Here is a 144,179-nt window from a genome sequence, read left to right as displayed (position 1 = left end):
CCTTCAGCTATTTTCAGTCTGATGTTTCCTCTCTGAATATAAGGCCAGACGTTCACATGACACACAGCTACTTTCATTGACTTTACCTTTAAAGAAAAGCCCCCTGTATCAAAGAAGAAAGGCCTGATGTTATCTTTCAAGTGCTTGTTCAATGTGACCACTCTAAGCCAGGCCAGGGCGGGCAGTTGCGTGTGCAGTGCTGCTGTGCTCGAAAAAATAATTGCATGGACAATGTGCCTCGAGTAAATTTGGACCTGTGCCTTTTGACTTTTTTTTTAAATGTTTTATTCCAAGCCCACTCTTATGTCATATTTCAGGACATCACATTTGGTGAGGGAACTTTATTTTAGTGAGAAGCCCTACTGTTTGGTACAAATAGTTCCCCATTTGTTAATCAAGCAGACTGGCAGATGAAGCTGATGTTTCCTGATGTGTAGCTCAGAGCGGGTAAACTTATATTTGAAGTAGGACAGCGATGCCTACTGAGATAAACACTCCCCCCCCCCCCCCCCAAAAAAAAAAAAAAACACTGTCGCTCTTCGAGGCTCTCACACTGTGTGACTGCAAGTTTCTAAACTTAAGCTTTTGTTTTTTTCTGTTTCACCTTGATCACACATTTCTCCAGCGCCAGTGAGATGGAGCCATCAATAATTGATTCCCCCCAGAACAAAATGTGTGTTCTTTTCAAGATGCGGCTTGTGTCTGCAGTAGCTGTTTTATTAGGCGTCTGTAGACACACACACAAAAAGAAGTTTCAAACTCTCAACACTTCTTACCCCTTTCTCTTCCTTTGAAGAAAAAGGAAAAAAAGAGATCATTTGATTTGAATTGACGAGTCCAAGCGAAGTAGTTTGTCTTTTAAGAGAAATGTGACTTGCTTGCAAAAACAGGGAACAAAGTAACCTTAAGAATTTTCTAAGGAAATTTAGTCTCTAGAAACTGCACTTTGAGTTGAGTCTACAAGTACAGGTCGACCGAGTTAAATGGAAGGTCACCGCTTATAGTTTTAAAAACCGACATGGAGACTTATCGAAGTTAAAAAAAATAAAAAAAATAAAAAGGCATCCGTGTGCAATGAGTGTTCATGGGAACGAGCTGCTCCTGAAGGGGGAACACGCGTGCATTTGACATGATTCATGTACGTAAAGTGGATACCAAGTCGAGGAACAACGGCGATAACAGGCGTGTGGTAAAATGAGACGTGGCAGCGCACGGCTGCAGCTCGGAGCCGTCGTGCAGTAGATCATACGACTAGATTGGTGACAAAGAGGACTGTGAAGGCCAGAAGGTGTGCAAATGGAAAAGGAAAGTGAAAAGAAGTGAGGAGAAGCCCATCTGGAATCGCCTCTATTATTAGATGTGATTTTTTTTTTGTACCTCGGAGGGGATGAAGACTGAACGTCCCTCCTCATCACTGTAAAATAGGGACAGCAGGGGGTGGAGGCACGATCACAGCACAATGGCTGCCACATACTTGATCCCGTTTTATTAACTTAGCGCGGTGAGACACTCCTCCTCTCCGCGGACGACGGCTGGCTTGTTGTGCGACAGATAAAATGAAGCGCACTTGAGGAGATCAGTCAGCGTTGCCAGAAGCGGATCCGGAGGGGTACGTTTCGGTGTGAAAAGGGTGGGAAAGGAGATGTTAGAAATCTTCATAATAACTATTCAAATGTCACATTCGAGAGGTTTTTGTACATTTTTGTAAAGCAGCCTGGCTATTTAAAGGTTACCGTCCCTCGAGGATGTTTTTCTCCAGCATCTCAGATAAAGAACATCGCTTGTGTGTTGTTTTTTTGTTTTTTTTACACTCTATCCAGCAGAATTATCCCATCTATAATATAAAGTTTTGATCGGTGAAGACATATTTTTCCATCAAAAAGGGAATTGTCGGAGTCAAATTGACACGTGCATAATTAGAACGCAATCCCAGCAGCTCCGTTAATTAAAGCGGAGTGTGAGGTTAGATATAATAAAATGGGATTAGATGAAACTCATTGTCCTCCAAGGACTTTCCCATAGCTCAATTAACTCTGCAAATAACCTGAATAAAATACGAGCATATTGCAATATTAATTTTCTGCACGGAAAGGGATACTGCATGAATTATGCAACAAAAAAAAAAGAAAGAAAGAAAGAGGGCCATCTAACATCCATACATGTTTACAATGTGAAAATGAAATCCGCAGAGTTTGCTGGTTGTAACCTGGCAGGAGGGTATTTTGGCTGCCGTCCACACACAACTGCTCTCCCCTTTGTTTCCTCCTCTCTCTGGCAGAAAAGAGCTCCTTTTTAACCTTTTCTGCCGGCAACCTCAAATGAGAAATTTAGTTGCTCACCCAGGGAGCTAGGCTCATTAAACCATATTGGGCTTCAACTCATACTTTTGGTATCCAGGCCATGAATATGCATTATTCAAAGAAAAGGACATCATCTGTCTCATTGTGCTACTGAAGAACGCTTTTTTTTTTTTTTTATTATTATTATTTTAAACCCAGTGGGCATGAGAAATAAGTGTGCAAAATTTTTTTTTTCCCACTGTGCCAATATGTCATGGCCGTAAAGCATTTTGATAAATGCGGCCGTTTTATGTGCAAATTGATTGACACATCCACAACTGGGGTTTAATGAGGTCATTCATTGGCTTTTTTTTTTGCTGCTTTGTGATACATTAAAGAGAAGATCTGCCACTATGCTGTAAAGCCAATAGCTTTATAGCATTACACAGAAACCTCATGCACGCAGTGTTAATTATATATAATCTTAAACTGCTTGTTGTCCCTCGTTTATTCCCGTCGTGCCAACAAGCCCGGAGGGGGGGAAATGAAGTCTGCTGCAACCGCCTTTAAGAAACTGCCAGATGCTTTTAGAGAATATCACACTCAGCTGCGACAATATGCATCAGCTGCACTGTTCTGTACATTATGTCCCGTTCAGTCGAATTATCACGCGTGATTTAGTCAGTGATGGAATTGATTATGTGACTGTCAGATGTCTGATAGCGCCGGTGTCTTTTTCTCGACTGTTTGGGGTGAAGCTTGTGTGTTCTCCCAACCAAGCACGCAGGGAGACCAACGCGCACACACACACAAAAAGAAGTTGCTCTCGGTGCAGCTCATTTGTCTCCCTGATGATAATCTATAACAGCCAGGTTGCCTGCTTGTGTGGGCCGCACTCAGCTGCAGCCCGGGGACCTCCAGTTGCCTTCCATTTTTTTTTTTTTTTTTTTTTTTTTTTGGCAAACAACATCAGATGGCAATTGAGCACAAAAAATAAAAATAAAGGAGAGAGACTTTGGATTAGGCAAGATTTATACAAATGCAGAATGATTTCTGATGACGCTGCTCTTACTAACACAGTTCCACATCATTATGTTTGCCTGCCTGCAGACTGTCAGCGCGGCACTGTGCCACAAATATTGACCGTAAGTTGTGCCTGTGGTTTGATTACTAAAATCTGTCTTCTGATTTGCCTACCAGCTTCTGGTGCTTGTCTGTCGAGATGGCACAAGTGGTGATATTATGTTCAAAGAGTCCCGGAGGAGCTTATTTCCAGAAAAGGACGGGGGGGTGGGGAAGGACCGGAAGAAGAGGCAAAGTTAAAGTGACAGAAAATGCAAAAGAACCAGTTTTAAAGGGCCGCGCTGAACTTGGTGTTAAGCATCTTTTCCAGTCAAACTGAATCGGTCACAGTTGGAGGAAGGACTACATGGAGCAGTGTTTTGATAAGCAGGTCCCTGTTTGCCTTGTATTTCTCGCTCTGCTATACCATGCACATGAGGACATCAGCCCAGTATCCTTAAAGGGGACCTCTGCCAATTTTCCACTTCAAAGTCTGTTTACAGGTCTTGGGGAGTACTACTGCACATGTGAAACGAGTTATATAAAGAGTTTGTGGCTCCAGAGGGAGCTGTGTGAAGTCTGATAAATAGGCAGGGGCTGAAGACAAGTTTGGAAATGAAAACCAAAAAAATGTAGGGGGGGGGGGGGAGAGAAATCCGCTTCCTAGACCTCTGTCGCAATTCAAGGCTACTTTACGCACCAGTGGCGTAAGACAAACTGTCAGCAGTTTGGGTCGCATTGGGGGTAATAAAGGCGCAAGGGTTTTTAAAAGAAATGAAAACATGTCAAAGTTCTTGTAGTTCTTTCAAAAGGGCAATACCATGTGCAGAACATGTGCATGGAGGTCTCGGTGATCAAAGCATCTTCTGTGGAGAAAGTGTTGTTTTCTATAACTTGTATATTAACAACACCCATTAATTAGGGGTGGGCTTACCCTCGCTAAACTGCTATAATCATGATCATTATTTAACTATAACAGGCTGGCACCCTCACACGATCACCAAAAAAGTGCAGGGATATGTTGGGCGAAAGGCAAAGAGATAAGAGACTGTGAGGAAACAAACATCGATATCAACAATGAAGGTTTGAAAGTTGTTTTTTTTAAATGGTAGTGCAAAACTTTTATGAGTGCAACTAAATGCCTTCATACCAGTTAGACTTCAAAGATAAAAAAATAAATAAAAAAAAACTGTTAGTGTTTACAAGACAACTCCATGGGGTATCTTCAAGTTAACCTTTTGATAAACCTTACAGCCTCACAATCATTACATACTCATGCTGTGCAGGCAAACACTGTTCGACCCACAGGAGTTCAACTCTGAATACGTCAGGCTGTCTTTTGAGGGAAAGTATGAAATGTTGCAGAAGAACGTGATGAGCATTTCCCACAGTTCCCGTCTCTGTCCTTGTGTCCTGTGGCTTTCCCTCTGTTCCCACCCACCTCACGCGTTCCCTATCACCAATCAGCCCCTGTGTATTTAAACATGCCCCTTTGCCTTCACTCTCTCCCCGATTCATGCTTACACACTCATGTTGTCTCGTTTCCTGATTGTCGTTTGGATTTCTGATTGCACCTGTTCTTTTTTTTGTTTATACCTGCCCGCCTGTTGTAAGATCGTATTTGATCATCAATAAATCACCTAAACCGCTCTTGTCTGCCTGACCGGCGACACCAATCTTGACATTAACATTTGAAAGAGAAGGCCCAATCCTAAAAGCAATGATCATATAGCTTGAATCAAGAGCTGAAACAAGCTGAAAAAATAGATTACTCTTTACAGCTTTAATGGTAAAATGTTAATTTAGTACAGCAATAGTCTGTTAAAACAGGCCACTCGCATTTTATATCTTTGCTTTGTGATATGCAAAATCGTTAGTGCTAAGTACAAGAGGTAACCTGTCAATCACACAGCTCTCGGTACATCTACATATTTGATTTTTACATTGAAGTTTGAGTGGGAGTCGCTTTTTTCTTTTTCTTTTGTTCTTTTTTTGTCGTGGCTCCTCATGCTAATTACCCGCATCCACCGCTGATAACCAAAATGGAAAAACACACACACATTTCTGCCAAGGGATTCCAGGAATGTCAAACAATGGCAGGCTGTGTGTGTGGCTGTAATCAAATACAAGCAAATGTAATTTCCCAGCGAGAAGGCAGAAATATTCACTAGTTTGTTTTCGATTTATTTTTATGGAAATGTGTAAATGTAGTTTCAAACTGTTACTGATAATGCAGTAATTTTAAATAAATAACATTAATTCAGCCACCCATCATTACAGTAATCCTGAAGGATGTAGTTCAAAGACCTTCGCCTGCTCTTCTCTGCTTCCTGCTGTATCCTCTGCCTCCAACTAGCTACAGGTCATGTGGCGTCCTGCCGTGTTTAAGGACGCGAGCTTTTGTCAAAATGTGTGGATGTAAACAACTCAATAGGGCTGACAAGAGCCCAGCCCCCTACAATAACAGTGCTCTGTTCCCCCATGACTCCATTTGCTTTCATGTTTGTATCTGAAGAGTATGGCTGCTCTTAGCAATAAAAAAAATAAAAAATAAAAAATTGCTTCTAGCGCTGGTCCCACAGTCCCCCCCCCCCCCCCACCACTTCAAAGGGCTGTAAGGGAAACTTTTCTCTATCTTGATGCAGCATTCACCTCGGTGCCACGATCAGGAAGGCTCCATCCCTCTCCATCTTTAGCTGCCACAAACACCTGCAGTAACGAATGCCGACCATGCGACATTTGGTCATCTCATTCATCGCATGGTTGTTTTGAAATTAGATTTAGCCCGTGCGAGCGCGGTGGCATTAGAGGGCGGGGGAGTTTGTCACCGTCCGGCCGAGCCTGATTGGACCGACCAATCAAAAGAATGATGAAAGGCGAAGAATAGAGACGTCTGCTCGCCCCGATATTTGCATTTTTCCATTTAAGCCTTTCTCCCGGAGACACTGTCACCTCATTCAGGCTCCGCAGCCTCTCCGAAATATAGTTCATTTTGAAAGTGATGTATGATTAGCTCTGCCAGCCACCATCCTAATTGAAATGAGATTCGGCTGCGCAGCGGGGGGAACAGGGGCACGGATGCACAGCTGTGCCTGTTTCAATTGGTCGGAATCAGTTGTTCGTCCCATTTCAGTCTGTGGACTAATGATTCCCTTGCAGTGGTTGGAATCGTTGATAAGGTCATCCGAGGGAAAGTTTCAACAGCGTAAATTAACACAGAAGACGCTTGGGACTGCCGCAAAGTTCTCTTTTAGTATCAGTAGCGAGGGAAACTAACGAGAGATCAAGTTAATTTACACCTCGGTGCTTTTTTTTTGTGGTGAGCTCCAGCTAAGCCGCCTCTCGAGATGATTCATCTCCGGTGTTGTACCGCGGTGCTGCATCGAGATCTGAAAGCGGCTCAACACTGTGACAGCCAGGAGTGCAGACGTGCAACGTACTTCATGCGGTAGAGTAGCTGCTCGGCTAAACGGCAAAGAATTCCCCCCCCCTCACCTTCGGCGTGGCGGCACACGGCATCCTCCCCTTACGAGAGATTTGTCTCCCGCGCCACACAAGTGGAATCACATGCTTGTTTTCTTGCTTCAGGTCTGTTTTTGCTCACTTTCTGCGCGGCGGCTGATGTATCGCCTCAGCGAGGCAGCAAATGATTGAACCCAGCTTGTGTTGCGCCTTGTAAGATGGGTCGGTGCGGGTACGACTGATAATATAAAGAAATAAAGCCCTATTAAAGCCCCAGGTGTACACATTTGTTGAGGAAGTAATGATGAACATGCAATAGTGACACCCATTTAAATTTGATTTGCAAATTATTATTTTGGTTGTCTGCTTCTGCCAGCGGCTAATTATTATTCACAGCGGGGACAACAATGTGTCATCTTCTATTTGCTGGGGGATTAGGGTGATACGGCTCGAAATGCACATGTTCCTCACGAGGAAGGGAGACGCTGAGGGCCCAAACATTACACTGGCACTTCATTTCGATAGCGCTTCATTTTGATGGCTTTAGAATAAGTGAACCTGCAGGGCCTTCGCTGTAATTGAAATACTGCGTGAGAAGCGGTGGAGCACTGTATGTTCACTCGCTTCTATAGCTGCACATTGTTTGCTGTCAGAGGATCAGATCGTAGTCACATTCCTATTAAATATATCCATGTGAAACTATGAGCAGCAACTGTGTGTCCCTTTTGTTCTGCCTCCTTTGCATGGGACTATTTCATCTTGTCTCACTGACGACATGCTTTCTAAAACCTTTGGGGCTCAATTGAGAACACATAGCAAATTACTGTGTTTACTTTTCATTTTATTACCTATGTTATTTTCTTACTTTAAACAGAGAAAAGCTCTAAATCACACCAAAAGTCATTCTTCTGCTGTGCAGGGTACAAAATGCAAATACCATCCATTTGTTCTCTATGCAGCATCAAAGTCCAGTATAAATGTGATACTGCAAACAGCATAAGAAATATAGGAATATATTTGCTGATATATAGTACGTAAAAATAAATACAAAGATCACACTGAGACTTGCAAAATCGTGTTCTTATCCAGAGCAATTTATTAGACTGCACAGTAGCCAAATCAGAAGTCACATTGAGTTTTAACTAAATCATCCCAGAGAGCCTCAATCGACGTTGTGGTTATTTAGTGTTCTTTGTAAACCCACAAAGGATTCTCTGAGTCTGAGCTCTGCTGGGAGCTTTATGCATGATCAAGGTGCAAGAACAGAGGCTAGTTTTAACACATGTTTTCTAAAGAGGAGGTGTGGGTGGCAACAGGCAAAGCAACCGGAGAGATCCAGCTCCAGCAGAGGGGCCTTCATTCTCGCCCGGAGGTAGACATGTGGCAGCTCATTGTTGGCTTCATGTTCGCGTCAGGGTCTTGATCCAGCGGGGATCAGGAGCCGCGTGACACAAATATTTGGACAAGACGAGGAGCACATAGGCTTGACGTGTTCTGGCTCAGTCGGGGGTGCACCTGCGCGGCCCGCCGGCGGCGCCCGGCCGCAGCCAAATCTGCCGTCGGGTAAACTCGGCCATAAACATTTCAAGGTTTCTCACGGCTTTGAGGGATGACATTTACCGAAAGATCAAGAGGTGCTACTTTTAAATGATGACATAAGAGGGAATTGGAATTAACTTTAAACTTAAGCGGCGTAAAAGTAGAAACAACTGCACTGAGAAAGCCTTTGACACGGCAAAGAGACCCCTTAAGCATCTTTGTTCTCAGTGAAAAATACCTTTAATACCATGCTGTAATATCTTCACCTATGGGCACATTTTTTTGTTGACGGCGACAAACTTCCCTTTTTTTGTTTTGATTATGGTAGATCAGAGCCTCCAGCTTTAGGAGAGCCGATCCAAGGCTCCGTGTTGACCATGTTACAACGTCTGATCATCACTCGGGTATATTTTTAGTTGTGCTCCAGGCATGGGAAGCAATTTGAAGAACAAAAAAAAAAAAGTTGGCTCCACTCAAACCTGCCTCCAATAGCAATTAGCTTGCAGTTTGCTGACAACATGGGGTGAAGCTTCCATTGCTCTGGAGATTCAACTGGTCTGATGCCTGAGTTGCAAAATTACTTTGAGGGCGAAAAGACGACCTAAATAGCGCCAAATGTATTGCTGACATATTATCGCTCTAATGTATCTCCACTCAGCGTGAGGTCTAACACCTACCGACCGGTATTAAATGTCAGCGCTGAAGCTCTTCCAAAACATGTGGATCAAACCGCTGTCACCTTGGGGCCGTGGTGGAGTGACGGAGTGGATATCGCTTTTCTCAGCGCTGCTCCGAAAATGTCATCCATCACCAGACTTCGAGATGATCCAGTTTCAGAGATGGATGTTTGCCATGTAAAACGGTGGCACCATTGTGTTTTCAAAAATATACTTTTGGGTACATTTACATTCCACACCAGTCTCCTACTTTAGTGAATATAAACCCAATGAAACGTGTCATGTCTTACTCCTTCGGCTCTGTGGGCCTCAGCTGTAGCCCCGCCTCATCTCTCATGCTATTGGCTGCTGAATCTGGTAACCTGCAGCCAATAACAGTCCATGTGGGAGTACGATCGTGCCCCTTGGCCAATCTTGCCATGTGCATACACTTGTGTCTTCAGGGCTCTCGTGTTGTTAAAGTCAGGAAAGTATCAGCTGTGGTTAAATTTAGATCTCCCATTTGATTGGTGTATTTTGCTGAATTCCCTCTTGTCTGTGTTTGAATTAGTACTCTTGACATCTTGCGAGGGATTTTGTTGATAGTACGTTTAAGTTTAGTTTGAAAGGTTTTATTTTGGGGTAGTTTATTTTGTACTGGGATTTCTCTGAACTTCTATTTAAACTTCTTGATCTGGCCCAAAAGAAGATTGAAGTGCTCAACAATTGACCTCTAATTTCCTTCCTCTAGCTTTTTACTAGTCTCCTCTCCCCTTGCCCAACCATTGCCCATAAAGGTACTACTTGCATGTGACGCCCTGCAGCAACAATGTTTTAAAGCACTTGGGTACACTAAGACTTGCATGTGCTGTAAGGTGTCGAAAGAGCCACTAGACTTTATCATTTCTATAAATAGACAGATGTTGCATGCTCCAAGGTAACAAAGTACTCCTTGTTTTTGTGATAGTGATACATATTCATGACAACCACCTACGACATCACACTTTGTACGATTTTATGCAAATGGAAAATTACCGGCCTCCACTTAGTTCCCCATCGCTTTCGTTCTCTCCTGCAGCATCTTTCTTTCCAAGTCGTCCGATTTCCCTTTGCGTAACCACTGCTGTCACTTCTCCCTTGAATCACCTGTTCTGAGAAACAGCTGTTGTCATGTCGTAAATTTGGCAAAGCATGTTGAGCTTCGTCCAGCTTCACGCCTTTTGACATTCTCTTGACATTTAAGACTTGCGTAGCGCCTGCACACACGTAAACATCTTCTTCTTTTTTTTTCTTTTTTTAATGGGCAGTAAATGTTGGGCTTAATTTAATCATTTTCTGTCACTATTATTCAGATTTACTCGATTACTCCGTTGCCCTTTCTTCTCCATGAATAACAGCAAGAGAAAAAGCTGCAAACAACCGGGATGAACATTCCTCTCACCTGTGAAAATCCATTTTTTTTACTCTCTGTGAGAGTTTAGAGGCAGACTATTATCACTGTTTTCCTCTCTATTTCCACCCCAATTTATTATTTATTTTCCTCCTTTTATCTATTGTCAGAAGCAAGACTCATTACTCCACTACATCCCCATAGCCGGGGAATGCAACCACAGGTCCCAGTACCTAATTCAGTCCTCTCTATTCTCCTTCCTTTCGACAGCATCACGGCAGGCCGGAGGATGTGTTTTACCTCCACATCCACACATACCTCTAATTGCCAGCGCCTGTCCTTTTCACTGAGTCATTAGTACCATAATGCACTGTGACATCTATCTTTGGGCCAGGATGCTGTGCTCAGCTCGCTGTGGTCAGCTGTGCCAACGGGAACATAAGCAGGGGTATGTAATATTAAGGAGAAAATATAAAAATATACATCTACATGTGGCTTCTTTGCTCAAGTTGTATTTATGCAAATGTTGAGGTGGCATTTCAACATAATTTGCAGACGGAATGAGTTTTAGTCGGCCAAGTAACTCAGCTGAAGTCCGGTCTGAATTAAATATGTGATTCATGTTTTCAAAGAGATACAAGGAAGTGGTTATTTTTGACAGATGGTTGTCATTACCGAGAAGCAATTACACCATCTTCAGGAGGGCTGTCAAACAGGAAGAGGAAGTTGTTTGTCAGTAGACGGCCAAGTGAAACACTTAAACTGTGTCCACGCAGCGTGAGCAGCATGTTAGCAGAGCAGCCTCGGTGCTGCGTCTGTATCGAGTGGAGGTCACCTGGCGCTTTGGCAGCACTCGCAGTCCAATACACAGTCACTCAAGTTGATTAAAATAGAAGCTTTTTATTGCAGTAACACGCTGTACACCATGAGGCTTCAGTGAATCATCAGTATGAGTGAGACAATTAGCTATACCACTGTATATACTCCGAACATGAAGCTGCAATTTATTTAATAGTTAGCCTGCATGTGTCATAAAATATAACCACCCATCAACTAAACATCAACTTAAAAGCTCAGTAATTAACATATTACACTTTGTTTGTTTACTCCACCGATTCGTATTTTTCTTTTGCTTTTAGTTTTTAAGGTAAAAAATATGAGCTGGTTCCAGCTTTCAGATATGAGAGTGTGTATGTTTTATTCTTTTGACTCTGAGCAAGAAAGCAAACAAGTATTTTTTCCCAAAATGTCAAACTATTTCTTTCTTGACTTACTTCTTCCGGTTTCTGAAGCCTACAACAAGGCAGACGCATTTTATAGTCACACATGCTGAAAGGAATATTAAAGGAGTCGAGAAGATGAGGGAGAAAACCTGAACTATAAATGCATGTGGCCTGTGTGTGGGGTGATAGTTGGACTCATTAATGTAGTATTTCAAAAGAATTTAAGAGTTATGATGTCCCCACAGAATACATGCCTTTCTTTATTAATCTGTTTCATCTTCCTGAAATGGAAATCTGGATGAATTTGACATCGTTAAGTTAATAAAATATTCGTTTTGAGACATGATGTCATTGCCAGGAGCTGGTGGAATCATGATGAAGACAACCATTGCAAGACCGAGTCCTGGAAGTCTACACAAAACAGGAGGAGGAAGTTATTTATTTTTCTGAGCAGATGAAATATACAAATACCTAAAACATTAAAACATAAATGAAAAAATGTGTACGTGCATAACAACAAAAAGTAAAGACGCAACCAAGATGTATTGAGAAAAAGTCGACATATGTTGTCTTGAATTGCAGCAGCTTAAATTGCAGCAATAAACTGCACATCATACGTAATCATTTAGCTTAATGATCCCGTTTCTCTTGTATCTCAAGGTTACAAGAGCCCATACATAAACACTTTATGAACTACTGTAGCATTTCATGGCTATAAAACCTGTGTCCTAGCCTATCTGCTCTTTGCTACCGTACTGCACCTGACCCTGGCGGCGAATGAGTTTTCACAAAGCCCATTGTTTGGGTCTTTTATAGATAAACACATCCCAGGTCACAAATCCCTGGGTAATAACGCTACAAGTCAGGTCACGGAATTTCTCCAGCGCTGGCACAAAAAACAACAACAGCCAAAGTCTTGCAACACATCCTCTCTGTAGCCCTTGACATCACCTAAGGCCCTTAATTTCCAACATATCAGAGTCGGAGTCGAGCTGGTCTTAAATATCAGCAGGAAGACAAAAGAGCAGACAGGAGAAATATATATACGAAGAGGTCCAAAGGTGCAAAATGGAAAACTTGACTTTTATTTAGAAGTATGTGCTGGGTAAATGGGGTACTTTGTACAGATTAGCGAGAGGACTGACACTCCAGCAAACACTTCACCTACTGAGGGAAATGAAACCCTGCTACTGATCGTTTTTTTGTTGTTGCTTACAGCCGAGTAGAACAGTAGTCCAGAAAGGAGAGATTATTAGGAGCAGAAAACAATTTATTGAAGTAATGACAGTTTGACTTATCATTTTGGTGGCTAGATTCCTTAGATGAGAGGTTGCTTCGTCGAGCGATGACCCAGATGGATATTGGAGATGTTCCCATGAATCCTACATGAGTGACAGCTGAGAGGGAAAAAAAACAACTCCCTTTCAACAGGAAGAAACCTCCAACAGCAGAATTAATCCTTATTGAATTTACGGTAAACCTTCATTTGGAGAGAAACATACGCAAACATGTGAAATTAAAGAACAGGATATGTGTTCTCGTCAATTTGATCTAGTTTAAGATACAAACTAGTTATTGTTCCTGCCGGATTTAGTGCCTCTGGCTGGGTCAGAGTTTTTGCGACAGCAAAAGTCTGCAACTGTTTCTGCCTACGAAGTGTAATATCACCCAAGGCCTTTATCCGCTCTCACAAGCTCTACTTTGAGCTGATACTTTGCCCCATAACCCCGGGGAACGCGAGCTGTGTTCATGACAAGAAATAAGCACATTGTGTCTCCTCAGTTTGGGCTTCAACATTTTTTTCATAACAACTTCAAATAAAGCAGTTATTCAATTATACCATTACATAAGATTAGAAATAGACACACAGCAACTGGTCTCCCTCTTTTCAGTGTTTTGGGATATGATTAAAAGAATGGTTTCGTGCTTCGGAGAGAATGTAGCATGGAAGAAAAATTTTTACAGAGAAAGTGAGATCAAGAGCTAATTTGCAGGAACTTCCATTTATTTTTCATTGTTAGCAAGTAATGCCTCACAGAACAGTTGAAAGTTGGAGTAGAAGTATTGTTGGAGTGGGCTGAAGGTAGTCGTTTAGGCTGTGAGCTCATCCAGAAAGTATTAGGCTTCATATTAAATGATGAATGAGAGCCAGAAGAAACACCGTGACTTCCCTGATTATGGGTTTAATTGGCCTCCATTTTAAAATGTGTTAGAATAATGACTCTGAAAAGAAAGAATGGCACCGAATCAGTGTCCTAATATTTGGCAAAAGGAAAATGTCCAGCGATTTTATGCAATGAAACACAAGATACTCATTTCCTGAAGAAATATCACACCCATAATTATTATTATAGCTATTATATCAGCAGGGGTCTTCTTTACTGTCCTGCTCCATGTGACCAGGATGTACGCAGAAAGCACTTACAAACCCCTGTAATTACAATGTAGACTTTTATACAGTGGTTTCCAGGTAATGCATCCTAATGACTTTTCCTCTATTGCCACCGGAGGCTTGATATTTGTGTTTCAGGGAGACAGACGTACATGTCTACAAATATTGGATAGATAAGCACAAAACTTTCATGTTCCCTCCAGAGTCGTAATAGGGTCGGTGATCCCCTCACTTTTCAGTTCAACACAGCAATTTAAAAAAAAAATATTGCAGGAGTTTCAAATTACTTTTCCAACATTTAATAACGTTCCTCCAGTAAAACCCGACCGCAGCTGGAATCAGATCATGAGACGCCTCCAAAAACAGAAGACAAAAGCAGAAATGTGAGGTTTACAACTTTGATAATATTAAATACATGATCTATAAGTCTGTAAGTCTGCTGGAATTAACTTTCCCACTTTTATTTACAGATGGAATAAAACCCCTGCTGTTCCTTTTACAATTCCTTCGTAAATGGTAATGAAAACCTAATCACAGTGTTTTTCTGATCTAAATCCTCCTAGATTGAGATATGACCTTGTAAAATTGAGAAAAGAATCCCATTTTCTCTTCAGCTAATGCATCCTTTAGCACCGCTTTGAAAATCCCCAGTGAGGGTTATTTGAATATCAATAAGCCAAGAGACTGTGTGTGATCAAAAGGCCTCCTGAGTCAAAAGTTTGCCGGCGAATGTGGATGACCCAGACAGATGGCAGCTCTCAATCCCTGGACAGTGAAAACGAAACTCAAGGCAAAATTTGAGAGGGATGAAATTTGAGTGAGTTTAAGAGGGTTGAGTTTCTCTATGGGAAGGGTGTGGGAGGGAGGGGGGGTAGTAGTAGTAGTAATGGTGCTCTGTCTGCGATTGCGAAGGGATTCAGACAGATTAAAGACTGTTATTTATGGGAGAGGTTTGTAGTTTTAGATGTTTACTTTACAGCTGCGGTCTGCGCTTCGTAAGACCTTGCAAGGTCGACCTTGCAAGGTCAACCTACCACAGGAAAAAGAGGGATGCCACTCGAGAATACCAACTTGCTTTTCCACCGCTCTGCACAGTGCAAAGACTAATATTTAATTCGGAGAGCTTGAGGGCAGAGCACCAGAAGTGCATTCTGGGATGGCACATTGATGTACAACCTGAGCCACACAGGTGGAAAGGTAAAACGCTTTTTGGCTCTTATAACACTTGCCAGAAAATACACTCTAATATGAACTTCATAGACTGTTGCTGCCAGTCTCAAACCAGAATACTTTGGCCCCCTGAGGGTTTATATTGTTGATTCAAATACCATGCAAAACTACACTAAAAATGCCATGACAAACAATGATGATAAAAGCCGCAGGAGTGTATGAAGACCTGTACTCCCTTAAATAACAATTTAAAAAAAGAGAATTAAACAATATTTCATGGTTTCTTATTAGTTTTACAGTCGAGATTATGAGGATTATCTCAACTAGAAGAGGTGCATTACGTACCAATACATATAATCTAATGTAATTACCATTAGCATAAACAGCCACATACTTCAAAGTTTAGAGAAAGTATGGTACAAAAAAAAAAGTCTTTAAATTCAGTCTCTGTGAATCGTGACCACTGAGATTCATCATGGGCAGATCCAGACAGTTTAAATCAGAGATGCCTGCCTAACAAACTGATGGCACCATCACAAGCTGACAGGAGTGGCACCAGAAAAATGTGATGAAGTTGACAGCATGCTTGAATTTGCATAATTTGTTTCAACGGCAGCAATTAGGCCGTCAGGAGCCTTTCATCAAAGGCAACAGTCTTTGAGGATAAAAATGGTAATGGGATAAATAAAGGTATCAAACTAGCGCTGAATAAGAATGTTAACACAACACGGTGGGACAAAGGCTTAATTAACCTTTTCGTATAACAAACCTGTGAGCAAACATTTGCTTATTTGCAAGTCCAGCAGTTACAGACGAACATTATAGTTCATTTAGATTTGTGTTTTTCAGCCACCTGGTAAATATCCACTCCCTTTTAGCTCTCTGTTTTGGTCTCTACCAACCCCCCGAGGGAAATTGCTGGCTCTTTAGCAGCTAAACGTTCCAGTATTCTCACCAGCTCGTGTCCAACACTGTGTCTGTCTGCGGATTTGGTGCGGAGGTTGTATGTTCTGTGGGTTTTTCAGAGCTTTTCCGCTGAAAACAGCTGCGGCCAAAAAAAATGACAGAATGAGAGTGGGGAAGCTAACAATGAGCTGCAGAGCTGCTGGAAAGCCAAAGGCAGCTGCATAGGCTAGGATGATCATTTTCTGTAGGTTCACCATGAGCAACTGCCTTCACATTGCTTTAAAGAGCAGAACTGTACCCAGACCTGCTGCAGTTAGGGTCAATTAAAATTTTAGATCAAAGAATCCCCCCGATCCAACTGCCTACTGCTGTTACTCTGTTGTACATGGAGCATTTAAAGCAGACGGGTTAACAAATTATTAAATAAAAATGGCTGAAATCTGTCAATATATAAGTGGCCTTGGAGACCCCTGATTTAAAGGCATTAAAGCTTGTCTAAAAAAAACATAACCACAGGCCAGACACCCAAATAAACTATATCCTCTGTTGAAGAATGATTAATTAGAAGTTTTACAGATGATATTGTTGTATAGGCAGAACAGCAGTGGCCCCCAGAACAGAGGAACCAAATGTCAGTCCATTAGCTGACAAGTCATGCATTGCAGCACCAGTCAATACGCCGTGAGGTCAGGTCAAGGTTTTTCCCCGACCAGGGAACTGCCAAGTCATGCCTAATGCACATACTCAAATAGTATGGAAAGCAGCAGCGTTGATGAATCATCTCCGGAAAGGTCAGTGTCCGTGAATTACCGAACAAAAAGTGCCAAAATGACTGGATTTAGAAACAAACGTACCAGTCCAGTCGCAGATGCGATTTATTAAGAGGTTTGATGTCGTGGTGTTGACGTTGGCTGCAGTTTTGTTCCTTCTTGTTTTCGGTGTTTACTGTTTGCCTTGTGGTTCCCGTGTTCCCTGTCTGTCTTGCGTGTGCGTGTGTGTGTTGTGGGCGTGTCCCTCTCCTCCCTCTCCTGGCTCCTCAGCTGCCCAGCTGCCCGTCACCCAGCACACCTGCATTCCATCACCTCATCAAGCCCTGCAGCATAAATGCCCCATTTCGGCAGCAGCGTGTTGCCAGATCGTCGTTGTCAGCCAGTTTGGTCTGACAAGTCCTCCGGCCACCAGGAATCCTGCAATCCAGCCTTTTTTCTTTTTTTTGTTGTTGTTGTTGTTCTTGTTTTCTGACCGTTCGACAAACCTCGGACTCCTCGTGCTACGGGATCATTTCATGCCCGCCTGTTCATCGGTCTGCTCTGGCCAAGCCTCACCTCTTTTCCAGCCAGCCTTTGTCTCCACACCACCCTCCTCCGTCAGCCATCAGCATGCCCCAGTCTTCTGCCCTCGACTGCCAAGCCCACCCTCCCTCCACCTCCTCCTTTCCCTTGAAAAAGAGACAATCAACCACAATGATCCCCTCTTTGTGGAACTGTGACAAGACAGTTCTCCAAAATATCGTTGCAATTTTACCCTCAATACAGACCTCAACGCACCAGTTCTGCCTTTTTTTTGTGCAACAAATCAAACGGAAACAGAAAAATAAACCTTCAAAATGTCATTGCTGCATATCTGATTATATCACATGCGTATTAAGCCAAAAGAGAAGACAGCTTGGGTTGGCGGGCTGAATAATTTAAGGTCGGGTGAGAATTGTGGCAGCCGCATCATCACAGCTGAAGGTGAACAAAAACTCGTCCTCAGGGTGGCCACCAGTCATCGAGCTGACTCCCATGGTCGCCTGCGGACACTGTCCTTCCTGTTCTGTACTTTTCTCTGTGGAAAAAAGGGGAACAATGCAACTGGATTGCTCACTTTGAACCCGTCTGAGTCTGGAACACTAAATCCATTTCCTCTTCAGTGCTGCTTTGAGTGAAAGATGTTTGTGTGACCTTACCCCGCCCCCCTCCCCCGTGCAAGGACTTATTCAAATAAATTTCCATACTGGACTGGAAGTTGTGGTTAAAGAGGTTGTTTTTTTCCCACACTTGTGCACAAGACTAAGGTTGCACTCCGATATGCGTGTTTAGAGATTTCGTTCTTCTTTGTTTTTTGGATTTTTTTTTCTGCGATTGATTAAAGTAGCGCAGTGGTGCCAATTTAATTCCCCCAGACAGACAGCACAGCTCTTGGCATTTGACAAGACAGCGCCTGAATGCTTTAAAGTCACTTCCAACAGTTTCAATTCCTGTTTTTTTCACAGTGTATCACCAGTTGGTTTTTGATCCCCCTAGCACTTAGATTCGAAAGATTCTTGAATGGAACAGATTTCAGGTTCAGCTGCAACCATTTAACTCGGCTTCAGCCTCAGCTCCACATGGATCCGGGGGAGCCATCTCTGTGGCCATACTTCAAACCCATTCTGCACGCTGGCCTAAAACCAGTAAGCTGGCAGCTAGCAGATGCTATTGACTCCCTTTTTTTTGTGTGTAATTGCGGTGTACACTTGGCTGTTCTGAAATCAGCATATTAATGCAAAGAGGTGTTGTTTCTTGTCTTTGCCAAGGCTGGTTTGATTTGATTTGGGTTTTTTTTTCGAGATTTATTTTTAGCTGTGGAATTATTCTCTCCGTAGAAAGCGTACAAACGTGTGTGTGTGTGTGTGTGTGTGTGTGTGTGTGTGTGTGTGTGTGTGTGTGTGTGTGTGTGTGTGTACGAGGCTGCATTTTTTTTGCTGTCGTATTTGTCCTAATTATGACGGTGCGGCGCGCTGGTGAAAATGTTATCCCTCTATCATTGCTCAACTGCTGTGAAACCCTCCACAAAAAAACACACCACACACAAAACTAAGACGATTTCCCACACACACACACACACACACACAACGAGATGAGAGGAGAGAGATTTGATTACTGAGTGAGTCCCCTGTTTACCTTTTTCGCATTTGTCACAGTGAAACCAGAAATATTCAAAGACCGCCTATTGAATCAAAGTATATTGTGCTTATTTATTTGTTCTGCTGACTAATGACATACACTTCAAGCAGTGACCTTGGAGCAGCTAGAGGGTGAACAAACAATCATCAATCTCACTTTCAACGTCTATGTTTATCGTTGAGTAGTTCACCTTCCCTTCTTAAACATCTGAATCACGTTTCAGTCTCCAATAAAAGTTATCAGCAGCGAATATTTTGAGTGTGTGTTCAGCAGGAATGTACAGATGGCTGACAAACAAAAAGCAGAGAACAGCTCTCTTGGCATCGACTCCCCTGAAGAAGATAAAACCATTCCTCCAACAGACATTCCCTCGTTTAATGTTTTGATGTTTTGGTGAGGAGATGGTGGAGAGGGCTGTCGAACGGGCTGCTCCAAACTTTACCATGGGTGCTCATTTGGCTTTTATTTGTGTTTCTTTGTCCCGTTTTTTTGTTGCAAAAACGTCCTGCTCTGTCTTTTTTGTTTTCTTTTAATGATTTATTCAACTATCCATCATTTTTTATGAGAACAAATGAGCGCAGCGCCACTGTCCTCTTTTGATTACCGCGTCTCAGCTTTCTAACCTTCCTTTGGAACAATTTTGCTTTGAAACACACGTATGACGATGAGTTTCGAGTATGTCCTTCTACCGTCTAACTGTGTCTGCCTGCTGCAGTGTCCAGAGCACATCCTGAGTTATTATTTTCCAAACCGCAAGCACAGATTGCATATGCCTCTACCAAAATACACCATTACACGTGATAACATGTTAAAATGAGAACTCGTTCCAAGAAGAAAGGGAAAAAAACGAAGAAATTAGCACCCTTCTGTGCAGCGTATGTTTTACTTCTTCTCTTTCTTCTGTCCTATTGTGGCTATTTATCTTGTGGCCTATTCAGGAGCCCCATATTGAAAGCACTGCCACAGAATACAATTCAACTATCTATTCAGTTGTACCCCTGGCCTGTTTCTACTTAGGTTGTCTTGTCAATAAATTTAGGACAATAATATTCCGATATAAAAGCGCGCTTCCCACTTACAAGATGCTGTAAACGTAATGTAACGTAAAGTCCATGTTTTTGACCTCCACGCAGCCCTAAAACTTTTTAAAAGCCTTTAAAAGTTACGAAGCGACTATTCTTCCATATACCTAACCTTCCACGAGGACACAACTGATGACGTTTATCTCTCGAGGTTTACAAAGATTTTCATTTGCGAGAGAGAGTGCGATGTGTACATACTCGACGCCGATGAATATTCAAATCATTACCTTTTCATGATCAGACGGAAAGAACGAACTGAAAGTCAGGATAAGGTCGGCTGGTAACACATGAATACTTTATAACTCCACATGTAAACATCGTCATAATGGCTTCAATTAAAACAAGCCGCGCACCATTAACAGTGTTACCTTGACTCACTTGGAATAACAATCTCTATGTTAATTCGGGGTCAATGGAAACACTCAAGGGGTCAAAGCTCAACTGTTTATTGGTATATGAAAGATTATATGTAAAAACAAGATCACAACTTTCAATCGCATTTGCAATGAAAAGGCCAGAGTTATCTGTGTATTTCAACACTGTAGAACATGTCACTGCTTTCAATTGGACTATTACTGATATCAAAGTGAGCAGGCCAACTACCAATCTTGTTCTGTTCAATACGACTGCAGCGAAACATAAAAAGTAACGATCTCATAATTTTTTAACACACTTTCCCCGTTGTTAATGATTGATTGCAAGGGTGCACATAAAATGCGATAATTGCACATTGATCTCCTTCCTCCCATGTCTCCCCCCCTCCCTCCCTCCTCTCTCTGCGTGAGATGGTAAAGTGATGCAAAACCGGCTCCAACGTGTAAACCTGCGTTTCCCCTGTGTGCTTTTCACCCGATGCCCGATTCTCAATTTATGCAGCGCGTTATCGTAGACGTGATAAGCGTTTGGCAATAGCAATCTGTCACGTCTTGGGGGGATCGTGAAACGCTTTAAGTGGAAAAATTGCGCGTACCTGTTCTCGGAGCCAACAGCGGAAATCAAATGCCCAAATCAAATTTTTTTTTTTTTAAAGCATACAGACTTGACACAGCCCCTGATCGCAGCAGAGCTTTTGTATGGAAGTGAATCAAAGTTCCTTGGGAAGTTAGGCAAACAGATCCATTTCAGAACTGACAATCGCAAAATGTAATTGCTGCTTAATGGGGTTTCGGGGCTCAAGAGCGGAAAAATTTCAAGACAAGCTAAGTTTCTATTCAAGAGCAATAAACAGTTTTAAAAAAAAAAGCTGAGACTGTTAATGCATAAACGGCGATCTATTGTTGCAAGCTGGGACTCGCATAATGAGTGCAAATGTTCGCTGCTAATTGCTCAGTGCCACCTTATCCGTCTGCTATTGTACATTCCCAGGCAGGCTGTCTGGATTCAAGGGGGGAGTCTGCCTTTTGTTTACCAGGTGTGGACTGTAATAATAAAGGGAGGAGGATAGCATGACAGCTCCCCTTCAAGTTTCATAACAGAGGGGGCGACGCCAGGCACCTTTTGGCACTTAACGAATCGTGTTTACATGGACCAACACAATTTATAGCTGCTGTCCACGACAGTTTGACAAGCTGCCTGCACAACACTCTAATATATTCTGCCTCACTGGAGTGGTGCACGGTGAGGATGTCCTACCCCCACCCCTCCTCCTTCTTTATGTTTTGCATATACATAAACCCAATGTATTGCCGAGTTTCCTACAAGAAACAATGCGGTCCTGCAAGGCTTCTACGTTGCTTCAATTGGATCTCACTTTCAGAAGGAGCTGCCGGAGCATTTGAAATGGAATGCTGACCCACTTAGCTCTCTCGTTGTGCATGATGAGGGGGGTCTGTGGGAATGAGCACACAAAGATGCTCGGGCGAAAGCGTGCACACACGAGCACGGCGATGGTGAACGAATGCGCACCTCTGCAAAGATTTCAGAACATCTCGCTGATAAACAAGTTCTTGGGAAACAATAAAAAAAAAAAATAGCTTTAATGTATTCAAGGACAGGGCTTTGAAAGGCTTTTTACTCTCCGAGAGCTCCGACTTCTTCCCACCGTGACAATGTTGCCTCTAGACCACTAATACCTGAGGTTTCAAAGTGCGCGCATGTGCATCCTTGCATGTTATGTGTGTGTTCCCGTACCTTGAGGTGGCTGAGCTACGTGCATGGTCTAATCATCATCTGAAGCTGGACTCAACGTGTGCTGCCTCTAAGCCAGTGACACCTTCTTGTTTTGCCTCTGCTTTGACGTGCTGTCTGATTCTTTCGAGTTATTCTTTCTTCATGCCCCCTGGTTGCCTCTGCTGCACAGCAGGGTTGAATGGGTACTCTTTGGTCAGCGGCTTACATAAATAACCAGAAAACATTCATTCACCCCCTGCTTACTGTTTAAATTGCATTTTCATGTTTTATCTTTTTAACACAGACAGCACAGATGTCTTATTTAGTCTTTAAAGAATATATAAATAACTCTGCTTCTGCATGCTGCAAGTGCTGAGACAAACACTTCACATTATTGGTTACTTCTCGGTAAAAAGCCATAAAATTTGCTTTCCTCCCGACCCGTTCAGTGTAGGCTGATCCCTTGTGATAAATATCGGGAGTTGTTGTTTATTTGATTCATTTTTAAGCTCCACTTTTTCCCATTGCAAAGACTCATCGGAGACCATTTTGAAATTTCACTGCACAGATACTCGTTTTCAACTGTAGGAAAAACTCCTCGGAGCCTCAGGCTGAAATAAATGTTTTCTTTATGTGCAAACATAATGCGAAATTGAGCTGTGCTGAGTACCTGGTAACAAATACAAACACTTGGCAAGGAATTGAGTTACAGAAAGTATAGTTTTTGGGGTTTGAAACAGAGACAAATGCCTTCTTTTTCTTTCATACTCAAGAACCCAATGCTGCAGCCCAATATAAACCTGTATTTTACTCATAGGCCTATATATTGGGTAATATTTTCCACATTATGGGTTGGAAGGAAAACAGTTTATGTCAATTCTGTCCATTTCTGAGGTAATCTGGCATTGTTAATGTCACTTGAACAACGTTGAATTCAATTTCCTTTTAAAGTAATTGGTTTCATATTAAAAAAAACATCTTGTACAGAATTATGTAACATTATATTTATCCAATTTGAAGTGCACACATCTACCTCAAGGATTATTTTACATTATTTCTCCTGGAAGAAAAACATCAGTTCATTTTGAAAATGCTGTGCAAATATCTACCTGATGTTCCTGGGCTGCTTTAAATAAGGTCCTATACGGTGAAAGCCATCCAGCCTCTCCACCTCGTATAGCCTGCTTTAGTACCACGGCACAGCACTGCAGCCTTCTCATTTTAAATTAAAAGAGCTGAATAGACACACTGTAACACAAAACGAGTGGTGCCTCAGAAATCCAGGGGCGATTCTGCAAAGAAGAGAAGGAAATCCCAGAGTTCACTTTATACTTTCTGACGCAGGGAGGCTTTAAAACTCTCCTCATCTATTAACTTTTAAAAACTGCCAGTGTTTGCTGGTTGAAACTGTCGTTTCTTTAAGAAGCAGACAGTAACTGACTGCGGCAATCAGTGCATAGAAGTAGTCGCCCTGAGATCAGCTTTTTGAACAAGATGGTTTTTTTTAACTGATTTAACTGCATTCAGAATAATTTGAAATTGAAGCATCCCTTTTTTATAGAAAGAGATTAATTTACAAAACACACAGTAGCTCATTCGAGCACAGTATAATCCTCAAGACGAATGTTTATTTTTAATTCTTATAATGACTGTGAATAAAAATGCTGAACAAATCCAAACTACTTTTGTGAGCTAATTGAGCATCTGAGTATTAATCAGACAAAGCATTTATAGCTACAAAGTGGAACAAAATATTTGTGTTGCTCCGTGTGCAAAAAATAGATATCCTCCGGAGAAAATATAACTGCACTGTCATGCTTTCCGCAGTTTTGCAGGAAGGTGGACGACCTTAGATCTCTTTGGTTCACAGAAACTTATGTTAAACATTCATACCTTTACTTCAGAGTCACACATCCAAACATAAGGTGATAAGAGCTGCACAGGTTTTTTTTTTTTCAACATTTATAGGGGAAATATGAATTCCTGCAAATGTATCATTGAGCACACAGCTCATATGGTTACACAACCGGGGTAAAGGAAGGCCTTTAGGGCTTGTCAGATCACTTCAATATCTTTCCAAATGAGCCATTCACCCGTAGAAAGGTGATGTTTGATGAGATTGAAGGAAAAAGAAAAGACTATGCGAAATTGCCGGTTTCAGTGTTCCCATGTACTGGCAGCATATCAGAAAAGCTATATCCATCACGCTGATGGATGGCTGTTTGTTTAAGTTGATTATTCCTGTCGTCATCTTTCTCCTCTGAGCCAAGCGAATATATGTGTGTGTTACAACCTCTTTCAGAAGGAGATTTCTCAACCACTGAAGTGAAAAGGTGGTTTATTTTCCTTTTGATGACATTGTAGTCTGATTAGCACCAATTGTAAAAGAAAACTACAGAACTGTGAAATCTGTTTGTTTCCAAAGGCAGATTTCTAGGTACTGTAATACAAATCGTTTCATTGCCAACCTACGGAATAATTCATTTGGAATAAACCTGTTGCTGAGCTCTGCAGCAGAGTTGCATCCCACCCTAAATTGAGCTCCTTACCCGAGCATGAATAGCATTAGTTTTTCAGTCGGAAGATGGCAGAAATGAATCCAGTAAACATCGCTACACAAGAGGCTTGGAATTTGTTTCCTTGATTACGGGCACGCTGTTTTTTTTTTTTTTTCTGGCATCTGGAAGCTGCAAAATATATTCCTCTCCCGGCACTCAAACACCTACGCTCACGGCTCTGTCGGCGGGTCGCCATTCTCTGCAGTCTGACTGGCTAATTAGCGAACAGCTAAATCATCAAAGGCAGCAAGCAGCGGGCAGCAGAATTCCAAGGAATCATAATAAAAGGAGATGAAGGGAGGTTAACAGCAGGGAAATGGGGAGGAGTTTCTAGGTGTGTTTGTAATTGCAAATTCAAGATTTTTCAATTTGTCGAGTCCATCCTTTTTTCTATCCAAAATCCCATCAAGATCATTTTTTAGATTTATATTTAGTATTACCTAAAGGAATACAAGTGTTTTTAGAACTTCTCTGTGGGCCTTTAACCCGACTGATTGGGCTTGACAGGTGTATGTTCAATATATCTGTAGCTTGTAATCCAAGAACGGAAGCATAAAGGCATCTCGGTGATCCACTTCGATGTGGTTATTGTTGCTTCCAAGTGGCCTGAAAGTGCACTTTTCCCCAGGTGAACGTCTTATTTGGTTGTCAGTTCGTCACGTCGGTGGTAAGGAGCTCGGAAGCTAACGAGGGTTGTCGTCAGCAGCCCCCGTGTGCTGCATTGTTGTGCCGAGCCATAATTTCCCTCGTCGATGCTTGTCCTGTGGAATCAGAACAACAAATACATAGTTTGCTCCGGTAACCAACCAAATCAACCGATGACTCCTGTATTTTACGACGGTCAAAGGGTGTATTATGTAAGCTACACCCAACGGTTTCTGCTTCATCTACATCAAAAACATCCTGTCTTCCACCGAGTCCTGTCAGCACAAGTTGCAGTTGGTAATTCGCCTGCGTGCAACGACTGCAATTTATGTAATTGTCAGTGCAGGACTGAATACAGGAATTCCCCCGAGGCCGGTGCATCAAGCAAGCGACTCTATCGAAACCAGTATGACGATCACGAGACATTTTGTGCCCGCTCGTATTTAAGGTGCCAAAGCTCTGAGACTAACGCGGTCCCTGAGCTATATTACGTTTTCTCTCGGACACTGAACTGTTATCCAGTTGTGTTTTAGTCAAGGTGCTGCATGATTAATCATAAGAACCGCTAAGAGATCATGAGAGTGTTGCTTCTCTTAAAACAGCGCTTTATTCTGAAAAATCGGCAAAACTGACTCTCTTAGATTTCTGAAGATTACTCATGAAAGAATTTGTCTCTTAATCACCAGTGTGTAATCAGATCACTTTTACACCTGGCATAAATGCATGTAAACAGAGTCAAATATGCTTCCAAAGCACAAATTGGCATTCTGCAGCCTTGAGACACAGATTGCACACCATGCCCCTTTTTTTTTTTTTTTTAATATTTCTCTGAAGAGTTTTAACCATTTAAGATGAATAGATACAAATGTGGGAGCTCAGAGTTTCAAAAAGAACTCGTGATAAATATGAGCCCATCCGAATTAAAAGCAACTCTTTGATAAAAAAAAAAAAAATGTCTGATGAATCCACTTTATTTTTGCCACCAAACAACCATCAAAAGATAAATTCTTCGGGAAAATCATTATTCAGTCCTTCTTCTGTGTATTTATGTGTTTATGAAAATTGAGCTGGTTCCTCTCTGAGGAAGAATCAACACGCATTTTTTATCAGCAAAGGGATTTTGATGCCACATGTTAAGGTTCTCTTCACATACAGATTTGTTGCTGCTTTTTTTTTTTTTTTTTTTTTTAAATCCACATTCATATGTCAATCAATCCAGTACTTGTAAGAAGACAAGGAAACTGTATGTTGTCTTGTAGATAACAGAGAATAAACTCGACTAGGTTTGATTTGACGATCTTATAAATGTGCGCTCCTTCCCTGATTGGTGGGCAAATGCATACTTTGAAGATCTTTTGCAAGTTAAAAAAAAAAATCCCCTTCAAAGATCTGCTTACGCAACAGAGGGGATTTCACCTCAGGTCCTCCACGTAGGAAACCAAAGATTTACCAGTCAGCAGAAGAGTCAATGAATCCTTCCTGGCCGAGGGAGATATTGCTGCTTACAGGGTTTCAGACAGAGCCGCTTCACTTACTTCTTCCGCCTTCCTATCATCGTTCTCTGTGACATATTGAAGCCCTGGGGGGTCTGAGTGTGACCCTCAGAGGTTGGAGGTCACCTTTTTACACCTGGTCACGCTGATCCCACCCACTGACAGGTGTTCCATGTGACCAAATATGACCTCCAGGTAGGATAACATGACCCCAAACCCCCCTTAGTGGCCCTCGGGGACCACAACGGGGAGGGGTGGGGGGGGGTTTGTAGACGATATGTCACTCACCTACATCAGTGAGCTTCACAAATGTGAAAAAAGAAGTGGTGGATTTACACGCTCGTGGGCAGGATTTACCACAAGGTACTATTATATGGAAACCATATATAGTCTGTTTTTCCTTCGCCTGTTTCCCTGCGGGTAGCAACAAAGTGCAAGCAGTGAAGTGAAAATCTATATCAACATAGCCATAGGCAACAGAGCAAGTCACAAGGTTGGCAAAAAAGAAAACACATTTCAGCTACTCCGCTACAGATTATTTTTTTTACTTTTTTTTTTTTTTTTATAATTACCAAGAAGCAAAGTCGCAGAGGCACTGAAGCTAGAATCTATAGGGTTTATCAACATACAGAAGTAAAAGGAGATGCTACTGGGATGAGCGGAGCTTCTCAGCTACACAGGAACCACAGGGGATGTTGATATGCTCGATGTGAGATTTGTATCCACTGCGGAAGAATACCTGCTGCAGCTTTGCTGTGTTCGAGTGCCCTGCAGAGATGTGACATTAGATCAGTGTGTAGGTCTGTGTATCGTATCCCATCATGCTCACAGTATATCAAATTGATGTCCTTTTTCTTCCTAATTGGTGCATCTCTGTTTCCCATCTGTGGCTGCCGGTGCTCTTCTGGGACCTGGCTGTGTTCATTAAAGACATATGTTTAGGAGATTGGCTTCATGCTATGTTAAAAAATAAAAAGTGTTTGTGACAGCCACTACTGACAGTTAGCGTTTGGAAATTACTGAGCAATATGTCGTGTTCGAACAGAATTTCTGAGTTTAAAGGAAATCAAAATAAAGAACCAAATCACATACGAGTGGATGTTCTACAAGCCCCAATGGCGAAATTGGACTGCCTGTGTTTTTCCAACCAGCATCCTCAAAGGATTGCATGTAGTGCTGTGATAAATTGGTTATTTGTCCAAGTGGGGGATTCCTAGCCTGAGCAGTAATCATCCTCAAACCTTTTTCCCAATCTTTAATAAAGGAGGACATGTGAATCGTTATCAGCATAATCCCAGATAGGAGCACTGGTGCACATGAGTCCGCCTGACATAAACGGGTTTAAACAAATGAAATGAGTTCATTTAGGCTTGACTTCATTACTTTGGATACTTTGACACAAGAATGCAGATAGAAAAAGACTAAGGGCTCTATTGTAACGATCAAAGTACAGGTGCATTTAGTGCGTGTCCAGATCCACTTTTGTTTTAAGTAAGGTGCATTAAAAAAAATGCTTCTCTGCAGATGAAACATCTGCTTTTGCAGATGTGCTCAGATTGATGTACATAATAATAAGAGTAAAAATGTGCTTACATAACATGTCTACACTGTTGTAATAATACTCCGCTAACAGTAAGACATTGCATTGTTTGTCAGTTGTGCAATCGCTTTCTGCTGCGTAAATGGCAATGCACCAACAATCCACCTGATCACACCTTATTCTGTACAACTAACACACCCAGACGGCCTCAAGGACTTTGTTTCAACAACATAGGCATTGCGTGGTAAAATGGCAACTGTACCAAAAACCTCAAAGTGGCAAAGACGCTTGAATCATTTAGGGCAGATAAGCGTGCCAGAAAGTTAGAGGATCACCAGTTGAAGTTTTTAACAGTCCTTCCTGAGGGGAGTGTGAATGCGTGTACCAAAGTTCGTGGTGAGCCGTCAAACAGGTGTGGAGACAATTCACTCAGAAGCAACCTTCACATTCGCAAGAAAGTCAGGTCATCATAAAACAAACATCATTTGGGCACCATGAATGTCTGCAGACATGAGAAAAGTGAGCATATCTCCATAGTTATTACACTTCTTCCTCTGGGGACTATACGATATACTAAAAGTAAGCCAGTTCTGTAAAGTTAGTATTTTATTGTCCTTACAGTTGTCTATATTTTAGTGTCGACGCAGCAAACTGACAGAGAGACCAGCCGAGTCATCCCAAGGGTCCCTCGCATAGCTTATGAAAAGGAAACTCCAGGTGTAGTTTCTACAATGAAAGCAAGAGCCACAACACTGAGTACACATTTTGAAGTTCAACTCCAGGTAACAAACACTCGGCATGCTTTTGTAGACAAAGTAATTAGAGGGTGTGAGACAGTGAAATTGCTGTTTTTCCAGCTCTTGACAGCTCTTTATGAAATTCAGCTTGTGAGTTGTTTGGGCTTCTTGACTCCATTTAGTCCTTGACACATGGAATCAGGCAGAAATCACAGTTTAAGAAATAAATACTGAATTTATTTATTTTAAGTTGAATATGTCCATTATTAAAGAAAATAATTCAATAAAGGAGGATGAAGAGTTTCACTGACATTTGTTTTCACTGACATCCACATTCACTTTCTTGCTGTCAGCACAGCTAGGCCGACCTAAATTCACCCAAACAGTGCATTCATAAACTCACAGTAATTATTCAGCTTTTATTTTGGAAAAAAAACAACCACATTAAACATATCAGTCTTAACAAACTCAGTTGGTGCAGATGGTGTTTGGCCCTCATTCATACAATCAAGTGTATGTCATTTGTTAAATGTTGATTTACACAACGAAAGTACATTTGAGCTGGTAATTACAACATCCAGTTGGTGCTGATTGTTATATGCACATAAGGATGAGGAGAAATCTATTGAGGAAACCAGAGAAAAAGAGGAAAAAGCTTGCATGCCGAACGCTCAATTTCACGCACTTTTTATTTCCTTGACAGTAAAATCAGATACATAAATATGACACAACTGTGAGCGAGGGGCTGCACAAATAATGCTGAAAATCAAGGATGTAACAGCTTTTACTGAAGTGCTCCCACGAGACAGTGTTCAGACTGGTGGGTATCCATTATTTCTCTCTGTAGTTTGACTGCTCATGCAAAACTGTCGGATCAAAGCTTTAAAGTGGAGTGAGCACCCCTTGTCAGCAAGACATTGGCATAAGGGTTTGAATAAACTCTTTTCCTTTATGTAAGCTCCTATAATTGGAGCGAAAAGAAATGACATGGCAGCAAATCCATACAAGTTTCACAACCAGTGTAGTTAGAGCAGGAAGCGGCAAGGTGTTCCTGTCAAAATAACACTCGTATCACCAGACTGAAGCTCAAAATGGAGCTGCAATCAAGGCTCTTCTGTCAATCTTAGTTTAGAGACCGGTGTACATTTGCTTTAGAAAGGGACAAAAGCTAAATATTTTCACCAAATACCGTAGAAGACGGTGACAAATCTAACAGATTGACAGAAAATTCTCCCTAAAAACTAGAACGTATTCATTTTTATTCATTTCTTCATTTTAGAATTGAGGGTGGTAGCGGTGGTTTCTGCCTTTGGTTCCGACAAGCCCGAGAGTGGTTGTGATTAAAAGTTATTGAAGGTCAACCAAACACCAAGACACAATAAATAAATCAAAAAAATCAGAACTTCGCTCTCAATGAAAGGTAGTTTATTCTTCGGATTGCAGAGTACAGTTACGAACCGAACATACCGATAGTCTTTGATTCAGAATATAATACAGAGACATTATTTCTGATATTTGTGTTAAACCCATCATGCTACACCTCCTCATGTTCTTGCTTGGTCAAGAATCAAAGCAAGGAAAGGGTGAAAGAAAGTGCTTACCTTTCACTGCCAATAATGCTCTCTTTGTTGATGTAGACGTGCAAAGCTGGGATGTTTATCACAAAGTTTCCAGCTTTGCACAGCGAAATGATGTGCAGTATCACTTCAGCTAATAAACTATATGGCACCCGGTAGATAATGCAAATATAGTGTTTTGCGCCGGTCAACCTCGAGCCCGAGAGTTGGCAGGTTGAACCACAAAGCAGAAACAGCTGGTTCAATCTTGTTTTGGTTGGCAGTGATCAGAATCCAAATAGTTGTTTTTGGACCACGTGCCGCTATTGGACACACCTTCAAATCCTCTCTGTACGTGATTGCTGCATCATTTTGGATACATCTTCTACGAAGCTATTTTTGAATTCGAGACGAGCTGGTCGTCGCTCATCGTGGATTTCCGCCACGGTACGAAGCAGTGGGAGGTGTATCATCCTTACATGTGTCTGCTTTGCATCTCCATTAACCTGGGCTAATCCATTTCGGCTTTTATGTTAAGGACCGTATGGAGATGTTTATCCCCTCTCACCACCCTGTAATCGCCCACACTAGACTGTGTAGGAAAGATTATGCAAGGAAATTATGACGTCAAGCTTCATTATCAAAGCCGGTTTTTAAGGGGAAGAAACTAATTTAAATAATTTCTTACATTGAATAATTTGACAATAAATGACGTGTCCCTGATTAGAGGATAATCATATTAAATAATCACTTGATTAACCAGCAACTCATGTCATTAACTGACTAAATGCTGTCAATTTTAATCATCATAATTTGAATAACTTGTTAATTTTTTTTCACTGTTATTGTCACCAATTAATCTGACTTCCAAACCATTTGCTACCACTTATATTAAATCATAAACGTGTTTGTTTTCCTTGAAACTTTGAACTTTGTTACGGTCTCTGAAGCTTCATCCCCAATGTGACCTTTCAGGAGGCATTGGTGGGTGTGATCGGTGTCAGTTATCACGTCAGTGACTCCGTATTTGACTGTTTTGTGAATATTATTATTTATTTTTTTTTAAATAATCCATCACCTTGCAAAACTGACGTCTCAAACTCCTGCCTGGAGTTGAAGCAGATTAGCAAGCATGTCATGTCAAGCTCGGGATAAGTGCAGATATTTCCCATGCCCGTGTCATGCTCAGGACATTTCTATTTATTCTACCTCGGCAACCCTCCGGGCCTCGAGTGTTTCAGAAGCAATTACGCAAGAATGTTATCTGTTGGAGGGCTTGTTGTGGCGAGTATTGTGGGCATATGCTCAGGACACATGGAGATGTTTTGCTTCATTCTTTATTTACCCTCATTATGTCCAGCCTGCCGTCTGTGCTGATCAAATTTTAAGATCATTGGACGCAGCCACTCATGACATGTTATGATGCTTAATGACACAGGGAAGCTGTTTTAGTGATGCCCTTTAAGATGAGCAATAAAAACCCTCCTTTATAAGTGTGAGTGAAGGAGATTAAATGAGTAACTTTAAGATGGATAAAGATTCATCACGCTGGAAGGACTGATTTGTTTAGGGGGAAATGGCATTGAAAACAGACGCTGTGGGTGGCATTTGAGAAGTCTGTAATTTCTCAAAATCAGTCCATATGCATTTATAATCATCGTTTTTTTTAAATTCAGTGGGTCTTAATAGTTTATGAAATTAATTTTTCTTGTTTTTTGGGAAATGTGCCTCTGAATGTGACTGCTGGGAAATAATAGTTTTTTGGATGGGAGCCTTCCCTCTGCACTCGGCTGCCTGTTTCATTTTGGCTGTGTTTCTGAAAGCTCTTAAATCCCAGGCATACCCAAGCACTCATTTGAATCACTCAAACCGTCCCTATTTCAATGACTTCCTTATTTTGTCCCTCCTTTTTCTTATTCTTCTATCAGATGTGATTTTTTTTTGTTGTAAAAAAAATAAATTGAAATGGCACTTTTCAGCTCGTGGACAAAACAAACAAACATTACATAATGAGGGAAGAATTGTCAATGTTTCCGTGGTGGTTTTCAGTTTCTGACGTGGCCGTGGAGAAAAAATAATTAGGCTTTTGCTGACAAGAGTTGAAGTGGTAGAATTGCACTGGCCGCGGATCAAAACGATCCATTCATTAATTTAATTGGCGGCCATGAGATGGCGTGGGTGTTTCTGTGGCTGCGTGAACAGCGATACTTGTGGCGTATGGGAAATTAGATATGGCCGTTCTTTGTGGCCGCAGGAGCGGACGGAGGGGGTGATCCTAATCGGCCTTTGAGATCTGCGAAGGTTCTCACCCCCTTTTTCTCCACCATATAGACCGTGGCTGCTGAAATCTGTGGGAGAATGACTCTGAATGAACCCGGGCCATTATAAGGCCTCGATCTGCATTAGTGTGCAGGCTAGCAAACCATGCTACTCTCTCCCCTCTTTTACTCACTGCACACACACACACACACACACACACACACACACACACACACACACACACACACACACACACACACACACACACACACACACACACACACAAAAGCCCCCTGTGTTTGCCAGAGCACAGAGGGGGCTCACATCTCACTTTACCAGAGTGGGGGCATATCAGGAGGCAATTCCAGACTGTGTCTCGGAGCCGAGACAATAGCCGCATCTGATCAAAGCGGAGGAGATGCATGACACTTGAATTGAATTCAAGTTCATGTGATGTCTACGACATCATGTACATAAAGGGGGAATGAGGGGAGAGAGAGAGGTAGTGTTACAGAGGAAGATGACAGAGAGGAGAAGAGATGGCAAACGAAAGGGAAAGAGAAAGCTGCTCTGAGCGGGTGCAGAAATGTCCCGACGAGGGGAGAGAATGAAATCTAAAGACGGAGAAACAGGACAGCCAGAGCTGCATAATCTGCAGTGACAGAGCGACAGTGAGCGAGGGGAGCGGCATACATAAAGGCATGCCTGTTGAGTGACACATATGCCATCCAAGTCAAAGAGGACTCCCGTCTGTCCAGTTGCGTGACAGATAGCGTCTCGAGATAGCTGATAAGCGCTCCGTGCAAGTGACCGACCGTGACCTCTTTCAGATCCCCACCCCCCCCCGCGTCCTCCAGATGAGCAGTTTCTAATATTTGCCACTCTAAACCCCTGCAGCTCTATTACAACCTTCTATTACAACCTTCCTATTACCCCCCTCGCGATGTAACGTATCCTTGACTTTCTCCATATTGTTGCCTGCTCGCCCCCGGCCCTCTCTTATGCGGCCCTACAAAAGGGGATCAGATGTACAACAGGCGCCGCTCTGGGATTTCGCGAAAAGGGAGATTCGGTGACTTTTTACATGCTCGGTGGCGATGAATAGATTTGAAAAAGAGACTACAAGCCTCGTTATATTATGAGGCTTCCCGACTGAAACCGGAAAAATAAACAGCGTCTGAATACTTTGGGGAAAGTGTTGTTGAAGTGGTGAGCCCCAGGAATCTTGTCTGTTTCCGTTTTGGCAATTTAATGTTCCTTGTTGTGGTGTTTTTGCACCACACTCCGGTCCAGACACGACTTGCTATTCAAACAGTGTGTCCACTGTTGAGACTTTGAATTTGTTGAATTTTTATTTAGATGCCTTTGCTGTTTGCCTCGCTACCGTGGCCGCTGCTGCTAACGCAAACATCCTTTCTGTACTTCAAATTCTATTTTCAACTACAAATAATAAATATGTCCGTCAGCGATGGAAAATAAAACTATAACACGAAGCGTGACATTTTGAAACTTCAATTTTTCCATCCGGTTCCAGCATCTGGATATAAAAATGCTATAAAACAGCAAACTACGAATCTCTACATGTTTTAGACAGCAAGTATGGCAACTCAATCCGTCAACTCCGTTTTTACACAGCAGCAACATGGAAGCTGGACACACAAAGTAGTCTCCACCTGGGAGAGAATTCAATCAGCAAGAAAGTGTGTGTGTGTGTGTGTGTGTGTGTGTGTGTGTGTGTGTGTGTGTGTGTGTGTGTGTGTGTGTGTGTGTGTGTGTGTGTGTGTGTGTGTGTGTGTGTGTGTGTGTGTGTGTGTGTGTGTGTGTGTGTGTGTGTGAAGGGGAAGGGGGGGGGTTGTTGGAGAAAAGAAACCATGCATGCTCTGAGGTAAATGCCTCTTTGACAGTGAAAGTAACCTTTAAGAGCAGGTGCTGGGAATCTGTGAAAAACAAATCTGGTGATGCATCTGGATTGAAAACTGAGAAAATCAAAGTGACAAATGGAATTTTATGATACGAACTGCGGCCTAAAGGAAAGGAAAGGAAAGGGGAACGAAGGGAACGCTGACAAGAAAAGAAAGCCAAGGGGTATTTAAGTAAATGAAACGAGCCAATGTGAATCCAATAGAAAACAAAAAGCTATTATATCTGTCTCCTGTCACGCTTGGTGCAGTTGTCCCCGTTTCTGAGGACACACAAAACTAGATACAGATCAAGAAGCAGCTGTGTCTCAACCCAGTGACTACACAACAGTGTTGGGAGAAGCAGAGGGAGCTCGTCCCGTCCCATGATGTTGTGACTGTGTGTACTTCTTCTCTTTATCTCCCGCCAACAGTAGACTTCTTTGTGGACTGTCTGCGAGATAAGGTGAAATAACAAACATCATGACGAAAGCAAAAGAAATTAAAAAAAAAAAAAAACGCATACGAATTATTGCGCTATATTTGCAAGTGGCCCTGCCGCCTTATTTCTGAGCTCTTTGCCCCTGGCTTTTCGTCTATGAAAGTCCAGATTAATAGGTAGACCCGCTTCCGAAAAAAAGTCATTTCACTCCGGCATGATGCAATTCCAAATTTAGGTCCCAAGGAGGAAAACATGACCCCAAGATGATTTCTTGATGGAATATTTTGCGCTCTAAAAGCAGCACTCTGACTCATACTGTTGCCGATAACAAAACATCACAAACCCATATTGCTCTGTCGCTTTTATTTTGTCGTAATTGCATAACTTCCTGCAGTAGCTGCAGCACGTTTGACTGTTTTTTTTTTTTCTTCAATCTGTTTGCTATTCATGCGTCTCGGCAATGCTCACGTCTCCTCTGCGATCCGGCAGTTTTGGTTATTTGCGCCATAAAGCTGAGGGTGTTGTGCGGGAAGCCGACATTTAAACCTCAACTCCTTCCAATTCACAGCTTTCAACATCATCACAGCGTTCTGAATTCGTAGATTTTCAGCACGGGTGGCCCCAGTCGGAAACAACTCCTAATCTGTGCACGATAACGCAGGGCCATCACACAGACCAGCCAACGCTACCCACTGTTCTCATTCTCTTTGGATGAGAGAGAATGTCACATCAAACCGCATGCCGAAACCGGGTGGTTTAACGCTGCCTGGCTCCCCGACATCCATACATACATTGTAGATCAAAACGCTTTAAAAACTGATTCGCCAGTTGTTTTGTCTTTTTTTTATTTTTTTTTTATCCCCGACTTCTACCAAAAGTCGCTGTGCAAGACAGCGAGGGAAGAGTTGACAAGTGGAACTTTGCTGCGAGTGTAGCTCAGTGAATGCGCGCTGAAATGACGAGGCGACCTTAAATGTTACATAAAATGTCTCCGGTCATGTTCTGCGATATTTTACATGGCTGCTAGCTAATGAGGTGACATTAAACTGACAAAAGTCAGTGTTCAGTCTGATGGGACGGTGTAGATCAGAGACAGGGGAACGCAGAAGGCTGCAGAAAGCTTTTCAGACAGTTTACCATGTTTTTTTTGTTAAAAAAGCTGGTTGCACAAGTGCAAAAATAAACTACCGTCACCAGACCTGAATCGCTCTAAGCGTTAAAGTCACCCTCCACTCAGAACCGTGTTGTGGTCAGTGTTAATTAATTGGATGTTTGACCTTCACCGTACAGTCGATGTACGTTCAGTTGGAAATGGTTGAAAGTTTCTCTGAACTTTAAGACGAGTGGCCTCCCGTAAAACACGTCCGTGTAGGTTGTCTGCGCAAGCAGCTTAATACAAGCCATATTTACATTTAACGGTCTGTATTGGATCATTAATGGCAACTGAGGTACCAACTACATTGGGAGTGTGTTGTGTCCGGACGCAATCGAGCACAAATAGAAGCAGCCACAACTCGTGCGCATTGGTGGCCATGAGGTTCGGGGTGATTGAAGATCAACAAAACAAAACAAAAAAGCTGTTTCATATTGTCGCTCCTCTGTGCTCCGTGCCAAGGTCAAACAAATGCATCATACGTGAGAAAAACTTTGAGTTGCACATTTTGCCAATGAAAAACAGCTGATATACACGATCAAAAAAGGTTTCTAAGGTCACCATGAAAACGCATGTGATTCACGCTCCGGCTCAAGCGCGACTGTATTTCGTCAATTACACCGGGCTGCGGGTGGGTGGGAGGTGATTGTAGTTTTGAAATGGGAGCGCACGATGTCAGAAATCTGTCTTCATTTGATGAAATGAAACTTGCGGCTCGATGCCACCAAAACTGCCACGATGTGTCACGACCTGCAACTGCCGGACGTGGGCCATTCATCAATGATTCATTGTTAAAATTACAGCTTCGGGAACATATGTCATTTCTCTTTTCCGTCCCATCTTCAAAATAAAATAGAAACAGTTGGGACATTATTACTCTGGGGAGCAGTCAAGCAGAAACCTGCCTGAAGGTGATGTGTCACTTTCTGAGAAAACTCAATCACCTTGTTGTATTTCTGTCACGCATAAATACTTATTAGTCATGGACTTCTCTGTGTGTGTTTGTTTGTGTGTGTAATAGTTTAGCAAAACATTTCTAAGTTAATTTTTAGAGTTAATTATCTGTTATTGGCACTCGGCAGAGAGATATCTGACTTTGGAGAATGATATGATTATTTCTGGCACCAAGGACCCAATGCATCATTTCCCACTACAACAGATGAAAGAGCAAATGGAAAGATTAAGAATTCAATCTGGAGACGGAACACACACACACACACACACACACACACACACACACACACACACACACACACACACACACACACACACACACGGACACAAAGACGCAGGCTCGTTGTGCATCTTATTCCCAGGGTCTTAGACCAAACTTGATGTTATGAGATGTACTCATGATTTATGAAAGTAACTACTCCATCATCTGGAGTGCAGTCATGTCTTTGTCACTCCCAGACAAAGGCCTTACACACACACACACACACACACACACACACACACACACACACACACACACACACACACACACACACACACACACACACACACACACACACACACACACACACACACACACATGCTTTTGGGTCCCTCCAAATGTAGCATCGAAGGGTAAATTAAAGCAGCACTCAATGAAATCCTGCATGTCTGGATGGGATATTAAAATATTCAACACATGTTAAGTCAGAGCTGTTTGGTGCGAACGACTCCTTTAGTCAAATGTTGAATATGAATACTGTCTGAAATGCAAAAAGAAAAAAGAAAAGAAGCAGGTTTTCAGCCCAAAAATGCACTCATGTCATGTTTACAAAAAACATAAACAGATGAATAAATAATGGAGGAACAAGTAAAACAAAGACACTCCGATGTCAGTGTTTGTTTGATGACCAAAGAGTCTGTGTGGGGAAAAGCCCATGAAGACAAGTAAAACAGACAAATAAAAGCTAATGGTTTCTAATGGTCTGCACTTATCTGAATGTGTGTGCGGCTCTTGCTATTTATAATATACAGCCCGGCACTTAGAATATGTCACAATCAGCAGCCACGTACTTGCCATGAAAAATGCATATGCACCCTAAATCAAGGCTTTTTGTTTTCAGACTTTAGTGAGTTTTGCACGAGCAGGTTAATTTGAGTTTCAGCAGGATTCTCTGCTCCTACCGAAGGTCTGTTTCCCTCTGCAAGAAGACACAGTTGACAAAAAAAAAGGATGTCTTTTTTATTGCATCAAGAAGAGATCAGACTCTTATGATATCACTTAAATTAAACCTGTCTTTTCCAATTGGAATCATATCGGAAAAAGATATTGAATATTACAAATCAAGGATATTTAAAGGCTGATTCCAACAAGCATTTAAAACAAACAAAACACAAATCGATAGATTTTACTTTGAGGGCTGAAGGGAAAACTGAACTTTAGTACAAAGAATATGTTGATCAGCAGCAAATTGTTCTCGAACCAGAGGCAGGTTTCACATAATGACAGCAGTCAGAATTACAGGTCAAGTGATATCCAAAGCCCTCAAAAATATATATTTTTTTTATGGTGATCAAACATCCCTATCTAGTCCTCTTAATGCATCTGTGGAAAAGAGAAGACAAGAGAGTAATTACGGTACAGTGGCTTTGCTTCCTTTAATGTAACTCTGACATGAGATGCAGCATGGGATTTGAGAGCAATACAAATACACCCCTTCAATTAATCACATTAACATATTGTATAATGTATAACTTATAAGTATCCACAGTCATCACATACAAATCTAGCAGTGCCACTTACTGTCTACAATATTTGAATATGGTGCTACTATTGGACATTATGACAAACTCTCCCTTGAAGTTGAGGCATTTCGTGGCCTGAGAGTAGCCCACCAGGTAACAAATGAGTGTTTGTGTCGGTGTGTAAATATCATCGTGCACCTCCAGGAAGATAAGCGCAGAACACAGAACTACAAAAGAAGGCACTAAAATGGTGGAATTAAGACGGTTGGTCATCGCCACCGCCACCTTTCTTCCCTCTCCTTCATCCCTCCTCCTCTTCATCCCTCACCTGTCATTACCACTCCAAAGCGATCCCTGTTTTCCACTTCCTTGTCCACCTCAAATCACACCCCCTTGTTATTGAAACGACCACTCCTTTTGCGGCAGCTCCTGTTTATTAGGGCTCTACTGTTGTTTTAATGATCCAGTTGGGATGCTGCATATTTAAAATGAGGCGATTATATAAAATGCCTTTTGTTGTTTGTCCTCCCTTTTACTCTTTTGAATTTAAAGAAATCCACCCGAGAGATGAGCAGTGCCCACTACTCCCTTTGATTGTTTGTGCGTGCGCGCATGTGTGCGAGTGCGTGGGTGGCCGTGCATGCACGTGTGTGTGTGTGTGTGTGTGTGTGTGTGTGCATGTGTGTGTGTGTGTGTGCACGAGTGGGCGAGCGTGTGCATCTGTTTAAATTTGTACGTCTGTGTGTGCTTCTGTTGTTTGGTGGGTGGTTGTAGCGTAATGTGTGCGCCCGAGCTGCTTTGTGTGTGTGTGTGTGTGTGTGTGTGTGTGTGGGTGGGTGGGTGGGATGATCTTTGTTGCAGACTGGGTTTTCTAGCAGAAGTGGAAGGAATAAATCAACCAATTTTCAAAGGTGCCAAGCAATTGAAGTGGAAAAAAAAAGGCTCGTCCTTAAATCTTTCAGCAGGAAGTTTTAAGGGAGCACAATCACCTCGCCTTGAAAATAATAGACTTCTTTGTGGGAATATTCAGCCATTGGACCGTCTCCTTCTATCAGCTCACTAATTAAGACTCTTCTCAAAGAGTAGGTGCTCTCTATGCTCAACAACTTCGCTGCCATTACAGCATTTCCTCCAATAGCACTTAATTCAAGTGAAAGCAGCACCCAAGGCTGGCAAACTTGCTTTTGAAGGTGCCCGCCCTTGACCTGTGACATGCCTAATTTCTTGTCGGACACTTCACTTCGACATTCAACAAATGCAATTTGGAATACTGTGAGCCCTGTTTAGACGGGATTAGTCTCTCCTGAGAAAGGGATGTAATGTAATGTGTTTCCATTATGGCCGTCAATCTATGGATCCGTTCATTAAAGAATAAAGGATGCCTTTGATTTACCTTATGTCGCTGAGATATATAAAGGAATGATCTGCAGTTTTTTTTTTAAATTTCTGATACCTGCCAAAAATCATGAAGCAGCCATTAAATAATGAATGTATTGAGGAACAGAGATAATTTGCTCTGGACCTTCAATTTAATAAATGTAACAGCGTTGTCTGTAAGGGCTTCGGTGCACTATTCCAATATAAAAGTCAATAGAGTATTAATTAGAAAGGTTGTCAAAGGGTCGAGCATCCCCAATGAGTTTTGGGGAATCAGGCTCATTCATAACCTTTGAGAATCTTTCCTGCTCCGTCACAAGTCTGCAGTCATGAATCCCTCCCGTCTTTTTCCACAACCTGCTGTTCCCTCTTCACCCAGCAGGAGTCCCGCAGTGTTTTCCAACCGTGTCTGCCTTACCTGACCTGTATACCTGTTCCCAATTACCTAATCAGCTGCTCATATAGCACACCTTGCCCTCTTTACCCCGTAACCTGCCGCAGCGTGCCGGCCCGCTCTTGTTTTTTTGACCCTGGGATGCCCTTTGTGCAGAGCTCTTGCTTTGTTTGCAGGCCTTTTTGACCTTCGCTCTTTTTGCCCCTGAGTCAAGCATGTCAGCCTAACACTTGTTTGTCTGACTCTTTGCAGTGCTGTGAAAATGCAACTAAAGCTGGCTGCAGTGAGCTGCATCTATCCTAATAAAACTCCCTCTTAATTGCCGCAGCTTCGGGTGAAATGTGGTCAATTTAATACAGTTAAGGAACTGTTTGTTCTTTCAAAAGACATCTTAAAAAGCCCAGTGTTGAAAAAGGGCACGACAAACCTTTTAAGACAATGAGATGCTGCTGATGCCAATTCATGATTTCACATCAACAACTCCAGTCCCACACATCTTGATTTTCAGATGGTTTTTTTTTTGATGGCGCACAAACCCTGCACCAGCTGTGAAATGCTTCCAGAGCTACAGCTGATGAACTGTAGGCAGTATTCAGCCAGAAAACAAATGGAAGTGAAAACTCATCATAAAACCCACACGGCGTAATCTCCTGACAACAAAAACAAAACAAAAAAACTGCCTCCAAAATATGATGTGGTTCCTGACACTTGTGAAAATCAGACATTATTTCTGGAGCTCTTGTGGAAAATGTTATAGCAGCTGTTGATAAATAGAAAAAAAAAAAAAAAGTCCCCAGATTTTTTAATATGACACCATCTCCACACAAAAGCCTGTATTTATTATCTGGATCTCTCGCTGAATATTTAACGCTGGAATATTGAAGAGCTGCAGCGCTTTTGATCCTTTTTGTGATAATAGGATGAGTTTTACCAACTCGGATATTGTCTGAACTGTCTGTGACTAAAGCACTGATTGTCTGATTGGCTGCTGTAAACCAGCTGACACCTGGATCGTTTCTTCTGTCTGTCATTTGTCTCTCTCCGTGTTTGTTGTTCCTTATATTGATTTTAGAGTATTGTATTGATTTGCTTGTGTCTCCACTGAAACACCAAGGGCATTTTATGATGCCATTTGGAGTCAAAAAGCTCTCAGGCAGGGCTACATTTTGGGGATAGAGACAATGGGACTGGATGTGGGCAGATAAGCAAGAAAAGTGAACATTATTATTATCTGTGAGTTGATGGGATTTCATGGGGCTATTTTCCAAGGTTTTCACACCGCCTACCCCTCAAGGTGAAGGTCACATGAAAAAGCAAATCCTCCAACCCATATGGGCATACACAACATTTATTTTTCCTACCCTCAAAATATGACCCATGGCAATATTTTCTCAATGAAAAATCCTGGTTAGATGCCAGCAAAAAAAAAATAACTTGGTTAGTGAATGACTGTCCTGTTGGGGTTACTAATCTCAGGGAGTGTGCTATGTTGCGAAGTGGGTGTGTTATACCATGAAGTGGGTGTGTCATGTAATCTGCAAGACTTCAAATATACCCTTCTCCCACTCCTGTTTGGAAACAGGAAGCAAACGTTCCTCCATTCTTAAAGTTATGCAACTTGTACTGTCATGACGACGATAAATGTGGTTTTAAAAAAAGAGTTAGGGGTCGTAGTCGAAAGCAGGAAACAAATGTCGGTCTCAAAAAATGTCCTCTGTTTTTATCAAAACATTAACAAGGCAAAAGGGTTATTTTTGTGGTGGAGGAGAGCCTCTGAATTTGTCAACATTAGACAACCGAAGATACTTATCGTATGCAAGCCTTCATCCAGATAATTCAGTTTTTGCATCAGCAGGTGATGCAAGAAAGAAAGTATGAAAACATTTTTTTTTTTTTTTTTTTTTTTACGTGTAGTGTTGTCAAGGCTGACTGGAAGTGAATAAGTAGTTTCTTGCAGACGGACGAATGACGTACCTTCCAGAAAGACACTTAACTGCTGAATGCTCCAGTGGAGCTGTTCAGCAGCCAGAAGTGGAAGACTGTGACTGCGCCGGGCAGCTTCCAGCTGTGAATGTGTCTAACTGTATAAATGTGAAGCAAGCCAATGACAAGGAAAGCACCCATGCTCAGCAAATCATTCCTGGATGAGTAAAGGCACAAAACAAGACCTATTACATCTTAAGTCTTAGAATTAAAGTGGACATCTATTAAATAATGAATCAAACCAAATATGTTGAAAATTCTAGGAGTAGCTTGCTGCTACTATATAAATGATCTCAACATCTCATATGCATGTTGGCAACCATTTTAGCAACAATTAATAAGAACAGCAACACTCTGACTGATCAGCGGGCTCCACAGGCGATAAAAAATGATAGCAGAAAGCTAAAAACAATGGATTAGTCAAATGTGAAACACTTTCACTGTTGTCCCTGTGCAGATATTACAAACACAGCATGGCACAACACAGCAATCCTTCTCTCTGTGGTGCTTCATTAAGAATAATTGGCCAAATGACAAGTCACCATGTTGCACGGCCATTTCATCAGCAGTACTGACTGTAATTGGGATGAGACTCGGGCTCCTGGAAGAAGGTTACGCTCCCTAATGGGGAGGGAGGCTGACTTCAAGCTCCACTCCTGAATATAAATATAGAATCTAAATGCCTTTAGAATAAGCTGAAGCCTTGCGATGCTCGTTCGAGAGGACGCAAAAGGCTTCGGTACCAGCGTTCGGCAGCCAATATGGAGGCGTGCCACTGGAGGAAATCAATAATGAGACCAACATGGTGCTAAAACATAGACAATGTCTGAATGACACTGGCAAGCCTCTCATCTGCCAATGTGGGGACATGAAAGGAAAGGGATACTAGTCCTTGAAAACAAAAAGAAAGGTGTTTGCAAAAGGACTGCAGTGGAAATTCAATAATGAGATGAGCTGATCAGCTTTGCTGTTTTTGTGGATATTTATTTTTTTGACCAAGTTATTGCCAGTGGAGCATGATTATTTTTTTTTTAGTGCCATCAGATAAGACTATGGGCAGATGCAAAAGTATGTGAACAGCTATTCTCGTTGTGGTTTAGCTGCTTTAGCCACGCCCCTTTCTAACAGGTGCGTGGAACCAAACAGCCGTGCAGCTTACTGTGACAAAAACTCCCAGTGGATTTTTACTGTAGAGGTCAGTGACTTGGCAATGTCACAGGATAACATCTGTCCATTATATCAGGCTGACAAATTTCTACCCTAGTCCGTTGCGACTGCTGTTTTGAGGTGGACACACACGGAAGCAATAGTAATAGACCACATACTGAAAGCTGGAGTGCATAATGCATAAAAAAAAATCATTTGAAACGTGGCATTAAATGTTGCAACCTTGGACAAACTGCCTCAGGAAGCAACATCAGCACAAGGATTGTGTGTCAGGATCTTGATAACATGCGTTTGTGAATTGATACGCAAACCTTGACGTTACGTGGTGATTTTGATTTGTAATGCATATTAAAGAAACCCAACCTGATGGGGACCTAAGCACATTCGGACCAAACCCAAGTAGATCCAAAGATTATTAGATCTGGTGCAATACGCACTGCACTGCTTGACTGCTGCAGTTTTCCATGCATATAAAAAGCCTCTGGACTCCTCTCAATTAAGAGATCTTATTGATCCATACCGCTCAATTCGAACAACAAACAATTTGGACCTTTTTTAAAAAAAAAAAAAAAAAATGTATTTACCAAAAACAACTTAAGCAGTTCCACATTAACACAGACTCCAACCCCGGGAGCAGATTCTGGGTCCACGTTAATTCAAATAGTCAGACAAAATAACTATTGCGGCTTGGACGTCAGCTTTTTAACCACGGCACACAGAAAGCCTTGAAACACACTTCAACAGCTATTTCCAGGCTTCACAATATCACTCACATATGTATGAAAGAAAAAAAAAAGGGGGGGGGAGACTGAAGTATAAAGAGAAGTCTCGGGAGACAAAGAGATAAACCTGATGAAGGGAAGTGAATTTTGCACCGAAAAAAGAACAACAAAAAGATTCCGCTTCTACGTGCCAGTGGCTCATTTTAAAATGCAAATCAGCTTTTTATTTTTCTAGAAAGTTCCACCTTTTTTAGACACACTAATGACTATTATTATGGCCAAGACAGCAGGAGTGAGTTTAACTTCACCGCATTGGCTGGCAACACAGTATTTGAAGAATTTTTATGAGAGAATTCTTTATTTTCAACTATTTCCATGAAAAATGTATGCAAAAAGCTTAAGGCTCGAGTAAAATTACAATCCATTATGAGCTGTAAAAGTTGAAAGAGTATATAGTGTTGTATAGTGTGAATTGAGCAGGTTTGGGGTTGAGGAGATATAATGCAGCTTTCCCGAGTTGTGGCTTAGCTATAAACTTTACGGCAGCTTCGCTGATTATTTCCACGTGCCTCAGGTCTCGTTTCAGACTTTGCAATGTGGCACGACTCCCAAAAAAGTACGGTGACACTTTATTTTATACCTTGCCTCCTTTTTTTTCTCTTTTTTGGAACCATCCAGCTCATGTTTATATATATATATAAAAAATAAGTAAACAAGAAAGCCGAATAAGCACCGCTGCAGATATTTATTTATTTCTGCATCACAACTGAGCATCTGAGAGAAAGCAATTCCTTTTCCTTCCCAGGCAATATTTTTAAAAAAGAATTCCAACTCATGCTGCCATAAACATATAAATATATAGGGCTGCTCTAAAGCATCTTAATGTCATTTCCCTTTGAGAGGAAGTGGAAGAGGAGGTGAGAGCGAGGGGAGGAGGAGGTTATTCTATTGAATAATTTTGCATGAGGTAATGTGAGGAGACAACCTGCTGGATACAGCCCGAGTGCTGTGATGTTTTTTTTTTCTTTTGTTTTGGGTTCTTTTCCACCGCTTCAGGTTAAGAAGTTGTTTTAGACCGACTTATCTTTGCGTCCACCGGCTGTAAAGCTTGTCGGATTAATACGGATGCTTCATTTAGAATCCATTAGCCACAGCACAAACGAGGCTACCCTCGCAGAGATCTACGCACCACATTCAGGCAGAACAAGGAGGAGATGGAAAACTTGATGACTGACTGGCTGCCACTGGGGAAAAGTGGGCGTAAGATGACGGAGGAAATAAGGACGGCGAGTTGTCGGATAGGTGAGGTGTGTCTGCGTACACGTGTGCTACAGGAGGCAGGTTTGTTGTGTTCATGTCAGGTTTGATCCGAGCGTGACAACCTCCCGCAGTTGCAGGAAGTCATTCTGGGTCTGTTTCCCTCGAATGCTGACAGGTTCAATTGAAAAAAAAAAAGTTGAATTTAAGAGGAAGTTATTTTCTATTTTATGATAACAATGAATCAACTATCTAAAGTGAAGAGAATTGCTGTAGTGACAAACCCATGCAGAATAACTGCAGTCTGTTAAGCATCTTTCTTTTGTGGGTTTTTTTTGTGCCCAGTAAAAAAAAAAACACCAGAAAGACAAACTTAGCACCAACTTGTGAAAACAGGCGACCATTGAGCCACTATAGAGCCAGAAATCTCCCACTGGCATAGACCAAAATAAAGCTAGTAGATGGAATATTATAGCATAATACATGTTAATGTTGCTGCATGTCTTGGAGAGTTTTTGCGATACAAACTGGCCCCCAAAAAAAGATCACAAAATGCAGCTTAACTTCAGTGTTTTCGAGGTTTAGATTTAATATGACTAACATAATCTTCAGCATCATTTATCAGGATATTAACACACTGGTGAATTACAAGCGTATTAACACCAGCCTTGAGATGAAAGGTGTGGGAAGGAATGGTAACCACATGCCGGCATCGATACGAGCCAAACCAGGACGTTAATTATTATCATGACCATGAGAAGGATTATGGGAGTAGATGAATATAATGAATGAGTGAATAAACATAAGGTGGTTTGTGTTTACCTGAAACATGTTTGCGTCAGACTTGAAAGAGATGCAAAATGTCCAACACCGTGTCAAATAATAACAAAAAGTAGACGTGCTCTCTGTGAAAACACACCAGCATATCCTGGTCTTAAAGGCTTCAAAGCAAAGCTTAGTAGAATGAGCAGGCTTTATCAGTGCTTTTATTTACTGTAATCATCTCAAGTTGCCTCTGGTTACTGCTGGCTCTCTTCCAGGATGTCAGGGCAAGCCGTGGCATATCTCAAAAAACATTGCTCAAATGTGAAACCTGTTCGTCAAAAGCGTTATGTAAGCCAAACAACACTATAATCATACAGCTTGTAAATGATGCGAATCAGCAACAACAACAGAAGGGGCAAAACTGAAACATCCGCGTTGTACTTCGCCATGACATTTAGAGTATAATGGTGGCTGCACACAGTGGTGTGGCAGCGTTATTTCTTGCTGTGCTCGTCAGCAAAACACCATGCCAATGCAAAGCACGCCAACGCTTTTGGGGGTCCTTGGCAGAAATCCACGTATCCACCGAGTTCTGGCGGCTCAGCCGGGGCCGGGTTGCGGGGGGCAGCAGACTTCGGAGAGCAGCTCTACCCACAAATGGCTTCTCCCGCGGGAATCCCAGATGCTCCCAGGCCAACCGGGATAATTCAATCTCACGGGCAGGTTCTGGGTCTGCCACGCTCGCGTCCTGCCCGGTCAGACCTGCTCAAAACACCTCTCCGCGGGGAGGAGTCCTGATCGTCAGATGCTGCAATCACCTGAGCTGTTCTCCTCTCAACGTGAAGCTGTTCCACTCTCAGCTGCTCCCACAAGACGGAGAAAACGTTAGCAGCAAAAATGTACTCAAACAACAGGTTAGTTGTTGTGTTTAGGTTTTTTGGGGTTTTTTTTTACACGAGCAAAGCAAATATAATTTGTTTGCTTCAAGATTTAAAAAAAAAAAAAACAAAAAACAGGAAGTAGCTTGTCAGAATCTAGTGGATATAACTTAACATATTTACTTTTATTTGACTCCAAAAGCTGAGGAGGTCCGGCCTGGCTCTGCTCACCTGTTGCTCACAGCTGCGTTTTTTTTCTGTGATTATAGTCTGCACACACACCCCCCCCCCCCCCCCGTTTGCTTTAAGGTCTGCTCAGCCATTGTGAAGGGTGGACCAAAGACGGGGTGGCTAAGGGCAATGATGCTGAACTCAACAGTGGTTTGAACAGTGGTATAGCCAGATGAAGCAACATGAACAGGTGTAGCAACTACAAATTCTGTGTGTATCATTGGTGTGCAAATGGAATTTTCATTTCCCTAAATGTAAGCAAACTCATTGTCAAGAGACATTCCCTTTTGACTCGGATACAAAGGTAGTTAATCATGTCAGTTTAGTGGAGCGCAAACTGCCGAAACGGGGACACTCAGCCACAACTTAAACAATCGGGCTTGTGTTTTCTTATGACCGTCAGCAAATCTTATAAAGATTAAACCAACAATATGCAAGTAGGTGTCTCAATATTTGTCCTTGCTTACTCTGTACTTGGCACTCAGCCCCAGAACACAATTCAACAGGAAGAAATAGTGCATCTGTCAGGATTAATGCGTGCTAGTAGGTACTTCCAGCAGTGAGATGCTGTATGTATGTATGCATGCATGCAGATAGACTTCAGTGTGCATGCGGCTCATCAATGTCTTTTATTACTTCCTGGACAACGATAGAGCTCTGCAGCTCAGAGGCATAAACTACACGAATCTTTGGCCACGCAGGATTAAATAATTGCTGTTTTTGTTGTCATTTCTATGGAATTTGTCAACAATAAGAAAAGAAGAATAGCTTCCAGCTACTCCATCGAGACAACAACAAGGCATACAAAAAAAAACGCCCTTCATAAGAAGTCACTGAACTCGTATTTTTAATTAAGTGAAGGACGCCTGACAGCATGAAACAACATGTGATCGTTTGTTTACACAGCACAAATCACTGACAGCAAGCCATCTGCAGGTTGGCAGGAGACATTAGGTGTAAATTCACTCCCTGAAAAATTTACATGTAACTGCATTTCCACTGCACCATTTATTCCTCACATTTCCTTTGTAGTTCTTGCGTTAAAACTTTTTTTTGTGTGTTTGGAATTTTAAAGGAAATCCACCCCTTTAATTAGATGAGATGAAACTTTAATTATCCCTGTGGGGGAACTGGGTTATTGCTGCAGCAGGGAACAGACACAGATAAGAATAGATCAAATATAATGTTTTCAGGTTAATGCCACAAGTAGATCCAGCAAAAGAACACGTTGAGTATCAGTTAACAAACACAAGGATACAAATAAAGATGCAGCATTTCGATTCTGCAAAATACCCTTTAGCTTTGTACACTCTTATTTTTGAGGTCACGCAAACACAGCCGCTTTTTGACCTTAAATTAGGAAATGATAATAGCGGGATAGTCCTGTCAATGCCCTGTGATGTCCCCAACTGCACCTGCATGTACGCATGCAGGTTGAAAACGATATGTCCACTTAATTCACCGAGGTGAACAAGTTTCTCTCCAGTGGCAAGTGATCCAGCCTGAAGGCCCAGCGTGGTGACTGAATAGAGTCCCAGATAATGTTGTGAATAATTTATGAAACATTGTCAGTGCTTCTTCATAATGACTTCAAATGGACATCAGCCAAGCGTTAAATGACGGGGATTAATCTACTTTAGGAATAATAGTCCTAATGGAATATTGAATCCTCTGGGACGCAGCCCAACTTGAGAGCCAACTGTGACACATTGCCTGTGCCTTCAGTGCACAGTGACCCCAAAAACACACTATTAAAAGTTCAGAGTGTTCAAGAAGTTCACCACTTTTGTTCCGCCTGTGCTGCGGCAGTATTTTTCCGAGTGGGACTCAGAAGCGTGACCCCAAAATTGCTTCGGGATGCCTTCCAAAAGTGAAGACTGGTGAAGCCAAGGTAAACAGGTCGATTAATCTTTTCAAGTAAATAAGTGCGCCGAGCACAGTTCCTATGAATGTATCAAGTTGACTTGATGGCAAGGGCGCAGTGGCCCATGGGTAATTTACTTGAGGCTCTTACAACTGATGTGACAGCAGGAACCATGCTGCTCCCTGCAAATTCCACGTAATCTCGTCCTAGGAAACCTCCGCTATGCTACACATAGTGTACATTGAGTATTCGGCATGCGAACACGAGTAATACCAGCCTCTCCGCTCTCAGCATGAACATGTATATTTCATCAAATGTCAAAGCTTTCACGCTGAGCCTCCACTGGTTGCCTGGCAGCCTCGCCACGACAATGCGGGTGTGCTACTTTATTGGTATAAAAACAAATTCAGGTAAACTTAACGAGTGAATATAATGAGGATATTAACTAATGAATAGGCTGAATAGTGACAGGAATGGGGATATTTACGAATAAACAGACTGTACATGCGTATGTGTTACTTCCTGATAAATATTTCATTAACCTTTGTAGAATGTGTGTCCTTCGTTGGACAAGACAAACTATGGACAAATGAACCACCCGTGCGTTAGGTTTGGACCATTTTCCATCTTCATATGCATCTGTAAATTATCTATGATGTCGGCCTCATAAATATTACAGCTAAGGCACAGTGAAGATCAGATATAATCATGAATGCATTAGTAAATTGCACCTCAGGTTCCTGCATGTGTGCTTTAACTTTATCATTATCGGCATAATAGTCATATTTATCTCCCATGTCATAATAAAACCATTCTGGTATCCATACTTTCTTTTTTCCCCCCATCTGCATGCAAATGTAAATACGGTGGCTTACACTGGAGTTGATCCAATAGAATAATTGAATTCCATGAGCCTCACAGGTGATTGAAATTATGTGGTGAGCCCGGAGTAGAATTTCATCAGGAGCTGCAGCTCATTCATCCAAAATCTTGCTCAGTGATGCAAATACTCTATCATTTAAATTCATTTATCCTAGCTTCGGGGTTTGCAATGCAGACAAATGTGATAGCTCCCCCCCACACACACACATACACATATTCACAAAACATTTTAGGCAAGAAAAATCCTGGAAAAGAGAGGAATGTAGTGGAACGCCTTCACTCATTACTCAAATAGACTTGTTGCTTTTAGCAATCTGAGACTGGTGACATTTAATTTTACGGCCTTCCAAGCGCTTTGTCCTCCTCTAAGTCTCGCTCATTCATCCTTTATTCCCCGAATTCACACACAAATGTTCCAAATGATGAGAACGCGTGATCCTGAGTTCAAATGGGTGTAATCAACGGGGCAGCTGTCAGGCTGAAACAAACTGGTGAAATATGAGCCCCTGTTTCATAAATGATGATTACTGCATCATCTATCTGTTCTTTTCTTTTGCATGCTTCCTTCCTCACTGAAGCTTGCATTTGATCTTCGAGTGACTGCAGATTTTCTTTTGGGGGAATATATTCTAATAATATTTACAAAATTCAATGACTGATCTGGCGTTGGTTTCAGATATGGATGTGGGTTCACTTGTCAAAATGTTAAATGCTCTGACGCAAACATATCTCTCGAGAAACAATTTATCTCCTTGCTCATTTATTAACAGAGAAGAAAGTATAAAAGATTCAAGTAGCCATTAGCCCGTCTTAAATTGCTGCTGAGACGCTCTCTCACTGCAAACTGAGAAAAATCACAGGTGGCAGAAACATAACCAAGTAATTAATGTCAAAGAAATATATCGATTCTGTTTCTTATCTTAGCAAGACTGAAACAATTCTCATGTTTGTGCATCAATAATTCAACTACAGCTGGAAGTTGATCGGCTTAGCTATATATTTATATATATATATAAATCATATTTCTATCAGGTGTCGATTATGTTTTTGTTTGTTTTCGGTTTCATTGCTGCTCTTTTACTGGCATCATCACATCATGTCTTCTGCCCAGACACAAAGCACCCTCCTGTTGTAAGACGTGAAAAATGCTCCCATTTATGTAAAGTGATGAGGACTGAGCACGTTGGGAGCAGAAAGCTTCGAACATTAAAATGTCAGCTGATGATGTAACCACTGCGGGGGTATTTATGTATCCAATATACGTCTTTGGCACAGGTAAGACGCCTATTTAAATAATTATGACAAAAACATAACAAATCAAAGGGGACACACTCTCTATGTAGATATTAAGGGCTCATTCCAAGAAAGCAAAAACACAATGATTGTCTTTAACGAAACATAACAATATTATATTCCCTTTCCGACAGTAGATCCCCTTTAGCAGATTTCTGGCATGTTCTTTCTAAATTTGCACTCCATTTAAATGGAAATGCGCTTGTGACACCACTTTATGGCCACAAGTGGAGTGTTTGTTGTTCAACAAGACCAACAGGACAGTGTTTCTCACCACATCACATCGGTTTCAGGAGAATCTCTTATTTTTCATAGATATCATCGTATTCTGCCGAATAGCTCTGCATCTTGTTTTTGGATCTAGCTGCCTGTAGGAAAAAAAAAAAAAAAAAAGGTTCACTAAAAGAAGTAGGCTGCACCTGTTTGTTCCAATTTGTCAGACATAATTAGGCAACATTTCATATCTTGTGCTGTTCATCTCATTTTCAGGTTGCAGCGGCAGGTTGAGAACATTAATTAGGCTGCCACTCATTACAGCTTCTGCCTTTTTAAGTCAACAAAATGTGATTACCAGATTGAGTTTTAGTTATTTATAACTTCAATAAGTGGCTCGGAAGGATTTGGATTTGAAAAAAAAAAATGCTATTGAACTACTGGTGTCATTTAAAAAGACCTGAGAACTTCTTCTTTTTTCAAAACATTTGCTCAAATGTGTTCCTGTAATAACTCTTTGTGCATACCAGTGCATTTCATAGAAGTGTGGAGAAAAGTCTTGCATATTCAAGCGAGTAAACAGCAACATGGTGAAAACACCTGCCTGTACAGTAGATGCAGGTTGTTGGAGGATGAATCAGAGATAGTTACAGCTCTAAACTTCACTCATGATGTCACACACACCATGCGGGGGGAAGAAAGAAGCTGATGCAGGTCTACACCTGTTATTTGTAGACCTACACTGAATAAAATACATTACACAGACTTAATGAGGTCAGCCCGTAACCTTGCTGAACCTCAGGTGATAAAAGACCCCGAAGATTCCCGTGGGAATAATGTTTGTTTTTGATCGTGACCGTTCAATAGAAAACTTTTCTTCGCAACATAAGCTGACATAACGATTAGCTATCTGTCTTGGGCGGAAACAAAACAACAACAGATGAAATGTAAATGTAAAAAAGATGATAAGATAGCCCGCATGCAATGTGGGGAGCTCATAACAGGAGAAATAAGTAAGATCGTCAAGCAGAGATATACCATGCAGGGTTTTGTTGTTGTGTTATCTTTATCTCCAATTATTTATTTGCTGTTTATGTTTTTTCACTTGCAGCGATTCATCAGTAACTTGTTGTTTCTTCTTTGTCTTGCCTGCTTCGACTAGTTTATCCCATTTAATTTTTCATGTGCAGCACGAGAGATGGTGACATTATATCACCGGCTGGCGTGCAGATTTTTAACTACCCATCAAACTCCTTGGTGAGAATTATTTTCCAGACAATTTCCAGCGTGTTACTTGACCTGCAGGTTTATGGGTTTTTTTTGTTGGTTTTTTTTCTCAGGAAAACACTTTAAGAAAACATTCTTGTCTGTATCAGCACATCAAGCCGGTCTCCTGTGGGGCTTGTCAGACACCCGTCACAAACTGTGACTATGAATGGCACCCTGGTGACCCCGGTGTAGCTGAGGCGCAGGCACACGAACACACAAACACACACACAGGAGTCCGTCTCCCTTCATTGTGGTTCAGGAGCGCACGCGGGCGCACAAACTCAAAACCCACACGACTTTTAACTCGTCTGAACTTCAGAGCTGATACACGCTGGGCTTCGTGACGTGTGATTTGATTACTATGGAGAGCTGCCAGCAGTGTTTGCGCAGGAAAGTTGCAGCACTGACACTCGGCACACACTCGGCATGACGTGCGCAAACACAAATGCAAATACACACACACACACACACACACACACACACACACACACACACACACACACACACACACACACACACACACACCTTCCCGTCCTTTCATATACTCTTTGAGTTTTCGCGTTACCGTGAGGGGAGTCACTCGGACAGTGTGTCTGATCTAAGTATGCTGACTAGTGATTACACAGATAAAAGTGCAAGGCACAGCCTAGGAGGCGACACCACAGGCAGGAAATAACATCCAACACTGATTTGCAGCAACATCAGCAGCAATGGAGGCAGACAAGGGTGTTAAGTTCCACCGAGGGAGGTCAGGGTTATCACGGCTGTGGAAGTAAAAGCCCTTGTTCGGTTGGGTTTGACATGCCGGAACTGGTGAGAAGGAATCAAAGTTGATCGTGTTTGTTTTTTTACATGTTTAAAGTCATGGCATTATAACCTTGTTGGGAGTTCTTCTCAACCTGATTGTGGAGCAAATGGCTCCCATGCTGAGTCAGTTCGGTCGCATTGTTTTGAGTGTGAGGGAGTCACCGCAAAGTCTTTCCAATACATTTTTTAAAACAGGGAAACTGCAAATCACTGCAACAGTCGTCTCATCAGATTGTTTGCAGTCAACCCTGAGTGATGCCTCCGCTCTGATTGCAGCTCGGTTCCTCAGAGGTAACCTTGATTATGCCGTGACATTAAGGGGCTTCAAAAAACAAAAGTTTTTTCAAAAAACAAAAGTTTTTTTGAAGCAAATCAACCTCATTCTCGACTGAAGGGCAGTCGGGGATGAGAGTTCATTCAGTTTGTGCCAAGGACTGAAAGTGCTGACACGAGAGGAGAGAGACAGAGACAAGTAGAGGCAGACGTACCGAAGTGACTGAGCTGACGGCTACCGAGAGATAATAACGTTATAAATCAAAACGTTCTTCACGTATTTAAGTTGGATAACCAGTAAGTCAAGCCAAGTGGAAAGTTTGCGTGAGTATCTACAACGTACCTTCAAAATATCTGCCATTTTGCGACATAAAAATAGCACTAAACTGATTGTTTTGTTGTTGTCGTTTTCATCCAAAGACTCTGCGCTTAAGTACATTCTGCGTCACGAGTACATTCCGAACATGTCGAACTCAATTGGAGCTCGAAATGATGAACACTTTTCCAGTTGTGAGTCCCCAAAATCATCACCCACTTTCACTCTTCATCAACAGTCTGGTTATAAAAAAAAAAAAGAAAAGAAAAAATTGTACTAAAGAAAGTGCAGCATTAAAGTTCTGCAGGCACTAAATAGAGAACCTTTAACAGTCACCAAAACCATCATGAAACTATCTAATTCCACTGATACTTCATGACCTTTTTTTATGAGAACTTTTCGTGAAACAATTTTGAGTTAAGGACATGCCAAATTCTACTGTAAAGACATGTCCACTGGGGTACAACGTTGGCCCAGGGGTTGAGGGCCAGTTTTAGTCCAAACCAGGGGCCTTTGTTGCACGTCGTTCCCCATCTCATCTCTCTCGCCACTCATTTCCTGCCAGCTCTCTGCTGTCGGTATCTAATAAAGGCAATAAAGGGCCAAAAAAGTATTTGTTTTTTTTTTAAAGAAAATGATGCTTGACTTCTGTCCCCTGCAGCTACGGTATGAAACATGGTCAATTCATGTATATGCCCTGTGTCTGGGATTTGGGTTGACAGCATTATTAATTGGGATTTCAGCTCATCAGTTTTGTAGCACTTTGACTTTTCTGGGATGTAGTCGGACACAGATTTATGTCACCATGTACTACAACATACTGCACACATATGCATAGCCCATATAATATGTAAAACACAAGATATTTGGTGTGATAAGAATGCATTGCTATTCAAGCCCTGTTGTGGCCAAAGGGGAGGGTTAACACCTCGACACTTTTCTGCACAAAGGGCTTTAATTAGGACAGAAAAGACCAAATATTTAAAGCGAAGAAAATGGTTCATTTTTCATTATTTTCAGTCCTATTTTTGCACATAGAGCTGTGGGGTGTGTCAGACCTTCCACGAGCAAGTTAGTAAGTCAGTGTCAACAACACACAGGGGCTAACCTTTAACACTAATGTTGTAAAATACAGGAGTTTGTTTGAATGAAAATAAGTAGCCCTGGGTAAACTGTAAAATAATTACAGATTAATCACAGGCTTTGTAAATGACCCCTCAGCTGCCAGTTTTTTTTTTTTTTATTTTTTTTTACATTACACAAGGAAGGAATTTGCAGGCCAGCACTTTCAAGGTCCCCACTTGAAAGAAGGACGTCGGATTTATTAATGCTAACAAGCGGTGTGAACCTGAAAATATTGCATGTTCTGGTCCCGGCATCGTAATCTGAATAAATGCCTGTAAAGAGGTCAACAAGGCGACGCTAATTTAAAATCAATGCAGCAGCCGATGAGGAACCGCCGCCCTCGTGGCGCCGTCACATTGTTGTGCAGATAAGTGGTGAGAGCGCGTTTCAAATGAGAGAGAGAGGGGGGGGGATGTAAACTTCCTGATGCAGCATTTAGGCCCCGCTGTGAGACCGAACATGCTTATCGCGGCGACTGAGGTGGGAAGCAGCTGCTGCGAATGAAAAAGCAACAAAAAAAAATGCAAAGGAGAGCTGCCACTCAAGGAATAAAAGATGTTACACAAGCCGGTGAGATTTAAATGAGAGGAGATGTACTGCCGCTGCCCCAGCTTTCAGATTATGCATGGAAAGCATTAACCTGGCTTTTAGCGTGCCACAATAGGCCCCTTAGCCTGTGTCAACCCACACACAGCTGAGTCCCTGCGACATCTACTGCTCTGCGAAAAAAAAAAAAAAAAAAATGTACTCAAACACTACATGCACACGGGCATACATTTATACACACTCATGCACACTCAACAAGACAAGATAATGAATCAGAAACAAGTGATAAAACCTTTCTGAAGGCACTTTATTTAACTTTCATGAGACAAATTTGCAATTTTGCTTCAATGATACCACACAGTGTCAAGTAAAATAGAACGTTATTAATATTCATATCGCTTCCATTCTGCAGGGCTCGGATTATTGTCCTCATCCACTTTAAAGTACGTCAGTCCTCTGAGATGCAGCATAACATATATGAGGGAGGGGAAAAAAAGTCAGTTGTTAAAATTTCTTTTCTTTGCCATTAATTTATTCCGGCATAAAGACACAGGGAGCTCGCCCTCGGGGACTTAATTTGTTCTTACATCAAGCTTCGATGGACACAATCAGTGGCAAGACAGCAGCACAGCTGAACTTCTGGAACAAGCACTGACTGCACGACCAATGGAAAGAGGAGAGCGAACAATGCGTGTGACAAATTTAACGGGGGAACAGACCCTTTTGCACCCGTCTTTCTATGAAGACTCAAGCTGCACAATAGGAAGGGTTTATGTATGCAAATTCACCCTTTTAATCAACCAATCCAGTCCTGGCACTGCAAAAGAAAAAAGAAGAAAAAAAATAATAACTGTCCTCGAGAGACTGTTAATGTGCATATGAAGAATCTTTCCTTGGTCGACGTGTTTCATTTCCATCTCACTGGGTCACATCCTGGGTATCTCTGCAGTCTCCTACTTTTCCGATTATTAACCACAGATATGTCAATCCATCGCTCGCTGAGTCCACCACTTCGGTCCAGACTAAAATATCTCAAAAACTTTTAGATCAATTGGCATATTTTGTACAGAGGTTCGTGATTCACAACGGGAAGAGACCCATTGGCTTTGGGGACCACGATGAAATTGATATATTTTCCTAGAAAAAAACAAATGTTCCCAATACTTTGCCACAGATGTTCATGGTGACAATTTTAGTGGGGGAAAAAATGCAATAGAAAGTACATTTTGTATCGACACGTGGATTATGGAATCATACTGACTTTGGTGAACTTCTGATGGTCTCTGAAACGTATTTTTAGTTTTAAAATGACTCAATAAACCTGCCGGATGGATTGTCGTACAATTTGTAACAGACATTCATGTCCGTCTCAGTGAATTATCACACCTGCACTTTTCATACTTCTCAGGTTTAAGACCAAACACCAGCAGCCATCCCTCTTATTGCGACCGCTCTGAGATATAAGCACCTGTGTTTAGCAGTTCTGTCCATGCTCTTCCCTCCCTGCACAGTAAACATACGGTGTTTATGACAGAGCTCCAACTATTACTTTGCCCAATCATTTTCCATTTAATCACACTGTGACCTCCTTTTGCCACCAAGTCACCTGGCAACCATTATTATCTATTCACAGTCTGTGACAAGACATGTTTCAAATCACCCTCCCTGCCCACTCAGCGACATAGAAGCACACGGTGCCCCAATTACAGCTCTCTGCACTGCAATTATGCTGTAAGGCAAAACAGAAAGAGATGCAGCTCGTGGCTAATTTACCTCCCATTTAAAGAATATTCGATCAATGCATTCACTACACCCTTCTTCCAAGCACTGATGAGTCATGACCTGTGTCACACGTGAGATTAACTGAGCTATTTAGCTTAAATTGCCTTATCGATTACCTCGCTTATTAAAGCTCCCCCTCAAGTGGCTTCATTAACATAATCAAATGTACGTTGGGCCGATGGAAGCTGCTCATCTGAGGAGTGACAATCTGTCGCAGCAACAATCCCAATCAAAGCGTGCTTTGCGTGTGCAGCAGGGGAGTCGGCGCAGTGATGCGCAGGTGCTCCTATTTCAATTAGGAGGAACCTGTCGGTACCCGTACGCCATCTCGCAAACCGTGGATTTACTGCCGAGGCTTTTTTTATGAACACTTTTAATGATCAAATATGTTTATCAGAGACCTTTGACTGTCATTCAGCAAAGATAGGTTGACTGAGCCACTGGTGTTTTTTTTTTTCCACTTGACTAACCTTCCACTTTAAAATCATACTTTGTCGACATTGTATTTCGATAAGAAACCAGACGCTGTCCAAGGTCCTGAAATTAAAGATGTGTTCAATATTTTGCTGATAGCAAGTCAGAAAGGCCAAACAAACATGGATGACAACAGAAATTTCCAGTTTAGGACTGTGTTGCTCCATGATATTTTTGTGATGGAGAAATTAACTTTTGTTTTCAGATTTGAACAGTCCAAACTGATTTGTCTTCAACTTTTTTATTTCTGTGATGTTTGCACAGCATGTATTTTTAAGTTATTTTTACTTAATTCTTTCCCCTCAAGTCAAAATGGGAACATAATATAAACATGCTTTACAGGATACGTACCAGCTTTGTTCCAACTTTTTTTTTCTGGTTTTACATTACGTTTTTCCTCATTTTGATCTTCTGTTTGTTTGCTTGTTTATTTGTTTGTTTCTTTGCCTTTTTTTTTAATGTGTGCGTTGCTCTAATGTGAAGCACTTTGGGCTGCAGGCTCGTAAGAAAGGTGCTACATAAATGAAGCTGAGTTGAGTTAAGGGTTGAACTTCGAAACAATGTTTTTGCATTTACTGTTATATTTGTAACAACAGATTTTTGGCAAAAGTCTCTTTTTTTTTTTTTTTTTTTAAATTCTCAAGAAACCCTCATTTGTCTTTTCTTGTACAACATGTCCCACCAGTAGATCTAGTATTCAGTTGAATGAGACAATGGGGAGCCTTGATCTAAAGAACATCGGGGCTATTTTTAAGCCTCTGGAGATATGAGCAAATTCCAACCCTCGAAAGTACAGTAGTGCTCTACAAGTTTGGGGATTCAAATGATCCGGGTTTTTTTTTTTTTTTTTTTAATTTTTTATCAGAAAGTAGCTCATCAAAGCTTTAGATTCTTGAGGTCCTCTTTCATGCTGATCAAAGATTTAAAAAGCCTCCCTCCCAAAGTACTTGACGCAGCGTTAACCTCGGCCTGTGTTGGGCGCTGTCACCATTCGTATGAAACATGTCTCCCCTTGAACACAGCAATGCCACCAAATGCAGAGAGCTCATTTGGAACTGCGGTTAAAATGCCAGCGCCTTGATGTGGGGAGCTGTCAGCCAGCTGTCTTTGCTCTGCTATTTTACACAGAGCAGTTCCCAAACATATACAATACATACTGTACCCGCTGCAGGATTACAATGTGCATAATACGACTGATCAAAGGAAGCGAGGAATAATGAAATATGGCAGGAGAAAAGTGCTTACAGGACAGGTAGGACTTGTCTAAAGGCCAATTCATTTAGAAGCAAAGCAGTCAAGCCAGAATTAATTCTCATTTGGATGATAATGCAGTGGCTGCAGAGGTTTTTTGTTTTTTTTCCCAGGCACATGAATCCTGCAGTATGTTTGGCTACCGTAAGCACCCATAGATACACAGGGTGTTTTTGCAAAATGGGCACGAAGTGAAGTGCAGAATAGAATAAATTCAAGTGAAAAGGATTACGGGACAATACGAGAACTGGAACTGGACACCTTGTCATGACATGAATAAGTTATCGCTAAAGGACAGATTTATTCAAGGAGGAGAACCTTGGTTTAAATTGGGGTCGAGATGCCTTTGCTAACTACGATGATACCAGTGCTTTTTGTTCTTTTTAAATTCGGATCTGCCTGTTGTATAAGCCACTGTCACAAGCCACAAAGGTTTGCCCAGCGTCCTGAAGGTCACCGGCTCCTATTGTTTTCCAAGAGCCATTATAAAACAACCTCCAAAGAAAGAACATCTCTGCATTGACAAACACAATCAATCATGACAAATAGCTCATTCATTTTTTTATTAATACCGTTGCCATATAGCTAATTAAACATGATCGAGGCTATTTCTGTTTTTTTCTGAGACTACTAACTTTTTACAGCCACCTTTCAAGACTGCAGGGGGTTGATCTTTTTCTTTTAAAGTCAGACTTAATCTACTGTAGATTTCTTCATCACATGAAGTTCCTGCACATTCAGGGCAAGAATGACAGAGGAATTATTGTTTGTCTGAGGATGATGTGAAAAATGAACCAAGCAACTTGCAGACAAATGTATACGCCAGCCACTTACTACTTTATCTCCATGTCCCCCATGCAGTTTTCATGTCCGAAAAATGCCTCTGTAACTTAAATTCTCTTTTGTGTTCGAACATCACTCGAAGACATCATGCTCATTTCACAACGTTTTTTTCCGGGAAACGGGCACCACTGCAGATGTTTTTTGCAGGGCAGGATGAGCATGTCTTATTCATTTCTCACGCCCGCGTCTTTCCAGGCGGGTTCAGAGATTCAAACGGCAGCCTTTGAGCCTCCCGCCGCCACGACGTGGGGTTCCTTTCAAACATTTATGCATAAAATGTACATTAACTCCACTGTCTGCACTGCTGGAGTTTGGATCTCCATCTTTGTAACGTCAGGGTTATTTGCCCTGTTATTTACATTTTCAAGGTGGTCCTCATGTATGGCGTTTTAGGAGAGACCCCGGTCACCTTGAAGCGATGCCCGGGGCTGGAAGCCTGCAGGAGCTCTCGTTAAGGAGCTACACTGAGGGATCCGCATCAGCTGTCTGCTCTGACAATAGCTGCCTCTCCTGCTGACTCCTATTCTCATTCCTCATCACCCCGCAACGAGGCATCGCCGCATGCGGATAAAGTTTCCATCGCAGCCTTGATGTTCTTTTCATTGACAGTGGCTAGTTTTAAAGGAATAGTGGGAAGGCTCTCTCTCTCTCTCTCTCTCTCTCTGTGTGTGTGGGGGGTGGGGGGGGGGGGGAGGCAAGGGGGAGGGGGGGGGGTGGGCTGTCTCTCCAAGTCCTCTCACATGGGTGATTGGCCTCACCTGACTTTGATTCCCCATCAGGGGCACATGGTACAAAAACCTGGAGCAGCATGCCAGTTGGCCATTTGGAAGCTCCCTGGTTGCACGATGTGCAGCCTTTGCATTCGCCTGTCAGCTTGCAAAATTTGGTTGATCGTAATTCAAGTTATCTTTAATTAAATTAATCCCCGCGTTTCTCCTTATAAATTCCCTTTTTTCTGCTTCTTTTTTTTTTTTACTTCCCTGGGTTTCTCTTTTCTTCCCCTCCTCATCTCCTCGAACCACTCCGCGGACGTAACAAACAGCCAGAAGATTCAGAATCCAAAGCATAGACTTAAATCGCATTGCTGCCTTTATAATAATAATAATGCAGCCCAGCCTGAGATGTAATTTTTCATCATAACATTATATATAGAGAAATCAAACTATTTCCAGCTCAGGAGAAGAAAAAAAAAAGCTACTGCCAAAGGCACATCTGTCACATTGTCCTCTAATAGATGGAGAATAAATTTGTCTTTTTTTTTTTTTTTTTTTAACACCAGACTGGGAAGTAATGTTTCACTGCCCTATCTGACTGAAAGTTTGGTTGGACTGATCAAAAACAGGACACCGTTTGTGTCCGTGAGGGAGCAAAAGTCAACATGGATCTTTTTTAAGCAACATATGAAAGCTCCCCAACATATGTAAAGTAATTCACATCAATAATTCAAACAATGATCTTTTCCAAACCCGAGGCAATCTAGTTTTGGTGCTTAAACATCAGGGATCCTGTGTTTATCTCCTAAACACTAGAAGAGTTTGACAAAAAGGCACCGATATACACCCTGGGAATGAAAAGGGCTTGACTATTTCCTGTGTTCTCAAAGGTCCAGGTCAGATCATGAAATCCAATCCAGAAAAAAAGCAGTTAGAGTAACATATTAATGTGCTTAAAGGCTTATCAGACTCCAACACTGGTAGAAACAGTAGAAATACAGAGTTCACATTACAAAGTCATCTCCCAGGAAAGTGTGCTTGGACTGTACGTATTTGAACACTACCTCCCCAGATGACATGGCATGAGTTGAGCTATACAAGAAGCTTTTTGCCAGAAGACTTAGCTTTGTGTTGGCCTCATCACAGTAAATGATTAGTTCTGAACATGCGATGCGTTTTTGCGGCGTATCGGGTTATGATCGGGCAATTTAGGATGTGTTATCGTGTTCGTTTTGCTGTGATCTAACATAGCAAAATGAGCTACTATTGGACGTTTTGGCCAAGCCACACAGCCTTAGTAGACACCAAATGAAAGTCAAACATGCTGCATCAGTGCTGGAAACTCTGACGGTTGCATCTCCTGGTGATCCTGCTTGTCCTGAAGCTTTACTATCCAAAAAAAAAACCCAATTTGAGACGGGTGTTTTTATTTTAAGCTGTTTATGCTGCCCTTCAGTTTCAATTTTTAAGTGGTGATCACTTTGTAAAGCTAACAGGCCCAAGGACAAACTGTTTGCGATGAGGACAGTGAGTAACAGAACCACTCCTCTAAACATTACAGCACCAGAGATTCTCACATATCCTCGGGAGATATTACAGTATGTTGACTCCTGTAGCAATCTTGTCAACAGCGCCAAAACTCAAGAGTTGTGGCTTTCTCCAAAAACAAATTGCAGTTCATGCAGCTTCTCAACACGACTGTCTGGACTTCGGCGTATAATGCTTTACGCTACTCGTCAGCCCGCTGTTTAAAAAATGTGTCAGCGTTTAGTGCCGTGGTCTTGTTTTTGTCAGTGTACATTACGGATATCGTAGAGTGAAGCTTTTCTAAACTGCGTCGCGAACTGTTGTGAAACTGGCCCGGCATCAGTCGACACTTGTGAAGCATCGTGTGGAATTTACAGCTCCAGGACTGCGAGTGAAATACCCCGGTAGTTCAACACTGAAATAGGATTCTTTTAAAGATTCGATTTTATATGTGTGAGCTACTTTTTCCTCCGCAGATATTAGATAACGTATCAAATATATGACAACAGAACTGCAATGCTTTGTACGGCTATTTACGTAACCAAATGCACTTTACCTTGAGGTGAAATGACTTTTCAAAGGATGCAGTGGCTTCTAAATTAATTAGGTGTCTCTACAGTCATCCTCACAGCCTTTCTTCTTTGATGGGTGCCAATATAGGCTTTGCTTTCGCTGCTTCGAGTTTAATGTTTGGTGATCCTACCGTGAACGATTGTCCTTGAATGATTCATCATTTGTGTTCCCCTTAATGGAAAATCGACCTTGCATTGTATGTGTACAATACAATGTGTACACTGATAAAACATGGCACATAATGGGATTTTAAAGCTCATATCCGTGTTCTGTGATTACCTGCAATGGCCATATTCATATTTTATTAAGGTACTTCAAAGTTGCACGGCGACATGTGAGGGAAAAAGTATTGTATGATGGGGCACCGGTTTATTAATATTTACATTTGTCTGATTGACAATAACAAGATAAATTGAATGAGTTTCCAGGAAATGCTTTTATTTTGAAGGAATCTACTTTGCAGTTTTAACATGTCCAGAAAAGCTGCCCTTAACACAATGAAATTAATCCATCAGATCTCTATTACATTTCCCAGCTTATATGGAACTCATTCACATCTCAAGTACATCAGATATAAGCGTAGCCGATCTGCCGTTGACCTTCTGAACCTTTGAAAAGGATGCACAGTGATTTTAGCAGATAAAGAGACCTCCAGGTATTCACTGTCTGATGATACGATTTGCTCGGTCTCGGCTCTGTGCTGCGTCGCCTCAGTCAATGTAATTAGTTTTACATAACATTCCCAAACCAAAACTCGTGTTCGTCTTCTGACACAGACACGTATGTAACTAGTTTTTAAAAAAAAATTGTGTAGCTGGAAACAGGACTTGTTGTCCGGCTCTATTTTTTTTGATTTCTCATGAAAGGAGAAAATAAGTTTTATCTAATGACATCAAACGTAAGTATCTTTTATTTAGCAATCCAACGACAGCCTCTGCTACTGCTCACCCTGGTGGAAATAATAAGAACCAGTGAGGGCGCGCTCTACTTCACAATGGTCTCCACACCTCCTCAGAAGAGCCGAGACACTCGTTGCTACCGACTGTTGCCCTTTTCAATACACAAAAAGTTGTGTTTAAACACTCGATGGCTCGCTCAGTTTTTGTGATGAAGTGATGCTGGTTTTCTTTCCAACCCGCTAGTTAATTGCAGTTAATGGCGTTCACCTCGTCCCACATGTGCCTCGTTAGAGGACTTCAGTGAGAAGAATTTGAGTCCCCTGGCATCGGTGGCCGCTGTTACAGACGAGCCTCTGGAAGCCATATCGGAGGTCCTCAAGACTTTGGGGGTGGAAAACAGGTGTGAATGAGAAATTACTATTATTTAGAGCAGATGTGGGCCAAATGGACTGCAGTGTAATTTGTCAAAGTGATGCACGGTTTGCCTAAATTCACCAAAATCAACACAAAAGTAGTCCTTTTTTTTTTATCTCTACCGTTGCTTGTTCATATCAAGACTCCACCGAATGTGTTTTCTTGAAGCTTCGCCTGACATAACAGCGAAGCGTCAGTTGTGCTCTGTTCCCTGCTTAGTCCTCGGCGTTTCCCTCTGATCTGTGATGTTTTCCATTATGCTCTCATCTCGGCTCCTCTCTGATACAGCATTTTGTCGTGTCTTTCAGGTTTTGCGCTCAAATCTTCTCAGCATTTATTTTTTGGCATCACAATTGCATATAGAGTAGTGTTTCTTTTTCTCTCGGTTGTTGTTGATTTCCCAGCATATAGGCGGAGGGAAATTCCCCGAGGACCTGCAGCACATAAAATGCTCCTGGTTAAAATTGGACTCTCTTCAATACATGCGACGCCGTAAACAAAAGCAACGTGCACCGGTCCGAGAGAAGCTATAACACATAATCTAAAGCAGAGATTTGTTATTGTCTTTGCTCCTACGATGACCCCCATTTAGGAATGGACTCAAAGCCATATTTAACTTCGATAGAAATGTTTGTAGTTTGTTGGAGAAAAGATTTAAGAGGCTTTTTTTTAATCATCATCATCATCACAAATAAAAAAGCGGGGACATGAGGTAGATAACAGCACCACGCCGGGACATTTGTCAGTTAAATGTTACAATATGAATCATCCATTTAACAGTCTTTTATTTCCTTTTTGTCCAAGGAGCGACTTTCTTTAACGGTGCCTGGGTACCTGACTGTCTTATCTCACAGCCGCTGAATCATACGTCTGCCGTAACTGCCCAAACCAGAGGACACGCCTCACTAACTTATAGGTGCGATTCATGAAAGGAGGCTCGCTGGCTTCCCTCTCGGCCCACTCAACCCCTCCCGGGGCGAGGTGAGAACTGCTGAATAATGATTGGCTCCCATCTATAATACGGTTTCACACCTCCCCCCCCCCCTCCCCTACCGCAACCAAGTGCTTTCTGGCGAGATGACAACGCCGTGCATGGTCACTCTGCGAGCTTTGATGAACACGGAAACCATATCAAACAAATGCCACAGCTGTCTAAACTGCCAGATCGGCAGCCAATTGAACACTCCAGGGGAGGGAGGTTTGCCTGTTTTGGTCCCTGCCTCTCGTGTATAAAATCACTTACAGCCTCATGTGGGATCTGCTCATTATATACTGGAGTCCTGTTTAATCAGAGCAGCTGGATGGCCAAATGCCTTGCTTAGTGGTACTTGGAGAACAGGCTGAAAAGATGCTCATTAGCTTTAAAAACATGGGTTTCCTTTTTTGTTGTTGTTGTTGTTGTTGTTGTTGTTTTTTTGGAGTGTCCAAACCAGCTAGCACACTCAACAACCCCCCTGGTTGCAACCCTGGATGAAACTCCAAAGCCTCGAGATCCCGCACAGCCCCGTGATGCAAATTAATTGCATGTTTTAGTTTCAGACTTCCCTCTTAAATCCCCGACCACCACCCCACCACCACCACCCCCCCGCCATTAGTTTCGAACACCAAAGTCGACGTAACCCACACGTCTAACTACTAACTGGCTCCAGCCTCCGAACGTTTCGACCACACCTCGTCTGTACAGCGTGAGGCCGTCACTCTTCTAAAATGCAGAAAGTTCCCTCCTGATCCCCGTGCGCCAAAGCAGTTGAGCAGTACACGTGCTTTTCTGGAGGCAGGGCTGTTACCTGAAACCATTTGTGCCGCTCCGCTCAGGCTACGGTGAACGTGTCGGGAACCGCAGCGCCGCCAGAGCCGCTAAAGGGCCCTGAAAGTTTTGAACAATGTGAAATCGTGATCAATTAAGCAGAAAAAAAAAAAAAAAGGGTTTGATAGGTGAGAAGAGTGGCTTTGCCCTTTTCTCAGGCAGACAATGGAGATTAAAGGTGGGGTGACGGGAGCCGGGGATTTGTTACTGCACCGGGGGGACGCTTAATCATGGCTTTCATAATAGGAACCTCATTGAGTTGCCCCGGGCAATTTCTGGGCTCTGTTGCCTTAGAACAATAATACGCGAGCAAAGAGCTCCCTTTGAAGGTGACATTTGGAGGAAAAAGGTTGCCGCAATGCCACCGCCGACTTTGATAAATTATTTTTCATCAGCGAGGAGCGCGCTCTGCACCTGTGCACGGCTCTAATGAAAGAAGAGAGGGCGCCGCCGCCGCCGTCGTCGGCCAAAGCCTGCGTGCGCGGTCCGTGCACGTGCGCTCATCAGTTCCAGCGAGTCGGTGTGTCGCGGCGTTGCGCAACCCGGGGGATTCTGCGTTTGTCCTTTCGGTTTCCTACAAACGAGGCGGAGTTATTGAGTCGGCACGGGGGACAAAGGCGAAACGTGAAATATGAGAGGAGAAAATAAACAACAAAGAAGATGGCCTTTAATCACGCAATTCCTTTATTTTTGAACTAATCCAATTATCCACACATCTGAGATAAAAAAAAAAAAAAAATGGCAAGGAAAAAAAAATCCTCCTGAAGCTTTACTGCGACGCAGCGTTGAAGAACAGTGTGCCAGAATGTGTGTAATACATTGTGATGTCGCCCCGTCTGAAAAAGCGGCGTCTTCAATCGTGAAATGTAAAAGAAAGCCAACAAGGCCGTCACTGTCTCTCGAAAGCGGTCAGCGCTTTGGGCGTCTGCCCATCAGCCGAGCTCCCGCCGCGTCCTTTCCCGCAGGCGTTTATTTTCTTCTGTTTCTTCCCTTTCTTTACTCGCAGAGTCCCTCTCGAAGATGGCGCTTGCGCGTCGGCGCGCGCGCACACCTCATCGAGGCATTAAATGACAAGCTGGCGGCGTCGGAGCAGATTTGATTGTGCGCTGGAGGGACAGCGCCGAGTGCCTCGGAAATGTGCTGACGCCTCGCCTCGCATCACAAAGGTGATGCCAGGCTAAAGTCAGGGGATGGAGGGGAAGGGGGTGGGGGGGGGGGGCGGGCGGTGCGATCGCAGCCTCGGGGTCGGAGCTTCCTTGTAAGGATCACACGCGAAGTGGCCACATAAGGCGCATTACGAATGTGTTGTATGAATGCTGAGTGAATTTTGTATGGACGATGCTCAAAATATATATATATTTGTATATATATATATATATATATATATATGTATTACACGCTTCAGCATGATCCTAGCATGTCACTGTCCTATCAGCTCTTTTTGCTACCCTGCATTGACTCCTAATGGAAAACCTTTAGCTCATTAACTTCCTAATATTCCCCACGAGGCCCGCCAGCTAATCATGAGCCTCGCCGTCTAGTGTTTGGCGCTCTGCAGGTCGCGTACGTTGACGTTTTTTTTTGTTTTTTCCAGCATTTCTAACGTTAAAGACGCGAAACCGGAACTGCGCAGTTCCTACATTTTATCCTTTCATAAAGCTAATATAAAAAATTAAAAAAAATAAAAAGATTGATTACGCCATCCTTTGATCTACATGATATTATCACGTCAGACGTTGAGTATGCGGCGAACGGCCCCGTCTCATCAAAAAGAGCGGCGAGGCGCCACAAGGATGCATGAATCCCTTTGTGACAAATTGCTTATGTTTCCCTCCGGAATGTCTCTGGCATGTAACGATAGTCCGAGAAACAAAAAAAAAGAAAGATGTCTCCGCAAAGCCTTTGAACTGCACATTCGATTCGACGCGGTGACCAAATCAGTTTCCCGGTCCCCTAGCAACCGAGCGCTCCGGGAGGGAAGTCGTGTGCAGGCGCCGGGGGGAGCGAAGTTCACGTCAGTTTCTGGGACGTCGGTTCCTTTTGTCCGATCTTCTCGGTCCCGTACATAACATATCCGCGAGATATTTCTTTAAAATATGAATAGGCCGGGTGCTTAAAACAACCTAGGGGCTATTAATTATGGATAATGGCGCCCGTTGTTCCGTCCCGGTGTCTCCTGAGCAGCTGGCAGCGGTGTCTTGGTATAATAGGGCTGTCATTCTTTGTGGGGTTTTTTTTTTTTTTTTTTTTGATGGAACCTCAGTGTAAAAGAAGAGCGGATGACAGCTCGGGAGTTACATTTTCAAGTGTGATTGCATGTTTTTTTCCCCCCCAATTTGTGTTAAGAAGGTTGAACAAATGGAGGGAAAGTGTCACTTTGGATCTGAAGTGTGGCTGCGTGACAAAAAAAATAAAAATCATTCCTCTGGCAGCTGTACTGTGTCTCCCAGTACATTTAATGTCACCTGCTATTTATAAGCACCTGTCAGTTTAAGATCAAGCCTTTCAGGGGAGACGTTTTGTTTCCAAAACCATTATGTAATCTTCTTGTTTGAGATGAATGAAGCATTACAAATCACCTCTTTTTACTGCTTTAACTATTTATTTATTTTTGGTGGGCCGTGGTCAGTAGCTTCTGGTGGCTGATATTAGCAAATGTTGCTGTGTAAATGATTAAATGCTGCATTCAAATTGGGTCGTATTTACCACGCGCAGGAGAGGAGTCCATATGAACGGCGCCGTCTTGTGTTATTCGCGTGTTTGATGACGTTTGTGGAAATGCAGAGGCCGTAGAAGTTCATTTTCGGTTGGATGTCAAGCTAATGCATTGTAATATTAGTCATGCAGAGCTTATCTTCACAACGTTTATGATAATGCACTTCCTGCGTTACGTTATCCCTCCATTAACTTCACTCTTTTTATTTTTGCTGTTACCAAGCAACGGTGGTTTTATTTTAATTTTTTTTTTTTTTGCACATGACTATCGCGGTTCTTACCACGATGCTCACGACTTCCATTTTACGCAGTGCAAGTCTCTGAGGAATTAACCACAACCAGGCAGCGAACCGCCTGGAGGCGTGTTTGCAGTCTCTTGCTTGTAGCAGCAGCTCCGGTCAATTAATGACGCCGTCTTTAACTGACTCCGGAGACCCACGGGAAATGAATGGGACATCCGTCTGCCATTAAAATGCAATCATCGCTGTTTTCAGTGTTGTACATTTTCGCTGTAACTTATATTTCAAGCAATTATTCAACACTGACCGAGACAGGACAGACCTCAAAGCCCGTGAACACATGAAAAAAAGTTTAATTTCTCATTCTGGTCCAAATCCTCATTAAAGTATATTACCACGATGCACTATTTAAGGGCCGAATCTATAGTTTGAGATGCCTTGCCCTGGAGGAAATCCTCTTTTTGAAACTGGTGAACCGGGCTCGTTCTTCACTGTCAAACTTGCTCGCTGCTGACTGTGATAAAAAAATAAAAAAAACCCTGCCTGAGTCTTCTGGTGTGTGTGTGTGTGTGTGTGTGTGTGTGTGTGTGTGTGTGTGTGTGTGTGTGTGTGTGTGTGTGTGTGTGAGGGAGAAAGTGAGAGAGTGAGTATTGCAGTCCTGCAATTCCCTCACCGTGTACGTGGTGGGGTCATAAAAAAAAAGAAAAAGTGGAGCGATTTGATGGAAAGGACAGGCATGAGAAAAAAAATAAAAATCAAAAGAATCGAGGCGAGGACAAAGGGAGTGGAAAAAAAAAACGAGGAGGAAAGGGTGGAAGCAGTGTGGGGGGTGAGGGGGGAGGATGGATGGATGGATACGTGCGAGGGAAGGAAGAGGAGGCAGGCGGACGAGGGAGGAGAGGAACGTACGCCAACCCCGGGACGACCTGCGTTTACGCACGCTTATCCTCCTCGGCGGCGACTCGACCCCGGACTCATGTTTACGCGAAAGCCCCGTGAAGCGGCGCCGGCGAAGGTCCGCTCTTGGTCGTGTTCACGTTCCCCCCGAGCGATGTACGCAGTGCTATAAGAGGCTCCGGAGAGGAACAAACAAAAAAAAGAAAAGATAACTCCGCCAACATCCTGCGTTGGCTTTTTGATGTTTGTCAGTAAACAGTAGCTTCAAACACAATACCCCCCCCCCCCGCCCACCCACGCCTTAAATACAAATATAGAAAAGTAGCAGGATCGCCTCATTGTCAGGCAGCCCGGAGTGAGTGATCTAATAAAGCTGTGATTCAACACTTCTCTTGCTATAAATAGTCGTTGCTTGTCATGTCCAGGACGGGATACTAAACCCCTCGAGATCGGGCTGTGAAGGGCTGACAAAGAATCTGAATAAAGCTCCACGAGGCGTTTTCAATAATACCCCTTCAAACAGCAGTTCCTATTTGAGAATTGTATTTGTTTTGTCTTTTTTTTTTTTTTTTTTTTAACACCTTCCCCCCCGCCCATCCCTCCTTCCCTCCCCCTCACTGCTGTTCCAGCTGACGAGCCGCTGTATTCATCATTTCTCATATTGTGTCATGTCACTCGGAGGTGAGCAGCATGGATAATCAAGCAAATCATGAGGCTGGAGGAGAGCAATTTATTTTATTTTTTTTGCATCGGGGGGGCCGACGTTTCTCCGTTGTGTTATTTTTTTTTATTTTTTTTTAAATTGTTGTTGTTTTTATTTTCCTCTGGGCCAATCCCAGACCGTACGCACGCCGCAGGGAGACAATCAAATTGTACACGCTGACGCAGGATGCAGAAATGCGAGCGCGAGGAAGACGTCGTCTCCGCCTGTTGTCTCCCCTCGTCAGCTTCCTGTTGTTGTTTTCGCACGCGCGTCGGCAGCAGCTGTCTCTCGGGCGGTGCCGTGTCCGTCGTACGTAGATATCATTTGCGGGACGGTGAAGTCCCAAACGGCCCCAGGGGTTGTCATGACGCCGCAGGAAATTCCCGGCTCTGCCTTCGTGCGAGCAAACGGGAATGACGATCTGCCTGTGTAGTGGCCTCTCGGGATTCACTGTATTTACAGTCTTTTTTAAGATGCCTATTGTTAAACAAAATCAAGCTGTCTTAATAAATGACTGTTTACTAAAACCCCACCCCCTGCAGTGATGAACCAATCAGAGCTCAGCGACGGTAAGGTCACCCCTCCACTCTTAAGAGTTGTATTTATGAATCCTCCCGGTCTCCAGAGCACGGTGCATGTAATAGCGCCGGGCTTTCAGGAGATGGACTCCGTTTGGCCGTCAGTCTGAGGTCAGTCACTTGGCTCACCGAAAAGCCTTCGGGCACAACGGTCCACGCTGAGACTTCTGACCCGAGCAGCCGGCGTTCTCGTCCGGCCGCCACCTGTCCAGCGCCCGCGGCGTTCCCCGAGCTGTCGCCCCGCCACCGCGCTTCACTCCGCGGTCGCGGTTCGTTCGGCAAAACCGCTTTTCAGAGGGAGAGGCGGGGTTATCGGGTATAAGAGCCAGGAGACGCCTGTCGTTCCCAGGATTCTCAGAATGCCTCGACGCCATCGCGGCCCGCGACGTCACGGCTGGGTCGCCGACGCACCGCCCGGCGTCCCTCCCGAATCCTGACGGCCGGTCGTCAACGTGGACTTGATTTGATTGAAACTTGAAACCGTTACTCAACCGGCGTCGGAGCCAATCGGTTTTCGCCATCGGGGATAACGAATAGTCATAAATAACCCGTGAAGTTACCGCTGGTTTGCCGCGTAATCAGCACCTCTCTCACTCTGCAGTTGTACGTATGGATCCTGCTGCTGTGTCGTGCTGCAGTTATTTAATAAACTCAGAGGAAAGACTTCTGCAAACAGCTGGAAGCTACGAACTAAACTCTGGCTTATATTAACATATCGGGTTACACATTGAGGAAGACGTTGCAATTTGTAATGAGTGTGAAATGGCAGAGGCAAAACTGAACATATTGCGCATGAATGTTGTCTTGTATCGAGAGTAAGCCCGTTTACTCTTAGAGGAGGGCCTTCAGGCTTCTTTGTTTTTAGCAGAAACGTGCTTTTTTTTTTTTAGCACAGAGGCTGATAGTGACTCACGGAAATAAAGTGAGAAGTGGCCACCCTGTGGAAATATGAAGGTCTTTTTGGTCGACTTTTGTCTGAAATCAAAGCCGAACATAGTAAACTTGCAGCCATGCAGCTCGACAGGCTGTTCAGCTGTAAATAAAGAAAGCAAGGTTAATAGCCCGTGGTTAACTCTTAATGCCTTTGCCCTTTGATCATGTCTGTTTGAACCCGGTTTCCTCCAGAAGCGAACCAAAGCATGCAGTGACTCTGCTATGAGGCCAAAAAAATAAAGGGCGTGTAACACAGCCTCGGGTTAAAGGTTAATTTTTTTTGATGAGCTCTTTTCCCCATTCATTAATCTCTTTATTCACACCGATTATGCAACAACACCGTACTCAGCTTCCACCTGCCCCTCCTGTTTACACTCCCTCTCGGTTTCGCGATCCTAACATGTGTCATGACAGTAAATTCCCTCTAATTGGACGTGGTGTGAAACAAGCACAGTCTTGTGTAACCCACGTTAGTTTTTACCAGTAACTAAAGGGTTAACTCAAACCTGCAATACCGACGTTCACCAGAGGGGCGCTGTCGCGGAACACGTCGGGAGATCAAAGCCTTCTCCCGGAAGAAGACCCTTTATGCCGCGAATGAAACAGCAGCGTCATGAGCGACACCATGAAGAATCTCATTTGGTTGATTTTTGCTCACTGCTTTATTTATTTGACCGTTAACCAGACCGACTCCGAAGGAAAAAGTTCATTTAAGTCTGAGAAGAATCTCCGGTGAGTGACGAATGCGTTGCTAAGAGTTAGCCGTTGCTGTCGAGCTACAAAGGAGGACAGTTATTTAGTTGGGCTAAATATATCTATCAGGAGAGAACAAAAAAAAACCAGTCAGAGATAAATATTAAATTGTTGTTGAATATTATTTTACGTGGTTGATATCTGTGATTGTGGAGCTACATGTGACCGACGGGGCTAGTTAAGCGCTAGCTAAGCGCTGGGGGGTTAATGCGTCGGCACCTGTTGAACCGAGCGGGAACGATGACGTCATGTTCTTGTTTTGGCGCCAGAAGTAAACGGTCAGATTGAGAACAGCTGCTGAGTGTGTTGCTTAGTAACGGTGGACGTTTAAATAATGCCTGTTAGGTATAAGTGAGAGATGTCACTGAGACATGAGTACATGTGTGTGTGAAATATGCTGCTATGTTAATATTGACCGTAGTGAATGTTATATATATATATATTTATATATGTGTGTAATACTATTTTACTGGTCATTTACTGTTACACCAACAATAGAGTTTATAAATTATAGTACTGACATCGTATTCAATTTTGCTGCATGCAGATTGTTTTTGTTTGTATGGAGACAGCGATCCCCAGAAACCTCCGCAGAGAGCTGGAGCTGAGTGACCCTGTGACCCCTGATCATCTTCTCCGTGGGTGAAGCTGCATTTGGTCTTCTTGGATTCTCCTGCCGAGGAACCGACGAGCAAAAGATTCAGATAAGAGTTAGTCTGAGAGCCTCCAGACATACACTACCGGGTAGTAGACTGAAAGACAAGAGACTGAAACTGACTGACTGTGAGAGAAATACTGGTATTGGGGTTATTATTTGAATAACTATAATAAATTGCAGTTCAGTTCCTTGTTTTAAACTGCAAACTCCCAGAGTGACCTAAAGACAGTCCTAAACTAAAACACAGGAAATCTACTGTGTTACATAGATAACTACACTTGCAAGACTGGTGGAGCTCAAGGAGTCGGTTAAGTGGTTTCATTGGGCCGAAGGTGGGGAGGAAATTGGGTTGTCTGTGGGTTTAATACAAGCCCAGCTGTGAAAAGTTGCACCTCGGCGTGCTGAATGTCTGTCCTTGTCTTTCACATTTTGAAGCAAACCCAGAAAGTTCTTGTTTCCAACTTGACCTGAGATGTCCTACTCTTCGGGGGAAAAGGTTCGAGCGAGCGAGTTGTGAAACTTCCTCAGCTCGCAAAGAGAGCGTGAAACTCTCCTCTCCGATAAAGACGTGGAAATGAAGTCTATTTCTTATATTTAAGAATTTAATTATACAATAAATTATAGATACGAAATTGGCAGCTAAATAAAAACCTGTTTTATTATCTTCAATAAGTATGCAATGCTGGGAAAATCACTGTAAAATTACAACGCCGCTATGAGAAAGCAATTACAGTTACAGAGCAACTCGGGAGTCTCTGTGAATGCCGGAACTTTGAAGAACCGGCTCTACAGAAGCTAATAGGGCTTGTAGACACAAATACAGTGCAACAGAGCAGAACGGCCCTCGCTGTCAAAAAGAAATTGGGCAGATAAGTTGCGCGGATTTTTGAAAACAACCACTCCCCAACTTAAAGCCTTTTTTTCTCTGCACCCGCTCGAATACGCCCCGACTCTCCGCGGCTGTACATCCCTCCCTTGTTTCTTCATTTCACGCAACACTATCCAAAGGTGTCGGTGGGGACTGGCAGACGTCCTCCAAGTACGAGGGTCCGATTTTACGCGCTCAGGTGCTCACCCCCCCCCCCCCCAACCCCATCCCTTCGTTCAGCCTTATTCTAAAGTGACAGACATCACACAGTTTATGAACGCTCCCTCCCTCAGGGGCCGACGTGAGCCGTGCCCAAGTGAAAAGTGTTCTCTCTCTCACCTTCTTTTCAGCCTCAGCAAGACCTCGAATGTTTAAGTGCTTAATCCCAATTAATCTGGAGTTTACAGAAATCCTTTATTCCTCCGGTGAATTAGTTTAGTGGTCTTAATCCCCCGACAATGAGTGGAGGTTTGAGCGTGCAGCCACGTGCGCAGATTTGCGCTCGCTTCCATCGTGTTGTACCGTGCAATGGAAATGGAATCAGAAAATGGCCATATGGGCTTTTTTTTTTTTTTAACAGGGTCATGTTTAAAGTAGATGAGAACAACATATAGTCTTGAATAGATGAAATAATTGCGTCACTTAATCTCTCTCAGGTATTTATAGGCTATTGGTTTAAAATGCTGAGGAATCAATACCACGTATAGTGCAGGCAGGGCACTAAGCTCTAAGTATCCTGGATTGTATGAAAAAAAAACCACAACACGTACAATTTTCTGCAGGTAATCAGTAACGTGTCTGAAATTGCAGTCAGAAAATAACCTCCGCAGCCCTGGAGGGTGCACAAACACACACACGCACACACGCACACGCACGCACACACACACCAAAGCACACCCCTCCAGTATAATTTTCTGCTCTCAAATGATAATTAGCAATTTTATGTCACAGCATATAATTGCAGATGAGTGGAATTAATCACATTATTTCAATTTCATAGTGGCTCAGAAGTGTCCAAACAAAGGCAAGCCTACTCACGCAACGCAGCGTGTCTATTCGAGGCCTGTGTGGGTTTATAAGACGGGGAAACTAACTTTCTCTTAAGCCCTGTCTGTAACAAGAGCACTTATTCAACCAGCCTCATTTATTAAACCTTGTTTACTGCACAGCTCCATTCGAATAATTTCGAATTTTGTTTCGGGCTTTGGACAGTTTGACGTTTGCTGAGACATTCAGGATGAATTGATGCTGGTATGATATTAATTTCCACCCGCCTGGCTGCTCCGCCCACCCAACCTGCCCTGGTGTTGAAACTGGTGATCAATCTTAGATTTGATTAAGCATTGCCAAAGAAGGGAAGAAGATCTGAGAGCTTCTGGTGTTAATTAACGCTTTTATAATGTTTTTTTTGGCAGTAAAGCTACATTTTTCATTGAGTTTTTTTATTTGATCATAATCAGTGTTTTCAATGTTTTTGTAGGGGCTTCAATAATAGCTTACGTTTCTGTGCAATATCAGGAGATAAAGTTTCCACCGCTGGGTACTTGACTTGTCAGTGACCTTTACAAAAAGCTCCTCGGATAATGAATTAGTCTTACACGTTCTACTTCAAAGGGAGTACACATACAGTCTGCATGTGCACCACATCCACGTTTTATTTTTCTGTGCTTAACGGGATTTGGTGTCACATTTTTTAAGTAAATCTCCTCCAACCGGCACACTGTAAAGATATGAGTTCATATGGAGGGTTCGTTCAGCACCTCTCAGTGTGTGTGTGTGTGTGTGTGTGTGTGTGTGTGTGTGTGTGTGTGTGTGTGTGTGTGTGTGTGTGTGTGTGTGTGTGTGTGTGTGTGTGTGTGTGTGTGTGTGTGTGTGTGTGTGTGTGTGTGCGCAAATATTCCCTCAGATCCTGAACCTCCAAAGTTGGACTGCTGAGCTGGAATGTCCAGATGTTTTTGACCGCACGTGATGTTTGCTATGATTTGAAAGGTCGGGGTAAAACAAATTGCACTTTGAATAAATTGCTGCCCGACATCGTGAACATTTACACAGACTCTCCTCTTTTAAATGGGAGTTTAAACTCCCGCACCTGAGTTGTTCCAGAGAACAGTGCAGGGCTGCGATTGAGTTACACATAAGAGCTGACGTGGCGACGCAGCATAAGTCTGCCCGTGATGTGACATCCACGGTCATTTTATCTATCATGTACGCGCTTTACCGGATAAATCAAATGAACCAAATCACATCTGAGTCATAAAACAAAGGGCCGCAGGCGTCCTGGTGGCTCAGCTGGCAACTGCACGTGACATGAGGAGTTTTAAATCTGGCCAACAACGAGGGAAGCCCGTGGTCAGTGCGAGCAGGAAAGTAGGCCAAAATACAACAGATCTGCAAGCACTTTGCAGCACAACATAAAACAAGGCTCAAATAAGTTGTTTTCTCCGAAGTTCTATTAAGGCTTTTTTTTTTCCAAAACAGGGCTCTTGCACTGGGATTAACAAGCGGCTGAGATGTTGTTGTTGTTGTTGTTGTTCTTCGGCTGTACCTCTCAAGTCAAATAGATAATGACTAGATAATCGCGACTTGGTAAGCACCCGGAAAACCACAAAAGAAAGTTGATTCATCTTTGTACCACTCCACTCATTACCGCAGCAATCTGTGAAAATAACCGAATTCTGTGAACACCGTAGAATGAGAGGAGCGTATGAAGGAATACACGTTGTAGACTTCAAGAGATAATGTGGAGATAATTATTTTCTTAATCGTGGTGGAAGGGGACCCATTTTAAGTCAAGGTCAGATATCAGTAATTGATGCAGATTTTGAGATTTCTCATGCGAACTTGTCGACACCTTTCGTCAAGAGGCAAAGACAGATGCTAAATCGCAAATAAACAAATACATCAGCCGCTGTAAGAATAATAAAAATGCACTTATATACATGCTTCACTTTGCAGATTGAGATTTTACACGCTAAAATCTACCAAAAAAAAATGTTGAATTAACTCGCCAACAATAGTAGCTCACATTTAAAAGTTATTTTCCATTAAAATGCTATTTCCACATTCATGTATTATTCATAGAAATGACATCTTATTGCCTAAGTTAATTTAGCTGAAAATATGCAGGACAAGATGGAGTGTTTTTGCACTGTGGTACTGATATTTGTACTTCAAGTGCTACTCCAGCAATGTAGTGTTGCACTTTAAAAGATTAGAATACTCAGAGTCCGAGCACCGGCGGCTGGGATATCATAACTTTTAGTCCCTGGTGTCGGAAAGCTGTTGAAACTTTGGAAAACTCTCGCCGGAACCAATAATGATGTTATGCAACTGTTTTCACAGGTTGAGTAGTACTCTTTGTGATTATTGAACTTTATGTGTAGAAGTGATGGTGTTCTATGCAGATGGTTTTTGTGGTTGCATATCCTAGACCAGTGTCTTTTATCGTACATTTACTGTATGTTTCAACAGTCAGCCAGTCGCAGCCCATATTAAGAACTTATTCTATTAACCTTTGGATAAATAGTCCATTATCATCACAAATATGTGGGTTCAGGATGCATTTGTCAATATGAGTGTTAGAAAGTACCAGCTACAGGCTTACCAGACCGTCGTAGTCACACTAATAACAGTAAACACATGGTTTAGGTTAGTTTTAGGCACCGGAATTACTTTTTTTTGTTTGTTTTAAGAATCAAAACTAGTTGGTTAGATTTAGGTAAAAATCATGTCAGCATTGACTTCTGTATTCACACCAATGGTACATGTTCTATGTTTGATCCATCTGACCTCCCCCTGACTGCCTCCTTGACATGTATTTACCAAGTCATTTGACTTCATCCTTGGCTCCCCTGTCGTATTGACTTAGGCCACCAGAGGTCGCACTTACCTATTCGTCAGGTTTAGGTTTCGAAGGCCCCTACTGGCCCACATCTTTAAGGTGTCTGATGATAACCACCTTGCCAATACTCTGCTAACTGCCAGACTGGGTTACTTAACATGCAGCATTAGCTTGAGACTGACCCCTTCGCCAAACACATCCGACACAATGAGCTCTTTTGTCCCGCAGACGGACATGCAGTAGTACCAGAAGCAATTACAACACTATTTCCAGCAATTAAAACACTATTTATAGTTCTCATCAGAGCCATTGAATTTTCTATAGGCAGGTCTGCACCTCCTGCCAGCCATGGCTCAAACCCAAAGATATACAGCCGCCGGCTAAATGAAGCCTCCAAAACATGGCTGGCTGCACAGTGCAGGTGAGGAGGCAGTGTTTCCGGACTGGGAGCAGCTTATTGAGCATGTTCCAGGTGCCGTGGCCCTAATTCAGTGCGATGTGTGTTCAGTGTTGCCATCTGCGATGGGAGGCGCGCTCTCAACTGCCTTTGTGAAATTCAAAAGTCATCACAAAGACTGCAAAGATACTTTTTTTTTTTTTTTTAGAAGAGTTAGAAGTTACTTTCTCATTTCTGGAGTGTTTTCTTTGTGCAGTTTAATCGTAATTTAAATGAAACTCAAATTTCAACAGGGATTCCAGTGAGACTTATCGGAAAGCGACATGATTAATGGCGGGGTCTGACCTGGCGTTCCCCTTTGTGTTTGGTTAAACCCATCACAGAACCGGGATTAACCCCAGTTTACTGCTCTAGTAACTGTCATGTTGTTTACAGCTGAAGCTTTCACTGCACTCTTCCCTTAATCCCTCCTCCTCCTCCTCTCCTCTCGTACACAGCATTGACAGGCGCTCACAATAAAAGTGGCCCAACTTTCAACTTTGATGTTAAAAAGGCAGGATCTCCCTCTCTGTGCCTTGTAACCCAAGAGATTCGGCGACGGCTGCAAGTTTAGTCATTCGTCTGGGCTGTAATAAGTCATCAGTGATGTTTATGACTTGTAAAAGCTCTCTCTGGGCTGAATCTGTAAAAAAACAAAAAAAAAACAACAGTCTGTGTATGGACATTATCATGGAGCCGTTTGAGGGGAATAGACAAGGTGATTTTTGACAATAGTTCATTTACAGGTTGACAACCAAACAGTTGGGGATAACTTTTGCTGACAACATTAAATAATGACATCACAGGAAGAAAAGAGTCATCAAGACTTGTTTGTAACGTCCCCTCAGAATTCCTTCTCGTATCTCATTAACCTTCTTCAAGCCAAACTTGGGAAAAATCTAACTCGTATGCCAAAGACACAAGCATGCTCACATTCAGACTTTAATTGCCTTTTAATGTTTTACACAAAATTAAAACTTACAGCAATCACCCCCCCCCTCAAGTAAGACTAATTATTTGAATTTCTAAAATGTAGTTCAGTGAAAGCTAATTACCACGAGTGACAGTTTCCTTCTCTTTCATTTATTTTTCATCACACCATTAAAGCCCTGCTCTACTTCAGCTGTTCTCCAAACCACGTCGGAGCTCTTTCGCCATCTTGCGGCGTATTTGTGTCATTGCACCCTGACTTCCAGAAATAGTGCTGACCTCAAAAAAAAAAAAAAAAATGCTCCTCCATTTCATGCATCATTAACATGCATCAAGCACTGACAATAATGAGGATAATTGGATTTTAAATTAACATAGTTCATAATTTGCTGCAGAGATTGATGGGGATTATTGATGTGTGCAGCCTCCCACCAGCCCAGTGTTAATTTACCCTCATGTCTCACCAGCTTTTCCTGGTGCCTGTCATCAACATCAACCTGTGGATTTAACAACAGGGCAAACACAAGTGTAAGACTTTGGTGATTTGTCTTTGTACTTTTAGTTGCCAATGTTAACATATGTATTCAAAGTGTGTCAGCCCTGCAGGCTCGTGAGACTGATGCAGGTAATCTGGTCGGTATTGAAAACAGCCTTGCACGGTTTGTTGGGCCCTCAGGTGACTGCACCCGGTCGAGTTGTGGAAAGAGAGGTGACATATTCTGCATTAAATGACATTTATCAAAGCGTGCGAACTCGCGTGCGTTCATTTCTGCCTATAGATCAATCAGAATGGCTACAATAACAGAAACATTGTGAAATATCGTTTTATTAGTTATTGTGTTTTCCTAAAATGAACTGTTTCTGTTTAGCTCCACCTCTCTGTGGTCACCTGTGCAAATGGTACGGTCCAATCAGCCTCTTTCCCCCCCTTCATGTGCTTTCTTTAACTTCCAGGTTCATGTTTTATTTCCGGGGACCGACAGCGTGTGCAGCACCGTCCTCGCATGTCACGAGCAATCTGGGGAAGAGGCTGTTTGTGTCTGATAAGGTGATGCTCACAGAAGAACTTCAGATAGCAGCGTGCACGTATGATGTCGGATCTCAACCCTTCTGTAGTCAACTTGTTGGCTCTTTGGGTAAATTAATCAAAATGTTTATTCAGATGCTACTTTGAGAACTTTACCTCAATCGCATGCTCATTTAATAGCAGTCAATTGACAAACTTGTGTTTTGTTATCATGTTCTGATTTTTTTTTTTTTTTGTGTTCACAATTTGCCATTCATGTAATGATGTGATGTTGCCTCACTGACCGACAGGGTTTGACAAAGGTCACATTTTTACAAACGTCATGTGTACCCAATTTAAAGGAAGATACCACAAACCTGTAAAGATTTTATATATACAACTTCATGTTCTGTTGAATTACATTGCTTACAATGAGACACGTTGTGGCAGTTAAACCCTGCTGTTTAAAGGTAATGTCATCCATGATAATACACAGGGATACTGTATGTCCTTTTTCTCCCTTTTTTTTTTTTTTCAGCTGTTAAACATGTTCCTGCTGATCTCGGGCTGCTTGCTGACACTTTGCAGATAACAGGTAAAATCGCTGGACGCTTCAATCTGATCCCCGTCTTCACCCGAGGACACGAACCTGCTTTATTCAGTGTTTTCCTTTCGACTAACCGTCTGTGTGCATCCTGCAGGGCCGCCACCCGTTCTGCAGGAAGCAATCCGTCTGAATAATGACTGGAATTATCTTCACCGTGTCGCGTAGCTCCGCTGCTGATGTCACCCCGCTATCACAGCTGTGACTGACCATAATTACAGTAAGAAACAATTACACACCAGAAGGCCTTTCCGCAACTTTTACCGAGCCGAGCCATTAGCAGCGCAGGCTGTCAGAACATCAGCAGGCACCCCGCTGTGCGAGCAGTTGTCAAAACTTGTTGACAGGAAAAAGTGAAAAAGAGCCTCCAGAATTTATCCTTCCGGTGACGCCACTGAACCGGTTCATGCGATCATCAAAAGGTCAAACCCGCTTCTAAAAAGATTTGTGCAGGAGAAGAGGGTTGAATTCCTTCGCAAACCAGATGAGAGCAAATTGATTTCATCCAACACAGTATTGTTGCCTGCCTGTCCTGCCTTGGCGGGCTGCCGTTTCCACGTCAACAAGTAGAGCTTTTTTCAGGGGGGCTTGACCTTGAAGCCGTGACGACAAGTCAACAACGGCCACCTCGGAGCTGCTATTCAAAAGCGCTGCGTGGTTGTGCTTCAAGATCAAACCCACGCGTGTCCTTGAGAAGATGGCGAGCTGCACATGCTCTTTGTGCTCGAGAAAGTCTTCTGCGTGTCTCCCACTTGTATTCAGTATGTCCCCTCCGAGGGGGATTATAAGTTGATACTGCCTGCAGATATAAAGAAAATCGCATTTCTTATTTCCGTCGCCTAACCCTCTCTTCCACATTCGTCTTTGAAAAGGGCTCAAAGTCTCAGCTATAATACTTCTCTTGGAATAGAAGGGAGGAGATGTGGCTTCTTCCTGATAATGTTTTGACACTGAAAGCCCACATATCCAACTGCTTTGATTGATGAAGGTCAGAGGAAAGTAAAGCACAAATAAATATGACAGAAATTGAGGTGAAAAGGCTGTGAGGAGAAACTTTAAATCAACGCCGAAGCCGAAAGAGGAATGTTTATGCTTTGCTGAATAGTGACCTCTTGTGGTCAGGGGTCATAAAGGTGACAGCAGAGAGACTTCTTTAATTTTTGACACAGACTGGATTTATTGTTTTGGTTTTGCAGGAGAATGTCAAGTACACATAATATGAGGCCTGTATATTAGTTCTAAGACTTGGTGGAAGCGACTCTGTATATCTGAGAACAGGCAATTAAAATCAGTTTTCTCTTGTTAGGACTCTGGCAGATCAATCTGATCCGCAGTGTTACGAAATGACAAGGGTGTCTAAACAGTATGACGGGTTAGAGATAATTGATTTCTGCATTTGTCAGGCACAAAAGGCATCTGAGATGATAAAAGGCATTTTTGTGTGTGTGTGTGTGTGTGTGTGTGTGTGTGTGTCAGGCTGCGTAAACATGAATTTCCCACAGAAATGGTGAGAAAATCTAATTGTCTAAATAGGATGCAAACTATGCATGCACTTCTCGAGCCTTTTGAATAAGATGATTGTAATCAATTGTGTTAAATGCCACATTCAAATCTAATACGACAAAAACAATTGCTTGTGGAGAAGCTTCAATAATGGGGAAATGAATAGTACATTTTTAAAGTTGAAAAAAATGAATAAATTGTGCAATAAATAGTTTGAGAACTAGCAAAATTTTAGATTGCAATGTCGGTGTACAATAAAATAAAACAAATTCTTAAATATTATACATATATTTTGTATTAAATATAATATTTTCTATGTAGACTACTATATGAATAAATATGTATGTGATGTATGTAAAAGCCAGAATTTCTTATTGGATTTTAAAAGCTGTGTTTTATGCATTTTTGATAATTGTATTTGCTTTATGTTGTTGTCACAACTCTGTGTTCACCAATATTGTTATTATTATTAGGCATACTATAACGGGTACAACAGCGCCATCTGGCGGATGAAAGGTGTAACATGCAGGAAGTCGCACGTGATGATGTCTCAGTTTGTAAAAACCACCGAAGCGAAGAAAATGTATGTACGTCGATGTTTTTGATTAAAAAAAAATATATATATTCCTTGATGCCACTGTAACGCAAAACTATGAATGGATACCTCCTGTGGAAAGGAAACCCTGAAGAAAAGTTTGGCAACAAAAGAAGGAGTTCAAAGTTGCTAACTTTTGTGTTATTCTGTATTACACCGGGATACAGACATCCCACTCGGTTTCTCCAGATGACCTTTTCTGACTTGACCTCTGAATGGTTCCACTGCTAAAATGAACCGATTTAATCAGTCTAAGGGAACAGCCGGTGCCACGTCTGTACACTGTGGTTTAAATGGACTGGAACCGCCACTGTGTTATATCTCCTGCGATACAAAGCAAAGTTTGCAATTCTCCTTAATTTGAATAGAATGCCATCCATATGCGAGAGAAAGCAGGACACAACTCGTTCTATTCAAGTTTTTTTTTTTGTATTATTATTATTCATCTGGTGATAGTATTCTTGTACGCACAGAGCATAAGGAAATGGAAAACTTTTCTCACTGCAGGTGATTACCACATCTCTGCCCGGTGCCGTAGCACAGTTACGTAGGTAGTGTGAATAACAGTGCTGCAATGTGTGTGTATTAGAGAGGGAAATAGATATCGCAGGAAATTAATTACAAGAAAGTGGTGGCTTACTGTATGAATGGGGCCTAAACTTGTAATTTATAGTTCTTTTTTTTTTTTTTCCACAATCTTTGGAGCAGTTTTTGTACCTCAAATCTAATTTTTTTTTCTTCTGGGATTCCCTGTACTTTTGCCTTTTGCTTAATTCCCTTACGCTGCCTGTGATTTCAGATCTGCAGCTTTCACTTCAGTTTTACCCGCAAGTGGTCCCGTCACGCTGGCGCGACGTGCAGTTTGATACAGTGTGTGCCGCGGACGCGCGCCTCATTCGGGCTCCCGTTGGTGCGCGACTCCCTCTTCGTCACGCCGAAGAACTTCATCACCTCGCCGGAGCTTTTTGTGACGTTAACGCGGCTCTGATTGGGTGCTGCTGCACAGATAGATTCCCCCTCGTCGCGATGGATGGCTAAATAAATACAAACTTTGGTGCGAGTTACTTTTTGACAGGCACTTTCATCGTGATTCATCCCTCGTCTCCTCCGGAGAGAAATGCATGTCATGACCCGCGATTTGAAATGATTTCCCATTATTTCGGTGTTGCTGTCTAATTCTCGATCCATGAAATATCACTGTAGAACGGGACTGTAAAGATGTGTGTGTGTGTGTTGTAGAAGAGATGAGAGAGACAGATGGGGAGTAAAGTTCTCTTGGATCTGAGCTTTCCTTCCCACTCCAGGACGTGGGAGGAATGGGTGGAAAGGAGCACATTGATAACGACTTGTAAGGGAATTGCGAGTGCTTCGGCACACCATGCAAGCGCATTTTCCTCAGCAGGAGGAGGCTGTTTTTGTTTTTTTAAGTCGGGGAGAAATTTAAAGGGGTTATGGGGTATTAAGGGAGAGAATGGTGCTTATAATAAGAATCTGTTGTAAATAAATTTCAAATGGATCTGGATGTCAAAACAGCTCAAGGATTCACTTGCCTTAAGAAGCGACTTAAATCTCATTTCCTATATCGGAGCAACTCCTTTGGTTAAATGTATCCTCTCCCTTCTGGAAACAAATAGGATTCTCGTGAGGTTCTTCCAGCTGACCCTTCATGAATAAATAATGCAGACATTTACAAGTCCATACATCTTGAATTAAATCTTTTATTGAAAGATAGAAATATATATATATATATATATATATATGAAATAACTTCATGTTTTCCTGATGCAGCTAATGCTGAGACATGTTTTTTTTTGTCAATATCACATTTCCTAAAAATAGAAAATATTCAAAATGTTTTTGTCCTCAGTCGTATATCGGCTCACGCAGCAAGAATAAAGTCATCCAAAAATAGAATCTGATCATCTCCTTAGCGGGTTGTACCTTCTGCTGTCTCTTTCTAGTCAGTCTAGTAGGTTTATTTTTCTACAGATGAACGTAAACGATTGCCGTGGTCGCGCAAAACGACTGCGGTAAGTTGAACTCGTATGGAAACGGGCGATTACGTAAACGATCGCAACAGGCTCGTCTCCCGCTCGAGTGGAATTCAACGTCTTCCTTGGAAAGCCAACTCCGCCGTTGCGCACGCCGCCGCGCTCGGGCGTATTATTCTCCCCGAGAATGTTTACGTCAACCAGAAAATCGGCACCGGGGGTCTCCTTTCGGTCCGCGCCGCCGCGGTCGTCTTTGCCGGCGGGGCCGAGGGCCGTGACGTAACGTTTCGATCTTAGGCCGGCTCGAACGTCAAAGCGAAGGCTGGATGAGCTCCATTTAAAAGTCAGGGAGGACAGATAAAGAGTATTATACTGTGTTCTTCACACATTTCTTTTTCATTATTACTGTAGCAGGCGGGGGGGGAGGGGGGAATCTCCCCTACAGTGAAACGCATGGATCAATCGTTATGGATACCATTAATAAGTCCAGAACAGCAGGACGTTTGTATGATAGAAGCAGCTGTTCGCGGAGACCGTCCTGCACTGACTGCGTCAGAGGAAAGAAATTAGACTTGGATTGTTGGAAAAACAACAACAGCGCGTCTCCAATGTCAATGTCGACTGGTACATTTAACAAAAATAGAAATCTATCACACACAAAAAAAAAACCGCCGTTTAGAATTTTCCTGATTGATGAACTTTTCCATATGCAGTGATGATGAATGCGTACGTGTCCCACTCCACCAGAACAGAGTTAACGTTCAAGGCTGAATAGAAGTTGGATTTTTTTTTTTTGTCAGCGTACCGTTTTGCTTGTAAGTGATGATTCTTGGAAATACATTTCCAATCTATTTGTAAGCCGGTGCATACGGCAAGAAAAAAATAAAATCAACCGGCTACATCAAATTAGCATGAAATTGCAGTTCAGGAATATTTTCTTACCGCTGAATAGTATGAGGGAGGGGGGGGGAATTATAATTACATCTATAAAAAGAATCAAGTGTCTTGTGTTCTGGGAAAGCAACCGAGAATGAGCACAATCAACAGAAGCTTCTTTTCCAAGATAGACATGCAAGGGGAAAAAAAAAAAATTCTGGAATGATAAACCTTTAAAGAACTTCTTCAGAGAATGATGGATTTAAAAAAGCAGACTCCTTGGAGAGAGAAGTGGGGGGGGGGGATGTTCTCTTTTGGTGAAGGACCGATCTGAAAATGATTTCTCGCCATGGAGACACTGAACGGTGAGAAAGAAGCCATTTCTGGGATTGAGAGGACAAAGTATGTTGTGACGCCGGTGACTTTGTGGCCGTCCGCAGGAGGACCAACGCCTGGATCGATACCACCTTTGTCTGGCAGTGAAGCATTGTGGGTGGGAGTGTGTGGGGGGGGAACCATCACAGCATCAGACCAGGTTTCCGTTCCTTCTCCAGCAGTCTGAAGCTTCCGTGTGCAACGCGCCCTGTAAGCTGCAGGCTATCAGTCACAGTTCCCGAGGCCGACACAGCGCTTCGTGGTTTCATATAATTACATGAAATCGTCTCGGATTAGATCTTTGATCTTTGCGTTGTTCCTCCTGTAGTTTGTTCTTTGTATTTCTTCCTCCTGTAATTTGTTATGCAGGTAAAACACTTAGGAGACATCGAGGAAACAGTGTCAATACACACGCATTGTATTAAGATGATATGTCATAATATGTCTTGACAGACACCTGAATCACTTGAACCAGCAGCAACTTCATCACAGTCTAAATGTCTGGAAGCGCATAATGGAATAGCTGTTTCATCTTACATAGCAACGGGCTTATCTCTTACTAAGACGCACTTTGATGGAAGCCGGTGTCTCTAATAAACACGTTTAGCCGAGAGAATTTCACATCCGTTCTCCCTCTGGGGACTGGAGGAAAAAAAAAAAAAGAAGCCTTTATGGGAAATGTATGAAATCATAAACTGCAATTACAAATAGATGATGCAGCTTGAGGGGAAAATGGGCACAGCACAAACTGTATTACAAGACCTCATCATAAAACGCCTCCAGGGGCCCACTGATGATGGATACTGTGTATTACCGCGTGAGAGTGCAAGGGTTGACTTTTCCTTTAAGGGTCAGTGTGTTGGAATGTGTTCTCGCAGAAGTTATTGCAGAAAGCGAGGATTACAACAATGTCCGGCATCGAATGGTTCAGCACTGTCATTTTTTTCCACCAGCTTCACACTGATCACTGATTGCACAAGAGGACGCTTCTTCTCTTCAGTTACATCCTGTCGTTTTAGTTGTATGTAAAGTTTGGGCCCCCTCCTCGTCCGGTAGATGTATTAGACTCCACTTAAGTTGTAGATTTCCGACCCCTGGGTTGAACCGAATGCAGCATTAGACCCTCTCTTGGCTGCTTCTTTCAAACTCTGCCTCATCAGACTTATCAGATTTTAAATTGCCTCGCAACCAGAACCAGGAAAATCGATGCGTCCTACTGTTAGAAAAAAATTGTGAAACGCAACAAGCCGTTTCAAAGCCAGCTAATTGATCCATTAGCAGTTGAACGAAATGAATCCGCTGCTATGGATGTTATGAAACACGATGCTAAATTATGTTAGAATACCCTGGCAGCAACTTGATAAAGCAATGTAAATCGTCGGCATGTATACATCACTTAAGCACTGACATCGAGTGCTTTAATTTACAGCGGTGTGGAAAAGCGTTTGCCCCCTTCCTGATTTCCAATTTGTTTTTGTTTTTTTGCATGCCTGTCACACTTAAATGTTTCAGATCATCAAACACATTTCAATATTAGTCAAAGATAACACAAGTAAACACAAAATGCAGTTTTTGAAATGAAGGTTTTTATTATTAAGGGAGGAAAAAAAAAAAAATCCAAACCCATATGGCACTGTGTGAAAAAGTGTTTTCCCCCTCCTGTTAAAACATAACTTAACTGTTCTCAATCAAGAAATCACTTCAATAGGACCTGCCTGACAAAGTGAAGTAGACCAAAAGATCCTCAAAAGCTGGACATCATGCCGAGATCCAAAGAAAATTCAGGAACAAAATGAGAAAGGAAGTAATTGAGATCTAGCAGTCTGGAAAAAGGTTATAAATCCATTTCTGAAAGCTTTGGGACTCCAGAGAACCACAGTGAGAGCCATTATCCACAAATGGAGAAAACATGGAACAGCGGTGAACCGTCCCAGGAGCGGCCGGCCGACCAAAATTACCCCGAGAGAGCGCTGTAAAAGACTCGTTGCAAGTTATCGCAAACGCTTGACTGCGGTTGTTGCTGCTAAGGGTGGCCCAACCGGTGATTAGGTTTAGGGGGCAAACACTTTTTCACCCATGTGGGTTTTGATTATTTTTTTTTCCTCCCTTAATAATAAAAAACCTTCATTTAAAAACTTGCATTTTGTGTTTACTTGCGTTATCTTTGACTAATATTTCAATTTGTTTGATGATCTGAAACATTTAAGTGTGACAAACATGCAAAAAAAAAAAAAAAGAAATCAGGAAGGGGGCGAACGCTTTTTTCACACCACCGTGTGTTCAACGTGGAAAATAGTAGCTACAGGCTACATTAGTAAGAATTGGGGAAAAAAATAACAAATCCCATAACTAATTCTTATTAGCAGTATACTGTATAATTTAATCTTTCAGACCTGTGGCTGATTAATTATTACAATAGAAGTGGTTTCAATTCACATCTTGAATGAAATGGATTAAGAGGGCACTGACCCTCGCAACCCGCTGCACATACACGCTGAGCCCTGTGGTGAAATCTGGCAGCCGAGAGAAACTCGACTTCCACATAAAATATTCACGAGCACCTCGCAATCATTTATTTGTTGTATATCGAGAGGATTCAAAGATCACCACCTCGCAAACGAAAAAATATTTTATATCACACTTGCTGGGCGTCTGTTAACTCTTAATAATGTTATCCGGACGACAACAACAAAAAGTCCCACTTTTATGGTGATTATGAAAAACAAAATTGTCCCGGTCACTGTTATAACCCAGACGGCGCTTCAAACGAGGAAGCCGTGTTCAGTTAATCAAACTTGTTATGGTGGGCATGTGTATAAATCATTAATACACAGGCAAAGCTGACATCAATAAAAATGTAACGGCGTTAATGAGTGAGGGGAAGAAGAAGAAAAAAAAAAGAGAGATATGAGCAGATGTTCAAAATGCAAACCTCATCAACAATGGTTACGCAAAACTGTCATTGTCAAAGTGGAGACACTGGGTGGTGCTGTTGAACTGAAGAAAGAGTGGAAGGAGTGAGATGCAGAGGGTGTGGGGGGGGGGGGGTGAGGCACAGAGGAGGAGATACAGTGAGAGGATGAAGCAGAACCAGGAAGCTTATTTTCCTTGGTGTGAGAAATTGGTTGGGAGAGAAGGGTTCAATATAGAAAGGGTAGGTGGTGGAGGGTAAATGTGGTAGAAACATATCTCGCCTTCCCCCGCTGTGTTAATTACATCCATTATTGCCCCACTGGTTTCTGGGTCAGATGCATTTTTTTTTTATTCTCGACAACATCCTTTGGTGGAGAGATTACAGGAAGCCCGGCCTTGTATTTTTTTTTTTTTTTTTGTTTTTGGGGTGGGTGGGTGATTGTGACTCCTCCCACCGGCGCAGAGCAGTCAATCTGTGTGTGTGTGTGTGTGTGTGTTCTGGCTTTTGACGGACCAGATATCTGAACACTTAACAGCTTGTCAGCTGCATGTACAGGTTTGCAGAGTGAACAGATCACCAGGCGATGTTCCGCTAGATGACAACAACCTCTGGGAGGATGATGTATCCCAGGAAGGGTGGGGGGGGGGGGGGACGCACACAAGACAACACATAACCAGACGCAGCCAGATAGAAGTCACCCCACCGCACAGCAGGGGTGGGTGGGTGGGCGGTGGGGTGGGGAGGGGGATTGTGTGACAGATCAGCTTGTTGTCAAATTGCTGAGACTTGCTTCCAGGCTGCTTCTTAAAGCCAGACAGGAATGATGCAGCAAATCTGTAATGACTGCAACACACACTCACCAGCATGAATCATTTATTCATGGCCGCATAAATCAAGCAGCGGGGCGAGATAAACAGTAAAGATGAGTTTGTGAGATCTGTCAGTAACACGGTGCTACGAATACAAAAAAAAAAAACAACAACACAAAATCACGGATAACGGAGGCAGCCGTGAATCTGCCAGCGGCGGCCGACACCAGCCCGTTGCGTTTCAAACTGAGAGGCTCTCTTGTTTTCGGTCTTCTTTTGACGCATTCATCATCTGATGACTTCCCGCCAGGCCTCCGACCGAAGAATATTAAAAGCGAGCGCCAGACACCTGTAAAATGTTCCGCGTGGGATGAAAATGCCAATTACCTGAAGCTTTTCACTGCAGGCAGGCATCGCCTGGTTTGAATGAAGACAATTCGCGCCAAATGCACCTCTCTCAAATCTTGGATCTGAAGATCGCAGTCATTACCAACCGTTCGCTTCATCCCCGAGGAGGCGCGTGTAAAGCAGGGGACGGGTGATACTTGGTAAACATATCATTCAAGGTTGAGAAAGAGAGGTCATACATATATACAAAACACCAAGAGTTCATGATTTATACTTTTCTAACCTGATGATGCATCCTACTCCTTTTCTGTCTGTTATATTTTCAACTGTTGGGATTTTATGTAATCACATGCAGCGGTTTTTTTTTTTTTGTGGAAAAGCTAAGTTCTCGTATCCACAAAATCAGCGTGGAGACACTTTTTTTTTTATGCCTCCGTGCCAAATTTAGCACAATTATTCATTTGGATAATGAATAATTGGTTGGAGGCCAAAAGGTTAACGTCTCTGTGACCTCACAAAACGCGTTTGCGGCCGAAAGTCACATTAAATCGGTTTTATTTATATATTCCTGAAATGTCACTTTGTACCCGTGTACTAAACACCTTCCCAGTCTCCTGCAAAGACACAGATGTAAACTGCTACTTAACATATAACCTCGCAGTGGTAATGCTAGTTTTTATTTATTTTTTATTTTTTTATATGGCAACGCTACGTAGCCAGCCTACTGGTCGAGTATGCGGACGTAAACGCACAACAGGATGTCAGTTAACACCTAATCCGTTCTGTCGACTGAACAGATCTCACCATTCATTTGAAATAAACAGCTTCAAAGTAAGCTGGCGGCGTGCATTTGCAGTTAATGTCGACTTAACATGGCTTTTGCTTCCGGTGTGCTACGAGTGCAGCTCAACATACTCGGAAAGAAATTTAGTGCAGTCATTTACGCAAAATGCCAGAAAACATGAATTCATGCGAAAGAGTTTGGGTTCAGTTTTCACGTTTGCGTGCATGTCTGTATGCCTCTTTGTATTCACGCATACTGCTACTGGTGCTGCAGTTCGAATGGTTTACGATGAATTGCCTTGGATTGGCAATCATTTTTCACACAGCGATATTAAGCCCTGGGACCTTTTTTTAATGAAGAGAATTGAACATGCTTAATTACGCTAAATCCATTTAAAGCAGATGTAATGTTCTTACTTTACTTGCATTCTTTTAAACGATGCCGTGAAAGGGAAGGAAAGAGGAATCCCGAACAACCACTTTATATCGGCCTTTTAAATGGACAGGCTTCGCTCCCATTGGCCTCTAGTTTGTTAACGCTGGCATTTGCCGTTGTGCATTGGACGGGTCGGATTGAGCCCAGGCATTTGTATTTGGTCGCCCGTGCCTCCCTCTTTCTCTCTCTCTCTATCTGGGCCAATCTGCTTCTTTTTTTGTCCCCACTGCAAGCAGCACAGTAAGTTGCCAGTAGCCTGGCGGGTCTGAGGACGCCCCGCGCACTCGTCATGTGCACTGCTGTTCGCCTGGGCCAGGGGGGCAGGACTTTGCCTGACCGGGGCTGAGCTGGAGCGACTCTGACTGTACACAAGAAGCACATTTGACTATTTCCCGTGCCTTGAATTTATGAATGCTAAATACTGTCCCAGCATGTTATTCTTGGGAGAGTGGAAAAAGACTCTGCAATGCGATACGTCTTCTTTTTAAACCCGGGATAATTACTTTCTTTCAGGTTGGGCGGCACCTCGCCGACTTCCGAGCTTTGGGGGGGGGACTGCAGGACTACATTTTTCTTTTTATATGATGAGGAAATATTTGAACAAATTTGTGAATAGTTTTACTGCTAATACAAAATGTCTCACCATCTGCAAAAGTCAACACTGACTCAGTATTTTTTTAGGTGTTTAACCAACTATATAACAAAGTATTTTAGTTGCCTATGCTCTTGTTCACATTGAGCAATTTATTTTCTGAATAATGTGGTTCCACGTATTGTTTTTCCTATTCAAGTTTATTATTGAAGAATCTGGAATTATATCTAATGCAGCAGGTGTTTTCCATTTGGTTGCTTCGACTTGTTAAAGAACTTTTCTGATTTTTTTTTTTTTTTTATAATTTTTTTTTTATAGACCAAACAAATAAATTAAAAAATTAAAAAAATTAAAAAAAATCCAGATTATAAATACTGTCAATTGAAGTAATCATTAGTTGCAGCCACAGAAATGTTGATCACAAAATTAGATTGGGCCAAAGGGGGAACTATAATTAGTTGACTGACTGGCGGATTTCCAATATGCACTGAAGAATTGCAATATAGCCGCTTGACTCTGAGCAATCTTGAGGCTGAGCACGCTGCAGTTAATACACCGGCAAATAGACGCACACAAACGCACACAAACACACACACACACACACACACACACACACACACACACGCTCAAACTGCCAGAAACTTCTTAGATTCCCCACTAACCTTTTCATTCCATCATTTCATTGAGCCTATGCACAGCAGAACAATTGACAGCATGGTTACAGGTGCAGGATGTGACAATACAACGTGCTTTGATGATTTTTATTATTAGTGTAAACGGTTTAACGCATATCAATAACAATAGCAAGCACATGAGTCGGTGTAATGGATGAACACTGGGCGATTTATAGCAGGCTACATCAAGTAGCCAGTGATGTAAGCCATGATGAAAAACCCGCAACAGTAGACAGATTTGTGTGAAACAGCAGAGCCATTTCCTTCATAAAAGAAATACTCACATATTGCACTACAGTACTTTATTGATGTGGTTCAAATATATAATGACTGAAAAAGCCTCTTTCAAGTCAAGCACCATGATATGTAATGATTCAAATAACTCCCTCTTATGCAGCAGACAAATAAAATGATCCTTCTCATGTAGCATGGGATAATTGGAGCTCAGCCATTTGCCTTCTTTGTTAGACTGTCAGAAGAGCCATTAAAGGCACCAGTGAAAGTGTCGCACATGCACTTAAATGGTCGAAATGGACTTGCTATATATTGTTGGTTGCAGCAATTGATGTAAATGCCAGTCATGAGTTTCCCCCTTTTAAGTGAACTGTCCATGTGCCGCCCAGGTAAAGCAGAGGTGTGACCCGATGCATTGGAAGCTGATGAATGATGATTGTGTTTACATGTAGACCTCTTCTGATTGCGGTGCTCTCCTTTCTGAAACCACAGTGGAACATATCAAAGTTTCAAGATGATAACATTTCAGGGAAATAATGTACATGTATTGTTATTGATGACTGAAAGCTTAAATAGGACATTCATTTGATGTTGTGTTTTTTCCGTGTTTGTTTGTTTGTTTGTTTGAATGATTAATTTCCCCAATGAGTATTCTGCAGTTCAGGACTGTCAATAGCAAACAGTCAATGCCAGGGAGCATTAGCTTATTACTTTGGCAGGGTGAAGTAGCAGCTTCGTGTCAATTAAGAGGGAATACATGAGTTGGTGAAAAACGACTGTTTGGTGCTTCAGCATCGTGGAACACTTACATTTGGCATTTAAAACAACAGAAGGCTGCTCGCAGGCAAACTCCAGACCGTGGCCGTTTCAGTGGTTTGGGCTTATGTAAGGAGAAAAAAAAATAGAGAAAAAAAAAATCAAACAATAAAACCAAGTGCATTGTAAAATCACTCTAAACCAAACATTGTGAGCTACAGAAATGTATTGTTAGCAGATGATTGTAGGTCAAGGACTTTTGCCTTTGGTGCCAATCTTTTGAGTGACGTGAAGGAAAATATCAAGGGTGGGCTGAGGTACACTCACAGCATGTTCTCTTGCTGCTGGGCTCTGTTGAGTAACTAGGCAAATGACGTTCTTTGAATCGAGCATACAGAGGTCTCACACAGGCCTCCAGCAAAATATTCTTTGCTGAATGCCATCTGTGAGACTCTTTATCTCTTTCTTATCTCCCCTTTGTATTACTAACGGTCTGTGTGTGTAGTATGTAGGTCCAAAGCTCAACAGGCTGCTCGCTTTGCAGAGTTTCTGAACATTTTTTGCAGGTGGTGGGTTGGGGGGGAGGAACAAAGAAGAAGCTACGACTATCAGGGCTTTCATCAGGCATTCATGGCTGCTTCTGAACCAGCAGGAAGGGGTAGCATTTTGCTAATGTTAACAAACTCATCACATGGCTTATTGCAGGAGGACTGAATATCTACAATGCCCGAAGCTACTCGCGTGATTATCCGCACAGTTGAGTATGTTTCAGATGCAGTGTGTGTCCTGAACCATGCTGGCTGAGGTCATTTGCTCTTTTAGTTGTTTGATTGTTTGTTAAAATGTTGCTGCACTGCTGAGCAATTTGCTTCATCACATCAGGGCCAGCAACCACAGTTGCTTATTGGTCAGATTTTTGTTTTGGTTGTCAATAAGTCACTTATTGCTGGCATCATTGTAGGTTTGTTGCTGTGTCTGTTTGTATGGGTTTCATGTTTTATTTTATTATTTTTTTTTTTTACAAAGGAACTGAGGGAACAAAAAGGGAGCTGCAACAAATATAAAGAGGACAGTTGCAGTTTTTCCAAAGGAGTGACGGTTTTCTTGCATATTTTCAACGTGCAAAACTCACAGGCTGACTTATTAAATCTGGTGATTATTTTTCTAAATAATTAAGACGTGACAATGTCAGAAAAAAAGGTTACAAACGTCGATCAGTGTTCCCCTAACTCCAAGCTGCAGCCGGTGGCAACTGTAGCCTCTGGGGGGGCTCCAGGCAAATATGTCCATCAAGGCCCCACAAAGCACCTCACCACGCTACCACCACTATCACTCCCAACGCACATATAAAAAATGTACTCAGTCAAAAAAATACTTTGAGTCAATCACATCCGAGTGTTTGAACAGTAAAGGAGGTGCAACATGTACACACGCACCCGCGGGAGCTCCATAAGGGCCTACTCGGGGGGTTTTGGGGGGCAGCAGCAGTGAACAGTGTCTTTATAGGAGGTTTAAGGGAGTTGGTAGTTGCATTGCAAAGTTGGTCAATATGAAAGGGCTCCTTTTACCCCTTTTTTTTGAGGATTCATAAGAATACTTTATTACACAAAATTGCTGTTGATTAAGTTCCCGTTGATCAACTTAATGCACTGATTGTTGCAGCACACACACAGATCACTGATTGCATTCACAGCCATACTACTACAAGTGTCAGGCTGCAGTAGGAACCGATCTTTTATTTGGCTTGCCATCAGGATGTTGCAATGCATGGGGTGTGTTTTATAGCAGTATAAAGTGTGGTTTAATGTTTGATGACATCCAACAGTTCAGAGGTTTGGTTTCATGAATAAAACAAACTTTATGGTCAGTATAGAACAGAAAACGTCAACTGATGCAATAGATTACAACATTTGTCATCATCTTGCCTCGCATGAATGGAGGATTTTCTGGAAAGTCGGACATTAGACGTGTATTTATAGCATATATGATACATATAATAGAAGTTTTCAACAATCCCTCATATTTACATAATGTTGAATACTAACTTCTGCTTAAATTAGTTATTTTCCTATTGCTATTTTTATATTTATTACTGTTTCACAGTTTGATTTGAAAGGAAATGCCTCCATTTGCTGTATTTGTTTAACTTTTTGTACTAATTTCTCCCTTGATTCTTATTTATACTTCTACATTTTCTTATTTTGCCTTTTCTACTTGCATCATTCTCTATTTTTTTTTTGGTACTTTTTGAGGGTCATCACTGAATCGAGGATTATGTTGGTGCGTTTTCATCACAAGCTGTCATTGCTTCGATTCAAATGTTGCTAAACAACAATACCTTTTCCCCGCTGCTAGTGCCATTGCTAATTGTAAGAAGCTGGTCGAGAATGTATGTTTTTAGGGTCTTGTGCAAAACTTCTGGGACAACTGTAACTAAAATGTATGCAGGTGATGGAAAATGCAATAAGTCCGAGTGCTGAATACACACATTTGACTTACTTAGCTTACCTGGAAATTTGACCTTCAGAGGCATGTTTGGGAAAATGGATAGCCTCATTTGGAATATAGTGGAGAAAGGTGGGACAGGTTTCGCACAATTTTGAATAAATAAATCCATATCATACTCATAAAAGGAATTTCCAGCATTTATAAGTCCATCTGCATTGCAAGACAATTCAAAGTTCATGGTCAGGTCTCCGAATTCACACTTAAAAGACACTTGTAAGTATTTCCTCAGACATTTCTCAGATCAGTTGACTCACAAGGAACTGCAAGAGAATATTGTGTCGCATCCCCAAACCCCAAAACACACAGAGTCTGACGTGTCTCTGTTCGAGTGTCCTAGCTGTGGCTGCCGCTTGCAGCCAATGCAGCCTTTGTCTCTGTCCTTACGATGACAGATAAAGTACTCTCACGCTCCCTCAGAGGAAGGCACACGGGTACATGCGCACAGAGATTCATCTGTTAGCCCTCACATCCTCGTTCGGCATCCCCCCCAGACGTGTGATCTGTCAGACTGCCCTTATGTGTTTGAATGCGTGTACATTTTATTTGTTTCTCAAGTACGCCTCCGGAATCTTAAATGAGGATTTTTACGGCCATTAATATTTATCTGTATGCTTTAACCGCTTTCGGTTGCCCTGACAACAGTACATCATTGACTGGGCGTGTGACAGCTACGAGTGGAAACTTCCAAACCTTAAAAAAAAAAAAAAACATATCAAACTGTTGAATCCCCGGAGGCTTTGTCCTTTTGATGGATTTTTTTTTTTTTCTGATCCCGGCGTTGTGCCGTGTACTACACTGCCATTTTACATGAAAGCTGCTGTAAAAAAATCAAATACCTTTCATCACAATAGTCACCGGACATCACCACCAAACAAAGCAGTGGATGTGCTACAATAACAAAGGCTTTATGCAGGGTCAGGCAGGGTGTTTGGGAAGAGACCAGCAGAATGAATGAATTCATTTAGGAAAGCAACAATATTGTTGTGAGTCAGACAGTGTGGATGTAGTGGGTGACATCTGCACAGAGATTTGATTACAGAGGAAAGGAAAAAAAAGTAAAATCAGTTTGAAGTGTTTTTAATGAGTGCATAAAACAAAAAGGAAAAAAAAAAAAAAAAAAAAAAGCACACAGCAGTGAATGTAACGTGAATACAAAGAAAAATATCGGTCTACGTCATAGCAGGTTCATGGCTATTGGATTGCAGCTATTTGCAGTTGCACGTGCAATGAAATATCTGTCAAGTGCAACCCATTGTTTTCGCTGGTCACACTGGTGTCCACAAACTTTGTCTGCAGATATTTGTCACAAGTTCATATCTGAAGTCACCCCTTTGGGAGAGCGGCATGTTTAAGTGGACACACAGCAAAGGAGACTGTGGATGTGTTTGACTGACAGCAGCCAGAAGCTGATCTGTCTTTGGCAGGATAAGACAGTGGAACCAGACTTGGTTTGGTAACTGTGTTGGTGACCAGCTGTTGAGGATAAATCAGGACGCAGTTTGAATCTTCTATTATTCTCATTATGTCTCAAGCTATTAGCATTGTGTCCAGGAACTGACACAAAGTAATGCTTAAAATGTATTATTGTGCCACCAAAAGAGCAGCACACATCATATTTCTAATCATTTTATGATGACGGGTTTTATTCATTCCCATTGATAATATGTAATATCCAACGCAGTCTCCCAGAAATACTTTTTATAGGCAGCTAAATAGCAGCAAATATCTTTTGAAGGGAGGTCATTTGCAACCAAATTGTGTTTTCTGTTCAAATAATTCACATATTTGGCATGTTGTAATTATGTTAACAGTGATACCGTTCACTGACTACATATTTGTTTTCACCAAAATATGCAGTCTTTACATTCAGCATCTGTTTATACTTAGTAGGTAGGTAGTTACTTGATTAATCCCCAAGGGGACATTTTTTTTTCCGCTACAGCAGCATACAGGAAAGCAATAAAATACTAATAAAATAATAAAGTACATCATTATTTAACTTTTTACTCTTACTCTCCCGAACTACAGTACATTTGTTGTAGCACTTTGGTTGACGTTGGGTGAAACATGTCCGTCTCACCCTAAACCGAATGCCGCCGTTGCCTTCGCCTCACCAACGTGCTCCTTTCTGATCGTAATCCGAAGCTTCCTCCTCTTTCTTTCTTCATCAGAGCCGGCCGACCGGAGACCTCCTCTTCCCTCTTCGCTGCGCTGCCGCGATGTCGGCCATCTCCTCCTCCCGCTGCTCCGTGAGAACGAGGTAGGACGCCTTGGTTGTCCTTAACTCCTCCTCCCGGTCGTGTTTAGCAGCCCGCTCTTCCGGATCTTCCTGAGCTTTTAGGAGCTCAATCTGCCGCTGTCGCTCGCTGCAGCTCCGAGTCGGCCTCTTCGTCAGTTTCCAGTTCTGTTTAGTTTGTCTGCGAATCCTTTGAGATCGGGTCGGCGCCTCCTCACACAGTTCACCAGCAGAGTTGCTGTGTTGCTGCTGTAGCTTCTTGTCGGCTTCTACTAGTTTGCCAGTCGGGTGTTCAACAACCTTGTCTGCAACAAACACTTGGTCTGCAACTTTCCTCCATTCAATAAGTTTCACTCAGCTGATATTTGAGGGTTTGGATCTCCTCCAGTTGAGACCTGCGAGCCCGCTCCAGCTGGTCTTTGAGTTCTTGAACTGTTTGCTCAGGTTTTTGTAGTAGAGTTGGTGTACTGGACGGTAACCTGATCCAGGTGAGTCTCACCCTCCCAGGTCTTTCTGTTTGCTGTTAGCGGTCTGGTTTTCAACGGGTGCAGCTCGATCTGGGAGTCTGGGAGTTCGGCTTTGGGAGCAGCGTTCTCCCCCATCAGAGTACGTCTCGCTCTGCCTTCCTCGGGTTTAAAGTCGGGATCGCCTCCATAATAGAAAGTCCGGTGTTTCACAAACAGTTTGTTTTCGTGAGTCTTCCATCGTGGCTTCAATATTCCAAAATACTTCCACTCTAACCTCGTGTCTCTACGTTCTGAGTTCTGGGCGCATGACAGAATTCACTTTGGGAGGATTATTTTTTCTTAAAAAAAAAAAAAAAAAAGAATCTCAACAAACCCAATATATGAAAAACAAAGTCTTTTATTTTCACATTCAAAAGTGACAGGGAACCTTTAGTACATTTTTTTCAGCATCATAATCTTTTTGCTACAACAATAACAAATCTTTTATTTGCCCAACCAAAGAAAACCAAGAAAGTTTAGAGGTAAAGAAGTGTCAATTATAAGAAGTCTGATGGATTTATTAGTCATATTAACTGTAATGCAATAGAGTGAAGTTGGCATTTCTCCAGTTTGGCAGCTGTACCAAACTGTACTGGCATGGAAACTAAGCTACATACTGCTGTGGTCTGGGTCAGCAACAAAACCTGTTGTAGCCACCTAAAGAAAAAGAAATCAACATCATGTATCAGCAGCAGTGACGTGTAACTTTGCCACAGCTGTGCCGCGGTAAAGAAAGTAAACAAAGAACAGAGGCTGTCACGACTGAGATCAAATTAGGTTGGATTGCGTGCACTTATTGTTCCCTGTGAAGCTAATTTACATCCGGTGAGGTAATGGCAGACTCCAGCACTAACAATGAAAATAACTACAGAGAGGCGATTACTAAATATACAACATCGAATAACTAAATTCATAGTATAGTCAAATGGTTTAGAAAAGTTTGGTTTGAACTTATTGTTCTTAATTAAGAGGACACATGCATCAGTGATTTGCCTTTCCCTATCTGGTGTGCTCATTGATTTGACTAACCTTACAATGTATGCATCAGTAGCTCCAGGCCACTTTCAAACATTGTTTTTCATTTGTTATCCATTTTGAATAAATGCACACACAGCAATGGTTTTGTCTGAACACAGGAAAACAAAAACAGCGCTGATTATGGGGCAATTTCACAATTTAGTAACCACTACAAACATTAACCAACTACACCCTGTGAACTGAAGCAGTGCTGCACAGTAGTAAGTGCTGCTACGCATCTGACTTTTTATGTTTCACATTTATCTTCTGTATTTTTTTTCTCCCTTCTGTTTGTGTTCTGTGCTTCTTATGTTAAGCCGTTAAGTTATTATTATTCATAACTAGCAACATGGGAGGAAATTAAGCTTAATTGGAATTTTACTGTACAATTTAACTTACTTTGTGTGTACATGACACATCTTAAGACAACGTTGGTGTTTAGAGAGTTGATTTTATTGTCTGTACTAAACATTTTAAAGACTAAAACCTTGACGTTTGGAATTTTAGTATGCGGTTTTTTTTTTTTTTTAATTAATCTGATCAGTTAAGCTAATTGTATTAGATTTTTTTTTTTCTGATTGAGAATTAGTTCACAAATCCAATGACTGAAATCACACATTTAGATAAACTCAACTTCCCCACTTGGCATGGATGAAAATATTTCCTGCATTATATTCAGAGGTGATTGTATCAAGCATAGATTGTGCAAAGACAGGCCCTCAGCCAAGCAGCAGTCTGCCTATTGAGAGCTGTGCTACCACTGTGGCATGACTCCATTAATAAATGCAATCTCAGAGATCATAACTAATCTTTGGAATTAATTAAAAATCTGTTGTTTTTTTTTGTTTTGTTTTTTTACATTGGTGTAATTGAGCAAGTGTGGGTCTTGGTTTCGACTGACAAAGCTAATCCCCTTTTTAAAATGAGATTGAAATTCTGCAAGTCAACAAGATACTCTCCCTTTCTATTTATAATTATTTCATTATGCAGCTCCATGGGTGTTAACTAGGAAGAATTGATTGTAGCAGCTGGCGATACGGTCGACCTGATGAGGCTACTGTTGGCTTCACTCTTGACGAAAATGGTTAGACTCCCGTTACCGACTGTTCTCCACCAACTCTAAACCACTTAGTCTAATTTGCTTTGCTGTTGCATTTTCGGGGCAAACATCCATAAGCAGAAACCCGTCCTTAAAACTAATCATCACCATTAGATCGCCATCGCACTGCTGCTTATTCCACTCTGCTCTGATCCGCTCCGCCTTACTGTCATTCCATATTGTCGCTGGTAACCTTAACACTCGGATAACGGCACCTCTTGCCACAACATGACATTTACCTTACCATTAATAGCAACGACAATACAAAAAATAACTTCAGTGTCGAAACCGAAGGTCGTGCCGCCTTCCCTCTCATTCCGTTCTGACAACCTCAGATCCGGTTTGCTTTTATTAACTCGCGACAGCGCTTGATCCTCTCACCTTGGTATTTTTCTTTTGGCCCAGCCGAGCTGACACACTGACACTAACAAGCAACGTGCCTTTGGATCCCCTCGACGCCTCTGTCTGCACTGCCATGAATGCACCTGGCTTTGATGCACGGTGCAGCAACAACAAGTCATTTAGTCGTTTTGGTTCATCGAGCAGGCCGTTCGTTAGTTAGCCCCAGGGTAAAGCTGTCTGCAGGAGGCTGGGGGAAGAGTCGGATGGGGAGGAGGTTTGAGCGTTTCCATGAGGCTTTCAAAAAAAAAAGTTGAACCCTTTTATCAGTAGAGCCACATAAAGACAAAAACTAACAATGCAGCACATCCCTGAAAAATTCAATACAGTAAAGAAGTGTTCATTTCATGAGAAAGATAGTGGACAAATTGCAATTCTCAATTGTTTGCTTTGAGTATTCAACTGCTAATTTACTGTAAAATTAACAGCAAATTCCATCCATGCTTTGTTGTGTTCTGGAGCCTAATTACAGCTTTTCAAATTATTATTATTCACCAATTTGACTGACTTTATTTCTTCCCCTTTCCCCTCAAGATGCCTTAAAAAGTATTGTCCTCGGATGATGTCATTGTCAAAGAGCAAACTGGACCACAAAAATATGAACAAGGGCACTAGATAAACACAAGCACTGTAGAACAAATATTGGCTTTTGTTAAGAAGGTTATCTGGTTTCACGCTTGTTTTCCTTTGCTGTGAAGAAGTGAAACACCGCCGTGCGAATGAAATATGATGTTATTACACCTCTCGACCAATTCTCAAACCAAAACCACATTACACTTGGATAGATATGTCACTTCCGTTGAGTGATGTTTCCTCTGCGTCTGTATTGCGGGATATTTAACCTTATTCTGCTCACCTAAAAGGACAAACAATGTAGCAGAGATTCTAATTTATTTAAATTTGATTCAACACTGGCCTCGCTCCTTCAGATGGATGAAACGGTGCATGAGTTTTGACATCAAGGCCTTTGTGACCTTCTGACTTTGGACCATTGATTTCATCAGTGCGTGTGTGTGTGTGTGTATACGTTTTTTTAGTCTGTGTGTGCACTTTATACAATAGTATATTTTTTGCTAATGCCTGAATATAAATTTGAGGGGTGCTCCCAACTGATTGCATTCATAATTATCAGTTTGCTCATCACAAGGAGCGCCGCACAGCATGTGCTTGAGAACAGCCCACCCCCCTGCTTTATTTGTAGAAATTTGGGAATTGCTTAATGAAATGGTGACAAAAAAAAAATAATTCAAAACTGGAATGAAACTAAAGAGTGAGATTCTTAAAGATTCCTTTAGGTCCAAAGTTGGGCTCATGCTTGTTCATAGAAACCCAAAAGAAGCAGCCGTACACTGTAAATATGCAGTTTTAAGACCATATTTAGCCAATTACAATAAATGCAAAATATGAGAATAGATGCCAAGCGTCATTAGTTTGTTATTTTAGTCAAACAAACATGCACAATTGCGCTAGATACAAGGTTTTATCGTGTTGCTATAACACATTATATCCTGGCAGTAAATATTTTTCTCGTGTTACATGATGTGCTGTTAAAACATGATTCTTCTGAAGCTGAAGTATGTGTGAAGTAAAACAATACCAGCGATAACGCGTTCATGTTGTTTTTCCAACAAATTGCTGGAAACAGAGTTGTTATGTCAAATCATCGGAAACAAGTGAATCAATGTAAAACTAAGGACAGACCGTGTTTTTCTGCAGTTGTGTTGAACTGACAGAAAAGGTCACACTCGTGGCACAGTTAACATTTTTGGCTGCGCCTAAACTCCGTGCTGTTGTACCTACATTTAAAAAGTCCGGCGCACCAGAGGCACTCATGTAAGGTGTAAGTATGATCGTTTGTATGGTAGGTCATTATCAATGCTAACTGTGGCTGAACTGGATTCTCTAACTACCCACCTGTCTGTGAGGGCATGAGAACTGTGGTACAATAAAATACCAGTTGTAGAACAGCTGCTATACAGCTGGTGATGTGGAAAAGAGATGCTGCACTCTCTGTTTATTTCAACATCATAATCTTTATTCCTGAAATAAACAGTCGAGATACACAACAACAACATCAGGCCTCCGAAGGTGTTTCGGTTTCATCTCAACGCAAACAAGGCCAAAGTGTGCGCTCAGTGTCACCCGCTGCGCCAAATGAGCTGCGCGTTTCGTTTTCTCATCACATTAACCCTTCCATTAATCACCCCGCGTCATATCTCTGCACGTGCGCGTGCGTGCGCGCGTCCTCGCGAGGCTGTGTCATCCGTGAACACAGCAGCTCTTTAGATCATTAATCAACTCAAGGCGAGCCAGCCGAGGGGCCTCCAAAATGTCAGTTGGGAGGGGAGGCGAGAGCGTGGTGCGCTCTGTGCTCCCGCGTGCTCCGACACCAGGGAGCTGATCGCAGCACATCACTCCCATTGGTCCCAGATGGTGGGGAAGAGCAGCAGGATAGCAGGAGAAGAGAGGGTGTGTGTGTGTGTGTGTGTGTGTGTGTGTGTGTGTGTGTGTGTGTGTGTGTGTGTGTGTGTGTTGGAGGAAGCCCAGTAAGTCTTCAGGAGTTGGCTTGCAAAAACAAAACAAGTCCATTCTCACAATGTTATGCCAAACTCGGATTAAACTTCAACTTTTAACGGCTTTGTAAACTGCTTTGAACTGATATGAGAAAGACAGCGAGCTAGATTTCTCACTGAGGCACTGCAGTGGCTCTCGGCTTTTATTTTGGTGCCACAAAAGGTCTGTTTGACATCGCAATACTCGCGGCGATAAGGTGACGGTAGGAGTGGAGAGTGAGAGGAACATTAGGGTGAGAATAAAAGAGGACGTGTATGAAAAATAAGCCCACGTGGAATTTACATAAGGCCTAGAACCCGTCGGTTTGAAAGTGGTAAACACAATTTTGAATACCATTTATTCCCGATCATGATATTGAAAATCAAATTGGGGGTGAGAAAAGTCACGGATGGGCATTTTGAGCGCCGAAATTCAATTCTCAATTTCAGTGCAGTAGTTATCTGACAGCTGCTTGACATTTCCTGTCCAAGGGAAGACTCTGGGTACAGAGACTGAACGAATTAGAAAAAAAATACAAATAAATGGGCAGACAAAGAAAGTTAAGTTTGAGGTTGTAGGAAAGAACAGAAGTTAGGAAGGAGCTTTCAACTGATTGAACCTGTCAAAGATACAAGCAGAAGCACTTGTCATATCTTAAAGGAAAGTTCAAGTTTCATATAATTTAGTAGTTTTAGCTATAATTCCTACATGTTATTAGTTTTTCCTCATTAAGTTAATAGGTGCAATCTAGGAACTTGCTTAAAAAGATATCCCAGGTTAACAAAGCCCAGGTTATAAAGTCTTATTCTGAAAGAGAAAAGTCACAGATACCTCTTTCAAGTTTGCCTCGCTGTGGGATTTTTTTTTTGTTTATTTAGGGATTGTGAGCAAATGTACCCATATAAAGACATTCTATAATGATTATATTGGCAGACTGTACATTTAAAAAGTTTGATTTTATATTCGAGAACTTAAAATGTAACTTTGAAATCACACAATCAGATGTTAAGTTATATTTACATTCAGTAAGCCAAGTAAATTCACATCTTCAGAGCCTTTGGAACCAATGGTCATTAGTCGTATGCTGTGCATCTGTCCTCGCTCCTTTTTGGTCCATGAAATCTAGTCGGTATCAACAAACTCAATAGGATCGGGTGGCAAACGATTTAAAATGACAAGAGTTGGCTGTTTGCTTTGGGTTCAATGAAATGATATCCAGAGATTGAGAGGGAGGGGAGGCGGAAGGGGGGCGTTCGCGGGAGCTTGGGGTAGAAATCAGGAGAGAATTCGGATAGAGTAGAGCCGTTTTAAATACGGAGCGTCCGAGTTGGGAGCGCGAGAGTGGATACATAGGGGAAAGCTGTGCCGGCCGACTGCTGGCCTGAGGTGCGGCATTAAATAAGGGATAGTTACGCCGAGCAATACGCAGCTCGTCCCGTGCGAAATGAACTAAGGGGGTTTAACATGGCTGTGAATGCGAATTTCTGCACGTGTGTGTGTGTGTGTGTATCCTTGTGTCAAAGCAAAGTGGGCTTTGGATACACAAGGCGTACACAAATGAAGAAAGAGAGCACGAGTGCTTAGAAGTCGGGTCCCTCCGTTCAGGAGATCGTTTGCACACGCATACCCACACACAAACACACACACAAACACACACGCACATACCCGCACACAAACGCACGCAACGATAATGTCTTCCCACAAGAGAAGACAAGCAAACTCAGCACAGACTTGTTTTTGTTTTTTTTTTCTTCTCCCCTCATTCATCAGCCATGAACATCCGGGCGCGTGCACGCACGCAAACGAGCGCTCTGCCTCATCTTTGTCCGTGTCCTTTGCACCAGAGTCAGCCATTATCTCGCTGTGCCCTTGTTTGAGTGTGAAACATTTTCATCTGCTATGACTCATTGCTTTGAGAGTATACCAGCTGCCGAATGCCCAAGTGTGTGATCATGGCATAAAGTGTATGGGGGCAAGCAGTGGCTGGCTGGGAAGCCTCTGCAATGCACTAATTAAGCTCCTAACTGCAGAAAAGACAACAGGGTCGAACTGCAGATGGGCTTGAGCTTATATGAGCTTTTCCTTCTGTCAATAATAGATACGCCTTACAAGCTCTGCTTGCCGGTTGTTTATAAAGCGATCTCTGGGCTGGAAAGGAGGTTTGGCTTGAATGATACTTGGGTCTCCGTCTGCAATTAACACTGCGTCGCCCTCGAGTGAGGCTCCCTACTGTGATGGTAGTCGCTCCGTTGGCTGACAGCAGATTTCTTTTGTTGCCAAGGGCAGCCTCCAGATGTGACTGTTTGTAATTGGGTGAATGCGAGGCTTGACATGAGCAACGAGCCCAAACATTCCCCTGGAAGAATGGAGATCAGAGTGTTGTGTTTATGCTCGTCTGGGAAGCCATTATCTGATTAAGTTCAAATGCAAACTCGCGCTGTGCTGTTTCCTGCTGGAAACACCAAACAACAGTCTGTTTGTTCCACTGACTGATGAATTAATTTCACACTACTGTTATCAGAATCCCATATTTACCAACTGATTTTAGTGATTCTCAGCTCAAGTCAGTTGTAACTAATGAATCTGAAAACCGTCTAGAAAGAAAAATGTGTATTTCGCTTTGATTGAAAGGGTCTTTTGATTTGACTTACAAGTGCTGCATTGTAGGCGTTTTGGGTGGGAAGTTTGAGGAAGAAGTGGTTATGCATGATGAGATTGAGGAACTCTGTGACTGAGGTGTCAATTGTTTTGTCAGTTAAATACCTCTCAATAAAGCCGTGCTGACAACAGGACATTTTTTTTTTTTTTTTTGTCTCTCTCAACCTCTGTAAGAACTTCCAACCTATCTGTGCTTGTTGAAATCAACTTCAGTATCTAGCAACAGTACGCGTAAGTGCAGATACGATTAACAAAATCCTTTTTTCGTATGCTTTGAGGTTTTCGCTCTGAGCATGTGCTTTTGTTCTCTGCGGTCAGTCTTTTCACACTGCGCCGTCGATGCCCACATTTTCACGCCTAAAGATCCTTATCTTGGCTGCCTAAAATATGTTGGAGGACCTAATCAGTCCTATTTCACCTTGTCACTTTGAAGACTAAATTTGTTCAGCTAGGGGCGGTATCCAAAGTTAACTTTCGGATCTCCAGGCTGAAAAAACAACAACAACACCGGCCAAAATAATAAATGGCCTTTTTATGTCACGCAGACATTTGTTTCAGTACATTTCATTGAGATAACAAGGTAATACGTTGAATACGAACTTGAAAACGAGGCCAGAGGAAACTTTGAAGTACCATGAAATTATTTTCATGTATTGATCAACTGTGATTCACTTCCAAGCCTGAATACGACTTACGAGTGCCGTCGAAAGTATGATCAAACATAAAAGTAAATTTGAGGGTTATGTAAACCTATCAGATGCTTAATTATTTGAATCAACTTCAACCTCCTCATCAGACTCCTCACTCTGTACTGCAGTCGCCCTCGTTGTACGGACCATGAAGTCTGGCCCCACGTAATAGCTACTTAATTAGCCTAACTGCAGCCAGCAGCAGAGCAAAGTGGCTGATGCTCCTTCGCCTCAGACCATCAGGCTGTGTGTGTGTGTGTGTGTGTGTGTGTGTGTGTGTGTGTGTGTGTGTGTGTGTGTGTGTGTGTGTGTGTGTGTGTGTGTGTGTGTGTGTGTGCGCGCACCATTTTACTACCCGAGTGAGACCTTTTCTGGTAATGGCAACCCTGTTGGGACCAGTAGTCCTTAGACGTGTGCACAGCATGGACGGCAAAAGACACAGGCTGCACCCATGAATGAAATCATTGTCGTCTCAGCATCATTTGTATTACTTGACTATTTGGTACAAACGTTTTCCCCACCAGTGTGGCCTCCATTCTCCATCCAGCCGTCGAAGCTGATATCTTATGACACTGTAAAACCCCAGTATTTGACAAAAAACAATTTTGGGGCCTTAACAAATCTTAAATGCCCGTCAAATTTACAATGCGGAAGGTATTCACGGGCCATTCAGCCCAGAGCAAAAGGACATCAAGTCAGATTCCATTTTGCGAGGCGCATTGTTAAAGGTCTGTTGAGGGGAACCAGGAAGGGAAGGGAAATGTGCATAATTTCAGATGGCACACCGTAGCTCCTTTGCACATGTAGAATATGTGTTTGTATTTCACGCTTTCATGCTGTGCATTTTGTCTTCTGCCACGCCTGTTTGAAGCAAAGCCTAAACACAGCCATGACTTGATGCATGGTGCCAGGTGTATGTGAAGCCTTATAATCCATTTTCTAACGTAATCCAGCAGACGTGCATCACAATTGAGTGTATTGTCTATAATAATGCTAAAAAAAAAAGCTTGAAAAAGAATAACCAAATGGAGGGAGAGGCAGGCAGACAGACAGACATTCCCCAACAATAAACTTGAAAATTAAAGTTACCGTCTTGTTTTATTCGGTCCATTTTGGTGAGACGGGGAAATGAATTGCATTAAAAATACATTAATTCATAGGCTATTCATCCACTGGAAGCTGTTCATTTCACCTGTTTTGTCTAATTTTAAGATTTAGATGAAAACCCTTCCCGAGGAGCCCATTTGATTTGCGGGAAAAAAGAAAAAAGAAAAGGCCTCCGACAGTGACTCGTAAGCTAAAGAGTCTCTCTGTTGGAGGCTCCTCAGCGCTAATGATTTATGGGTGACACGTCCAGGTCTAATTGGATCTTTGAAATACCCTTCCTCTCTGTCTGAAGAGCTTTAATGACTGGGCACCGCGGCGTTACCTTGATGTGCTGCTCCAGCTCGCCCCGTGCCATGTCTCTATGAACGCCAGTTCACAAATAAAGAGAGAGACGCACCCAACTTCCTCTTATATTAGCCTATGGAGATCTTCTCGCACACACCGACATGCTCACACACACACACAGCTCTTTCTGAAGAGATGTTGCCAGGCAACAGGAAGCAGCCTCCTTTCCCCTCCTGCACCCCCTCCTTTTCTTCCTGTTATATCTGTCTTTTCTGAAGCTGCTATCGAGGGTAAAAGAAAGAGAAAGACAACAATATGGTCAAGTAAAAGCAATATTTCCCTTTCCTGGTGAATATGTGTCGCCTGGCATACTCTGTGTCCATGTTCAGCTCATGACAACATGCATTGTGTCTCTTATGATTGTTTTGATGCCGTTTATATTGTCCTTGCTGGCCGTGTTGTGTAAAAGTGCATCTTTCTTAAACGTGCACATTTTTAAGCATGTCGTACGCTGATGTTTTTAATTTGCAAAAGTGGTTCCACCCTTTTGACATTTTTGGTACCAGCAGAGCCAATTTGCAAAACACATAACTGAGCCTCACAACTTCAGCCCAAAATTTCACATTTGTCCTTGTGGTCTGGCACAGCTCAATGGGCTCTTGACTCGCAGCCATCAACATAAAACCCTCCTCACACATGAATAGACGAATGCATCGCTCACTGGGCTGTCAGCGGTCCTGAATTCAGATTTTTAAACATGGAAAAATATGACAACTGTTTGGGGAAAAAGTCCAATTTCCCACCCAGACTGTCCACAAAATGGAGTTTCAAAATATGATTTTGTTGTTGGAGATTAGTTGACTCGTACACGGGGTCCTTGGGTCAGCATCACAAACAGGCGTAACTTACACACCTAACAAAGTGTCCCAAAGAGAGGCAGGGTGACAAAACAGTGTTGTCCTCAGTAAATGCTGTGATGAAGCTCGTTATCAACTGGACGGGTTAATCATCGTTTTTGCAATCCACTGAGTGTGTTCACACTACAGCTGTGGGGAAAGTTGCCTAAGTGGTGGAATAATCTAGTAAAATAGAAGACTGCAATAGAAGAAGTACCACGAGTTATTGTAACCAGCAGACGTTAAGTAGAGTAGATCAGTAGAGTTTTCTTTTAAACCAGGTGGCCAGTTATTGTTCATTTATTCTGGGTGTCTTTTTTTTTTTTGTACCCCCCTTTATGTCCATATTTGGATCCTGCAGAAAGTATGACTTAAGTTTTTCCAATAACCTGACTGGTCAGAAATGCAGCTCTTCTTTTGAACTGAACTTGTTCCAGAGAACGTTTTCAGTATGGTTCTGTTTAGAATTGATTTATCCTTGTGATTTGATAACTTTATAGTCCTCAGCCCTCCTACTAGATTTAAAGACCCTGAAAACATGTTTTCTGTATCAGAAGTGACAGTGACAGATTTATGTCTGTGCTATTGATGCATGAAAGCCTGGGGTGACATGTCTCTTTGCATTGGAATTCAGTATCATTTTCATCCAGGCATATTGACATTTAGTTTGGTTTTTAATTTGGATTAATATCTGGGAATATTCAGTTTCATGGAGGAATACCTAACTGGCCATTTGAAGAAAAGTCTTGGAACAAGCAGCAGCTTATTTTATCCGTCAATCATTTTGTGCTGATGAATAATCAACTGCCTGTTGCTGCTGGCTTTGCTGTTGAATGTACGTAAAAATCAAAGGAAGTAGAATAATTAAGGGAGTACAGTAGTTCTGATTCGAGCAAAAGCAAACCAAAACAATTAACTTGTGGGTTGAAAGATGTTAAAATGCTGATGAGTCTCTTGTCGCTTCATTATTACGAGTGACTTCTCGTGACAGTTCTGCGATCCATTGTTCTTTATAAAACCAATTGGTTGCTGCAGGCTTAAGTTTTGAATCCCAAGTTTCTAGGAGGCTTTAAATCTCATAGCGACAAATGTAGTCTGGCTCTGCTCGGATATCCAACAGTAACCCCATAGATCCTCTTCAGCAGTCTCCCTCTGTCAAAGTTAGACACATAAGACGTCTTTTTACATAACTTTGACCTTGAGTAGCACCTGGCAGATGAATAGTGTCATTTAACTCGGGTAGCAGAAAGGCTTTCTGCATACTTGCCTTGTAACCCGAATTCATCAAGCCACATTAAAATATACTTTCCTCGTGCTGCTGTCATCTTCGTCACCTTCAAATTTCCATTCCTAAATGAACAGTGTAATTAAAAAATAAAAACAGTCAGGAGATTGTTTTCTCATTTTCAGTTGGAAAGCAAGCCGCCCGCGTCCTTGAGTCCTCGCCAAGACTAATGACAAGCCTTGTTGTCTCTCCATTTGTTTTCCTCATGTCCTCTGCCGTGTCGGGACACAGTTGGGGAGAGATTACAGTTGTATTGGGTGCCGCCTGTCACTGTACAAATGCCTGTCATTAATTTCACAGGCAGAAGGCAATTTTAGAAGTGGATAACTTCTGATAATGGTGTGAGCTCTGTCGTGCTGGGGAGAGAAACATCCGGTCAAAGATGTTTCTCCTCTTCATTCCAACTTGTGTACGTGGTTGTTTGGATTTTACAAAAAAAAAAAAAAAGGACCTAAAAGTTTTTGTGTTGTTATCTCCTGTACTTTGTCTCTGGATAGACATCAAATGCTGTTTTTGTTTTGCCGTGAAAATGAATGAAATCATAGAGCAGATTCCTTGAGATACAGTAGAACACATTTGGAATTGCCATTTCCACATTGCCATCTTCTGTTATCAAATAAATCACCTCGTAAGCCTCTCGTTCATAAGGAGCTGTCAGCTGGAATCAGGGGCCACTTGTAGATTTGTTTCTCCCATTCAGAGAGCAGCTCGTAGCTGGGAATCTTCACAGCTATGTATTCATCTGGATTGTCTCATCCTCCTGCTCTCCCCTCTAATAACTCAGTGTGTGTGATCGCATTAGGGCCGTGATAAATGTAAAATAGGAGCTCACCGCTGAGTGCATCATCGCAAATTACTCTGCAGCCGACGCGAGTTACAGATGGGACCAGGAGGAACGTGTTGTTTTTGAAGTTTGTGCGTCACTGCGCCGTTGTTTTCACACCAAATGCGAAGGACTTTTCCAATTTTTTTTTAAAAAAAATAAAAAATGCAGCTGCTAAGTCCTCTTCTAGCTGTCGTTGCCTGATGAGATTTGTGCCCACTCAGCCCAGTGGAACATTTAGCAAGGCTTCATGCGTACAAAAGAGAAATTCACAAGAAACACTCAGGAACTGGTTTGAAGTTTTGTTGAGCAATCTTTTCTCTCTTTTTAGCCATCTTGACAGATTTGCAGCAGACTGCACATACTATAAATGCCATATAAAGACCAGAATGCATTGAAGGTTCATTACTTTACATTTCGAGCTAGAGGATTTTTACAATTTCCCCATCTATATACCATGACATTTTTCTTGGGTTAAGTTACAGTTCTGTGACCATTTCCCTCAGTCTTTCTTCACTGGTGCATGACTTTTATGGACAGTCATAAATAAGTGTGGCGGCTTAAAGGAACTACTACTTTGGCTGGTATTCCCTCCTTTATCCACATCTCAATCCCTTTCTGGCTTAGAGTAATTATAGAACTTCTTAGTCGGTCTTTGCATAAATTCTTTAATTTACAAATCATCTTTCCTTCTGGAAATTAGTTTGTGGGAGCATTTGAAATGTTAAATGTAATATCTTGACTTAGCTCTTATTAGAAATGTTTATTATCTTCAAAAACAGGTTGTTATGAGAGAGGGTGTTCTTCAGGTCGTCTCCCAGCACATATTCTCTATATTCACTAGTCTATTACTAGTGAATATCTAGGAGAACACTGAATGAGTAATAATTTAATTGATAGGGGTTAATGTTTAGCCTTATGTTATTTTTCATCCTTGCTTTCTCTCTGAATGCAAACTCTGGGCATGGTGCCCATTTCTCATTGCAGCACATCGATGATAAATAATCCATTATAACTCTGCAGCTTTTACAGACACAACTGGAAAAACTTGACTCGTAAATTTTGCAGCATGCTGAACAGCGCCTTAGCACGTCTGATCGTCTACGCCACTTATGCTGTGCATTTTAATTGGCTTTAAGTACAGAGAAACAACTGCGACCACAATAGTCAAAGTTGAAGCGCTTCAACAGCCTGTCGGCGGACCGGCAAGGCTCGCTCTCCTCCAATGCTCTGCAGATCTACAGGCCTGACAAATCCTTATTAGGGGCTTCTACTGTACGTCACTGCAGTTTGTGTGTGTGGGTTTATCATTTTGCACTACTGGCCAGGGAGGACTATTTGACCAATTAAACCAGGATGTATTTGCTCCGTGTGTGTGTGTGTGTGTGTGTGTGTGTGTGTGTGTGTGTGTGTGTGCGTGTGTGCGTGTGAGCGCATATGTCTGCCGTGTGGGTGTGAAAATATTTAGAATCCTCTTGACACCCAATTAGAGAACAACCCGACATGACCTCCAACTTCAAGAGACACCAAAAGCTCACTTGAAACAACAACTTGCAACTGGTTGACAAAATGGCCCCACTAATGAGCGCCTGTAAACACAACTTTGTTCTTGCTGATTGCTATTTAAAAGAAAGGAAAGGGAAACCTTACACTGTGTGTGTGTGTGTGTGTGTGTGTGTGTGTGTGTGTGTGTGTGTGTGTGTGTGTGTGTGTGTGTGTGTGTGTGTGTGTGTGTGTGTGTGTGTGTGTGTGTGTGTGTTTTTGCAGTATCTATGATGTTAATTACCATGCATAATAAATGCACCGAGTCTGGTCATTGTACCCGGGACGTAATATTCATGTTATTGTTTCACATATTATTCTTTAAGACTCCTTGTTTCCAGTCATGTCAAGTCTCCAGTGGAAAGCAGCAGATCTGTTGAAACTCTGTCATCTGGTTTTGTTCCTTTTTTCTTTTTCCCCTGCAGGAAGTCACTGTTCACTGCACTTTACAGTAAACAAGGGCATCTTGCGATGAACATGGCTCAGAAATGCTCCTGGTAATTGAAAGTGAAGACATTTTCGTTTGTGTGTTGGACTGACTTTCCCTGTCATAATAATTAGAAATCTAGAAATGGTGTGCAGATACTTTTTTTTCCCACTTCTTTACAGTCAAGAAATAATCGGCTGTCCTCGAGTCGGGCTTTTCTGTCTGCACCTTGGACTGATGCTTCAACACCAGGGTGAAGGGATTAGGTGGGCAGGGAGGCAGGGAGACTGGTCAGTGGTGGAGTGTCTGCAAAATGTGCTATTATATGCTGGCAGGTAATACTGTTAAAGCTAAATCAAAATCTGAGCTCCAGGGATAATTAGATCGGATTCGTTGAAGACCTCTTCATCCCAGAATGTGGTCCAACGCTTTCAGAAACGGCAGTAACAGATGCTGATTCTTTTTTTTTTTTTCCCTTTGGTGCATTTTGCATTGGAATTCAGCCCAGAGCAGCATTTGCTGCTGTCCACAGAAACCAAGCCCATCCAGCAATGACTCTAAACCCAAGTGTCACACCGGATCACTTACTCATTTACCAAAATTAAGACAACTTATACTGTGCTTCAAATAGCCTGTCAAATGTTGTTTTGTTTTTTTTAATTTATGAAAACAAATCAAAGTCTACCGTTTAATGTTCAATTGAACAGCTTATTCTCTAAATACGTTAACTCCCGTGATAGAAAGTAAAGAGGTTGAGGGTTTTGTTTCCTTTTTTTAAATAAATCAAAAGCGGTTGGCATTTGCCTTCAGCTGTCCTATAAGAGGAGCAATGAAAAGCTCTGTCAGTCTTAAATGCGCTGCTGTTCTTTCAATTCACCTTTCAATCATTTGTCAAGTGACTCAATTGGGCACTTTGATTACGTTTAAAGTAGCTATTTTAAGAGGCATGTAATTTATTACCCACACATTCCTTCAAACTTTTATTCTGTCACCAGAATCAGAATTTATGCAAGCAATTCCAGACAAAGAAAAGTTTCCTTTTATTGAAGTTGGAGTCTGCCACCTCCAGAAGTGATGAAACTAGAAATGAGTCAAACTCCCCAGACCAATGACTTGAACTTATTGATCAAGACGCGCAGTGAGCTCGCGCTCCCGTCGACTCGAGTCCAGTCCGCCCACTCGTATATATCCATTGATCGCGCTCATGAAAACGAACAAAACTCGTGATCAAAGCGGACCGGGGAGTTCCCATGGCCGCGGTCTTCAGATCACAGAAGAGGAGCAGGTCTTGCGCGAAGGAGGGAGAGGGATGCGGTCGGAGGTGGAGGGGGTGGGGTGGGGTGGGTGGAGGATGAAACGGAATATGAAACAGTCAAATGGAGATCAACTCTGCTGATTCTGCTGTTTGATCTCTGTCTGGGCCACTTCTTAATATATATGACTCCACGCAGGCAGCGAGTGGGTACGGTGTCTGTGTGTATGTGTATACATGCACACGTTCATGCACAAAGGCATACTTACCATATGCAGATAACTTCATTTTCACATCCATTTTCTCTTACGCAAGCATGCCATCGGTCACCTTGTATCAAATCACACCGAGTCTTTTTTTTTTTTTTTTTTTTTGTGTATGTTTGCCAGGAGAAGCGGGGTTTATATCTACAATATGCAACTTTTCACCTCGAGGCAGCGTGTTGTTAGCATATCTGCATCTATAAAGTCGTCACGCAAGTTGACAGCAGACGCATCTGCATTTACAATAGCAGCACCTGCGCTCACTGTGTTTTTGAACACTTCCGACTCACATTTAGCTCAGTTGGTTGTTTCCTAGAAACACAAACTGTAAGTGTGCGGTGCACGCAGTTTCTCTTTATTTCTGTTATTATTTTTTTTTATGGGGAAATCTTTGCATTTTACAGCTAATTATGATAATGTGCATATTGACTCGTTATATTCTTTTTACGGCGCTGAAATTCAAGCGATGAAGAGGTCATGCGACTGTAATTAATCATGCTTTTATTAAATAAGCTGTAATGTGAATTATGCAAGCAGCACTCCCAGGCCTCTGCACAAACACATACGGGACAAAGCCTACTGAACGCGTAGCTACACAACAAACACACAATCGGAGCACGTGTACACTCTCACATACACACTGTGCCTAATTATTCCAGTGCTTCGGCTTGCTGGCCAGCCATATTTTTCAATCAACCTGGTCATCCCAGCAGTTCCCAACCGCCCAATCCGTCAAACCTCCCCGAACATCGCGCCGTCAAAAGCTCGTAACCCCGGCTCTGAGTCGATAACAAAAGAGAGATGACGACAAAAGGGACTGTAATTAGTCTGAAGTCATTCCAAATTGTCGTTTGTTGGTTTTGTTAGGACTGCTGATCACAGACCAGCATCTCCTTGATGGGCCCATTCATGAAGACGTGTCGAGTGATTACAAAGTAGGGCTGCTTTACAAAGCTTTATAGCGAAGATCCTTGTAAGCATGATCAAACCAAATAAACACATGAAAAATAGCCGTAGCAATAAAGTATAAGTGCATTTCGGATGCGTGGTGACTTTACATCAATGTGTTGCTTCAGCGGGCAACAAACTGCAAATTAATTTTGACCCAACTTCCCTTTCAGACTTTTTCTGGCTCCCTTTGAAACACAATCTGCAAGAACTCTTTCGGTAGACTAAGTGGCATATCAAAAGAAGCATGGAGGGGAAATAATATTATATGCTAATAGAAGACAGCTTATTGGGAGCAAAGGCTTAAATCTGGCAGATAGAAAACTAATTTTATTTCAGAATGTGTATTAATCAAGCTCAAACTCATCATCACATGATCTCAAAGGCAAAACTGCATCAGTATTCATCCATCAGCACATGTAATCGGCACAGGCCCTGCAGGACTGCTGTGGATGGAAATATGGCTAAATTGAGCGTGCTGAACACAAGAAGCAAAGGTCGGTTTATTGATACCACTTAAAATAATCTGCGTTTGTTTGTGTTTTTGCAACTGACACCCACGGTTAATAAATGCCAGCATTCATCTGGCAACAATAGCCACAACAGGCTGCAATCATTAATATGGATCAGGGTTCATGTCATGTATGATTGCTGGCATTAAAGCTTCATTCAGAGGGAGATGATGCATTAAACACGTGCACGGCGACAGTGTTTTGTTCTTTGTTGACCTTCAACAGCTGTTATCTCATTATGGAGGAGAAGTCTAACTGTATTTGATTGAAGTAAACAACCTTCTTTTTTTTTTGTAGGAAACTTGTGTGAGCAGAAGATCATTTTCAAGTAGAGGTCGGCAGACGTTATTGCAGTAACCATTGCATTGAAACTCACACTTTAATACTTAGTGGTCTCCGGATGACTGAGTTTACCTTCGGAAGAATACGTACTGTAAGAAATGTAAGAAAAAACGAATATCTGAGATCAACCGTGCTGATTTGTCGTTGCATCTTTCCGTCTACGACAGCATCGCAAGCGCCAAATGGTGTGACGTGTGAAATTTGGATACAAAAACGAATACATCTATTGAGCGATTGCGCAGGTATTCGACACGATGGATAATCTATGGGAAAAAATAAAAGATGAAACAGATAAGGTTGACTGCCAGATATCGCCAGGCGACAAGCTATCATCATGTTCCTCACTCTGGAATTATGTTGAATTGGTGTGAAATGAGAATCCTGTGAGAGGGGGCCCGGGCAAGACAAGAGAAATAAAAATTTAAAAAAAATGACATGGATAAGATAAATGGAGGCCTGGTCATGAAATCCTCTGTGTCGCTTTGGGAGCAAATGGTGCCCTGGACCAGATAGGAGTTAAGTATGCTCAACAAGTATGGCCACATGGGTAATTCCGACTGGCCTGTTGGTTCAGGTGAAAACCTCATTAACCAACAGGGTACTCTGAAGACATGCCATTTTCAGCAGGCACTAGGAAAAAGACCCCGCCCCCCTCCTCCTGAGCTACTTTACGTCCCCAAATGCATGAGACTGGGGACGTTGAACCGCTGGGCCAATTTTCAAAATGCATTGCATCACACACACACACACACACACAGTACATTCCACCGTGTCCACTGTATGTGATGCATTGCATTTTCAAAACGACACGGTCACTCAACACAGTTGACAAATCGTATTCAAATCAGTGTGATAATTGTCTTTAGTTCACTAAATGGCTTTGTAAAAGTATACACCTTACCGTGTCTGCTGATTTGTGACCTGAGAAGCCACACTCGTAATACCATTCGTTTATTTCACCATTTACGAAAGCAAGTCTGGCATGAAGACATCGAAAACAGCACAATTAAACCTCCGAACTCCATTCAGCGAATGACACGGACACAACAAAGGCTTAGGATGGGATTATTTGGGAGACGTGTCGTCTTTTTGCGTGCAGGTCGTGGAGCAGAGGGAGCGGGGAGCATGCTGGCAGAATGCTGACGGATTGGATGAGCCCTTCCAGTGTGCCATCCCGCAGGGTGTGTGTGTGTGTGTGTGTGTGTGCGTGTGCGTGTGCGTGTGCGTGCGTGTGTGTGTGTGTGTGTGTGTGTGTGTGTACGTGCATGTGTCAGTCGGGCTTCACAAAATGTTAACATCAGTAGTTTGCTCTTCACCTAGGAGGGGATGTGTCCAATTTTGTCCCCAGACACCTTGATGGGGGGTCTGCAGCTCGGACTTGAAATAGAAGCTACTGACAAAAGCTATTAATGGCGCTGTTTAGTTTGAAGTTTGCTCGCAGACTTTTTTTTTTTTTTCTCCTGTTGTCACGTTGAATTTCAAAGCTGCTCGCAAACATTTACTTTACAGACTCCTGCTCTTTTCTCCTGCCTGTTCGGCATCGCGTTGCACCGACGTCCCAGTTCAAATGCTGTTTGCAAATAATTAGTGGTGTTTGTTTAAATCTGCACGGATCATCAGCTGAGTGAGGCTTACAACAGGGCAGTGCTAATTTGATTGCCACGACAAAAAATATACACAATCTACATACTATATTTTATATCCAGGACTTTGAAATGAATATACAAACCGTACCCACATCACTTCCACTCAAAATCTTGTGCATCATAGACAGAGACGCGTGCACAATAATTTAATGAAGAGAAACGGATAGCCTGCGTGGCTCAAATCTTACTATTATTCCAGTTTCCAGGATGATCACCCTTTTAACAGTACGCTGCATGGACTGATTAGTACCATGTACAAATGTTTGTAGGGGTTGCTCAGACCTGCATTAAGCCACTTTAGAGCAATGCAGCAACCTGCAACTGCAACACAGACATATTATCGCCATATTAAGTTGCTATGGTGAACATTTGCTGATTTCTGGCCACCTTGTAAATAGTGTTCGTTCTCCTGTTACTTCTGTTTTGGCCTTTACCAACTCTTGAGGCTGTTACGGTGTGACTTTTGTAGCTGCTAAATATTCCAATGAGTTCTTATAATTGCTAACTTTATCTGTCTGCAGCCTGGTGCAGCCAGTAAACATTGGATTTGGCTAAACAAAATAAATAAAATGTCTTGCCTGCTGGTTCTAGAAACACACTGATGACAGGTGAGACTGAACCAAAAGCAGTTCCCTGAAATGAAAGATACCAAAAATGCTTAGTAGAGCTCAGGGGGGACTGAAGTGTCTGCAATGAATTTTTTACAACAGAAAGTAGCTGCTGCCAACTGGAGCCCGATAGACCGTGTCGACTCTTCCTGCCACCATGTTTTAAACAGAGATCCCAAAATTGCTCGGGTTGAATATTTATGACAAAAACTAAAGTTCACTTTGTACAAGATTTTATTATCATTGGTGTCAGTGTTAATGTCAGCGTCAAGGTATCAATTAGAAATTCATGATTTATCCAACTTGGAATATGTTTTTTTTCTAAATATGGTATCGCAATAACTCTATACAGACATTTTTTTTGAGCAGAACCAGTATACAAGCCAACACTACTTGGCTTTAAGTTGTAACTCTGTAAATACTTAACCATGCAAACACACAAACAGCGTGCTGGCCAGAACAAGCTGTCTCAGATCTGTTTCTGAGCTTCCTTGTCTTTTAATTATTTCATGTCTCCTCAGGTGAAACAAAACACGTCTCTCTTATTCTTTTCTTTGTTGTGATTAGTTGTTATAATTGTGCCATATAATACAACATAGCACCTGCAGTATGAAGGGAATATCAATTAGTGCACACGTGCTCTTTGGCTTTGTGTCTGTCATTCATCCCACCCAGGATATATGCAGAGCTAATTTCCCTTTAGCTCAATCTGACAGCAGTTCGAGTCATGTGTACGAAGATTTAAGGACATGACAGACATTTATGGCAACAATGTAAAGTACACATTCCTTTCAAATGTTTTTATTTTTATTTGCGTGAACAATACACAAATATGATTGTATTTATTGTTAAGATAATTTAAATGTTTCTTAAAGTTAAGTCTCTCCTTCTCTTCTAAATTTGATCGTTTTTAAAAGTACCCATTTTTGCACCAGAGCCTTGAAAACGTTCCTGCTTCCTCCTGCTCTCCACTGACCTCAGGGTTTACCTGTATTATACCCGCGTATGAGGGCTCAACTGGACTTGGAAAAGGTTAGAAAACATCTCAGGTACGATACTTAACTGACGCATTGCTGCAATCTCACCTTTGTTGACCATTTTAATTGAGAGCGTCCGTAACCCGAACAACCTCCCGTCTCCGACAAATGACGCCACTTTGTTTCTGTATCTCTTCATAATGACTGGCTTTGTGTTACTGTGTGCTGGCCGCCTTCTGTTCCTTTAGCCCTGTACCACCTACACACCTCTGGATTAGCTTTTCGACTGACCCTGCTGAGATCAGGCTGGGAATTCAATGGCACCGCGGGGTGCTCGTGTATGTGTGTATTTATTTGTCCCCGGGCCTGTCTGAGTGCAATATGCGCTCATATTATGTCCAGGCGGCCTTTCCTGTGTTCTGGTCGTACCTTTTTGAGTGTGTGTACGTCTGGGCTGTGCGACTCACACGGGCGAGAAAAAGTCAGAGCGACTTGGTTGCTGTAATGATTAATGGGGGAAACTTTGGGTGCTGATTCCGTTCGGATAATAGTAGCCAGGCGAGGAAAAAAAGCAATTTTACTTGTCGCTCTTTTCTGCACAATTGATCCAAAACGGGCCAAAAAAAAAGTAGGGGGGAAAAAAATGTGGAAAGCTTTCTCAATTTCTGAGCCCTTTGTTTTGATTCTGTCACTGCACACACATTTTTTTTTTATAAAGCAGCTCTCACTCATTTCACATCCACGTGAGCTCATGTGAGCTGAAGAGAGTAAACCAACCCGGCACTGAGACTAACTTGCAGCAGCTACTTTTATATTCCAGGCTGATTGATCTGGGCATTCAGCATCTGGCATTTCCACATTTTTTCCCTTTCTAATGAGCTACTAATGCTGACATAATTAGTTACCACAGATGGACCGAGGATGTCTGGCTGACACTATCTCGCTCTCACAGCCTTGCGGCACATTTACAACTTTGCATTGTGACTCTATTTGAAGGTGTTTAAATCTGCACGGCCCTTATTTGCTCTGGATCATGTCACTGCTCAGTGAACAACGGCTGCATGAGTAAATCACTCGGGTATTGTCCAAGTCCGCTCGCATGCATTTATCCGGGCATTTTTCATCACATAAATAACAATAGGATACTTTTTTGTATGTAGCACAGTATAGTATCAAATGAGCATATTGTATCAACTATTATTTTCTTTGTTGTATTATGTTCACACCGTTTGATTATTTGATACCAACTGACAAGAAATTGCATTGTTGAAATGAAATTGGATGGAAATGAAAATGTCTCCTTTCCTACGGATGTGTTCGGACTTAATGCCTCCTCACCTTGAGTTGTTTTTTTTTTTTTTACCAGGACGTGACAGTCAAGCCGTTATCCAGCTTACAACAATGCACCAGCTGTGTGTGCTGCTGCTCAGACTCTGACTCATTTTAAAAACTTAGTTTTTGACAGTTCAAGGTATTTGTTTTGTAATATTTTCTACTTTCTCTCTCTCTCGCAACGACATCAATTCATAAAGGGCTTTACATTGACCATTTACACTTAATTGTAAAAATATAGTGTGATAAGACATGCAGCTTTGAAACAGAAAAGATATGAAACAGCATAGTAAACAATACACAGGTAAGAAAAAGTAAGTGAGGCCTTTGAAATGATCTGCATTTCATATAAGGTTAATGACACCAGCAAAAGATAATTGCAGTCAATGGCAACATATAGGAGGTGCGGGTTGAAGCCTACTTTGACTGATGCCTTGCAAAGAAGAGATCTCACGAGACTTCCAGTCATGAATTGTTGATTTAAGCAAAGCTAGAAAGTACAAAGAACAAAGAAATCGCAAGAGGTTTTTTTTATATATATATATATATATTTGTCAGCCTGCAGTTAGAGCAACTGTCTATTAAAGGACATGGATTAGTTCTGTGGCTACTCTCAATAGAAGATAACTCCAACAGCACAATGCAAAATGCAAGAATCCCATAATAGATGCAAAAGCCTTAAAAGAATCATTGGAGCCAGTTTGCATTTCTGTTCATGAGTTTCTATCATTAACTGAATCGTAGTGCATGGTGAGCATGCTGCTCTACTTAATACTCCTCTGCCCTACTGGGGGAATGTTTTATGAGCTGGTGAAACTATACGGCTGTATTTTTTTTTTTTTTTTTTTTTTTGGCGAGAACACGCAGCATATGTTTGGTGTACAAAGGGCATTGCATACCATTATGAACACATCCCAGTGGCGAGGTAAAGTGGCGGAAGTCTCATGTTTTGGAGCTGCTTTGCTGCCTCTCGGCCTGGGACGGTCAGAGTGGCTGTTTTCCTGGTGGAGCTCACCAAGAGAAATCTACAGCTGCTTTTGTCACGGCTTTAACATTTTCTTTACATCACATTCAGGCAGCAAACAGTTCAAGCTATGTCAGCATGTGTCATCTAAATACATATTGCAGTCTTAACTTGCTTACCCCTTTTAACCTTGTACATTTGAGGTTTTCTTTCTGCCTGGAAATGAAAGCAAATGATGGCTGAAACCATATCTCACACGTAACATGTTTTTCCAAAAACTAATTGAAGACAACTACTTTTGTATTTGCACACATGCGAACATACAGTATGGTGCCATGTGTAATGATGCTCCCATTTAAGTATCATAAATTATTCAGTTACTCATAGCTATTGTTTCCTACAGATGAACAACAACTGATTCCAATTCTAACATTCTAAATTGACATTTCCCTATCTTGCATCTATGAATAAATAAAAAGGAGCAGAGTTAAATCAGACAGGAAAAAAAGTGTTTTTTTTAAAGGTGGAAGTGTCACTGAGCATATTGTCTTTTCAGTGGAAATACAAGAAGAAAAGTAAACATGAGATTAGAGACGGGTCAAGGATGATGCACTTTCAACCCAGCCAGTGCTGAATTTAATGGAAAGTGCAATTCGAATACTCCGACAATGGTGAGCTCTTTATTCTCAGTAATGTGCTTTCTCTGGATTACATGTCCTGTAAGAGCCTTTTTCCAGTCAAATCCAATCCTTGAAGTAATTGAATTGGATGTGAACATGACAAAAGTCTCCTAATAAGCAGTCCTCGTATTAAATTCTGCCATTCTTTGTGAGAATATTTCTCATTCCACAGAACTTCAAGATTTTAGCAGCAAGGCACATGTCAGAATAGCACTTCAGCTGAGTCTGCTGAAAAACAACACAGTAAATGCTGTCCATCAATGACTAAATCAGAAGCTCCTTGAATATGGAACCAATGATAACACCGTCAGCTTTTTTCGTTGGCCTGAAAAATGAATATGACGGTGAGTAAGATCTCAACGGTTCGACCCACGATGCATGTCACCAAACTTGTTTTTAATGAGCACTCGGTTGACTCGGTAGTAGCCTGACAATTAGAGTCAGGGCAGTCGAGAACCAAAGCTTTAATTGGCTGCCTTGAGATCTGCAGTGTTTTCTTGTGGCACAGATCACACAGACCCCAAAAATATAGATCAAAACACGATCAGCTGCTTTCATACATAGTTTTCAGAAGGCCACGAAGTTCTTTTTATGCTTCAAAAATAGATGGAACATTGACGCGATTCTGACGCAACAGATGACGTTTACTTTTTTTATGTTTTAAGTGGTCAAAAAAAAAAAGTCAAAATCCATGCGTCACAAATGTGATGCTCGTTTTGTTCCTGAAGAAAGACAGAATTCTGTCTGTCCCCGAGAAGAAAACAACGGAAATACACCCAAATGAGATATCAGTTCATGCCAAGTGTCAGCCATATGGGGAGGTTAAAATGTGTGGCCTCTAAAAATCTGCTCTGGGCTATTATGATTTCAGTGTTATCTGGAGCAGCAGACACATTATCAAGACACTGCAATATTAATTAACTTATCACAATGCATCACTGTCACTGAGGCGGAAATGCTGAGGCCACTGGGAGAGAGGCCGTCATTCTGTTTTTCACTTGAATTCTGCTGACTTGAAAAAATAAAAACATAAATAAGTCAAACTGGGATTAGCGCAGCGATTAAGCATTAAAGTAAAGGTCAGCACTGGAGGCTGCAGAAACCTCTTCCACTCATTTGCGTCCGACAACTAACATCATTTATCGTGGAGAAAAAAGAAGAAGTTTGGAGCAGTTTAAAGATTATTCTTCATAATTATTCCAAAATAACTCTGATAAGTATCATGGAAATAATGTAATGAAATTGTACTAATTTTAGATATTTATCCCTGCACACACACACACACACACACACACTCATTAAAATACAGTGAGGGAAATATGACAATGCAGGCAGCGATCTATTATTCAGCAAGCACAGTCTATGAATTATTTCATTTAGAATCAGCCATGGTGTTTTGTTTTGATGCAAAACTCCACATGCTAGAGACCACGTGACTGCTGTGTCCTTACGAAATCAAAATGATGCGAGCAGAATGAAACATTTTAACAGAGCACTGAAGAGACTTCGCTGAAGAAACGACTTTTGTATTGTAGGTGAAGTGTTTTTGTGAACAATTACAGACAGCTGACAAGTCACTTTTCAAGTGTTTAATCCTTGGCAGACTTTTTTTTTAGCTTTCAATTATTTAAAAATATCCCCAAAAAGTGTCTTTTACCTTTTTTCTTTCATGCACAGTGGGGTGAAGGTCTACTTACTGTAGGAGGGAATCCTTGCAAGTCAGCTCTTCCTCAGACTTCAAATACGCCTGGGATGGCTTTGATGCATGTTTAGGCTTACGGCATGCAACTGAAGTACAGAGTGAAAGTTCTCTTTGGTCAGTGGGAAGTTGATCCTGGACAACCTCGTGTATTTCTCCCTAGAAAAGAGGATAGATTATTTTCATTTCACTTTTTTTTCATGGTATTAACCTGCCATAATCCCTCCTCCAACTGCGTTTTTAAACTTTATCTCTTCCTTTGTAAACAAAACAAGTTTTCAAATTTTCTCTTTGTGCCTTTAGGCCTCCGTTGCTGCTCAAAAAAAACCTATTAAAAACACATTAAAGCAATCACACCACTGCACTGGGTGACATGTTCCTTCATTAAGTTGAGCACTGTAGTTTATTTTGAGTAAATGCCACATTGTCTGTCCTGCAGCCGTAAATACTCACGAGGACACGGAAGTCCAATTGTACTAATTTGACTGAACATGAGTCAGGGCTGAATTTTGAAGGATTTTGAGGTAGTGCTTGACAGATGATTTTCTTTCATTAAAAAAAAGAAAAAGAAAAGAAAAAAATGCATATTATTGTTAACAGGAGGATTAAGTGTACTGAGGAAAAGTACAGCGGGCACTGAAAAAATGTTATGGGTTCTGCAGGATGAAATAGCCCTTAAAGTTACATGAATATTATTCAGATTTGGGATATTTATGGCTGAAAAGCTTTCCCATATTGAGGTGTGCAGACATTTCTTCCATTTTTGAAGGACACTTGCAGCCCAGTAGTGAAATGTATTGGGGTTTGGTACAATCAGCAGCCCAGGTACTGGCCTGTTGAAAAACTTGAACGCTTCCAGTTCAACTCCTAAATTAACAAATCGGCCCGAAGTTCAAAGGATGCCTCAACTGTCTGAGAACGCACAAATAGTGATATTACTTGTGCATTTTAACATATAGTCCTCATTTCGAAGTGTGTCACACAGGCAAGAAAATCTTCTGTCCTCGGTTATTCTTCGATAACTCTTGAGCAACAGTTGGACAATATTAAACGTGACGTTGAACCCAGTGTCCACACATCACACGCTACATCGGGCTTGTTCAGATCATTCACAACGTGGCCAGTTCTGGGGACTCGCACGTTCCAAACACCCGCGGGCTGTTTTTTCTCAACTCTGTGTGAGCAGAGCCATGTCAACTGTGCTCACAGACACAGCTGGGAGGAAAGACAAATCCTTTCAGTTTCCGAGGGCCCACAGAGAGACACTGACAGGACACACATTTTTGAATGAGGCCGAATTCTTCAGAATTGCAGACCGTACACAAATTCCTGCAGTCCCAGCATGGAAAAAAAACAAAACAGGAAGCCTTGTGTTATCTGTGCTCATGTCACCTTGAAGGCAGTAATGTCTAACTTGGTCCTTTTTAAAAGTTTTCCGAGTTGCCTTGGTTGCAGTGATGATTGATAGTTTTCTGGACAGCTGGTCACGGCAGTTCACCGCACCCTCGTCAGCACTGCAATGAGATCAATGTTTATAAAGTGAGATCTACTTAAAACAACTTGTTGTTGGCACTTGATGCTTCTAATTATATTCATAAAACATTGGCTTGTAGTGTAAACCCAATACCGGCCAGAGTACCTTTGACATCAGTATATTCGATTAAACATTCGTATTGAACGTGTACGTGCGATAATTAACTATCAGCACATATACACACACACTTGTTTTATTGTTTGTCTAGGTTTGAGCATTCTGTTAAGCAAACGTGATGTTTGGGGAACTAAAACTCCGAGGGAAACATTAGAGGCATGGAAACCAACAAGATCCAGTGGTGGTTTGTTTAAAGGAGTACTCTTACAGCCCAGAGGTGTAAGAAACTGTGGATTCACTTGAGTATCGCAGTATTATGTTTTGTGATTCTGTACCTATTCTTAAAAAAACATTGGGTCGATTTTTAATTAATAGTTTAAATGCAAAGATTTGTGGCAGACGGTGGATCTTTTTGTGTCATTTTCAATACCCTGAATGCTACATAGCAGTTTTGTGATCTACCTTCATTCATTTGACTCTTCCACTCCAGCGTAGCAATGTAAACTGAGACAGGAAAACGTGTATACAATGAAAGAAGTGTAGTATAATGATACAGCTTTTCTAAAATAGATTTAAAGAAACACATTGTCACCTTGCTTTCATTGAATCAACCTCTATATGTTGGCACTGTGCGAACCCAGGTGTCAATCCTGATTACCAATTAATGCAGTATGTTATTTATTTTGCCAAGTTATTTTGAAGGAGTAGCAATTTGTTTTATTTTGATATAATATGCACAAAATATATCAATACTTCTGACATGGTGTTTGAACATAATAAATAGAGCAGGGAATTTGTCCCTGGGCAAATTAAGATATATATTTTCCCTTACTTCAAAACCTTTTAGGAGACACTGATCTTATTGACATCCCTCTCCACTGTTGTTCGTTATCTCAGGATAAAGCTGCATAACATGAATCAGTCTGTTTCTGATGCTTTTGCTTTAATCTGAACCAACCAGAAGTATTTCATCTTTAAACACTGTATAAACAGGGAAATAAACAAACCGTTAAGGTTTGACATTTAAACTACAAAGAGCTCAGTGATTTGATAGATATGCATGTGAACGATGGACAGGATATTACTGCATTCAGCAGGCGCTAGTTCAGACATCAATTTTAGTTCAGCAAACTGGGAATCAATTATTTATTTGGCTGCTCCATTAGTTGTTTGCCTTCAGTTCAGCTGTGGATGGCACCGTGCAGTGAAAAGGCTGTTTAGATTACCCCAACCCTCCCGTCTCCTCTTGGTGATTTCACCGATTGGCAGTCCTTCAACCAGAGAGGAACTAATCAATAAAATCCACAGAGTGGTGTTGTGCTGGACTGGAAAAAAAAAAAACACACACGCTATCTGCTGCCCACCTCACGCAGCTGCAGTGGAATTTCTTGGCATCAAGTCTGGAAAACGCATCCATCAAATACATAAATGATTAAATCTAATTAAGAAGAAGAAGAAAAAAAAAAAGGAAAGCAAACCGGTTTTGTGAAATATCGTGGCTCGCTCATTGGTAGCACTAAGCAACAGGTGAGGGCTGATCAGTACTGCCTCGATATCTCAACCAGTATCTTGACCTATACTGCTTGTCAAGGTGGTATAGATGTGACATGTGATATCTTGTGGTTTCAGTGCTCTACCACTTTCCTTCTACTTTTTTCCTCTTTAAAACACCGCTAGTCAGAATCAGCCATATGAAATTTCAGTGGTTTACACTGAGAAGCAAAATTAAGCATTAGCATTAAATCCTCAGACACCACGGTCCCCTCAGGCTGAAGAAAAAAGTCCTATACCCACAGTAATTTCACTCAGGGGGTCAATGAGGTGCCAGCTTGCTTTCATTATTTGGGATAGCAATGTCTTCACCGTCATCCACTCCAATTACCTGCTGCCATGACTACGGCTTAACTTTTTCTTCTCTTTTCCACTCTCCCTCTAGTTCCAGTTGTTAACCTCATTTCCAGTCACGCCGCTATCCTGTCTTTCCCTGCTACGTGTCATCCCTCACCTGCCCTCGGTCCCGCTTCGAACGTCTCCAAAAACACGTCATGCGCTTCCAGTTAGGCCTCGTTACCTCATCAGCCGCAGGGCGTAAAGATCAGCAGCCAGTCAGCAGTTGCTTTGTGCCCAGATTGTGTCTGTGCATTTAGCCTCGGCCCTATACCTCATCTCCATAGATCTGTTAGTCTTCCCTGACCTTTTAAAAGCTCGATATTTAGGAGAATAAAGATGCACAGTACACACCAACAGTGTGAATGCCACCTCAGTTCTCAGAGTTACCTTCCTGCAAGATTTATTTTCATCCCTACAAAAACATTGTCACATTTAGGCATTTCACTGTGACCAGAACACAGTTATTCTGTTTTGACTTTTTACCCCCCTCCTGTGCGCAGACTCGGCCTATCATATCATTACGCCAGTGGTTGTCCATGGCAGCCGCCAGTGACGCCAGACTCAAGGATAGCTGTGTCTCCACAGTCATCTCTGCAACACACTACTTTGAGACCTAAAGAGGACAAATTGCATCGCAAATGGATGTTGAGTGGTTTCTCTAAAAGTGTAGGTTTAAAATTATGAAACTTTCTTTCTTTGGATGGATTTAAGTGGCCCAACCAAAGGCCCTTCGATTTCGATTAAACACAATCATCAGATCGTCTCAGGGAATAGGTTCAAATAGGCTCCTGAAATCACTGCTAAACTCCACACTAAATGCCAATATGACCATTTAAACGGATGGAAAATGATGAGCGTGTGGACCCGTTTTCCTCGTTCACTGCCAACCTCGGTGGATTAGTCTCAAAGCCTGAGTCACCCAGTTTGCTTTGAGCTAATTGCATGTGCAGTGCTCTTTTTCTGAACTTGCATGATGAGCACGCATTTCTGTGAGTGAAATAAAAAGTTTGTAGCATGAATGAGGTTCAGCGTAATCAGCAAATCGTCTTCGCGATGCACTTTTTGGCAATCGGGATCTGTCAGGTTACGTTACAATTTTGGTGTCTTGGTGGCCTTATTGTTGTATATTGTGACCCATTTTCAGCCATGGGTCATTAAGACCAATGATTATGTATTATGGCTCTGCAGGATATCTAGGAACTCTTTAAAAAGTTAAGATGCAATACAATAAACAGACTTGCATCACCTTGTCGAGTTGAGGATTTCTGGGCTGAAATAGACTGAATCATTTAAAAAAAACAACAACAAAGGGAGCAGAAAACAATCATGTAACTTGGTGTTGAAACTGAATTCCTTCTTTTGATTTCATTTGATAGAATCTGACAGTCAAACTGTGAATGTCTCATTTAAAATGAAAACTTGTGAAACAATTAAAAGTTGGTACTGTCCCAGAGCTTTGTAAAGAGCACTATCTTCTGCCTGTTTCTCAATCCGTCGCCCTCCCTTAATGCCTTTGCGGGCCGCATTGCTATTCATAGCATGTGTGTCTTAGAAAGGAAGGTCTCTGATCAATTAAATGTGCCTCTCAAGATAACTACATTAATTACACTGCTGTTTGCACGAGTCTCGTTGGTTTCCATTGCACTTGAGACTTCAGACTGAATGGAAGGCCAGATTGGAAGCTTTTTTTTTCACAGGGCTGGGATTCTTGGATCATTATGTATTCTTCTGCTGCTGTTACGACATCAATTAAGCCTTTTAAAGTATTTCAAATCTTATCAAATACTTAGTGTCGTTGTGACTTTAAATCATGGAAATATTTTCTTTCATAGGCAAAATTCGGGTCACTGACTGAAATTCTCCAAGTTAAGAAAAAGGCCTAAGGTTTTCCTATATAAGTGATATTTTGTGCTGAGACAGAAACTAAAAGTTAAAGAGGAGGGGCGTTAAAGAAGAGATTTTGATAACGTGTAAAAGCAGGAGGGTCTCTGAACTGTATACAAACTTAGTTTCGAGAAAACAGCCTCAGCCAAAACTGCTGAGTAATGCATCGGCTGTAGGTCCCTGAAGACAGAGTCTTACTCACACACACACACACACACACACACACACACACACACACACACACACACACACACACACACACACACACACACACACACACACACACACACACACACACAAACACTTGAGTCAGCGCTGCCCTGCAGTCTGCATCAGAAAGCCCCTCAAGTGATAAGCTTTGGCGAGAAGAACGAGAATTCCAATGCTACTCTCGTAAACATGATTTTTCATACCGCTTCGCACAACATGCTTCCGGATTAAAGACATTCTATTAAAGAGAAGGAGCTTAACATATGGAAGGAAGAGAAAAGCCAGCTGTACTTGGTTGGGCTTAGCTGTCTGAGCTACAGTTCAATAGTCCCTTTTTTTAAGTGCATTTGCTCGACACTATGTAGTGCAGGATGATCCCCCCCCAAGTAGTAAAACATCTGGGGAGGAAAAAGGAATTTTGGAGTTTTATGTCACTATTTAGATGGATGTCAGGTGTTACAACACGAGTCAAGGTGTTATTTCATTAAAAAAAAAAAAACACTTTTAATTATCATAAGCCACAAAGACAATAAAACATGTCAGAGAAGGGGTGGTGAGGAAATGATTTGATGAATGTTCAGAGCTCTTCCAGCATCTGATCTAACACCGTCATGTCTTTTTTATTCCCTAAATTGGACAAACCATAATTGCTCCTCCTAGCAGTAGCTTTTGCAGAGTTTATATTCAGAAAATCATGGCTCAAAGGCTACTAACCTAACCTAAAATTTAAAAAAATAAATAAAAACAATTCCCCTCGGGGACTAATAAAGTAACTACCTAACCTAACCTACTATGTGCTTATTATCCTCCCCTCATAGGTCAGCAAAAGTGGATCTGTTTCTTTCTGATGCAACCAAATGTTAAGTGGCCTGAAATCAATAGCCTCCATTAGAAGAGAGGTCTCTGCATTTGATCATGCGTATTCTTCATTGGGCTTTAATTTGAATTAAAGTGTTATTTTCAGCAGATGGAAGCTGTGCCTGGGCATGGCTGTGTGGCATATGGGTGATATTAAGCTTGGCGTATAGACGATAATACTAACAGACCTTGTTCATAACAGTTTTATCCTGTGCAACACGTGTAGCACAAGGGTTTTTAACTGAAAATACTCTATGTATCAGCATACGTATGGATTTGAAATATCATCTGTCACATGTTCTGTAATTATATAAAAATGTTTAACCACTTTGTCATTAGTTTTCATTACATTGAATCTTTGCTAATTATACATGAATACATAACTAAGACAGAAATACCTCTAAATGCAGGGAATATAATGCAAGTTGGAACATATAGTAGTCTAAAGTCTTTATAATGTGTTTGAAAGGTTTAAGTGAGTCTCAGAGAAATTTGAATCCAGTGAACGCAGGTGAAGCAGCGTAGAGTCGCAACGTGGTAAAGTCCAAGTGAAAACAACAGCATAGTTTGAATTCTGTTTATAGTCATGCAGACTTTAACGGTGTTGGTGGGAGTGGAGAAAGGGGCTCCAAGGAATATCACTTCACACCTATCTTGTACCTGCAGGCAACGCTGTGTGAAAGTACGCAATAAATGCACCGGTGCTCTTACAGTACATAAACCGCTGCTACCACTGCAACACAGTATACACACACATTTCTCCAAGGCAGAGCTTCACAGGAGGTAGTAATAATCTCATGGTTGTTAAACCTCAATGTGCAGAGCCATAAAACCACAGTTGGTCAGTGTACAAGATGGTTAATGCCGAGCTGAACAGTGAGGAATCTTGGTCAACATAAATACGTTCACATTTTTATTCTGAGTTTGTTTATTTATTACCGTGACTGTCATAAAGCTGGAGGACACATGTTCGATAGTATAGCTTGTGTTTACGGTACGAAGTACAATGAATACATTATAAAATCCTGAAATCTAAGAAAGGCACAATGAGATCCAGAGACTTGGTTTCGCACTGCTGAAATCTCCACCATTATTTCTTCGCATGACTCACTTTATATGCATTATAATTTTTCCACGTCATCTCCGTTTACTGTCAAATTTCAGTCTCCTGTAAAAATGTATATATCTTCATCATCCATATTTCATGTCCATCTGAAAAGCAGGTTTTGCATAAAATGCATCCATACAAAATCAATTTCTGTCTGTTATTACTTTACCAGTTACAAACAGAAAGGAAATGTTGGACCTACCTGCTAATATGGTCACTAGCACAGTAAACAATAGTCATAGCGGGTAACTTTTAGGACATTAAAACCACATTTGCATTTTTTTTTTTAAATTTAGTTCTGTTACCTAAGCTCAAGTGTCCGCTCAGCATTAGCTCACAAACTGGAACAGTTCTGCTGATTGACCATAATAGAAATATGTATACATTGACACAGCATGATCACGCATCACAGGAGGCTGGGCAGGTTTAATTTCATGCCACAGCCCAGAGTTTGTGTTGCAGTGCTGTTAATTCTGGCTTTGTGTGGAAGATGTGAAGCTCTGTGCTTTGGTTATTTTGGAGAATGGTAAGATGTCATTGTTCCACTGCATTTATGTCATATGGGATTGATTATGAAACAAATAAGGTCTCAGTCTGCCTTCTTAACCATATTTGTCCAGAAGCATCAAGAGAAACATTTTTAGAATGTAAGAATTATATCACTAGAAGGACATTAGGGAACAAAGACAAAAAAGCTCAACCGTGGTTTAAAATCCTTGCTATGGCTGCAGAATTGAATACGTAGAGGTTGTAGGTCGTGTCAGGAGATATGGACAAAAATAGTCCCTCATGTAATACTATACCATTGTATTCTATTCTCTTCCTCTAGATTTGTGACAAGTTATTTATGAAGGCGGAAGTGGTTTAAAATATGACAGTGACACAGGGGTTGATTCATATTCATGGAGCAAGAGGCTGCAGTAAAATATTAAATAGCAGAGCATCAAGTTGGCTCTGTTGAAGGGAATGATCCATGCAAAAGCTAACCTGCCGTGGCCACACTTGGTGATCAGTTTTGCCTCCCCTGTGAACATGATGCCCAGTGGTGGTTCTCCTCTTTGCTTCAAGTGACGAGTCACCCCACACGCCTGTCTCTAAACTGCCCCGCTTCGACTTCTCCTTCCACTTACTCTTCCCATGAGTCCTACAAATGAAGATGATGGGCGGGTGGGACGTACAAAACCTCAAATTTGGATGTAATTATACAACCTGGCATGCACACTATTGTAAAAAAAGAAAAAAGAAGTGTAATTACTGAACCCTAGGACTTTGAGATGAGGAGACTGACAAGTTAATGCAGCAAGAGGGAGAAATTTTGAGGTGGAGTCACCTTTTAACCAGCCTCCAAGTATTTACTGACTATTAATTAATGTGGCCCTCAAAACCCTTTCAGGACATTTGATTGGCAGCAGCCCGGGCCAGTTTCCCTGCCATAACTGCCAGAAGAATGGAAACTGAGGAGGCTTCAGCCGTAATTGCCATCCACACAGGCCACCAGAGGGAAGGAGCGCATTATTTCCATGACGAATTGCACAGGGTTGCCTCTTACCTATATGACAAGCAATTAAAGATATAGTGGTCTGATTATGAATTGCTTTTTGCTAAACACATGTAATTGGAATTTTAAGTTCACCGGTTATATTTTTAATTGGGATGTTGCCCCTGTTCATAGAGCAAAGTAATTATTTTTTTGCTTCCACCTATTTACAGTAGCTCTTAGATTCTGCTGAAAGTTGAAATTGCTTCAATTAACCTTATCAGACTTATTTCCATCCTTGCATTTGACATGAACGTATTAACTCCCATTGTGGACAGCTAGTCTCTTTTGCCGCAGATGTGCCATGAATTTCACCCTGGGTGATGTGGACAATGTAATATCTCATCTTTTTGACCAAATACCTCAACATTTTACAAATTTTACACTGGTATTTTTGGTAATCATCTGTTGTGTGGATATAATGACTGAGCTACAACAGTCTGCTAAATTCAGAATATTATATCAGTTTATGGCAAATCGACCCTTAACACCAGAGAAAGATGTAAATATCCAAATTAAAGACAATATCTTGTCCAATGTCACAATATTGATATTATGTTGATGTGTTGCTCATTGTGAACCAAAGAGAGAAATATCCCAGACTCCAGGGATACATTATTTCATACTTGTAATATTATGCAGAGCTGCTATGGAACTTTACATAATACTGGACACTAATGAGTGCAAAGTGTCTGTGTACCTTTTGATGCTAATACCGTTTGTATGCGGCTTCTTTGGCTTTCATGTCCCACTTTTATGAAAATGAGTTCACTTTGCTTTAGACAGTCTCACTGTGTGCAGTCAGGAAGTAAAAACATGAAGGTTTTTATTTCAACTAAACACTAAAAAAGAAGCTGAATTCACTTTGTTTGTTTTTTCAACTTGGATACATTCAGACCATAATGACTCAGGTTTTTCTGTGGATCAGCAGTGTTTCATCCCATTCCTTAGGGGTTGGTTCTCTTCTATTTGGAGCAGGTGGTTAATGCACCTAATTAGGTAAAGTGGAAATGATTAATTGGTAAAAGGGGGAATGGACCTTCAAACAAACGCAAAACTACAAAATGAGTTGGCTGCATATCGGCAAGAATCTGGCGACACCACTGATATCATAATACAGAGGTTACAAGTCAATGCATTGCGATATATTCGAACTATTGACAGCAGACAACACAGGCCTTGTGTTTACATTAGCTGCTTGCTGCCAATACCTTTACTATATCGTAACGCTTTATAAAATGACCAAGACTTCTTAATAAGGCTGATCAGACTTTAAACAAATAATCACTGCAAGATGCTCTAATTCGTTCCAGGCTTTGATTTGGAAACACTCTGCACACATTCTCTTCTCAGTTTGGATCTTTCTCACTTTGTGCAGTTTAATTTTTGTAGAGTTTGGCATGAGTTGCAGTGCAAAAAAAAAAAAAAGTCTGCCCTTCTTGTGGACCGATTCACATGAGTACACAGAACTGGCTTCTTCAGCTTATTGTTGTCCATATTGAAGGTTGTCTCTCAGCCAGTACTTGCTCCTCTGCCGTTGTAAGTACCACAGTGTAAAAACTGCATCTCGCAGTCTTTTGTTTCCTTCACATCGCACGTCTGGGCACTTACAACCCTCACACTCAGAAATACATTGGGATCAATCTCCCAGGCATGCTCTTTGGCATGTTGAGGTTGGAAGGGTGAGAATTGGGTAAAGAGACATAGGAGCAATGCCACGGCTGTTGCTGTGGCAACAGGCTGGAGCCTAATGATGCACCTCCAGTTGCCTGAGGAGTTTCCCTTGTGGAAATGTGACTATTGTTTATCACTTTTAATGGCTTTCGGTGCTGCAGAAGTTTTTACAAGTAGCAAAGATAATAGTTATTATTCTCTGACAGTATGCAGATTTGTGTTTACCGTACACCTTTTGTCAAATAGGGCTTCTCATCCGAGGGTTCACATAAATGGTGCGGTCATCATATGTGGCCAAACCTAGAATAGATGTTCTTCTAACTCATAGTAGGCATGTTGATATTACTCTGCAGTATATGTAGCTGTTAGTGTCACATTCCTCAGTTTTTTTTTGCATAACTTAGCTGTCTGAGGGCCTCTTTGACATGACTGTGTGTGTCATATGTGTCAAGGGAGAGCTAAAATAGCTCAAATTATGTAATTAAGTCAAGAATTTAATGATGAATAACAGTTAGAACTGTTATGTCATTAAAATGACTCATCATTTTTATACGAGTAAAATAATGTCTTCTTTTTTGGATATTATTCAGTATAATGATTCCATCAGTGTTACTCCTATATAGTAAAGATTCTGATTTCCATACTGCGGTTTTCAGCGCGGATGTCTTGACAGAGACATGGTAACGGCAGCCTCATAGATGTGACTTCTGAATGCTGATGTTGATGGCAGCATGTCAAGTAATACGCCACATTGTTGACATGTGGTTAATGTGCAGATAGCAATCCAAACACAGGGAAACCAGATAAGGAGCACCACTGATGGCAATCAGCAAACTGGTCTAATTCAGCTGTCTCGTTGCAGTTAATAGTGAAGTATGTGGCCAGTGCATCATCGAATGGCAGGATGCCATGACAGAGCTCCTTGGTCATCCTGCTTAGCTGTGTGAAGTCAAGAAGACCAGAGGCAGAGGCCCTCGCCCACATGAAGTCCGGCCAGTCTATTTGGGTCAGCCTCTCAGGTTGAAGGGACAGTGCTCTAGGGAACCAAAAATTCCTCTGTTGTGGTGGAGTGCTGTAAAAATAGTCCACTTGTTCCTCAGTCTTACAGCACAGACTTGCGCAGCTGACAGCTTGACAGCTCTGTGTTAAACCCGTATAACCCGCTTTGCAGCGTTCGTTTTCCTATAGTTTGCTTCACATGAAGTGATTCTTATCACCGATTTTGTCAATTCCAATCGTATTTATTATTCAAGAAGTTGTTAATGTGGAGTTGTTGTGGCAGGACATTTTTAATAGGACAGGCTCTCTCTACAAAGTAGATAAATAAATAATCTTTGGTGCTTGTCCATTTGGTGAAGCCCCAGTGTACCACTTACTGGGGAATCTATATTGGGTGGAATTAGCATCAGTGCATTTTCTTATTTAGTTTATTTACTTCTGCACGTACTGATATCAGTCTCGGACAGCCACGAATATTTTCCTTGACAGGAATCTTGGATCAAAGCCTGTCTTAGAGCTGCTAATGTTAGCTTACTTGTCACTGACACTACATTTAAAAAACATTTTTTTATCACAGATATTTTTGACTTCGTTTTTAAACATTGTAGGTCTGTCTGTCCATTAATTAATTATTCTTAGTGGTTTTTGTTTTTTTCTGGACGTAAAGTAACGTCACCAGTCAAGTTGTCATCAATTCGGGTTACATTATCTTCACTGCACCTGTTTCGGTTCTGCTCCACTCTGTGTGCTCCGCCCTTCATGAAACACACAAAGCGGAGGAGAGGGGCGAGACGAGCGTGACCATCAGTGGCAGCGAAACACAGTAGAGACTCTCACACCGAGCTGAAATGAAACAGGTGCACATACATTAGGTAAAAGATCATTTTAAGTATATAAGTCAGGGTGGGCGGGAAGGGGAAACAATGACAAATGCGTCATAATGTGACTACGCAAACCCATGAGCTGTAGCCCATAGGCTAGTTCAGTAAACTATTAAAAGTTAGGCAAATATATACCTTAACATAACATTCATAAATGCTTGCTAACATTCCCAGCCTATATTAACACACAGTATAAACGGTGTCCATTGGGTTCCTCCTATACGACAGTAAGCATTGACAATATTCCAAAATTGAGGTTTCTCTCTGTCTGTACTGTATGCTTGCAGATTTCACCTCGAAATTACATATCGCACATGCACGCATTTTGATTTGCAAAATGAAACACCTTAGGCCTCAGAAAACTATTTCATTTACTGTTTCCAGGCTTCAAATTTAACAAGGCACTTTTTCTAACTGGAGCAAATACATTAATAACAGTATTTTAAAATCATCTTTAGGGTTTTCCTTTACCAGTCTCTCCGGCTGTGAGATAATCTGAGGGTGCACTGCAATGTTATGTCCCACCATATGTGTTTGTTATTTTTTTCTCTCATTAAATCTGGGTTGGGAGTAGAAGCCCGCAGTATCTCATGTTTTATTTATGGTGAAAATGTGTCGGCTGTGCTCGTCTTCAGCTCAGGCTTTTTGATCTTCTTTCATTAGAGGATGTTCAATATTTATCAGTGCTGTTTCCCATTATTCTGCCCATGGATAGGTCCAACTGTTTTACCACTTCAGAGTCAGGCAACTATCATGGCTTTCTTACAGCACACATTTGTTCAGGAAATGATTCAGTTATCCCTCTGAAATGTCCTTTTCTTTTGGGCAGAAGGGTTTCATTCTGTATATCGTGATAGAATTTGACCACATTGCTATTATTATTATTAAAGAATCCTCTCTTTGAAGTCCAGTACACATTTTAAAGGACTGTGCAGCATGCTAGACCCAATATGACCATTTCCTTTTAAAGTTTTATGGCCCTTATTTTGTATCTATTTCCAGCAAATTAGGCACTTACTATAATCCATGGAACTGCTTTGGTGTTTTGTGTAGTCACATTTGGTGTATTTAACCTTTTAAATTGGAAATAGATCAAATTTAGTAGACGTTTATCAGAAAAATACCAAACGTCAGTGGTACGAGGCCAACTTGTCCACTCTAACCTCACTACATCAAGGCCCTGGTCGTGCGTGGGCTGTCTACACCTCTCTTTTGTTTTTATGATGCTGTAAGGTCACCTCTCACTGGTACGAGCTGTTCCTAGTCAGACTGCCATGTTAGCAATCAGACCCAGTTTGCCAGCTTGACAGCACGGCCCTGGCTGAGGTCAAGCCTTTTTCCGCATGTCGCTGTGGGCCGAATGTAAAATTGCAACCCCATGGAGGGATGTGAACGGAGTGGTATTTTCACTGATTTTGATGTGACATGAAAGAGTGACCATTACAAAAGGCCAAACAAGGGCTCTTGATTTTGTTCCGCTTTGAAAACACAAAGTGGAATTGTAATGCAAGTCAACTGCACAAAAAGTACGGTACCTGTTTTCTAAAAATAAATAAAGCAATTTTGTGATAGAAGCTGAGGCCATATTATGTGTCCTTACAGTCACAGTGAAGTAGAAGTCAGAGCATTTTTAGCGTCTGTAATGTGACACAATTGTGAGTCATATGGAACATGCCAGTAGGGTACTGATATGAGGGGGACTTCAGATTAGATTGGATTGTACAGCACAATACAGAGCCACAGATGCAGCGCTGCTGGAGAGTTTTGGCCACAACCACCAGTTCTAACAAGGCAGAGGAAGACTAAAACGTTTCAAAGTTGTCTTGGTTGAGGTCTTGCACCCAAAAGACACAACATGCAATCTCACTTTCCTATGAACCATAAACTAACAATCGGGTATGAGCAAGAAGCCCCAAATACAGTTTAGCTGGATGCATGCATACGAGTTCAGAATGAGACCTCAAAAATAGTGCTTTGACAAGAAGACAAAAATATGTATTCTTGCACAAATATACTCTACTACTTTATGTATATTATGTCTATATGTACTATTTAGAGTTTTAAAAAAAAAACACCTCCATCTTTTCACAGAATCAATTCTCCAACTTCACCTACACCCACTGAGGGATAGCCTTGCCAATATACCTCTTCTGCTTCTTTTACTTTCTCCATTCATTACTCTCATAGATCGCATGCACCACTATGCAGTTGTTGCTCTGCACCTACGTTTCAATCAAGGTCAGCCAAACACCTTAGCAAATAACATGTTTATGTACTACACAGCTTTGGCAACTGAAAGCCAGTGCACCTCGACAAAAAAAAGAACTGTCCGGAGGAACGTTGAGCGGTTGGGGTTTTTGTCGTCAAACCGGGATTACAACATTGAGAAAGTCACTGATGTTTTCACGTTATACCCTTGAGTTCCCACAGAAGATGGTAAACCGTAACATGGGGGAAATATGAAAGTCGAAATTTGTGTTGCACAACACCATGTTGTGGTGGTGGAACTGTACAAAACCTGCTCAACAAAACATTACACTGCAGCGCCATAAGTGGTGAAAATTCTCCATAGGCATTACTTATATTTTGCATCTTAAATCTACATTTTCTTCCTCCATCAACTTGCCAAACCAGCATGTAAATAATAAAATGATCTGGAAATATGTCACTCAGACAAACAAGCATTCTGCAGCCTTCACTGCAAAGGCAATGGCATGCAGTCGAACCTTTCAGTCTTACATAATCTTAAATCATACCCTTCGAAAGAGAAAATGAACACTCCAGTGGCTTCTGGTAGAAGCTTATAAAAACAACTTGACAAGGTGCTAAAGTGTAGGTGGCTACAACAAAGACCTGGCATTGTGTGTTCCAATGCATTTTAGGTAGGGGAAATTCTGGCCAACTTTCAAACATTTTCTAACAAAGTGTGAGAGCTGACTGGAGCACAAAGCGAATGTGAAGAACACTGTAGATCATGGTGTTACATTATAATAAATAGGATTCCTGGTGTCATAGGAGGTCTCGCTTTAGCTCCCCTTTCAGTGACAGACTGCACTCGGTACAAAGTGGGAGATCAGCAGGCAAATTGAAAAGGCATTTCTGATATAAAAAAAAAAAAAAAAAGCCTTGCCAGAGGACTCAAATCTGTCTGTCTCACTCATCCCCTCCTTCAAATGTTAAAAAGGAGTGGTAACAGTACAAAGGGATGCAAGATGGAAATATGGATCCAGCTCTTAGGAATAGGTCTCTGATGTCTACTGAGGTTTTGGATGTTCTCCAAGTAACTTCTTTCCTTTGCGGCTAAACAGATTTGTTGATTACCCCCCGAGATGCAACTGTGCACCACACAGGAGAACATTTCTCCTCTCGTATTGCATATGTCAGCTACTTTTTCATTGCAAGTAAGTTTTCACATCTGCTCTGATTTGTTCTGGAAACATGGATGTCAGTGGAAAGCTTGGTCTTATTATCTAATCACCAGAAACTCGGGACACAATTCAACAGCTATTTAATCACGTTTGCAATCATCCGCTTCATTTACTCCCGAATATTAAAATTTACATTTAGATCTACGGTGTCTTTATTAATTGAAGTTGAAATAGACACCGAGTTTTCCTTGCTTTTTGTGTGTGGAATAAGATTGGACGATCATCTTGTGTTTTGATATTGTCTCAGTGTCAGGCACTGATCCATTGGCCTCAGGCAGCTGCAGCAGATGGGAGCGGGGGGAGGGACGGGAGGTGGGGGTGGGAGGGGGGGGGTGACTCTCTCTCATCATTCATTTGAAACGTCGATATAGTCGATCCCGCAGCACAGCTGCTGTCATTAACCTACATTTTGGTACATTTTACATTGAATCTTGAGCAATTTTCTCTGTTTAACATTCAGCAAGTTTGTAATTCACTGAGAAAATAGATGCTGCGTAGCTTCCACATGGAAAGTGGAAGGTTAGCCTGGCTTTCTATTATTAGCTGTGATTCCTCTGGACATTACTTTCCCTTCATGTTATTTTAACAACCACTGAGTCAGTCAGTGTGGTCTTTGGCCCAATTAAAGGGAAGCTAAATAGTGTCAGCTTTCTTTTTTATGGGTCCAGTCAAAACCCACAACAACAGGTAGTCTGGTATTGTAAATTGGATTGCGATGTTGTCATGCTAATATAAGAAGCGCTCAAATCGCAATCCATTAGTTGGCTCACTGCCCGTGCAGTCGTTGGAACTGAAGGGATGTTGGTTTCTATTTTTTAATGACATCAGACAATGTTGTCAGATTTGTGTAATTTTTTAAAATTTGAAACTTGAAAATTGAAAATATTTTCCATTGTGTTTTTCACTGCAGAAACAGACAAGCAGTTTTAACTGAACCAGAACACAGCGACATGGACCGATACGCAATAATGTCTTTGTAAAAATGCACTTATAATTTCAGTTTGATTTTTAATTTACGAAAGTCATGTTTACTTCATATCATGACAGTTATATTATTTTTATGAGGGCCTTAAGATCCATATAAAGAAAATAATATATAAGGGCTAATGATGGGTTAATGATTAATTGCTTTCAATTAAGACAATTAATGATGAGACTGGTGCAAGAGATGAATGGATACTCAGTCTTAGGAGGAACCACTTGTGAAAGACATTATTAGTTAGATATTGTTTTATTTTCCAATCCTCCCCAGCTATGAGTTGATGAGGTGGTAAATTTCATTTAGTGGAGGTTTTATGGGTTTTGTGATTGAAGTCCTGTTTTAGAAAAACAGCTTGTTATCAATTAGCAGCTCTTGTCTGACACACAATGTAGTTCTAAATAGGATTTTATTGACTAAATCGGAACTGACAAAGCCCTGCGCCACCTTCGTCCGCCCACACACACACACACACACACACACACACGAAAAACATTCATTGTTTTCAGTATTGCCTGTTGTCCACCCAGCAAGGCAAAGAGGGGTCAGTTGGAATCTAATGAAACAGCAATTTCACATGACAAATTGAGTCTCGATACCAACAATTCAATTGAAGCATGAGAAGGCTACGATAGCTGAATGTCTACAGATGATTATGCCATTTCCCTGGTGGCCCGAGAGACCCAGCTGATGTGATCAGATTTGAGGATTCGTAGATATGCATATTTGTAGAGGCACTATATTATTCACTCGTGAAACTTGAGACGTTTGTTAGTGGACTTCAATGGGTGTTTTCTAAATTTGTTCTATGTGTGTGCGCATTATTATGCATTGCAAGAGTGTCTGAAAATACGCAGCTCTAAGATGTATTGAACGATAATCCCCGTGATTAAATCAAGATGATGTACAAGACTTGGTAAGAAGCTGCAGAAGGACCCTTCAATCTCAAGTAATGTCAGAAAGAAAATGTAGAATTAGGATGCACACTTAGATTTAGTTTTTCTGCAAATCCGGCATCTAGATAGCCTGTGTGTTTTG

The sequence above is a fragment of the Brachyistius frenatus genome, unplaced genomic scaffold (assembly GCF_029030835.1).
Source record: "Brachyistius frenatus isolate BFR_SWC_R1_liver_20210118 unplaced genomic scaffold, ASM2903083v1 Contig_26, whole genome shotgun sequence".
Classification (NCBI taxonomy): Eukaryota; Metazoa; Chordata; class Actinopteri; family Embiotocidae; genus Brachyistius; species Brachyistius frenatus.
Note: the sequence above shows the minus strand (reverse complement) of the source record.